This window comes from Manis pentadactyla, chromosome 11 (genome assembly GCF_030020395.1).
Source record: "Manis pentadactyla isolate mManPen7 chromosome 11, mManPen7.hap1, whole genome shotgun sequence".
Lineage (NCBI taxonomy): Eukaryota > Metazoa > Chordata > Mammalia > Pholidota > Manidae > Manis > Manis pentadactyla.
Window position 1 is genome coordinate 101417459 of NC_080029.1, and position 144179 is coordinate 101561637.

A 144179-nucleotide genomic window follows, 5' to 3' on the forward strand; every position below is an offset into this window, starting at 1 on the left:
AACTCAAGAATGGACTAACAGTTACCAAAGGAAAAGGCACTGGGGAAAATGGGTGGGAGGGGAAGGTAAGGGGGGAAAAGGGTTATTACAATTAGCACACATAATGTAGCGGTGGGGGTGGGGATACGGGATAGGCAGCATAACACAGAGAAGACAAGTAGTGACTCTATAGCATCTTATTGTGCTGATGGACAGTGACTGTAATGGTGTATGTGGTGGGGCTTGATAATGGGGGGAGTCTAGTAACCATAATGTTGCTCATGTAATTGTACATTAATAATACCAAAAAAAAAAAAAATGCCTAGAGAGGTGGAAGACCATGGAGTAGAAAGAATTCTGGGAAGATTACAATGTATCCACATAGAAAGGCACCTGCATACAACATAGGTCACTAATTTTTGGATCATTAGAGGTCAAATAAGCAATAACATCTTTTTTAAAAAGTATTTTGATGTCTTATTATACGGTGTCTTAACTACTTGGTGTTTTCCAAGCTTTGTATAAAATTATCAGTGTTGACTCTTGTCAAATGTATAAGAAGTCTAGATACATGCATTGAAATACTTATTCCCAGAATTAGATAACAGAATTTAAGAAGACACATTAACAAAACTCTCACCCTATTTTCTTAATCACACAGACCCAGAAAATTTACAGGACTCTTAGAGTCACTCCCATCAGATACCATTAGTGTGAGGATACAATGCAAACCTTTTGGGTCCTAATTTCATGTTGTTGCTACACAGCCTGAAGATTAAGAACAAATCTTCATAAATTTGTGATACTGAAAAGTTTTGTTGTTGTTTTATGGACTGTTAAGTAGCTTTTTCTCTTTTAACTGGTAATTTAAAATAAATGTATAAGAGGCTTTTTGCAGGCCACTCCACAGCCTGCAGCCACACACCCATCATTGCTCTAGATTCTCTTGAACAGTCTATCCCCAAGTTCCTGAGGACTTTCCTGTCTCCCAAATTCCAGGCAGCTCACCTGGTTCTAGACTCCCAGGTCTCTTGGATCTGGCCTGCACCAGTGGTATGTGTTCTCTAACCGGCTCACTCTTTGTCCCAGCATGCCTGGCATTTGTGCCCTTGCTGTCTGGGCTGCTGTTGCCCGCTGCCCCCACACAAACACCTAAAACCACTCTTCTTTCTGCGAGAGATGGAGGGAAGGCTTTTGATGCATTCAGTCAAGTTCCCTTGCTCAGTTATTTCCCCAGTTGCCAAATGCCTTCCATTTGACCCCAAACAAGAAAGGGATTAATTGGGACAAGACTCTAGACATCTTCTCTCTCCTCTTGTCAACTGTAAACCTAGGATGGAAACTGATGGCTACCAGAAATTCACTCAATCACATGTCTTGTCTAATAATAAAGATCAAATACACGATTCTTTGTTTTTTTGGCATATATTTACAATATAAATACTAATTTCTTTTCAAAGTACATATTCTTTTAACAATTTGCAAAAGTTACCTAGCATGGGACAGCAATTTAAAGCCTCTGTAGTAGTGATTAAGGAAAAATAGAACTGTTTTTGGGATAAGGGATTCTAGAAGGAATATGAATGGGCATGATGATCTGAACTTGCAGAAGGAATGTGAAGCAGCTTAGTCTGCATGGCGCCACTAATACAGCACGTCAAAGGACTACTAGGTGACACAGCAGCCTGGATAGGGTGCTGTGAAAACTAAGCCTGGGAGATATAAAAAGTATACATGCTTGCATAGAGCGTTAATCTTAAAGAAGCTCAACATTTCATTCTTATTTTCAATAACTTAAATGAATACTACTTAAAACACATCACACAAAATTAAAGACTTGTGCATATATTTCAGATTTCAACATTAATGTCAAAAATACATAGTATGATTTTACATAGGATCTGTGCTACATTAGAACACTAGAGACAAACATCACTTGAGTATTAAGGAAAACATTAAATATTAAATAATTGAGAAATAAAATGTGTAAACACTAATCTAACTGGGGTGGGGGGACTGCTATTGCAACGTGTCCATTGAAGTGGTTTCAACAGTACAAAAAGGACTAGGACATGAGAGTTTCCAGTCTACTTGGTATATGTGGATCTCATTCCAGGAATCCTTTAATAAAAACTGGTCCAGGATAACAAGAGAAGATCCACTCTCCTGGTTGTTAATTTGGTACACTCCACTCTACACTAATATTTACTTTCAAACTTGGGTACTGAGCAAATACTTTGAATTGTCACTCCTTATCAACATCTTGGTGAAAACTGAGGGTTTGTTGGCGATTCAGTGTAAGATTTGAGTTCATATGCAGCACCACTATCAACTTCCATTGACTTTCTAGAGAACAGGAGCCGTACGTCTCTATGGAGGTAGATCTTTCCAGATTTAGAACTCTGGAACCTAAACAAACAAAAAGATGCATCATTTCAGGGAATGAATCTTTAAAACAAACACACCTGAGTAATTAAAATGTGAAAGCAGGAAGAATGGCCACAATATTAACAGTAACTCTTAACAAGGTATTTAAAGTCTTATATTGCCAAAGTATGTGCTGCTGTTTCAGTGCCCGTCCCTGACTATTCCCTAAAACAATCCATACTTCCTTTCCCTCTTACAATGCCAGAGATGCTTCTTTCTGTAAATCTGGGTTTCATATACAATCCTGTTTCACCCCTGACATCACAGTATGTGTGCCTATCCTCAACTACAGTCAAGGTTCAGTTCCTATCAGCCAGTTATATTAAATTTGGGACTTACAGCCTTAGCATCTTCCAGCCACATAGACTGACCCATGTCACACAACTTGCCCTCCCACAGTTCTGAGGCCATTAAAATGGATTACACACTTGTACAGTCACCACAAAAAATAATCAAGTTCTGAGGGCATGAGAAAGGACTGCTATCATCAGTAGTGGCTAGCTTAAAAAAAACAACAAACCAAATCATCATCAAAAATCAAGAAAAAAGTTGGCAACCAAATGAAAATGATTAACAAAACTGTGTATGGGACTGTTTTTAATCTGCTAATATCTATAGCATAATTCAAGGGGCCAAAGTCTTTCATCATATAAGCTTATTTAGCAGATAGCCAAACATACCCTTTAGTGCTAATTTCTTTGGTTTTCCCTTTGCAGAGCAGAAATGTTCTGTGAATTTGTGGATTTTATTCCTAAGTTAGTGGAAAAATTTAATGGTTGGTTATGTACATGAAGGCAGAATTCTGACTGGCTCACTCTTCAATTTTTTCTTTAGTTTTTCACCTTCTCAATCTGGAGGATAAAATGGTGAGCTTTGGAATGTATACTTACATATAGTTTAAGCACTACATACTTTGTGAAGTGTATATATGTAGATATACTAGCTAAGCACAGTATGTGTGCATGTATACATACTTCCCAAAAAAGTTTCTTTACAGTATTTCAAGTATATCCAAGCATACCTCAGAGATATTAGAGATATTAAAAGTTTGGTTCCTAACTACCACAATAAAGCAAATGTTGTGAAGCAAGTCAAATAAATTTTTTGGCTTTCCAGTGCATATAAAAGTTATGTTCACATTATACTGTAGTCCATTAAGTGTGCAATAGCATTTATGCCTAAAAAAACCAATGTATATACCTTAATTAAATAATATCTCATTGCTAAAAAATTCTAGCCATCATCTGAGCTTTCAGCAAGCCATATTCATTCTGCTGGTGAAGGGTCTTGCCTTGATGCTGATGACTAATCAGTGGGGTGAGTGTGGCAATTTCTTAAAAAAAGACAACAATGCTAAAATGAGACTCATGTGACTCTTCTTTCCACTTGAACACTTAAAGGCCACTGTAGGGTTATTAACTGGCCTAATTTCAATATTGCTGTGTCTCAAGGAATAGGGTGACCCAAGGAGATGGGGAGAAGGCCAGTCAGTGAAGCAATCAGAACTCACACATTCATGGATTAAGTGCGACATTAGTGTGGGGTTCATCACACCCCAAAACAATTACAATAGTAACATTGAAGATCACTGATCTCAGATCACCATAACAAACATAATAATGAAAAGTGTGAGATATTGAGAAAGATACCAAAATGACACAGAGATATGAAGTGAGCAAATGCTGTTGAAAAAAATGGCACTGATAGACTTGTTTGACACAGGGTTGTCACAAACCTTCAATTTGTAAAAAAAATATAAATTTGTGAAGCACAATAAAATGAGGTATGCCTGTAATCATTACATGGAGATTATAAAAACTGGGGTAGTTGATGTTTACTTTGGTGAATGTTGGTTACATATGACTAAGATTGTTAAATTTTAAGAGGATTGGTATCAAATGGAAGTTGAGAGGGAGCTCAATGTTTTCCCTAGACTGGGCTGGGAGCTCTTCTTACAGTCTTCTATTTCATACCATTTCTCTTTTTAAAGTCTTCTAAGTCTGTTGTCAACAGATTTTTCCTTCCTATAAATTATATAACATTTCCATGAGGCTCATGCCAGGTAGTGTAAAGTTGGGTTTAAATATCTTGTGTTGGTTCAACATGTTCTGAGGATGCAGAACACCAAGCAGAAGACCCTAAGATAAAGTTTTAACTAAGCAGTGCTCAGGGGAACCAATTAACTTAATGGGGTCTTTCAACAAGGTGGATTGCATGTACAGCTCACTCCTTATTCACTCCAGATTACCACAAAGATCTACTGAAAGACAGCTGGTGGTCACCATCAGTAACGGATTAAAGAGGTCCTTTGCCTGGGTCCTGATGAATAGGGCTCCTTGTAGTTAAAGCTAAAAATGAGTTTTACTGTCACTAGTATTATTGAGGACTTACTATGAATGGTATCAGAAAATAAATAGGAACAGAGTTACATACTGGCAAAAAGCTATTGCATTCTATCTTAACCAAGAGACTTGCTTGTTGATTCTGAGATCTACACTAGGATTTTAGGGCTGAAAACCTTACTCTAGGATGCTAGCAACTTGGACCTCAAGGGCTAACAGTTTCTAATAATCTAGAGCTGTGAGATGTGTAGTAAAAGAGCAAAAGATATTTCTGATGGAATCACTAGAATATAAACTCTAAGAGAACAGAGCTTTGTCACTGCTATTTCTCTAGTGCCTAGAGTCAAGCCTGACACATAAGTATTTGTTGAACAATGAATAAATGAATGAGGTTAAGAAGTTCCCCATCCAATATACTAGCCACTGGCCATATGTGGTTATTAAGCCTTGAAATGTGGCTAGTTCAAATTGAGTTGTGCTGTTAGTGTAAAATACATACTTGATTTCAAGTACATAGTAAAACAAAAGAATGTAAAATATCTCATGCATAATTTTATATTGATTGCATATTCAAATTATAACATTTGGATATGCTGGGTTAAATAAAATATATTAATCTTTCCTATTTCTTATTATTCTTTTTAAAATAGCTACCAGAAAATACAGACCTACATATTTGGCTCATATTACAATTTTACTGGAGAGCATTGGTTTAGAAAATGTGTTTCACTGCCCCAGATGTATCAGCATTATTTTGATATAAAATATTTTACATTACACAGCCTTAAATGAAAACTCCCTTAATTCAACAAGTAATAAAGTCTGCAGGAAGATATGCCATGAGTTCTGTGCATCTTGGCATATCCTCAAGAGTTTCCAAGTTATGCAGATTCCAAGGGGCACTGGTCTAGAGCGACAGTTTTTAAAATCAGCTAAAAATTTCAGAGTTGTTCTTCTAAAGTAACATATTTTCATATTCATTTGAAACATTACCTCAGATGTATGAGGTAGCGTAATAACCGTTCTTCTGCATGTTGGATGTTCTCTTTATTAACACTTCTCTTCATTTCTTGTTTAACAGGTACAGAAAAAGTTCTTTGTCGTAGGAATGTCTGATGATTGGCTGGCATATCACGTAAATCATATATCACAACAAACATCTTCACCACAGTCTTGTTAGGATTAAATAAGGTCTGAAGAAACAATACAGAATTATTCTTCAAAAACTGATTTGTTTATTTGAGTAAAAATGTTTGTGCCAATAAAAAAATAGGTTTTTAAATAAATTAATCCCAGTGCATATAATTTAGTTTTGGGGACTAAAGTTAATAAAATTTTGTAAGTTTGTGAAATAATATTCAGTATTTTCAAAAATGGTTCAATTTTTTATTTCACAATAATGTAAAATCCTGCAACAAATAAAAATCTTTAGTCACAAATTATTAGGAGTACACAATACACAACTTTTACTCTTTGTTCAGATTTTAAGAAATGGTTCTACTAGATTAAGCAAAATACATCTTTACTGGATTAAAACATTCCAGTTCACTTATTTCAAACATCAGCTTCATTAAAGTATATAAACTGCAAAGTTCTCAAAGTGGAATTTTACTTTTCCTCACATTAGTAGTAAGTAGGATTTCTTAAAAATAAAAAAGCTTGGTAAAAATAAGCTGTTTGGTGTTTTAGGTATATACAGTCATTATAAAATTAAAAACATATTCTCTTTTCAAAAAAGGGGCACTTTCCTATATGGAATTTTTCCAAGTTTAGAAAATATAGCTCATTATTAGTAACACCAGACTTAAAAAAATCATCATCAATACTGTAATGGACCAAAATATGTATCCTTAGTGAAGACTGAATTAAATTCAATTGGTACTTGGCCATTAATTGAAGAAATATTATTTTTAAAAGTATTAATTTTAAAATAGAATCCCAAGGTGCTGATCTGACTTTAACCAAATTACCAACACATCAATAGGTAACTTGGTGCCCGTGCTTTCAGAAGCTCATCCGTGGCACTGGACATCACTCACTGAATCAAAATGAGAAATATATCAATATTATGCTCCAATTTCTGAAATGTAGTGAGTCTTAAGATTAAGGCTAGTGCATTCAACAACCACAACAACTAGCAAGCCAAAAGTTCAACCATGTTTATAATGAAAATATATAAGGAATGAAAGGCAGGCCTAAATTTCAGACTTAAAACCATTAAAAATCATTAAAATCATTAAGATTGAACCATTAAAGTTGGCTGTCCTCAAACAAGAAGTGAACGTGTTACCTCTGGGTTTGTGCCTTATTATTATGACAACTGATAGCTAGCTCTCCAGGGACACACACTTTTATATGAGCTACTAGCCAGAGGCTGGGGAACACTTTTTTAATCTAAGAAATCCATTCAATATAAAAATCTCACTTTAATATGCAGTGATTCTTCTCACTAAAAAATATATGTATGTATATATTACAATACACACACACACACATATATTGCATAATACTATGTTTCATTCCTGTGTCATATGAAACAAATGTACAGACTTCCTGCTGTATTGGAACAATGGTGATGAGTGAAAGTGGTCTGTTGAAGCATTTGATCACATTGAGACCAAAGGTAATAATAAAAAGGCTTGCTGAATTAAACCAGATCTTGAGTGTAAGGAGCTCAGCTAGACTTTTCTTCTTTTCCTTTCTTTCTGTTTTTTCTTTTAATTTCAGCTTTATTGAGGTATAATTGACAAATATCAGCTAGATTATTTTCAGTCTGCAAGAGCCAACTCTGTACTTCTGGGATTGCAAGATCATCCTGTGTCTGACTTGGAGGTGAACTCAGTTCAGTCACAGACTGGCCCTGGTATCAAATTACTCTTCTGATAACCTAGACCAAGGACGACTAAGGATTGCTCTGGACCAGAAGAGTTCTGCTGAGTTAAAACTAGATTAACACTCAGACTGGAAGGAAAGTTGCCATCTCTGCCCTACATCTGTCACGAGTACATTTCTGTTTTGTGCAACCATCTCATTAGATCAATTTATAAATAATTACACTAGGGGTAATATAATTTTGTTCCCTAAATTTTCCTGCTGAAGCAATACTAGTATTTAGGGTCTCTTAAATAGGTCAATCTCAATCTGGCTTACTATATTAAACAGAAGGTACTGGTAATACTAGGTCCTAATTATATTGAAAATAGGTCTACTTAAGTTATATAAACTGTTATATTCTAAAGCATTCACCTTGATTAGCTTATTAATGCTTTCCTTCTATGGAGATCCCCAAATGGCCATTCCTGGGGCAGAGCAGGGAAACTCCAAACAAAGCTGCAGCCCCACTGTTACTTACCAAAGTTGTTGCAGCAGCAGAGGCAGGAGAAAGGGCTAAGTTCTATATGTATGTGAGAGAATGATTATTGCAATTGTAGACTATAAAACACATACCACTTGTATTGTTCCTGAAGGAGGTACTCGATAACCCCTTTTACCAAGGGACTCTAAAGTAATCACACCCTTGAAATAAAAGAAGACAAAGTGAGTACAAACTGAGGCACATGTATATAAGAGACTTAAGTAAGAATAACAAATCTTTTAATTACTAAAATTTCAGAATTATATTTTTATGGTAAAACTTTCACATTGAATTAACAGAGATTCATTCTATGAGTATGAAATACTGAGGGTCCCAATCATAAGGAAACAATTTACTGTTCTTCCTGGAGATGTTGCCATAAATAATATGTAACATCAATGGCTATACTGTTTGAAATTTCTATTAATATATAAGGTATAGAAATATCACGTGGGAAGAGGGAAACAAAAAAAGCAAAACAATTTATTGGTCTTTGGACATACAAAAACTCAAGAATGCAGAAGGGTCTAAATCTTGGCCAAAAATTAACTCAGTTCTTCAGACAGTGAGTTATATATGGATTTCCAACTAGAGGCAGACCCAGCATCAGCAGTATCTGTAAGCTTGTTAGAAATGCAGAATTGATGGCTTCTTCCCAGACCTACCAAATCAAATCTGTCTTTTAACAAGATTCCCCAGATTATATATGTACATTAAGGTCTGAGAAGCACTGCTGTACTACACATTTACAATATAAAGTACTATACTGTATCATACAAAGTATCCAAGTTTTCTGAGAAGGATGTTCTAATCACTGCATAAGTCTAAACAATAGGAAACGAATATAAACTAAAACAAAGGAAGCTAAGATTGAGTGTGTGGAGGTTTCCAGATAACAGAATGACTAAATGAAAGGTCATTCAATGGTGACTGCGATATTAATTCTTAGATAGCTTTAAGTAATGAAGCTGGTCCATTTGTTTATCTGGGCTAATAGTTTTCCTTTGAGTAGGTAAAAGAAAATTATTTTTTAGGTAAAAGTTTAGGTAGTTAAGTAGAATAATTGCATGCTCTACATTTTATATCCCATTATTTTATGTTGGACATGCCAAAACATGTCAACCTTATGTAAAAGTAGATATAAAACAGGACTGTCCCATTAGGAAACATCTCTGTTGGTTTAAAAGACAGAAAAGGGGATAAAAAGGAGTGGACAAAGGTAAAAGGGAGGGCCAGACTCCACCATGTGAATATTTCAAGTTAAGTGAACAACACTGAACATCAGACTATTAAATTAATTTTAATATTGGGAAATGTTCTTGGAAATGGTCACAGAAAGGACATATATGGTTCCTGACAAACTGGATTTATCACATGGTCATTTAAAATGTGAAAACAACATATCAACAAACTGCATCCCTAACCAAAACAGCAAAGAAGCTTTAACAATTTCTCTTACGATCTGCTCTATATAAAAAATGCTATGGTGTATAATGTCCCTCTTCTTCCTAGTTCCAGAAAGAAAAAGTAAAACATATCCAAATAGTAGTAGCTACCTTTACAGTCACATTGCTAAAGGCAATATGTTACTGTTCTTCCTTGTCAACATCCCTAAATGCATTATAAGAAAACTGGTGTGAGGCAAAAACTACTATTAAGACCAAACTCACTTCCTTTAATAGACACAATTTAATAGACATAATAGTTTTCAGAATAAAATAATAGTAAATAAATCAAGTTACACAGACAGAATATAGGTTTTTAAAAAAAAACCTTAAGGCTTAAGACAACACTTTACAAAAATTTCTAAGCAGTATAAGACTGACAGTGGCATTGGCAAAATAGAAATTTTAGGCAGGGATTGGGAAATTATTTGGAATTTCATTAATATTATTGTTAAACTCATTATTTTAATAATGTCATTTATCTTAACGGGTTAGCATATTAATGTTTCTACCTATAAAAAGTTACTGTATTTAACATAAGAAAAGTATATTTTATTCTGGCCTTTTAGGATGGAATAGAAAGGTTAAGTAATACAAACTAAATTGGGTCAAATCTCACTCAAAAACTCAAATTACTGTGGAATAGAGAATATGCAAAGCTAAGTAAAACTGACAAGAGTCTTATCTAATTTAATTAATTACAAATAGAAAAAAATAATATATGGCCTTGTTGATATGATGATAATGGAAGTCATACAATAAATTTGCCACTGGCATACCTGCTTTAGGCTTTTCTGCCTAGTTCCACCATGCAATAGTTTCTAAACAAAGATGTTGTTATATTAACACCTAGAGAACACTTTTAACACTGACTCTGAATTGGAGAGACATACCATGTGATTTTGAGTTAATCTTTAAGGAGTTACTTAATGAAAACTCCTGTATTACTTCACCAGAAACACAGAATTTTTTGTGCCTAATGTTTTAACTTTGAGTTTTTTATGTAATTTTTGATGAGAGGTCCCAAAGTTATTACTAGTGTAACAAATAGGAGTTTGGTGTCTCAGCTCTGCTGGCTGTGATTTGTTATCATATCTAAAGATGACCAGTTATTTGAAAACAGACTAAGCTACCAAAATATAAATAAGATTCTGTGAAGAAACAAGATTAATTTCATTAATTTATAGTAGGAAAGACTTGTGGTCTAAGATTTGGACTGGGTCATTTGCAAAGGGAACTCGTTTCTAATGAGTAAAGTGACTTGGGAAAAAATTACATAATGGAAAGCTTATTGAAGAATATTATCAGAGAAAAGTAAGTCATGGATTCTTAAAGGATACACTAATTCAACTCAATACCCTGATTTAAACTCTTTTCAATATCTGTTCAAAATCTGTAATCATTAGTGTATACTTTCTGGAGACAGAGTGAAAAAGTCCTTTATCTTTAATCCTTCATTTTTTAGATATCAACCAATGTCAAGGATTAATGCTGTTTTTCTTTTTAAAGGTACAGCTCAAATTACCTCTGACTCATAAATTTTACTCAAAGATATTTATTTGCACTGATTTCCAGCCAATTTACTCTTTTATCTTGTGTCTAAGGCATCCTTGTTTCTAATGGTTATCAGGGACTCTGTACACTAATGACAGATTACAGTGTTTCAGGTCTTTTCTTTCCATTCTCTATTATTATGTTCCAACAGAATATATGAAACTGAAGAGACTTCTTGATGTCCTGGTAAAGCAAAATGGACATCTGTACGGCTCTATTCCAATACAGAAATACGCCTATTCTGATACTGAACTTCTATCAATGGTACTTTCCATCTTATTAATTACTTAAAATGAGCATTTTTTTCAAAATCATATTGGAAAAGTGGATACATCTTTCTATGGTAAATGAGTAACAGGTGGCTTATATGATAAATGGGCAGTTTGTGAAGGAGTGGGCCTGTTTTTGATAATAACCAATGTTGTGCATCTTTATGATTATGATCCACAAGTGTAAATAATAATGGGGAAAAAAACTGAATAAATGAGCAGACACCACTATGTTTTTTCTATCAAAGTATGAAACACAGACCAAGCTCCTAACTAAAATATTCACCCTAGAATGGAGTAAAACTAAACAACCTCCCTTGAGCAAACTGGGCCAGTAATGAGTAGGCTGTATTTATGTTCCTAAAAAAGTATAACTTCCTATCCTCTGTTATTTCTTAATTATGTAAAATTCACTTTGCACAACTTTATTAATAACAAAAGACATTGCTACTAATATCCTAGGAAACCTAGAAAGGGAGAGGGATATTAGGAGAGGAACAATTGGGTCAGGTGATCAGCTAGGAAACTCAAGTAGCCAGACCAGAGCTGTGTATTTCTATACCTACAGCAACTTGTATTACTCAAAGTAAGACCTAACATGAAAACCCAGATATGACTCTATATTTGATACCATCACTATAAACTTTTTATATACTTGCATTGCTAGTCACTATTTTGTCTTTTGGAAAAGGGCTGATACTAATTATACACCAGGACTTGGTATAATTTTTGTAGTTGAAGGCTTATTTTATTAATAAATAATCCATTGGAATAAAAACTGGGAAAGTTGGAATAATAGAATCATAATTCAAAACTGTGCTCTAATTCCTTAGCTATCTTACTTTCCACTAAAACATCCACTTGGGGTCAGAAATAGCTGGTATTCTAAAGAACCCTAGGATTACAAAAGAATGGTCCAAAGATAAACAAAAGAGGAGAAAGGGGATAAAAGGTCTCTTGGAGGCCTTAGGTCACCTATTCTTTACTTAAGCTCTACTGAGATGAGGATCACAAGTGAAGGCACCCTCGTGGGACTAGAGTGCTCAGTAAGCATTTGAGAGTTTGTTTGAAATCAGCAAGATATGAAATTAGTGTCTCAAATCAAATTTTTATCATTTTCTCAAATCATATAGAAACAACTAAATTTTCAGCATCATCTTTAAATGCAGAAATCTGTTGTTAGAGCTAGCTCAGAAAGCTGTGAGGTAACATTTTGGTATATATTAGTTTCTATTCAGCCATCACTCTTCCCTTAGGAAATGCTTTGTATTTTCAAACACTACACTAAAGCATCTCTTTAAAGACATCTGTTACTAAGATGGTTGATTTTTAGCAGAAAAAGACAATTAAAAAAAATACTTGCCATATAAGGAGAGGGAGCGTTATCATCTGAAACACTGTAGAATGACACTTCAACTGGAAGCATCAAATGTGTGGGGCAGAAAACACCACTTGCCCCAACCTCGGCAGTGAAACCATCAACAATGCCGAGGGGATCTAAACGATAGTTCAAGACAGATTCCTGGAAGACAAAGTAATTTTTAAGAACTAAATTTAAAAAGTTAATACATTGCTTTTTCTTTCTTTTCTATTCAAAGAAATACATTACTATGCCTTCTTTCCCTACAAAAGTGCTTGCTACCATTGCAAGGCCCTCATTTCCCATCTTCATTTAACCTGAAATCAACCCATCCTCCATTGTGTTCTGTCTTCCTATAGTTTGGCTTCCTCTTACCATTCCAACCTGTGGTGAACTATCCTTGAACTTCACCATTAGTTAGACCTATTTGTTTAATATGTTATCCTTATCTCTCTAAATAAAAATATGTTCTACCAGAGCAGATGATAATATCAGAAATGTTCTTATTCTCCCCAGAGCCTATTCATGGGTTCAGGCACAGAGAAACACTTGAAAACTCATTAATGGGTCAGAAGTTCCATTAAAAGAGAAAATAAAGCACTTTTAACTTCAACTGAGAAATAATCGCTTCCTAAAAAAAAATACTACTTTATGTGATGCTTTATTGTTTAGTTTAACTTAAAAAAACAGTAAATGTGCAATGGGAAAAAAAAACTTTAAAGTAGACAAGTACAAACAATAGAAATTCCTTATCCATCTCTCCCAAGTTGACTTGCTGAAATAACCCCTCTTACAATTCAGTGTTTATCTTTCCAGGTAGGAGAAACACTTTAAACCTTTCACAAGCTCTCTTTTATACAGGTATATCAACACATATATCCACATATCATGAAATGTCAGTAGCATTTATTTGATTCAGTAATTCTTTGAAAACGAATAGTTGCGAGCCCTCATGAGTATAATAGTCTTTGTGTACTCTAAATTTGAAGCAGTGACATCAGCAATTCCAGAGTTCCCTATTCAAAAGATAAGACCAACAGACACGTAACAACCAGTCTTCTTCTGTACCTCCCTCCTCCTCTGCAATCAATCCAATTCCTATCCTGTTGGTTTGACCTATGAGTCTCATGGTCTCATCTCTCTTCCCAAACACGACTAACCTTGCTCAGACCCTCACAACCTTTCCTCTGAACAAATGCAACATCTTCTAAATAGTCTTTTCGTCTCTAGTGTATCCTCTGTATTATTGCCAGAGTTGTAAGTCTTATATCATCCACAAGGTTAGAAACTCTATGTTTGCTGCTGTCTATAGGATGAAGGCAAATACTGATAACATGGCATGTAAGCCCCACCCTACCATTTCTGCCTCATCTCTCCCTACTTGCACATGGAGTCTCATGCTCCAGTTCTAGCTGATGCTTTCCAGTATCACTATGTGCTTTTGCTATTTTTACACACGTTGTCTTCATACATGTAGTTCACTCTGTCTAGCATCCCTTGCCACTCCCCACACAAATTTACTTGACAAATTCCTACTCATTTTTTGTAATCAAACTCAAATGACAGTTCTTCAGTAAAGCTTCCCCAGTCCCTTTAACAGAGGGTGGACATATATTAGGACTGAGGAAACTTCTGAAATAGTGCTAATTACTTTGGTTTATAAATTATTTACATGTCCTTATTCTCCAGGAGACTATAAACTTCTTTAAGGCAGGAACTTTATCATCTAGCTTTGTATTCCTAGCATATAGCATGACATATAGTAGTTACTCAATAAACATTTCTTAAATAAGAAGGTATTCTAAAGATGGATAACATTTGCATAGGAAGAGCACATACAAAAAAGGCTTATGAATAAGGCCAATTACTTATATTTCTGAAAAATACAATCCATTTATTTTCCTTTCACAAACAAATGACATAAATGACTCCCTGGATCTAGGTTAAGAAACTTCAACTCTTAAAATAGTTTCAAAAACATTACCTCAAAATTTCCTAAGAGACTAAGACTTGTTATAGGTGGAGCACTAGAGCTCAGAAATGGCTTTTCATGAATATCTGGATCATCTTCAATGTTTAAACATGGTCGAGGACTATTAAAAGAAAATCAGCAAATGGACACATTAACCACAGCATTTCCTAACTTATGTTTTGCATAAAATTAAATTAGGAGAATTTAATCAATTTTACTTAAATTACCATAATAAAAAATTAATCTAACCACATTTTAAGATAGGAAATATCTGGTTTTAAATTACTGATTAGATTTTATAATATTTATTATAATATTTGATTAAAAATATATGTAACAATCCAGGTTTCCAGGTGGAATTTCTAAGCCACTACCAGCTCTAGTGGCATCTACTGGAAATATATAATAATGCAGGCTGTTCTATATCAATCTTCAATTTCAGTTAAAAATGAGAATGCAAAAGCAAAGGCAAAATTATGTGGCTAAAGAATATAATGAAGGTATTATTTACCAACGTGGAACAAATTTCCAAGGCTTTTTTGCAACAGAGTGTAAGGTAAAGGAGGAGGTGAATGAGCAGAAATACACCAATCTACTGATATGTTAAAACCAATGTTAGTGTTTATTATGAAGACCAATATGGTAGCTACCCATTATCTTAATTTCTCCCTCAATTATCCTTAATAACTGTGTGTGTATGCATGACAGAGAGAGAGAGAAATCACACTGAAATGATAAACAGTGATTCCTGTTAAAATTTTGATTGTTAGAGTCAACATCATTTATTGTGAAAGACCAGAATTTTGTGTAAGACTGTCTGATATACACAAATGTGTTAAGATAAATACCTTCTAGATGACAAGCTTTTCAGATGCAATAATGAAGAATCCAGATCAAAGCAACCTGACTGTGTCTTTCTTTGAGGAACCTAAAGTCAAAATGATCATTTGTTATATTTAAAAAGACTTTCATTTTTTTTGAATCGATGTAACACATTTCAAATGAAATCTAAGCAATACTGAAAATAATAAAAGTACTCCCATAATAGCTTACTTAAAATCATTCTCTGTATTTCATATTGTTCTTATGTTATCATTTTATTAACTGGTATGAAAAAACAGATTAATAAAAGCATTTTTACTAGGTTTTGATTTTTTAAGAAGTAGACCAGTTTTTTCTAAAACCAAATTTTACATGGAATCCCAATATAAACTATATTAAGACTTTTACTTTTTTACTTTAGATATTTCTGTACTTGGAGGGAGGGGGTGAATAAAAGATTTATAGCTTTAAAATCAAAAGGAAAAAAAGAATTAAATGGAAGTGGGAGTCTAGAGTACTACCAGCTCTACTGCTCCTTTGCCCATCCTCATCCCTCTACACATTTCCAAGAACCCAGGGGCTTCACAGAGTATAGGTTGGAAAAACAATACTCTGGATTTTCAACCACCACTGTATACTAGATTACATTTAAGACAAACCACCATCTAGCTCAAAATAAACTAAAAATGAAAGACCCAAGTATAAATTAAAGGTAAAATCATATACAACATATAAGTTAGAAAGATTTGTTTCTGGAATTTTAAGTATATATAAAGTATCTGAGTGATTAGTCTAACTGGTGACCAAGATAAAACAGATCATACTGAAAGACTAAATAACCTCAATATTTTTGAGAGTTGTACAAGTGTACTATGCTTTTTTTGTAGTCAGAATTAAATTTTAAATCTAAATTCTATTCAATTATAAAGTTCTTTACCTTCATTTATTCTAATATTGTATTTTCCTTATTCCATCTAGCCCTCCTTTGGAATTTCTACTAGGTTTATATTGAACAACTCATTTTATCCTCCATGCTCTTTCATATTTTACCATCTCCCTTGCTTTCTGTGCCTCATTCCAGGTGCTTTCTGAGTATCTATCTATTCACTAAGTCTCTATTCAGCTGATTGTAGCCCACTCTTTAATCCATCTGTATGTGCTTGTATACATGTGGGTATAAACTTCAATTAAAATTTTTTTTTATATTTATACTTTCTATTTAGGTCTATCGCAAATCCACATGTTCTTTCATCTCAAATCCCCATCTTTACCTTCATTTACCTTTTGGAACATTTTAAAAATAATTATTTTTTACTCTTTCAGTTGCTCTGAAAACAGGATTCCTAAATGTACATTCTCCCACTTTTTGCTCCTGCTGATTCTTTTAAAGTACTTTGTAATTTTTTTTTCCCTCCAAGATCATCTTCAGCAAGAGTAATTTTCCATGAAAATAAATCCTTGCTGCCATGGGTTATAGATATGGAATAGTTTCATGTTTCCTCTGCAGGAACTCCATGGATTTCATGAGTTCTAGTTTAGTTTTATGGTTATTTCTTACCTAGATGTTTCTGAACCTTGTAGATAGCACAAGTTCAGAACCCCTACCATGGGTGGCTTAGGCTTAGGTCCAAATTCTTTAGGGAACTTCTTTTTCCACCTACTCTACACTTTCCTGTTGTACCCTTGAGTAAATACGTGATTCTTTCTTCTCCTCTCCCATTTCTAAAAGGCTATTCCTCCCTTGTTTCTAGTTTTGTGAAGTTTCATCCAGCTATGATTGGTACAGATTTACAGCCTTAATTGCTGTCCCAGAAGAGGGATTAAACCCTAGCATTATACAGATGACCCTTGACAACAGGGGTTAGGGGCAGTGACAACTGCCCAAAAATCCAAATATAACTTTTGACTCCCCAAAAACATAACTGCTAATAGCTTATTGCTGACCGAAAGCCTTACTGATAACTTAGTTGATTAACACATATTTTGTATATGTATTATATACTGTTCAATAAAATAAGCTAGACAAAAGATGTTTTTTTCAAATTGTCTCAAATCTCCAAAATTTTTCCAATATAATTTTTGAAAAAAATTGCATGTGTAAGTGGATTTCAAACCTGTATTGTTCAAGGGTCAACTGTATTAGGTTCAGATATCCTAGAGGATGATAATTTGCATCAAGTTAGTATTTGGAGATTTATCTTTCTTGCTTTTACACTATTTAATGTATTTGGAGATCATGCTACATTTTAATCAAGATTTCTGTGTTTGGGAAGGGTCTTCCTCTATTAACTCAGGCCACTGCTGTTGAACAGAAGTTTATAATGCCTTTTTTTTTTAAAAGCACATCATACTAAATTTTCCTCCTAATCACTTGGACATTTTGAAAGCACCCCCTAGGTAAGCCCAATATTTTGGTTTATTTTAAATTGTCTGGAATTCAACTTCTATAAAATGATACCCAAGGTCCAAGTTATAAATTAAAGTTCTAGATATATTATTCAATAATTATTTTTTGAACATATGCCACATATTGTATCCTGTGAGTTTATTTAAAAAACACACATAAAAGAATAAAAATTATCTTACATGAGTGGCGAAATATACATGTTTTTAATTTTGCTAAGGTATCTATTGCTTATGTCAGGTTTAATTGAAATGGCAGCTATAGCAACTAACTGCTGAATGCTCCTATGTGTCAGGAATCATGGCAATCGTCCTCACAACACTAAGGTAGACACTATCATGCCCCTTTTACCGATGAGGAAACTGAGGCTCAGAGAGATTATATTATTTAAATAATGTCACACAGCCAGGGCGAAGTTAGTGCGACTCCAAAGTGACACTCCTGACCATTGCACACAGATCTATGTATCAAATTGTAAATGTAGAGTAGAGAAATTATGTCTCAAAATAAGGCTATGCACGGGTTCTAAATCAAAGACAGCCATGAATTTGATTCCCAGATGACCCGGCTGGTGGTGTCAACCAGCTTCAGTACTAAGTACTTGACACTAAGTATTTTCTTTATATTCAGAAAAATGTGAAACATAATTTCAGGTTAATTTTTATAAATTTTTTTGGCTTTTTTCTATATTAACACACAGCTGGTAAATATATAAAAAAATAAAATGTTTTCAAAGTAGAAATTTATTTTAGGGGTATTTAATTTTTTTAAATTAAAACCTAGATAAAATAATTTGCAACATTTTAGTTGTTTGCAAATTCTAAACATGAAATAAGAGAAAAAAACTTACAGGACTTGAAAGAAGAGGCAATCCAGTTTGAGGATGAAAGGCTCTGGTTAAGGTTCCATCCAAGGAATGAAAATTATGTTTTCGCCAGACACCTGAATGTTTTGGTGGTATGGTCTTCTGCTAGGAAAAAAATCAGATTTTAATGGTAATATTTAAAGATTTTTTGGTTTTAGATTTATTCCTAATATGTACTGAGGTATTACATCCTTGGTGAAGCTAATGACCTGTATTTCTATACACACACACACACACACACATTTTAATCAGAAAATAGTGTTCAAAAGATTTTTCAAAGATGCTGAAAAAAGTCAAATATTCTAATGAAAGTATGTCCAAATACAATTGCCTCATCAACAGATGGTCGTATTTATAAATACTCAGTCTAGTATCTAAATAAGCTAATGTTTAGTTATTTTAATTTGTGGGAGAAAAACCTAACTACTCACAGGAAGAAAAAAATAGCATAATATTCTAAAATATAAAACTATGTCAATATCAAGAGCTATTCTCAGGAGATATAATTTGGTAGGACATGACACAGAAATATAATAAATATGAACTTAAAAATATATCTAAAGTAGTCATAGTACCACGTTTTTGAAATGATATAGAAAACAGGCTAATTCTTAAGAATTTAGGCAAGATTATATTCAAAGATCAGAAATTCATAAAAACACACAAATTAAAAACAGAGAAGACTAATTTGGGTCCTGACTCTACCAAAGACTAGCTTTGAGACCTTGGGCAAGTAACATAACCTCTTCAGGTCTAGGGTCCTCATTTGTAAACTGGAGTTAGTAAAAGCACCTAACCTCATGGTGTAGTGGAAGGATTAAGTAAGCGAACAGGTGTAAAATAGTCAGAAGACTGCCTGAGCATATAGTAAATAAGCACTGTAATGATCATACTTAAAACAAGTACATGAAAAATTGAACCATACTGGCTTGAAAAGTACTATGGTCAAATTAAGCTTCCCTATTAGGTACCAGAAAAGATCATAAAAAGCTAATATTCTTAAGGTCAGGCTACGTTTTTGTGACAATTACAGTTTTAAGGAAACTGGAAACTACCATTTGATTAAACCCACAGGGATCTTCTGTTGAAAAATATAAACTGGAAACATGGTACAACTTTAAAACACTAATGTCCACCAAAACTAATCTGAGTGATAAAGAAGATGAACCAAGGTCATTCAGATTTGGATCAGGGCAGTTAAGATGTAGTTTTCCATATATTTGAGATACAAATTCGTGATATTACTTGGAGAAATAAAGATAATAAAGGAAATAAATTTGAGCCTAATAATAAATTTCTAAAGTTAAAAAGTGGTTTGGTAGATAGTCAAATAAAATCAAAATAACTTGAATATCTTTTATTTAGATAGTGCACTGAAGATTTACAGAATATTTTCAAATATATTATTTGATTGTCACCACAACTCTGAGAGGGGTCAAAGAGATTTATCACTCTTATTTTAAAATTGAGGAGATGAGGTTTTTAGAATTACGTGACTAATTTAGTGTCACTCAAAGACCTAACCGTGAAGCCAGGACTGGTACCCAGGTATTTTTACCAACAGCCTTGTGATTTTGCTGTAGATATTCCTAAAATCCTTAGCTAAGCAGTGGCATGACATACTGAGCACACTGACCTAGGCCAGAGCTACTAACAAACAATACGCTAAGATCGTTAAACTGAGAAGAGTTTCATTTCTGACTCTCATTTACTTGCCAGCAACTATTCATAATATTGAAATCAGCAAAAAAGGGCAACAGGAAAAATTTTCCTAGCATTTGTTCTTAAGTGGATGGGTTATTTGCATGCAAGTATGTTAATACTAGTTCTACAGCAGGTTTATGTCAGTCTATGGGTTCTGTAGTTAATGAGCACCTTGGACATTTATAACTACGTCTCCTGTAAACAAAATTCAAACTACAGCAAAATGTTTGAGAATTACATTTGAAATATTAGCTATTACCTACCAACATCTCTGTATTTTTCAGTCGTTCACATGTAGACAAACAGTCTTTTATATTCTTTCTCTGAGCATAGTTTTGAGATTTTTCATCACTTGGATCTTCTTTTTTATCCTGTTCATTTTTTAATTGGTCCGGCTTTTTACACTGGAAACCTTCATATTCTTTGAGACAATTTTCTATACTATTAAGTTGAGTATTTTGCTCACATGTCTTAGGCCTTTTTGAGTCTTTATTTGAGCACTTGTTTTCATGTTTGTTCAGATATCCAGACATTTCCAGCACAGTAGCTTTTATTTTTGAGTCATTCCTTTTTGAATTACCAAATTGACGATTGTTTAAAGATTCTGGATTATAATTTTCATTTTTTATTACTTTTTCTTTATGCTTATTTGTGCAAATCTGTTGGTCAGTACTGTTGCAATTTGAATACTGTTTATCAATTCCATTGCTAATTTCTTGCTCCTTAAATTGACACTCAGAAAGTGTATTTTCCAATCTGATTGTTAAATGTGAATTTTTTTCTTTCCAATGAGACATATTTGAGGGAGTCAACAAACTAGTGGCTTTGTTCTGTGTCTCTTGTAATGTATTTTGGATGACTTCACTAGGATTGTCCTGATACAGGTTTCTTATTTCAGGCTTCAAAGAAGATTTGACTTTTTCATTGCATTTAAAAGAACTAAAAGATTTATTAAGTATTAAGTTTTCCCCTTCACTGATGTCTTCTAACAAAGAAAATTTTGTATTGGAAATGGGAACAGAGGCATCATCCTTGTTTTTCTTCAATAAAGTTTTGTCTTCATATGAACTCCTAAACACTTTAGAAGGAACCAAGCCAGAGTCATGCATGTTAAACGACTGTCGGGACACATATGATGCTGTTGGATCAATATGCTCCAGGTGCTGAGCAATCCTTGCAATAACATCTTGCCGCTCCTGGAGTAAAGAACCTATCAAAGGATTAGTTTCACTAATAGACTGATGAGAATAAAGACCATGAGAAATGCAAGTTTCACTTCGGGGCATTTCTGGTTTTACTCGTATTTTTCCCTCTTTGGTGTCTTCTGAGGAGGTAAGTTCTGGACTACCAAAAGAAATTGAGAAAGTTTCTTTACATTTTCTCACATTTCCATTTTCTTGTGAAACCCGGGAAAGTTTTGAATTAAGTGAGCTAGACTCTTGCTTATTAAATGGATGTCCAGAAACATGTGAAGTGCTTGAATCACAATCAATCAAATGCTGAGCAATTCTTGCAATAACTTCTTGTCGTTCTTGAATTAAAGAGCCTATTAATGGATTAGTTTCACCAACGGACTGCCAAGAACTCTGGCGGCTCGAGACACTGGAATCAACCATTGAAAATGATTTTAAAGTTCTTACTGATGTTTCATGTGACTTTTTATCTCCTATACCACTGAAGCCCAGAATATTGGCTTGACATGTTCCACAGTCAGATTTACTCTCAGTGCCTGAATATAGTTTGACATTTTTGACAGTGGAAGTATACTCTGGAGCTGTGCCACTTTTTGCATGTAGTATGCTTTCAGGTGCCATCCAAGTTTGTTTGCTACACAGACGCTGTGGATTGTTTGTACTACACTGTTCTGCTTCATTAGATTTGCAGTGCTGATGGGTTTTAAGTTCACATTCTTGAATTCTTTTCTCATAAAGGCCAATATTAGTGTGAATACTACAGGTCAAAACTGGATAGTTAGATTGTCTGGGCAAGGACTGAACGCTGACTTTCAAGGCCACATTGTGAGAAACATTGGGAACAGGAAACACATGTTCAGTTGGAGTCTGTGAAAAATTCCACTGTAGGTCTACATCAGCAGCACTGATTCTAGAATCACACAGAAAAAAACAGAATCAATGGACCATAAAAATTACCATTACTGTATATTAAGAAAAAGTTTTATAAGAGAAAAGAGAACCTCATGCACTATTGGTAGGAATGTAAATTGGTACAGCCACCATGAGAAAAAGTAGGGAATTTTAATTAAAAAAATTAAAAACTATATAATCTAGCAATTTCACTTCTGTATAATTTACTCTGAACAAAAACACTAATTCAGAATGAGGAGGTGGAGCAAAGACGGCGGCGTGAGTAGAGCAGCAGAAATCTCCTCCCAAAACCACATATATTTTTGAAAATACAACAAAGACAACTCTCCCTAAGAGACCAGAAGACACAGGACAAGAGCCAGACCACATCCACACCTGCGAGAACCCAGTGCCTCATGAAGGGGGTAAGATACAAGCCCCAGCTTGGAGGGACCCGAGCACCCCACACCCCAGCTCCAGGTGGGAGGAGAGAAATTGGAGTGGGGAGGGAGAGGGAGCCCAGGACTGCTAAATAGCCAGCCCTAGCAATCCGCACCAGAGCGCAGACACAGTGCAGGTGTGGGGTTTTGGAAACTAGGGAAACAGGACAGTAAGACCTGTGAGTGGGTCCCTGCAGCCGGTGCACCAGGACAAAGAAAAGCGAGTGCTTTTTGGAAGTCTTAATGGGGCAGGGTGGGACACTTAATCCAGAGGTAGGGAATCCGGGGATCTCTGGGCACTCTAACCCCCTGGGCAGCAGGGAGCACGGAGGCCCCTCATGGAGATAAATAGCCTCCCAGCCGCTCCCCCTCCAACACCGCTCCACCATTTTGGAGTAGCTGCCCGAGCCAGGCCACGCCCACAGCAACAGCGGAGATTAACTCCATAGCAGCCGGGCAGGAAGCAGAAACCCTGTCTGCGTGCAGCTGCGCAGCACAAGCCACTAGAGGTCGCTGTTCTCCCAGGAGAGGAGGGCCACAAACCAACAAGAAAGGAAGTCCTTCCAGCCGTTACACGTCCCAGCTCTGCAAACTATCTCTATCATGATGAAAGGGGAAAATTACAGGCAGACAAAGATCACAGAGACAACACCAGAGAAGGAGACAGACCTAACCAGTCTTTCTGAAAAAGAATTCAAAATAAAAATCATAAACATGCTGACGGAGATGCAGAGAAATATACAAGAGCTAAGGGATGAAGTCCGGAGGGAGATCACAGACGCCAGGAAGGAGATTACAGAAGTGAAACAAACTCTGGAAGGATTTATAAGCAGAATAGATAAGATGCAAGAGGCCATTGATGGAATAGAAACCAGAGAACAGGAACGCATAGAAGCTGTGACAGAGAGAGATAAAAGGATCTCCAGGAATGAAACAATATTAAGAGAACTGTGTGACCAATCCTAAAGGAACAATATCTGTATCATAGGGGTACCAGAAGAAGAAGAACAGAGAGAGAAAGGGATAGAAAGTGTCTTTGAAGAAATAATTGCTGAAAACTTCCCCAAACTGGGGGAGGAAATAATAGAACAGACCACGGAAATACACAGAACTCCCAACAGAAAGGACACAAGGAGGACAACACCAAGACACATAATAATTAAAATGGCAAAGATCAAGGACAAGAAAAGAGTTTTAAAGGCAGCTAGAGAGAAAAAGGTCACCTATAAAGGAAAACCCATCAGGCTATCATCAGACTTCTCAACAGAAAACTTACAGGCCAGAAGAGAATGGCATGATATATTTAATGTAATGAAACAGAAGGGTCTTGAACCAAGGATACTGTATCCAGCACGATTATCATTTAAATAGGAAGGAGGGATTAAACAATTCCCAGACAAGTAAAAGTTGAGGGAATTTGCTTCCCACAAACCACCTCTACAGGGTATTTTAGAGGGACTGTTCTAGACGGGAGCACTTCTAATACTAAACAGATGTCATCAGAGAAAATAAAATCGCAGCAAAGAAAGCAGACCAACCAAATACTAACTAAAGGCAAAAAATAAAATCAACTACCCACTAAAAGCAGTTAAAGGAAACACGAAAGAGCACAGAATAAAACAACCAACATATAAAGAATGGAGGAGGAGGAATAAGAAGGGAGAGAAGAAAATCTCCAGACAGTATATATAACAGCTCAATAAGCAAGCTAAGTTAGGCAGTAAGATACTAAAGAAGCTAACCTTGAACCTTTGGTAACCACGAATCTAAAGCCTACAATGTCAATAAGTGCATATCTTTCAATAATCACCCTAAATGTAAATGGACTGAATGCACCAATCAAAAGACACAGAGTAACAGAATGGATAAAAAAGCAAGACCCATCTATATGCTGCTTACAAGAGACTCACCTCAAACCCAAAGACATGCACAGACTTAAAGTCAAGGGATGGAAAAACATATTTCAGGCAAACAATAGCGAGAAGAAAGCAGGGGTTGCAGTACTAATATCAGACAAAATAGACTTCAAAAGAAAGAAAGTAACAAGAGATAAAGAAGGACACTACATAATGATAAAGGGCTCAGTCCAACAAGAGGATATAACCATTCTAAATATATATGCACCCAACACAGGAGCACCAGCATATGTGAAACAAATACTAACAGAACTAAAGGAGGAAATAGAATGCAACGCATTCATTTTAGGAGACTTCATCACGCCACTCACCCCAAAGGATAGATCCACCAGACAGAAAATAAGTAAGGACACGGAGGCTCCTGAAAAACACACTAGAACACGTGGACCTAATAGACCTCTATAGAATTCTACATCCAAAAGCAACACGATACACATTCTTCTCAAGTGCACATGGAACATTCTCCAGAATAGACCACATACTAGGCCACAAAAAGAGCCTCAGTCAATTCCAAAAGATTGAAATTCTACCAACCAACTTTTCAGACCACAAAGGTATAAAACTAGAAATAAATTGTACAAAGAAAGCAAAAAGGCTCACAAACACATGGAGGCTTAACAACACGCTTCTAAATAGTCAATGGATCAACAACCAAATTAAAATGGAGATCCAGCAATATATGGAAATAAATGAAAACAACAACACAAAACCCCAACTTCTGTGGGATGCAGCAAAAGCAGTCTTAAGAGGAAAGTATATAGCAATCCAGGCATATTTAAAGAAGGAAGAACAATCCCAAATGAATAGTCTAACATCACAATTATCGAAACTAGAAAAAGAAGAACAAATGAGGCCTAAAGTCAGCAGAAGGAGGGACATAATAAAGATCAGAGAAGAAATAAACAAAATTGAGAAGAATAAAACAATAGAAAAAATCAATGAAACCAAGAGCTGGTTCTTTGAGAAAATAAACAAAATAGATAAGCCTCTAGCCAAACTTATTAAGAGAAAAAGAAAATCAACACACATCAACAGAATCAGAAACGAGAATGGAAAAATCACGACAGACTCCACAGAAATACAAAGAATTATTAGAGACTACTATGAAAACCTATATGCTAACAAGCTGGAAAACCTAGAAGAAATGGATAACTTCTTAGAAAAATACAACGTTCCAAGACTGACCAAGGAAGAAACACAAAAGTTAAACCAATTACGAGCAAAGAAATTGAAACGGTAATCAAAAAACTACCCAAGAACAAAACCCCCGGGCCAGATGGATTTACCTCAGAATTTTATCAGACATACAGAGAAGACATAATACCTATTCTCCTTAAAGTTTTCCAAAAAATAGAAGAGGAGGGAATACTCCCAAACTCATTCTATGAAGCCAACATCACCCTAATACCAAAACCAGGCAAAGACCCCACCAAAAAAGAAAACTACAGACCAATATCCCTGATGAATGTAGATGCAAAAATACTTAATAAAATATTAGCAAACTGAATTCAAAAATATATCAAAAGGATCATACACCACAACCAAGTGGGATTCATCCCAGGGATGCAAGGATGGTACAACATTCAAAAATCCATCAACATCATCCACCACATCAACAAAAAGAAGGACAAAAACCACATGATCATCTCCATAGATGCTGAAAAAGCATTTGACAAAATTCAACATCCATTCATGATAAAGACTCTCAGCAAAATGGGTATAGAGGGCAAGTACCTCAACATAATAAAGGCCATCTATGATAAACCCACAGCCAACATCATACTGAACAGCGAGAAGCTGAAAGCTTTTCCTCTGAGATCGGGAACAAGACAGGGATGCTCACTCTCCCCACTGTTATTTAACATTGTACTGGAGGTCCTAGCCACGGTAATCAGACAAAACAAAGAAATACAAGGAATCCAGATTGGTAAAGAAGAAGTTAAACTGTCACTATTTGCAGATGACATGATATTGTACATAAAAAACCCTAAAGACTCCACCCCAAAACTACTAGAACTGATATCGGAATACAGCAAAGTTGCAGGATACAAAATCAACACACAGAAATCTGTGGCTTTCCTATACACTAACAATGAACCAATAGAAAGAGAAATGAGGAAAACAACTCCATTCACAATTGCATCAAAAAGAATAAAATACCTAGGAATAAACCTAACCATGGAAGTGAAGGACCTATACCCTGAAAACTGTAAGACACTGTTAAGAGAAATTAAAGAGGACACTAACAAATGGAAACTCATCCCATGCTCTTGGCTAGGAAGAATTAATATAGTCAAAATGGCCATCCTGCGCAAAGCAATATACAGATTTGATGCAATTCCTATCAAATTACCAGCAACTGGAACAAATAGTTCAAAATTTCATATGGAAACACCAAAGACCCCAAATAGCCAAAGCAATCCTGAGAAAGAAGAATAAAGTGGGGGTGGGGAATCATACTCCCCAACTTCAAGCTCTACTACAAAGCCATAGTAATCAAGACAATTTGGTACTGGCACAAGAATAGAGCCACAGACCAGTGGAACAGATTAGAGACTCCAGACATTAACCCAAACATATATGGTTAATTAATATTCAATAAAGGAGCCATGGACATACAATGGGGAAATGACAGTCTCTTCAACAGATGGTGCTGGCAAAACTGGACAGCTGCATGTAGGAGAATGAAACTGGACCATTGTCTAACCCCATATACAAAAGTAAATTCAAAATGGATCAAAGATCTGAATGTAAGTCATGAAACCATAAAACTCTTAGAAAAAAACATAGGCAAAAACCTCTTAGACATAAACATGAGTGACCTCTTCTTGAACCATAAAACTCTTAGAAAAAAACATAGGCAAAAACCTCTTAGACATAAACATGAGTGACCTCTTCTTGATCTCCCCGGGCAAGGAAAACAACAGCAAAAATGAACAAGTGGGACTATATTAAGCTGAAAAGCTTCTGTACAGCAAAAGACACCATCAATAGAACATAAAGGTACCCTACAGTATGGGAGAATATATTTGTAAATAACAGATCCAATAAAGACTTGACGTCCAAAATATATAAAGAGCTCACCCACCTCAACAAACAAAAAACAAATAATCCAATTAAAAAATGGGCAGAGGAACTGAACAGACAGTTCTCTAAAGAAGAAATTCAGATGGCCAACAGACACATGAAAAGATGCTCCATATCGCTAATTATCAGAGAAATGCAAGTTAAAACTGCAGTGAGATATCACCTCACACCCATAAGGATGGCTACCATCCAAAAGACAAACAACAACAAATTTTGGCGAGACTGTGGAGAAAGGGGAACCCTCCTACACTGCTGGTGGGAATGTAAATTAATTCAACCATTGCGGAAAGCAGTATAGACGTTCCTCAAAATGCTCAAAATAGATTTACCATTTGACCCAGGAATTCCACTCCTAGGAATTTACCCTATGAATGCAGCACTCCAGTTTGAAAAAGACAGATGCACCGCTATGTTTATCGCAGCACTATTTATACTAGCCAAGAATTGGAAGCAACCTAAGTGTCCATGAGTAGATGAATGGGTAAAGAAGATGTGGTACACAATGGAATATTATTCAGCCATAAGAAGAAAACAAATCCTACCATTTGCAACAACTTGGATGGAGCTAGAGGGTATTATGCTCAGTGAAATAAGCAAAGCTCAGAAAGAGAAATACCAAATGATTTCACTCATCTGTGGATTACAAGAACAAAGGAAAAACTGAAGGAACAAAACAGCAGAGTCACAGAACCCAAGAATGGACTAACAGGTACCAAAGGGAAAGGGACTGGGGAGGATGGGTGGGTAGGGAGGGATAAGGGGGGGGATGAAGAAAGGGGGTATTATGATTAGCATGCATAATGTGGGGGGTGGGAGAAAGGGGAGGGCTGTGCAACATAGAGAAGACAAGTAGTGATTCTACAACATTTTGCTATGCTGATGGACAGTGACCACAGTGGGGTTTGTGGAGGGGACCTGGTATAGGGGAGAGCCTAGTAAACATAATATTCTTCATGTAATTGTAGATTCATGGTAACAAAAAAAAAAAAAAGAGAGAGAGAAAAAAAGAAATGGGGGATTACTCCCTGATAGGATAAAACTAACTGCAAATCAGCAAGTAATGCATGCTTTACATATACTTAATTTTGATCTTTTAAAGGGTGTCAGATGATCAGCTAAGGAAGTACATTTTTCTGATAATATTCCTTTCTCTTAAAAAAAAAAAAAAGCAGTTCCTGTGTGGTGGTCTCCAATAGGTTCTTCACAATGGTATCAAGGTCATATCAAAGTGTGAGAAAAGGGTTTGTTTGTGTCTATACAGAGGATCAAAGCCTAATTTGGCTACACAGAAAATGAATTAAGATATGATATGAAGAAGAACTTCCAACATCAACATCTTCTGGAAGAGTCATTCCAGAAGATGATCATCAAAAAACTTCAACAAAGATCCTGGCGCTGCTGCAATTGTAGCTGCATTCATCCCACCGGTTACTGGACTTGCCATTGGAATGAAGAAGGAGATATCTAAGCTGGCCTGTGCATACAGTAAAACAACAAATTTGACTGGATCTATACTGTCGGAACTCAACCAAGAATTAGGAGAAGTGCAAGTTGCAGTGCTCCAAAATCTTGCGACTATAGACTATCTACTGTTAAAAGAACATATGGGATGTGAACAGTTCCCAGGAATGTGTTGTCTTAATTTGTCTGATTTTTCTCAAACTATTCAAATTCAGTTAGACAATATCCATCATATCATTGATAAGTTTTCACAAATGCCTAGGGTACCTAACTGGTTTTCTTGGTTTCACTGGATATGGCTGGTAATTGTAGGTCTGCTTTTGTTATGTAGCTGTATTCCTATTATGTTAATGTGTGCACGCAATTTAATTAGTAGTTTAAAACCTATACATGCTTATGTTACTCTACAAGAAGGTATGTCAAAGAAATAATCAATCTTCCCATGTTTTCTTCCATCTGCTACTTCTATAGCTTTTCTTCTTCCTTCCTAATTACAACCCTTTAGTAGAATTCATGCCTCATATCGAAAATTACCGAGTATCATAATTCTTCCAAGTGGTAAAGATACCTCAAGACAAATGCTGGGCATAGAAGCCACAGGGCATAAATCTGCAAAGAAGTAAAAAGCTAACCTTTTCAAAGAATATTGCTTCTCTCTCACTTACCAACTTTACATTTCCCTGTATGGCCCCGGAAGATGACTGGTTAGCCAGAGACGGGTAAGATTCCTCAAGGAAGGAACAACCTAAGACAGGCACAGTCACAGGGGGCCATCTGGTGAGAAATTGGGGATCAACAGAGGGGAGGCTTAGAACCTCACCCCCCCCAGTTTTGAGAGAAATCTTCTGTATCCGTGGATGTTTTGTTGCCCTTGTCTAGCTTGGATTAATACTTAGTCTATAGGCACAGACCTGATCATCTACATTTGCCCTCTTACAGCACTAAATTATGTTTTCCACCTTTATCTTGCATCTACCTACCACTTCAGCATTTTATTAAAAATAATAATAATAACAAAATAAGGGAGAAATGTGGGATTCACATATAAATCAAGTATAAAAATCAAACGAATAATCATATCTGACTTGATTGTTTATCGTTCATGATGCGTGATCAAAACCGACAATTTCTGTGATATGACTGCCCTTGCACTGTTCACCATGTAAGAACTTATTCACTATGTAAGAACTTGTTCACCATGTAAGAACTTGTTCGTTATGCTTCAGAAGACTGGAGACTGTTGAGAAATAGGCTTGGGGTTGATTAATGACTGTGCATTGAGTCCCCTATGCAGAATTTTATTGTTGTTAACAACCATTTGATCAATAAATATGAGAGCTGCCCTCTCAAAAACAAAAAAAAAACACTAATTCAAAGAGATATATGCACACTTATGTTTACTGCAGCATTATTTACAATAGCCAAGATAGGGAAGTAACCTAAGTGTCCATCGATAGACAAATGAATAAAAAGGATGTGGTATATACACAATGGACTATTTCTCAGCAATAAAAAAGAATGAAATCTTGGCATTTGTGGTATCATGGATGGACCTAGAGGGTATTATGCTAAGTGAAACAAGGCAGGCAGAGAAAGAAAAATACCGTATGATTTCACTTATATCTAGAATGTAAAAAACAACACAAATGAACAAACAAAACCCAGAAACAGACTCATAAATACAGAGAACAAACTGGTGATTGCCAGAGGGAAGGGAGGTGGAAGGGTAGGTGAAATAGGTGAAGGGATAAAGAGGTACAAATTTAAACTATAAAATAAATATCTCAGGATGAAAAGTAAGCATAGGAAGTACAGTTAATAATATTGTAATAATTTTGTAAGGTGACAGACTGTAAGTACACTTATCATGGTGAGCATTTTATAATGTATACAATTGCTGAAGCACTATGTTGTACACCTGAAAGTAATATAATATTCTATGTCAACTATACTTCAATTAAAAATAAATACATAAAACTGTCTAAGAATAGAAAATATAAAAAAATTCTTTAAAAAGTCATAAATTTATCTTTGTTTGCTTTAATTACAGTTGAGGTTTTACTTTTAGCTACTTTACCATGCATGTCACTCTGATAAAACCAACATAGGGAGTGCGATTGTTTATGCTCAAAATACAGGTGATTTTAAAAACACTGGACCACTTAAGCATTAAAACTCAAGAATATTATAATTTAAAATTATTTGTCAAAATGGAAAAAAGGGACTTTTATTACTAAATAAATTGATTCAGCTAATTCTATTGTGCAAAGTGATTAAGCGACATGCTCTATTTCATGGTCACCTGCCTAAAGTGACAATTAGACAATTGATTCAGCAACCTGTATGCTTATAGTTTTCAAGATGCCAAAAATTAAGTAAGTCTACCATTATGGAAATTCAGAAGCCCAGAAAGTTTTTCCACTTTATTGATACTGGCAGCTCTAAGCCTATTGCTTATTATCTAAAGAAAACTTAAAGGGTCTCTGAAAACTGTTTTACACTGAATTTAACCCAAGAAACAAAATTCATACTAAGTCACATCTAAACTTCTCTAACTTGTTAGAAGAGAAACTTCAGTAAATTATATCCACTTATATCAAGGAAGTAAACTTCTTAAAAGGTACAACATCATTCAGTGGTTAACCAATACAGTTGACAAGCACTGTCCGTATCTTGCCCTAGACGTACCTGTAAAGAATATTTCGTGGAATAGCACCATGAGAAACACTCAGCCAAGCACTTAACTGAGAAAAAAACACAAATGAGCGAACAGCCAATAGAAGGGTTTTCTCTTCAATAAATCGATCGCCACTCCTAAGGGAAGAAGCATAGTATAAATGTCAGCAAGTACAAATTGACCAAATTTCAGAAAGACCGAAGCTGAAACACATTATTCAAGATATGTATGTGCTTTCAAGAGTATAGGAGTACATTTACCAGTGTCAACTGAAGCCATGTTAAGTTTTAAGTATCTAAAATTTACTACATAGATAGAGGAATTCAAAGATATGATAAATTATCAAGATAATTTACAGAGCACAAAGGAAAACTGATTTACCAAGAACAACTTCAAACTCAGTTCAACAACTTACTGTCGAGGAACTGGTTCCAATATCCATCTTTCTAATAATAATGCATCTTGCTTAATAGCAGGATCATTTAGATCAATTCCTTCTGTGGTGGGTCCATCATCATTGTAGCAGCAGTCTGGTAGTAACATCACTTCTACCATGATTGGAAGGTTATTCTTCCACAACAGTGTGACCTCTGACCTGGTTCGTCTGGCTTGGCGACACTTAGAGAAAATGAGTATAAGCAAAATGTCTCAATAATCCATGAAATTTTGTTTGAATTTGAAAATTATAATTCGAGTAGATATCTGTATGAGAAATGAGTAATCAATTGTAGAGCTTTGCTTAGCTTGTCTATTTAGGTTTTCTTATTAAATTATGGAGCTCTACAATGCAAGGATTAATACAGAGCAACATGTATGATGCACATATTTTTGTGGGGATATCTTTGCTCTATCTTGTAGGAAAGAACTACCATATGCAATGCCTCACAAGTCTTGAGGTGGCCAAGGCTAACCTAGTTTGTTAATTATATCATTACAGAGGAAAGATTCCCTGGTAAGTGGAGACCAAAATATTAAAAGCTCATTTTCATTAAATGCTCAAAAGAGATGAGATTTTAAAAGTTTAAACTTTTGGATTCTATTTAAGAAACTAACTAGGAGAAAAATCCTCACAGCAAACTATTCACTACCTACTAAAATATCTTTAACAGTATTACACAAAAACATTAACAGCAAAAAGTATCCTCCAATTAAAAAGAAAGGAATGTAAGAGGGTGATTGGTTAATGTGGGAAAAAAATTAAGTCCATCAATCTACTAAATAAACAAGAACACAAAGTCAGTGAGGCAGGGCTGAGACTCTAAAAATAAAGAATGCTAAATCATAGTTGCAAAGATATGCTTATTCTGGTGTGTGAGAAGGTAGGTATGAAATTGGCTGCCCACCCGTCTGCCGATTAGCAGAGCTACCTATTGTGCCTTCAAGACCTTGTTTAAGAGCCAAGTTTATTAGCTATGGTGCAGGATTAGGATTTTTTTCATTATGGTTGTGAATGATTTTGTATTTAAATGTGAACATTATAAGTGTAATGTAACAAAGGTGATGACAGAATTTGAACTAGTTTACATGAAAGAGAAATACAAAATATTCAACACACAATTCTCACCTGTGCCAGCTTGTCACTACATTCATGTTTGGTAGTTACTGGGTAACAGGACTGTGCTGGAGGGCAATGGAAACTTTCTGTGCGACCTTTTACAGAACATTCAGGTGTTCGTCCTTCTGTTATTAACAAGGCCAAAGAAACCAAGAACTCCTCTGCATCATATTCAAAATATTCATCGAGAGTATCTAGGATTTTAAAAAAAAGAAGCCTCAGTTTAATATTTTCTTGCGACTATGCCTAAAATAACCAATGTCATATTCCAAATTCAAGTATATTCATAGTTAAATTTTTTATTGTCAACCTCTAAAACACCAGAGAGCAAAGTTTACTGGAGTAAAGAATATAAATAGTAACTGGGAAGTATCATGTCATACTAAAGAAAATTCAATAGATATAATTTGATATTTTGAAGATATGGCTTACTCTAGAAGCAAGTTTGATTTTAGAGCCTTTGAAAACAATTCATCTTTTTAAAAAAAAAGTGTTTCAAATATAGAAAAATATGGACTGCTAGGCTTACCTACTAGTTACACATTTTAGAAAAGAAGTAAAATGTAACACTGAAGAATACAAAAAAGGTGTTATAAATTTTCACAGGCTATGACAGATCATTGGTGATTGGGAATTAACCAAACAAAACATAGTTCTAGAATTCCTGTGCCTCTAAGATTTCAATGAGCACCGTGCTTATACCACAGTCTGCTGGAAGCCATGACTAGACTGGTTGTTTTTTTAGTGGCATGCTCTTCTGGCTCTGGGGTTTAGCCATTTTCTTAAAGTTCCCCATCTGTTCTGGCCAACAAAAGAAGGGGACAATTTGTCAATTGCAAAAACTTTGAAAGATCAGAGTGATCCATAGATGAAATGGACTAACTTGGGAAGTAAATTCTTCATCACCAGCAGTATTCAAGGACAGACTGATAAACACATGCCAGGGGTATGGCTGAAAGGATTTAGACATCAAGTGCTGACTAAATTATTAGACTTCTTTCTCAGAAAAGAGATGAGATTTTAAGTTTCTCAGAAAGAACACCTAAGAGTCTATAAGTCTCCCTTCAGAAGTAGCTCAGAAAAAATCCAGGGAGAAACCAGAACCACTACCTCCTTCTTGGATGACCCTAACCAAGTGCCCCCTGAACAAGTGCTCATTTTATATACTTATTACTGGTATCCTAGACTTAGAACAAAAAGGATAGCTCAGAGGATATCTGTCTAAAAGGATAGGAAGAACATCTTTCCCATCACTCAGTTGCTATATATGTTGGTCAGTTTACTTTTAAGACTGCCAGGGTTGTAGAAAGATTCCACACCCCTCATGACAAGTAATAAAATGGCAAGAGAAGCATGAGAACAACCTGGGGGTTGCAAATAAAGTTTCTCTAAAAATAACGTCTTTCAACCTCATGGAGGACAATCTGGTAATATGAATCAAAATTCTCCAATGAATTAATCCCAAAGAAGAACAAGTAAGCTGAGCTAAACGTTCAAGGATATTTATTAAGATGTTTACACCAATTGAAAAATTGGAATAAACCTAAATGTCCAACAAAATGGGACTGGTTAAATACCCCATGGTATAGTTCTACCTAAAATAATGACATCTATTTTTGACAAGGAAATACATCTAGAGTGTAAGTGAAAACACAATGTTTCAAAGGAAAGAATGCTATGATCATGTGTTTGTGGAATCAATGTGCATACATGCATAGAAAGATAGACATATAACAAAATATTATCAGTCCGATGAAGAGACCTTACATAAACACCAGCTAAATTTTTAAAAAGTTATTATTCTCTGACAGGTATTAGATAAATGATAAGGCCTATTAACTGAAAAATAATATATAAATAAAAGCATTACCTAGTGTATATATTTTAATCAATTACTTACTGTTTTGTTAAACTCTACTTGGTAGGTCATAGTTTGGTTACTTAATACAGGAATTTGTGAAGACACACAAAGGTAACAGCATACTAGTTCTAGTGTTGAAAATTGGAAGTTAGAAGTCTGAACACTTTCTTCTTTTTAAAAAAAAAAAAAATTAGGTAAGAACTAGAATCTCATACTGATAATATGAGAAACATATGATAGATCTGCAAGTGGGTATTAGGAATTAGTGGAAGAGGTTATACTCAAAGAATTGGGCTCTCATTTGACATTACCAGTATATAGGTATTAAGACTTCATTTATTTAACAAATATTTATTATACACCTACTGTGTGTGAGGCGCTTTCCTAGACACTGGGACTTGGAACTTATATTCTATTGGTGGCAGAGAAAAACAAAAGCAAATTAATAACAAAAATATTGGATGGGGCTAAGTGCTATGCCATAATTGTAAAAAGGGTGATGCGAAGATGATTACATAAATGCTTTAAACTTAATATTCAGGGAAGGCTTTTCTGAGCAGATAAGTTTAAGCTGAAATCTGAAGAAGGAAGTAGCCATTCAAAAATTAGGAGAAAGACCATTCTGAGCAAAGGGTCTTAGGTGAGAATGAGCGGGTAATGTCCCAGGAACTAAAAGAAGATGAGTGAGGCTGGAATGGCAGTGGGAGAGAGGGAAAATGGTAGGACAGGAAATTTAGAATCATGGGTCAGGAACTAGATTATATAGGATTTTGAAGCAAGGACAAAAAGTTCAGATTTTATCCTAAATGCAATGGGAAACAATTGGAGGGTTTGAACTAGTAAATGACATGATTTGATTTACATTTGAAAATGATTACCTGGCTGCTATGTTGATAATAAAATAGGAAAAAGAATTAAAGTAGTATACTAGTCAGCAGGTTATTTTCATTGTGCAGGGTAGTGGGTAGAGTTTTGGGAATCACTGGCATTTGGAGAGTATTTAGAGTCACGAGTTACATTATGGAGGGAACTCATGACAGAGCTCTGGGGCACTCCAACAAGTAGGGATCTGGTAGAAGTTAATGGACTAGCAAAAGTGATAATATGGAAACACTCAAGTATGGTACTATGGAAGCCACAAGAAAAAAATAAAGTTTTTTTGTTCAAGGAGGGCATGGTCAATGTCTCAAACACTGGTGAGATTTAATAAAATATAAACAAAGAAGTGACCACTAGATTTGACAATAAGGAAATCACTGGTAACCTTGACAATAGCAATCTCAGTAGATGGTGATGACGCAAGATTGGACAGATGTGACATACATTGTCAATTATTCTGAACAGCATAGATGATAAATACAAAAGCCTACTTTCCTAGTCCTCTTAACACAATGGCCATTCATGCATCACAATAACCTTTCTATAAAAGCAAGAGAAGTATTAAATATGCAATATCATCACTCATACAAAATTGTCTTCAAATCTCAAAACAAGAATAAAAAAAGTTTTCTTCTAAGTCTATGAGACAGGGGCAGGAGATTCTCCTTCATTATGGTCCTGAAATCCAGTCACAAAATCTTACTAATTTGTTTTTTTAAATTTCTCTTGGAACCATACTCTTCCTTTTTAACCTCAAGTTAGTTACCTAGTTAGGATCTTATTACTTTACACTTGAATTACTACAGTTTCCCAGCTATGGTCCAGGATTCTAGACCCCTTTTTATTCACCTTGTAACTTAACACAGATTAACTTTCTTGAAAATTTCCATCACTTCTTCTCAGCTCTAAGTTTTTTCTGTTTGTTTGTTTTACCAGCTTCCTAACTGCCTATGGAATCCAAAGTAAACTCCTAATCCTGACATTAGGGCCAGGGCCAACATACCGAGCCAGCCACTCTGGCTGTGCAAGCCAGGTTCTGGTGTGAATGCTGCCTCTTGGAGTTATACATTGAGGTGACCCTGCTTGAGATTTCACTTTTGGAATCTTAACTGTGTGTACCTTTGCTTCTTCATTTCATCTTTTACTGTTCCCCAAATGGTCTCTCTGTTCCAACCAAACTGCTCTCTATACCATGCTCTACTTACTTCCCTACCTTGTGCCATTGCTTTTTTCTTTTTTACCATTCAACCTGGCTTCCTCCTTTCCTATTCACCAGATCCAATCTTTTTGAAGAGCTTTCCTGACTCCCTAATTTTCCCACGAAAGATCCCTTTCCTAACTTCCCACACTGATCTTTCACTTTCTTTTACTTTTCTCCAGAACTTTCATAAGCCATCTGAGCTATGAAATGGTTACTTCAGGGTGCTAGTGCACAATCCTAAGATCATGAATTTCACTTCCACATGGGTATGTTCACTCTGTTCCACAGACAGACTGTATTGCTAACTTCAGCCAACCTTCTCCTAAACTTGGGTCAATGGCTACAGATATGACCATGTACAAAGAAAGGACAGATCAGTCCAAGTCAACCATCACTTTAGGAAAAACTCAGCACTGTCTTGTATACCAACCCATCCATTTCTTTATATAATATTCTTAATATTTCATGGATGTATATCCTAATGGGTTAAGTTCCACATACATTGAAATATTTTTGGTTTCTCATCTATATATTCCAACCTCAAAGGTATGTGTGTTTCTGTTTTAAGTGAGACTTGTAAAAGATCTTAAGAAATCATGTGGCCTAATCTACCTGATTTTCAGATGAAGAAAAAAATATACAAAGACATCAACTTTCTTGCTTAAAGTTGAATACTGTTGCAAACTAGAATCCAGTTTTCTTCCTTTCTAGTGAAACTTGATGTATATGCCATAAGAGGTCTTAAAGCAGAGAATAAAAAGCAAAGTTGACTTAAATGACAAGAGCAAAAAATAGTGTCTGTGGCTGTAAACAAAAGAGCAATTTTGTAAATACATTATTATTTTACTAATATTAGTTATACATAAACATATTCACTTACAGAAGAGTATCTTCAAAAACAAAAATATTCTTTATTTTGTTGTTAACTAACAATAAAACTTATATTGAATTAAAAAAAATACTCAGCACTCTATTATGAAAAAGGCAAAATGACCTGTAAACTTACCAAGATTGATTTTTAAAATCAAACCTTTTGGACTTACATGTGGTTTGAATTCAACCAGATGTTTCTGCTACATATCCACATTATACAATAACCAGCAAAGTTCAAAATTATGATTAAAGCACTGCAATATTCTGAGGTGCCATCTGAAAAGTTGTCCTATGTATGTTTTTATAATAATCTAGCTCTCTGAACATTGGCTATAAATTTTATTTGTCACATAATTCAAACATCCAATTAAACAAAGATGATCACCATCTTTGTGGAGTGTTTTATCAAGTGCCTCCTAATTTTAATTATCATGGAGTAGCATAGACTAATAGTTAAGAGCATGAACTCTGAGATCAGGCAGCCAGTTTTGCAACTTGCTAGTTGTTCAGCTTTGTACACGTTATACAACCTCTCTCCACTTCCATTTTTTAATCTATTAATTGGGAATAATAATAGTATCAACCTTCATGGGGTAGTTACAAGGACTGTTATTTTTTGTAAAATTTTTAGAATACTGTCTGCCACACAGTGAGTACCATGTGTGTTTGTTAAATTTAAAATAAATATAAAAGCAGTGACATAGGTCTTTCCTTCATCTTACAGATGTGAAAACTGATTTGTAAAATCATGTGCCCAATGTCATATACATTATCAATAAGTGGAGAACCATCTGGAGGAGCCTGCTTTCCACTACCAATAGTTCTTAACAATTCTCAGTTAAAGAAACTCATACTTATTTTTCATTTCACACAAAAATGGCTCGAGTCTCCCATACCAACTCAGCACATAGATTCTAGAAAGTTCCTCAGATACACATATCTTCAAAGATTCCTGGTATTAAAAGAATTTTGACAGTTACTTCTTTCTTTCCTTATGTCTCCCCTGTTTAAGGCTTTCTTGATTTAGGTATTGTGGAAAAGGCTTAGATCATGCAGTTTCAGAAACAGCAAGAGGCTATCCTACTTAGAAATACTATCTGTATAACACTTTAATGTAAAAGAAAAATAAGCCACTCCTGTGGGAAAAAATACAAGGGCTAAGATTTTTTTTAAAAGGCCAAGTGTTGGCTTTTGTATAGAATTCAGGAATGAAAGAACTCAAAGGAATCTTCAGGAACATGTATTTCATTTACAGATGAAGAAATTGGAGTTCAGAGAGGTAACGTGACTGCTCAGACACACACAGCAACATAATAATAGTAAAGTGGGGTCTTAAAGAAGGATCTCCTATTTACATAAGATGTTAAAAATTTTAAGACTTATTTTCAAGTCTCATCCAATGGGCCTAAACTCTACCTCCAATTCCAATTTTGGCTCAGGGAAGAATCATGGATGCAGACTCAGCCTTGGGTTTTTGTTGGCTTACTATCCAGATCATTCCTGTTGCTCATTTTGTATCAGTTATCCAGCATATGAACGCTGATCCTGTTTCTTACTGTAAAAATGTCTTGGTGTCTAATTCCCAATCCCAGTTTTCCTGTGAATTCTAACTGGACTTTCAGTTGATATAGTTACTGTTCTACATTATTGCCAGAATGCTCTGTTTCTCTGCCCATGTAATCACTCTGAGCCTCACTTTTTGCTGATGAGACATAAGGTGCTTACCTACCTCAGGTGTGTTTCTTTAATATTTACTGTATCTGATATGGATTCCTGTAAGCCATGGCCGCCCAAACTAAACATGACATTTTGAAAGTTGCAAAAGAAGAGTTGTGAATAAGTTAGAAAACAGCAAAAACGGAATGGAAGCAGGGGTTAAAAGGTGTAACTAAAGAGTACAATGTTATAAATTGTACATTTTCCAATGAAAACCTGCCAATTTCTTTCTAGTCCATGATTTCAGTTAAATTTCCAAGTCAGGTAGAAAGTAGATGAAGAAAGAAATCCTCTTATAAGCTTCAAGTGTCCCTACTGCAATTATCACACTACTGTAATGGCTGTTTGTCTTCAATAAGATTATAAACCCCAGACATATAAAAGACAAGAATAACACACTTGTTATTCTATTACCAGTGCCTAGCACACTGCCTAGCATATAGGAGGTGTTCAGTGAATACAAAAGCAAAATGAAAGAGTGCTTAACTATAGTCATTTAGCTAATTTAAAAACTTTGGCATTTGCAGATCAACTTGAGATCTATGTTAAAGTATGACCAACTCTGACATATTCAGATATTACAGGACAGATAAGCTCAGATTATTAGCTACAACAAATGGCAGTTGAAGGTGGTCAGGACATCAAGCAATGTACAAGAAGTCCCTATAGCATCTATTTTACTATGCTTAAAAAATTTTTTTTAACTTATTCACACTGATATTTTAATAAAGAGTTGCTAACACACACACACCACTAAAATTATTATATTCTTCTGTGTTTCTGAGGCTTAGATATCAGTACCTAAAGAAAAATTATTTCCTTAATTCCAACTTTATAGCCAATTCTGCCACCTGATAGTTATCTTCTCTAAAATGCTGAAATCAGAGAAGTTTGAGGGGCAAGTCTTGCAGATTCCATCACACTAAATTTCACAGAAACCAAAAGAAAAGCCTTGACTAAGTCTCTAACCACTAATTTTCTATCATTAATTATTAGCATAAGTAGTATAACCACTGGAAATGAACAACAGAAAAGCAGGCTTAATGATTTGACTTGTGGGAATTAGGTATTTCAATTATTTTTAATGCTCTAAAATGTTTCTTAAATTTTTCTAATGCTGCTGCCTTTGTTGGTAGAATATTCTATCAGGTCCAGAAGTATCATTTTGCAAATATTACATAATACTATGAAAAATTTACAATGATTGTGAACAAAATCAACCTAAGATATTCACTCACTCATTCTATGGTATTTAAGATTGACAGTATTTTATAAAGCACTTCTTGAAACAAAGTATCTAAATAATGTTATAAAACATATTTCTAGTTTTAAGACAAAAAACCCTGAGAATTCCGGAAGCATCAAAGGTTTTCCTTTGATATGAGGTGATAGGCCTACTGCACTCAAATCTCAGGCCACACTAAGTTCCTGTGTTCTCTAAGTTTCTTACAGCCAAGTAATAAAATAGGTACTAACTCTTTTCCCACCTTTGAAAATACTTTATAGTATAATACTGCAGTTACCTACCAATTTAAATTATTTTTACTCTAGGCTGTTTACCATAGTAAAAAACTCCCATCTTACAAACGAGGAGGCCTCCCTGTCTTCTCACACAGGTTCTGTTAGCACCCCTATAAAGGAAGCCCCAAACTTCTAAAACAATTGTTCTTTATTTTCCAAGTTGGTCATTAAGGTTCAGAACAGTTGTCTTTATTAAATGGTAGGCTTTAAGATGTTCCTATGGAGAGGGAGCAAAGTGCTATACCAAGGCACTATAGAGAAAGAAAAAAAAAAACCCCAAGCCAAAGTCAGCAAGAAAATATTTGTAACCTAGAAACTTTCAGGTAGAAAAGATGGTGGAGTAGGAAGGCAAGGTGGAACTTTCCTCCCACGTACACCCAAGGAAGCAAGTACAGCAAATACAACTAACCCTGAAAACCACCTGAAGACTGCAGGACAATCTACACCAGGTAAAGAAGAGAACACACAGAGAATGGTAAAGTGGCAGAAGAACAATCAAATGTGACCCAAGCTCATCCCCCATTCTTGCCCACAAGCAGGAGAGAGAGGAATGGGGTGGGGAGGGGATAAGCACACAGGAATCCTGCACACCTGGCCCTGGAGATCTGCTCTGGGAACAGGAATCTATACCAAACTGGGTTTTGGTAATTAACAGGGCTAGACACCAGGGAGAGTTGGAGCACTCTGGGAGGCTGAGACTCCTGTTACCTGTGGAGGACAGGCATCTATCTAATACAAAGGAAGAAACACAGAAATCCTGACAAAATGAGGAGGAGTGGAGGAATATGTTCCAAACAAAAGAACAAGATTAGACACCAAAAAGATGGCTAAATGAAATAGGATCATCAATCTTCTTGATAAATATGTCAAAGTAACAGTCATAAATATGTTCACTGATCTGTGAAAAAGTTTTGAGTATCTCAGGGAGAATTCAATACAATAACTGAAGAATACAATAACTGAAATGAAAAATACAATGGAGGGAAAGAAGAACTGTAGACTACTGGAAGTAAAGAGTCAATGACATGGAAAATAGAGAACAGGAAAACACTGAAGCTAAGGAACAGAGAGAAAAAAAAGTTTCTAAAAATGAGAAGATACTAAGAGATCGCTGTGACAAGTCCAAATAAAGCGATATTTGCATAATAGAGGTCCCAGAAGAAGAAGAGAGAGACAAAGGAAGAGAAAGTCTCTTTGAAGAAATAACTGCTGAAAACTTCCCCAATCTGGGGAAGGAAATAATCACCCAGGTCCTGGAAGCACAGAGAGCCCCTAACAAAAAGAACCCCAGGAAGACAATAACAAGATGTATAGTAATTAAACTGGCAAAGATTAAAGATGAGAGAGAATCTTAAAAGCAGCAAGAAAGATACAAGGGAAACTCCATAAAGCTATCAGATTTCTCAGCAGAAACTTTATAGGCCAGAAGGGAGTGGCATGAAATATTTAATGTATTGAAACAGAAGAACTCATAACCAAGAATCTCTGCCCAGCAAGATTATCACTCAGAATTGAAGGACAGATTAAAACTTTACCAAATAAATGAAAGTTAAAAGAATTCACCACCACTAAACCGGCCTTACAGGATATGGTAAAGGGACTCATGTAGATGGAAATGTTCTTAAGTCCAAATATATTTCATCACTGAAAATAAACCTACAGTAAAGTTAGCAGAACAACTACTTACAAGGCAGGTATGAAATTTAAAAACAAGTAGCAAAATCACCTATACACAAAATCAGTCAAGGGATACACAAAAGATACAGATTATGACATCTTATACATAAAGTGAAGAAAAGAAGAAGAATAAAAAAGTAGTACTTTTAGGTTGTGTTCAAAATAGAGTGACCAACAAATTAATATAGACTGTTATGTATTTATGTAAATAGCTATGAACCTCATAATGACCACAAAACTAAATAAAGCCTTTTAGTATACACTAAATATAATAGATACACAAAAATTAAAAAAAAGAAATCCAAGCATAACACTAAGGAAAAACATCAAGTAACAAGAGTATAAGAGGAAGAAAGGAACAGAGAACCACAAACAACCAGAAAACCATTAATAAAACAGGAGTACATGCCTATCAATAATTACCTTAAATGTACATGGACCTAGTGTACCAATCAAAACAAACAGAGTGGCAGAATGGATAAAGAAACCAGCCCCATCTATATGCTGCCTAAAAGACACTCATTTCAGACCTAAAGACATACATAAAAACTGAAGGGATAGGAGGAGGATTAAAGATGGCGGCATGAGAGGAGAGACAGAGGCTTCCTCCTAAAACTGGATACAATTAGAAAATTTAATTGGCGCAATGAATCCTGAGAGAGCAACAGGAAAGAAGATAGTGTCAGACTGCACACACCTGGAGAAAAGAGCAGACCTCACCGAACGGGGTAACGTACCAGAGCTGTGGCTCCACGGGTCCTAAGCCCATCCCCCACCCCAGCTCACCAGGGGGCGGGGGGAGAGAAACGGAGCAGGGAGGGAGTGGGAGGTTTGGGACTACTGAATACCTAGCTCTGGAGATCTGCGCTGGGAGCACAAACCTGCATTTCATGGTCCTTTCATGAGACTCGCACATGACTACCGGGTTGGAAAGTTAATACAGGCAGAGTTCCTGGGGAGACTGGGATACCGGCTGCTTGTGGAAAGCAGGGATCCATATCCAGCTGCTCTGGGAGAAAAACTTATACCTGTGTGCCCGGCCCACTGGCTCAGGCAGTGGAGACAGGCACAGAAGCCGGGAGGCGGGGAACAGCTCTTTCCTCCCCGCAGGCACCAGTACCGCTCCCCTGCGACCCCCGACATTGCTTCAGGGGCTGAGCAGCTCCAGAGATTACAGCTTCTGGGCACTAGAGGGCGCCATATACAAACATGAAACACTGAAGGAACCTTGTCCGGAGTAAAATTATTAATAAAACTCCTGAGAAAGATTTAAATGATATGGACCTCGTTAATCTTCCTGAAAGGGAGTTCAAAATAAAAATCATCAGCATTCTAATGGAGGTAGGGAAGACATCCAAGAACTCAGGAATGAGTTCAGGTCAGAGATCCAATCATTAAAGAACACGATGGAGGGTATTAAAAGCAGGTTGGATATGGTGGAGGAGACAATAGATGAAATAGAAACTAGAGAAGAGGAATACAAAGAAGCTGAGGCACAGAGAGAAAAAAGGATCTCTAACAATGAAAGAATATTGAGAGAACTGTGTGACCAATCCAAGTGGAACAATATTTGCATTATAGGGATACCAGAAGAAGAAGAAGAGAGAGAAAGGGATAGAAAGTGTCTTTGAGGAGGTAGTTGCTGAAAACTTCCCCAATCTGGGGAAGGACATAGTCTCTCAGGCCATGGAGATCCACAGATCCCCCTACACAAGGGACCCAAGGAAGACAACACCAAGACACATAGTAATTAAAATGGGAAAGATCAAGGATAAGGACAGACTGTTAAAAGCAGCCAGAGAGAGAAATAAGATCACATACAAAGGAAAGCCCATCAGGCTAACATCAGACTTCTCAGCAGAAACCTTCCAGGCCAGAAGGGAGTGGCATGATGTATTTAATGTCATACAGCAGAAGGGCCTGGAACCAAGATTACTTTATCCGGCAAGATTATCATTTAAATTTGAAGGAGGGATTAAACAATTTCCAGATAAGCAAAAGCTGAGAGAGTTTACCTCCCACAAACCATCTCTGCAGTCTATTTTGGTGGGACTACTATAGATGGAAGTGTTCCTAGGATTGGATAGCTGTCACCAGAGGTAGTAAAACCATGGTAGGAAGGGTGGAGCAACTGATTGTGAGGCAAATGCAAAATTAAATTGACTATCCCCAAAGTCAATCAAGGGATAGACAAAAAGTACAGAATTTGATACCTAATATATAAAGAATGAAGGAGGAAGAAAAAGGAGGAGAAATAGAAAAGAACCTTTAGATTGTGTTTGTAACAGCATACTAAGTGAATAAAGTTAGACTCTTAGATAGTAAGGAAAGTAACCTGGAACCTTAGGTAACCACGAATCTAAAGCCTGAAATGGCAATAAGTACATACCTATTGATAATCACCCTAAATGTAAATGGACTGAATGCACCAATCAAAAGACATAGAGTCACTGAATGGATAAAAAAACAAGACCCATCTATATGCTGCTTACAAGAGACTCACCTGAAACCCAAAGACATTCACAGACTAAAAGTCAAGGGATGAAAAAGATATTTCATACAAACAATAGGGAGAAAAAAGCAGGTGTTGCAGTACTAGTATGACACAAAATAGACTTCAAAACAAAGAAAGTAACAGGAGATAAAGAAGGACATTACATAACGATAAAGGGCTCAGTCCAACAAGAGGATATAACCATTATAAATATATATGCACCCAACACAGGAGCACCAGCATACGTGAAACAAATACTAACAGAACTAAAGGAGGAAATAGAATGCAATGCATTCATTTTAGGAGACTTCAACACACCACTCACTCCAAAGGACAGATCCACCAGACAGAAAATAAGTAAGGACACAGAGGCACTGATCAACACACTAGAACAGATGGACCTAATAGACATCTATAGAACTCTACATCCAAAAGCAACAGGATACATATTCTTCTCAAGTGCACATGGAACATTCTCCAGAATAGACCGCATACTGGGCCAAAAAAAGAGCCTCAGTAAATTCCAAAAGACTGAAATCCTACCAACCAACTTTTCAGACCACAAAGGCATAAAATTAGAAATAAATTCTACAAAGAAAGCAAAAAGGTTCACAAACACATGGAGGCTTAACAACATGCTCCTAAATAATCAATGGATCAACAACCAAATTGAAATGGAGATCTAGCAATATATGGAAACAAATGACAACAACAACACAAAGCCCCAACTTCTGTGGGATGCAGTGAAAGCAGTCTTAAGAGGAAAGTATATAGCAATCCAGGCATATTTAAAGAAGGAAGAACAATCCCAAATGAAAAGTCTAATGTCACAATTATCGAAATTGGAAAAAGAAGAACAAATGAGGCCTAAAGACAGCAGAAGGAGGGACATAATAAAGATCAGAGAAGAAATAAACAAAATTGAGAAGAATAAAACAATAGCAAAAATCAATGAAACCAAGAGCTGATTCTTTGAGAAAATAAACAAAATAGATAAGCCTCTAGCCAGACTTATTAAGAGAAAAAGAGAATCGGCACACATCAACAGAATCAGAAATGAGAAAGGAAACATCGCAACGGACCCAACAGAAATACAAAGAATTATTAGAGACTACTATGAAAACCTATATGCTAAGAAGCTGGAAAACCTAGAAGAAATGGACAACTTCCTAGAAAAATACAACCTTCCAAGACTGCCCAAGGAATAAACACAGAATCTAAACAAACCAATTACCAGCAAAGAAATTGAAGCAGTAATCAAAAAACTACCAAAGAACAAAACCCCCAGGCCAGATGGATTTACCTCGGAATTTTATCAGACATACAGAGAAGACATAATACCTATTCTCCTTAAAGTTTTCCAAAAAATAGAAGAGGAGGGAATACTCCCAAGCTCATTCTATGAAGCCAACATCACCCTAATACCAAAACCAGGCAAAGACCCCACCAAAAAAGAAAACTACAGACCAATATCCCTGATGAACGTAGATGCAAAAATACTCAACAAAATATTAGCAAACCGAATTCAAAAACACATCAAAAGGATCATACACCATGACCAAGTGGGATTCATCCCAGGGATGCAAGGATGGTACAACATTCGAAAATCCATCAATATCATCCACCACATCAACAAAAAGGACAAAAACCACATGATCATCTCCATAGATACTGAAAAAGCATTTGACAAAATTCAACATCCGTTCATGATAAAAACTCTCAGCAAAATGGGTATAGAGGGTAAGTACCTCAACATAATAAAGGCCATATGATAAACCCACAGCCAACATCATACTGAACAGTGAGAAGCTGAAAGCTTTTCCTCTGAGATCGGGAACAAGACAGGGATGCCCACTCTCCCCACTGTTATTTAACATAGTACTGGAGGTCCTATCCATGGCAATTAGACAAAACAAAGAAATACAAGGATTCCATATTGGTAAAGAAGAAGTTAAACTGTCACTATTTGCAGATGACATGATATTGTACATAAAAAACCCTAAAGACTCCACTCCAAAACTACTGGAACTGATATTGGAATACAGCAAAGTTGCAGGATACAAAATTAACACACAGAAATCTGTGGCTTTCCTATACACTAACAATGAACCAACAGAAAGAGAAATCAGAAAAACAATTACATTCACAATTGCAACAAAAAGAATAAAATACCTAGGAATAAACCTAACCATGGAAGTGAAAGACCTATACCCTGAAAACTACAAGACACTCTTAAGAGAAATTAAAGAGGACACTAACAAATGGAAACTCATCCCATGCTCTTGGCTAGGAAGAATTAATATAGTCAAAATGGCCATCCTGCCCAAAGCAATATACAGATTTGATGCAATTCCTATCAAATTACCAACAACATTCTTCAATGAACTGGAACAAATAGTTCAAAAATTCATATGGAAACACCAAAGACCCCGAATAGCCAAAGCAATCCTGAGAAAGAAGAATAAAGTGGGGGGGGGGGGATCTCATTCCCCAACTTCAAGCTCTACTACAAAGCCATAGTAATCAAGACAATTTGGTACTGGCACAAGAACAGAGCCACAGACCAGTGGAACAGATTAGAGACTCCAGACATTAACCCAAACATATATGGCAATTAATATTCAATAAAGGAGCCATGGACATACAACGGGGAAATGACAGTCTCTTCAACAGATGGTGCTGGCAAAACTGGACAGCTACATGTAAGAGAGTGAAACTGGATCACTGTCTAACCCCATACACAAAAGTAAACTCCAAATGGATCAAAGACCTGAATGTAAGTCATGAAACCATAAAACTCTTAGAAAAAATCATAGGCAAAAATCTCTTGGACATAAACATTAGCGACTTCTTCATGAAAATATCTCCCCGGGCAAGGAAAACAAAGGCAAAAATGAACAAGTGGGACTATATCAAGCTGAAAAGCTTCTGTACAGCAAAGGACACCATCAATAGAACAAAAAGGTACCCTACAGTATGGGAGAATACATTCGTAAATGACAGATCCGATAAAGGCTTGACATCCAAAATATATAAAGAGCTCACCCACCTCAACAAACAAAAAGAAAATAATTCAATTAAAAAATGGGCAGAGTAGCTGAACAGACAGTTCTCCAAAGAAGAAATTCAGATGGCCAACAGACACATGAAAAGACGCTCCACATCGCTAGTTATCAGAGAAATGCAAATTAAAATCACAATGAGATATTACTTCACACCCATAAGGATGGCTACCATCAAAAAGACAAACAACAACAAATGTTGGCAAGGTTGTGGAGAAAGGGGAACCCTCCTACACTGCTGGTGGGAATATAAATTAGTTCAACCATTGTGGAAAGCAGTATGGAGGTTCCTCAAAATGCTCAAAATAGACTTACCATTTGACACAGGAATTCCACTTCTAGAAATTTACCCTATGAATGCAGCACTCCAGTTTGAAAAAGACAGATGCACTCCTGTATTTATCACAGCACTGTTTACAATAGCCAAGAAATGGAAACAACCAAAGTGTCTATCAGTAGATGAATGGATAAAGAAGATGTGGTACATATACACAATGGAATATTATTTAGCCTAAGAAGAAACAAATCCTACCATTTACAAAAACATGGATGGAGCTAGAGGGTATTATGCTCAGTGAAATAAGCCATGCAGAGAAAGACAAATACCAAATGATTTCACTCATCTGTGGTGTATAAGAACAAAGGAAAAACTGAAGGAACAAAACAGCAGCAGAATCACAGAACCCAAGAATGGACTAACATTTACCAAAGGGAAAGGGACTGGGGAGAATGGGAGGGTATGGAGGGATAAGGGTGGGGAAGAAGAAAGGGCGTATTATAATTAGCATGTATAATGTGGGGGGTGGGGGTAAGGGGAGGGTTGTGCAACACAGAGAAGACAAGTAGTGATTCTACAACATCTTACTATGCTGATGGACAGTGACTGTAATGGTGTTTGTGCAGGGGACTTGGGGTAGGGGAGAGCCTAGTAAACATAATGTTCTTCATGTAATTGTAGATTAATGATAACAAAATTAAAAAAGAAATATATATAGATATATATATAAAGTGACGGGATAGAAAAAGATGTTGCACTCAAATAAAAAGGAAAAAAAGGCTGGAGTAGCAGTACTTATATCAGACAACATAGACTTCAAAACAAAGAAAGTAACAACAGACAAAGAAGGACATTACATAATGATAAAGGGATCAGTCCAACAAGAGGATGTAACAGTTGTGAATATCTATGCACCTAACATAGGAGCATTTATACATATGAAACAAATACTAACAGACCTAAAGGGGGAAATATACAGCAATACAATGATATTAGGGGACTTTAACACCCCACTTACATCACTGGACAGATCATCCAGACAGAAAATAAACAAGGAAACAGAGGCATTGAACAACATACTAGATCAGATGGACTTAACAGATATCTACAGAACATTCCACCCAAAAGCAGCAGTATACACATTTTTCTCAAGTGCACATGGAACACTCTCCAGAATAGATCACATTAGGACATAAAAAGAGCCTCAATAAATCCAAAAAGACTGATATTGTATCAAGCATCTTTTCATATCACAATGGTATGAAACTAGAAATAAATTACACAAAGAAAATAAAACAAAAATCCCACAGACACATGGAAGCTAAACAACATGCTTCTAAATAATCAATGGATCAATGAACAAAGCAAAGAAAAAAGCAAACAATATATGGAGACAAATGAAAACAAAAATACAACAGTTCAAAATATGTGGGATGTTGCAAAAGTGGTTCTAAAAGGGAAGTACATAGCAATACAGGCCTACCTCAAGAAACAAGAACAATCTGAGATAAACAGTCTTTACTCACTTAAAAATAGCAAGAGAGATACAAGGGAAACTCCATAAGGCTATCAGATTTCTCAGCAGAAACTTTATAGTCTAGAAGGGAGAAACCAATGACAAAGAATAACTGAAACCCAAAGTTAATAGAAGGAGGGACATAATAAAGGTCAGAGCAGAAATAAATTAAAAAGAGAAGAACAAAACAATAGGAAAAAAATAAACAAAACCAAGAGCTGGTTCTTCAAGAAAATAAAATAAACCCCTAGCCAGACTTATCATAAAAAAAAGAGAGAGTACACAAATAAAATCAGAAACAAAAAAGGAATAGTCTCAACAGATGCCACAGAAATAGAAGCAATTATTAGAAAATACTATGAAAAATTATATGTCAATAAACTGGACAACCTAGAAGAAATGGACAAATTCCTAGAAAAATACAACCTTCTAAGATTGACCCAGGAAAAAACAAAATCTCAACAGAGCTATTACCAGTAGTGAAATTGAATTGGTAATCAAAAAACTCCCAACAAACAAAAGTCCAGTCCAGATGGCTTTACAACTGAATTCTACCAAATATTTAAAGGGCTAACACCCATTCGTCTTAAAGTATTCCAAAAAGTAGAAGAGGGGGGATTACTTCCAAACTCATTCTATGAGGTTCTATGAGGTCAGCATCACTCTAATACCAAAACCAAAGAAACTACAAAAAAAAAAAATTTAGACCAATATCCCTGGTGAACAGAGATGCAAAAATCCTCAACAAAATATTAGCAAACCAAATTAAAAAATACATCAAAAGCATCATCCATCAAGACCAAGTCTGATTTATTCCAGGGATTCAAGGATGGTACAATATTCCACATTAGCAAAAAGAAGGATAAAAGCTCAAGATCATCTCAATAGTTGTGGACAAAAGCATCTGACAAAATTCAACATCCATTCATGATAAAAACTCTCAACAAAATGGGTAGAGAGAGTACCTACCTCAAAATAATAAAGGACATATACAACAAACCCACTGCTAACATCATATTCAATGGCAAAAAGCTGAAAGCTTTTCGTCTAAGTTCAGGAAGAAGACAAGGATGCCCACTCTTACCACTTTTATTCAACAGAGTACTGGAGGTCCTACCCATGGCAATCCGGTAAGACAAAAAGATAAAAAGGCATCCAAATTGGTAAGGAAGAAGTTAAACGGTCACTATTTGCAGATGACATGATATTAGACATAGAAAACCTTAAAGACTTCACCAAAAAACTATTAGAACTAGTAACTGGATTCAGCAAAGTTGCAGGATACAAAATTAATACATAGAAATCTGTTGCATTCCTACATACTAACAACGAACTAGCAGAAAGAGAAATCAGGAAAACAATTCCATTTACAACTGCATCAAAAAGAATAAAATACCTAGGGCTCTGAAAACTGTGAGACACTGATAAGAAAAATTAACCATGGGCTATTCCCTTCATAATGTATTTGATTCAAAGAATGCCAAGAAGCATACCAATTTTCCTATCTTCAGAAATGGAATGAGATTGTATATAACATAACTAATGGTCAAAGAAAAGTAAAAATTAAAATTTATGAAAGGATTTGAAAACAAAATTGACCTTTAATAACTATTTTGTAACTGTAATAAGTAAAACATTCATTGTAGAATTCAATTTTACTATTTTCACAAAGTCAGCAGTAAGATCCAGTGAGTCCAGTCCTAGGCAAGTTCATGCATATAACTTAATTTCTTCATTTATAAAATGGTAATTCAAAGTGTTAAGGGATAAAGAAACATCTTCCTTTTACTCAGATTGGGGCTATACACAGGGAAAGGAGGACTTTACCACAAGCTTTATCTTTCCACCAGTGGATATACTGGAGGAAAATAGCTGATTTCTAATATTCACCCATTTCATAAATTCTTACACAAGGCAGGTGGGGTGGCTAACCTGAATTTGATTTGAGTAGCCATTTGAGCTATTTCTAGTCATGATGAAATAACAGGGATCTGATTTACCCATATACCTTAAACCACACAAAATACACAAAACAACTGTTTTCAGACTTCAGACAACAGTCAGTGATTCCCCAAGAGGGAAATAAACAGGTGAGTGCTACAACTGCCCAACCTCATTGCCTTGAGAAACTTCCCTGGTTGAAGTGCAGGGAAGAATAAACCAGACAGAGCTCAGCAGTCTTCCTGAAAGGAGGGCAAAAGAATTGGAGGAAGGGGAGTTCAATGTGGCTAGAGTCCCAGGAGAGAGTAGCACACAAAAAGAGAGCTCTGAAGAAATTGAAAGTAATAAAGGAAAAAAACTGTCAACCTAGAATTCATTAAAAATCAGCCAGAATGCTTTTGTAGATAGAAAAGCTAAAAAATATTCATTACCAACAGACCTGTACTACCAAACATGTTAAAGGAAGTCCTTCTTTAAGAAAATGATTCTATCTGGAAATGGGGATCTACACAAAGAGCACTGGAAATCATAAATATGCATTTAGGTAAATATAAAATAATTTATTCTTTTTTAAATTGAAATACAGTTGACATATAATATTATATTTGTTTCAGATGTACAACACAGTGATTCAACAATTATATACATTATTAAATGCTCACCGTGTTTAAGTGTAGTTACCATGTGTCAACATACAAAGATATTACAAGATTGTTGACTTTATTTCCCATGATGTACCTTTCATCCCCATGGCTTATGTATTTTACAATTGGATGTTTCTACCTCCTTATTCCCTTCAACTATATTACCCATCCCCTTATGCCCTTACCTATGGCAATCACCAGTTTGTACTCTATGAGTCCATTTGTTTTATTTGTGTGTTCATTTGTTTTGTTTTTTAGATTCCACATTTGTAATCTGGATTCACATGTAAGTGAAATCATTTGACATTTTTATTTGACTTATTTCACTTATTATAACACCTTCTAGGTCTATGGTATTGCAAATGGCAAAAGTTCATTCTTTTTTATGGCTGAATAATATCCCACTGTATATCTTCTTTATCCATTCATCTATCAATGGATATTATGTTGCTTCCCTATCTTGGCTATTGTAAATAATGCTGCAATAAACATGGGTGTGCATATATCTTTTTAAATTAGTGGTTTTGTTTCCTTTGGGAAATTCCCAGAAATGGAATTGCTGAGACATGTGGTATTTCTATTTTTAGTTTTTTGACAAATCTCCGTACTTCTTTCCACAGTGGCTGCAACAATTTACATTCCCACCAACAGTGTAGGATGGTTCCCTTTCTCCACAGCCTCACCAACACTTGGTTATTTCTTGCTTTTTTGATATTAGCCATTCTGACTGGTACTCATTGTGATTTCTATTTGCATTTCCCTGATAATTAATGATGTGGAGCATCTTTTCATGTGCCTGTTGGCTGTATGTATGTCTTATTCTTGGTTTTTAAATCACTTTAAAATAGAATTGACAATTTAAAAGAAAAATAATAGCAATGTATTGTGTGATTTCCAACAGTGTAGAAATAAAATGCATGAAAACAATAGCATAAAGGCCAGGAGAGGGTGAAATGCAAGTATATTGTAAAGTTCTTACATTACACACAAAGTAGTATAATATGCTTGAAGGTAAACTGTGACAAGTTAAAGATGATTATCACATACATTAAAGTAACTAGTTAAAAAAAAAAAACCAAAAGAAAAACCACCCACAAACCTAATTACAAAGTTAACAAAGCAGAAAAAATGAAATTAAAAAACCCTCAATCTAACAGAAACAGAAAAAGAATGGAAAAAAAAAGAACAAAGGACAAATGAAACAAAAAGAAAGCAAACAGTAAAATGGTAGATTTAATTCCATCCATACCAATGAAAACCTTAAATGTGAATCATCTACTTAAAAAGATGACTTTTAATTGATATTGACAGACTGGATAAAAAGGAAAGACACACAAACATATATGGCCAATTAATATTTGATAAAGGAGCCATGGACATACAATGGCGAAATGACAGTCTCTTCAACAGATGGTGCTGGCAAAACTGGACAGCTACATGTAAGAGAATGAAACAGGATCACTGTCTAACCCCATACACAAAAGTAAACTCCAAATGGATCAAAGACCTGAATGTAAGTCATGAAACCATAAAACTCTTAGAAAAAAACATAGGCAAAAATCTCATGGACATAAACATGAGTGACTTCTTCATGAACATATCTCCCTGGGCAAGGGAAACAAAGGCAAAAATGAACAAGTGGGACTATATCAAGCTAAAAAGCTTCTGTACAGCAAAGGACACCATCAAAAGAACAAAAAGGTACCCTACAGTATGGGAGAACATATTCATAAATGACAGATCTGATAAAGGACAGATCCAAAATATATAAAGAGCTCACATGCCTCAACAAACAAAAAGCAAATAATCCAATTATAAAATGGGCAGAGGAGTTGAATAGACAGTTCTTTAAAGAAGAAATCCAGATGCCCAACAGGCACATGAAAAGATGCTCCACATCGCTAATCATCAGAGAAATGCAAATTAAAACCACAATGAGATATCACCTCATACCAGTAAGGATTGCCATCATCGAAAAGACAAACAACAACAAATGTTGGCAAGGTTGTGGAGAAAGGGGAACCCTCCTACACTGCTGGTGGGAATGTAAACTAGTTCAACCATTGTGGAAAGCAGTATGGAGGTTCCTCAGAATGCTCAAAATAGAAATACCATTTGACCCAGGAATTCCACTTCTAGGAATTTACCCTAAGAATGCAGCACTCCAGTTTGAAAAAGACAGATGCACCCCTATGTTTGTCGCTGCACTGTTTACAATAGCCAAGATATGGAAGCAACCTAAATGTCCATCAGTAGATGAATGGATAAAGAAGATGTGGTACATATACACAATGGAATATTATGCAGCCATAAGAAAAAAACAGATCCTACCATTCGCAACAACTTGTATGGAGCTAGAGGGTATTATGCTCAGTGAAATAAGCCAAGCAGAGAAGGACAAGTACCAAATGATTTCACTCATATGTGGAGTATAAGAACAAAGGAAAACTGAAGGAACAAAACAGCAGCAGACTCACAGAACCTAAGAATGGACTAATAGTTACCAAAGGGAAAGGGACTGGGGACAATGGGTGGGAAGGGAGGGATAAGGGTGGGGAAAAAGAAAGAGGGCATTGCGATTAGCATGTATAGTGTGAGAAAAAAAAAAAAAAAAGGAAAGACACAACTGTACACTACCCTATAATAGACCCACTTTGAATATAAAGACACAAATAGGTTGAAAGTTAAAGATTAGAAAAAGATACACTATGGTAACATTAATTAAAAGAAAGCTGGAGTGGCTATATTAATACCAGATGAAATAAATTCCAGAACAAATGATACCACAAGTGATAATGATGGCTATTTCATAATGATAATAAGGCTAATTCATCAAGAGAGCATAACAACCCTGAACATTTATGCACCTAATAAAATAACTTCAAAATATAAAAAGTAAAAACTGATAGACTTATAAAGAGAAACAGACACATCCACAGTTGTATTTGGATATTCAACACCCCCTTTCTCAATAATCAATAGAACAAGTAACAGAAAATCAGTAAGAATATAAAACACTTGAGTAGTACCATCAACTTGACCTAATAAGCATTTACAGAACACTCCACTCAACAGAAGCAGAATACCATCTTTTCTAAGTACACATGAAACATTTACCGAGATAGACCATATTCTGGGCCATAAAACAAATCTCAATAAATTTAAAAAGGATTTAAATAATCTAAAGTGTATTCTCTAACCATAATGAAATTAAGTTAAAATAAGAGCATGATATCTGGAAAATTTCTAAATATTTGGAAACTAAATGACTGGTGTGATTTATAGCCATTGGACCACCCATTTACTTTTAAAGTGAGGTTAACAAGTGCTAACGGTTTGTGTCCCCTAAAACTCATATATTGAAGCCCTGACTCCCGGTGTGATTGTATGGGGATATAGGCCTTTTAGGAGGTAATTGAAGTTAAATGAGGTCATTAGAATGGGATCCTAATCTGATAGGATGGGTGGCTTTATAGGAACAGGGGGAGAGAGAGACACACACACACATCAGGCACAGGCATTGAGGAAAGACCAAGTGACACACAGCGAGAACGCAGCCATGAAGAGAAACCTTTCCAGAAACCAAACTAGCTGGCACTGTGATCTTGGATTTCTCAGCCTCTTTAACTGTGAAATGAATTTCTGTTGATTAAGCCACCCAGTCTATGGTATTTTGTTACAGCAGCCAAAGCTAACTAATACGCCAAAGCTAAAAACCAGGAATTTGGCTCCATAATTCCTGTCCTTTCCTGAAACTCAGAGGAGGGACTCTTGTACTTAGCTCCAGATTTCATCTGGAGCCTATGACTAGAGCCTAGAGATTCTCAATTACTAGAAGAGGGAGTGAAAATACTAGATATAAATGGGTTTCCAGAAGCCTCACTCTTAGGAGATTATAGGGTGTATGCTTAGTAAAGTGACATTTTGTTTCTTATTCCACTGTGAATCATGTGTGTACATACTCCCAGTTGAAACTCAGGGAAACAAATGGTGATAGTACAATGAATCCCTAGTGATTATAACTATCCACCACCTTACATAATTATTGTGATAATCAGAAGTAAGGTATGTCAAACATTGAGCCACTAAATTAGTCTTACTCAAAAGAAAAAAACCCCTTCTGTCCTATGCCGTGGTTACTTAATGAAGTTAAGGTGGGGACATGGGGAGAAAATTAAGAGAAAAGACTGAAAAATAAAGGACAAAGATAAACAAAAGTAATGATGAAAACATGTAGAATCCACTAAGTCCAACATCCTATTCCCCCATATGATCCATGCTTCTCCAACCCAAAATTTGTTCTTCCTCAAGTTCCCTATATAGACTAATATTATCCATGTTCAAATGCCCAAGCGAGAAACTTGGCAATTGAGTCCTATAAATTGTACCACCTAAATAGCTCTAGCCATGTTGTTCTTCATTCTATGACCCCTATCAATACTACTAAAACCGTCATCTCTTGCACGAATAATAGATGTATCTAAAATAGTTCTGTGATTGGTCTCCCTGAACCTAGTCTTTTATCTTTCCCATCTAGCCCCATCTTCCTTATTAGAATTTTATCTAAAATATAAATGTGATTATGTTCACTTAAATATCCATAATGTTTCCCATTATGTAGGATTTCCCAAACTCCTACACTTTAAGAACCAGTTTAAAAGTCAGTTGTAGAGGCAGAGGTGAAACCTCCCTTACTCCTTCTTCAGGCAGATATTTCCTATGATTCTATTGGTATTAAAGCTATAACTCTTCACGTGAGTTCCCTGAGAGTCTAACTCCTTCCTTCCTGTCTCCTATATATTAGGATTTTCTACATTAACAATCATGTCACTGGAAATAGTTTTGCTTCTTTCTTTCCAGTTTTTATGCTTTTATTTCCTTTTCTTACCTTATTGTAATGGATTGGTATACAATGTGGTATAGAAGTAGCTAGAGGGCCTTCCGTCTGATCTTAGAAAGTGTTCAGTATTTCACCACTAAGTAAAGTATTAGGTGTAGGTTTTTCACAGATGTCATGTATAAGGTTTATATGGTCATTTTGATTTGATACATAAGTCTATAACATAAAACCCTCAAGGAAATGCCATCTTTTACTTAATGGCCCCATGAATGCCAAAGATATTAAAAGAAAAAACAACCACCACCTCTGACAAGAACTGCTGAAGATCATAGCATTTTTCATTATGTATTACTCATTTTTAGTTAAAAAATAGCCATTATGTTAAAAAATATTTACCTCCTATAAAATACCAGATATACATCCTTATTCACCAAAAAGTGAACCCTAATGTAAACTATGGCCTTTTGGTTAATGATGTGTTAATATAGATTCATGAGCTATAATATGTACCCCTGTGGCATGGGGATATGTATAGTGGAGTGGTTGTGCATCTGTGGGGACAGGGCATATCTGGGAACTCTGTACGTCACACTCACTTTTGCTGTGAACTTAAAACTGCTCTAAAAAATATAAAATTTATTAATAAAAAAAACTATGACTTATAAAATGTCAGAAAACTATTCTTGTTTTTACTTTTTGCACATTTAAAAAATAAAAATAAGTAATGAAAATAATCTGTTCATTTATCCTTAGGTTAAAATAAGAAGTTTCCCTCAGGAAGCATGAATTATATGAAGAAAAAAACATAAATTATGGGAGAAAGCAACTTCACAGGCAAAAAAGAAAAGAATCAAAACTCAGATGATTCTGTATTGTTCCAGGACCAAAAAAATGGCCTTCTGTGCAAACTTAAAGGAATACAGTTTATGTTTTATATTAAGCATTTTAATGCCTGATAAGCATGAATATACTTAGAAGTTTTCAGGGCCTGAAAAAACAAACAGATTAGTTATTGGAAGAGGAGAGAAATGCTTCTTCTGTAACAAATTTTTATTTGACTTGTTTTACAAATAATAAATTGTTAAGTGACTGAGGGAAGCACAGTTATCATAACTGACATTGTCAGAGTCTACTGACAGTAATAACCTTATTTCTCATATAAACTCTGGTGCTGCCTTTTTTAGACAGAATTCCCCTGGATTTGACTATTGAATATCTATATTAAATTCTGTATTTTGAGAATATGCCAGAATAAAAGTCCCTAATGAGCAGTACAGTATATTGTATATTTGATGGTTTGCAGCATTCTGCAAAGAGAGCAGTCTGGGCAATATTGATATAATGCCAGTTGGATTTGTGTTTCTAAAAGGACTGTGTCTATAGAAAATAGCTGAAAAATGGTAGATTTCTTTTATTTACACTTAAGGTTCTCTGATCTGTGGTTGTGGATCCATCATGCAGTTTTAACACAATAGTTATGTTATAATCACAGCTGACACTTCTTCAGTTCTTATTATGTGCCAGACACTGTGATGAATATTTCATCTTATTTAATCTTCAAAACAATACGAACAATACATCACATTGTTTTACCTCCAAAAACAGGCCAATTAGATATGGAACTGTTATCTCATGTATAATTACTACTGTTAATTCATCAAATCTAAGATGTCATCAATTTTAAGACATAGACTTTATCTTTCACTAAGAAAAAAAATCTCCCAATAAACTACAATGTGTCAGCAAGCATAAGAAACAATCTGATTTCAAGGACTTAAAATGTAGAAAATATGTTAAAATCAACCAAATATGGTAACCCTAAAATTATCAGTTTTACTTAGATTCTGACTTAAATGTACTATATCTTAATAGACCTGAAAACAAAGTGAACTAATTAACTGAATGTTTTTTCAAGCCTCTTTTGAAAAGAAATCCAGTCTTGAAGAATGAAATCATTTATCTAACAAATTTCTTAATTGAAGGGAAGAAAACGGCTATAGCTGCCAGTGCTCATATGAATTGCATTCATACTTGATGCTTATACATTTCTAATCAAGTAAAAATGTTTTCATCAAAGTGTATGTTTAATAGTGATTGGTTAAATTTATCTTGTAATGAAGGGGGAAATAAGGCTGGATTTCATGGTTAACAGGCAATCCGGGTTTGGCTAATAACTATGTAGACCAAGAAAACCTATTTAATCTCTCTAAACTTCAATTTCCTGGAAAATGGAGGTAAAATCCATCTCACAGCATCACTGATTTCATGAGGTAACTGTGTTGTGTTAACAGTGCTGGCAGACAGTAAGCATTATTATATAATACCACTCATCTTTAATAAGCCAAGGTGTCTTGGCAGAATGTTTATCAGTTCTAGAATCTTGTGGTTGTGAATCCTGGCTTTGCTTTGAACAAACTGCAGAGCTTTGCAAACAAACAGTAACAACAAAACAGAAATAAAACCCAGGAACCAACCCAAGGCTGGGCGTTACATTCTTTTAATAGCTCCCTAGGTGATTCTCATGGCAACCAGGATTAACCACTATTCTAGCTGGGAGCTTAAGACCAACAATGGCAGAACACAGGACTTTAAGCAAGGGGGACCATATAGAGAAAGTAGTGGTAGTGGTGATATTAGCAAAGCAAGGGACCTACTTTAACATATGCACACTGGAATTGTGTTTTCAGTTATAGCTTTGAATTTGCATATATCTGTTCCTAATACAAAACTGAGGTATAAGTAGTTCTTAAACTGGAGTCTGTGGACATTGTGGGGATCTGACAGTTTTCTCCCTGTCCAAATTTAACATGTGATTTGTTTTCAATGAAAATCTTAAAAAATAAGCACAAACCTACTCTGGATCACCTGGGTCAACAATAATCAAGGACTGCCTTACAATTTCAGTGTCATATTCATATTTACAGTGATGACTTACATTTACAGTTTTGCTAGTATTTAAATAGCATAGTTTTAATAGCTCTGGTTAACTTACAGTAGTAAAAATACCGATGCTTTTGTGATGTGTGCAAAATATCACAGTGGTGTACCATTGTACCAACAAAAGTTGACAGTGGGTTAACCAACAAGCAAATATCAAGCGATAGCCATCACAGGTATGCTCAACTCTAAAGGATTTGGTCCATAATACCAAGTACTATATTCACATTTTGACCAACAATTTTGTAACATATCATTAATGATTTAAAGTTTATTCACTCTACAATTCAATTTGCATTTAGTTTTTTAATTGTTTTGGTTTTGCAGTTGCATGAGAACTATATGAATAAGTAGATGGTGCTGAGTTCATTTTTTTTGCACTGTAATAAGAAATAACTTACGTCAGCTAGTTCAAAGATTTTTTTCTTTAAACAGATGTGGGGAGTCTTCAAAAAGAGACCAAATGGATTCAAATGTCAGCTCCATTATATAAACTGGAAGCCTTATTTTAGTTATATTAAATCTTTAAGATCTCTCTTTCTCCCTCCACCTCCTCTTCCTTCTCCCCTCGCTTAGAAATTATGAACATAAGCAAAAAGTCATACTAGGCCTTCCTAAAAACATGAGGTCCTAAATAAATACAGAGTTCCTAAAACCAAGCCAAACTCCATGACTCCATTATTAAAGTGATTTTTCTTCACCTTCGTCTCAAAGTCCATTTCCATGTCAAATTTATGCAGATTTTTATATTTTAGGTTTAGTACTTTTAGAATCAATCATTTAAAGTAAACACAGCATACTTTGTTTACATTGTAATTTTTGAGTCATATATACTTTCACATAGTTTACCTCAATTATTTTCACTAATTCTCTTCAGTTAGAGATTAAAGTGTCAGAGTCTATAAAAGTTATCTAGCCTTCCCCAAAATACACAGAAAATCTCTAGCACTGACATATCTTGATCCCATTTCAGGACTTACTTCCCTAGTGAACACTGCCTCTGCACAGTCAAGTGCACATTTCACTACCAATTTTCTTGTTTTTTTCTAACAATTTAAACAGAGTAGGCCCAGATGAGATCTCTGAAATGTCCTAAGGATTTAGAAATAGGTTAGCCCTAAATGTCATTATATTGCTGGTATGAACATGAGAAACTGCTATAACATCAAGTGACAAACACTTCTATAATTATAGAAGACATTATTTACAGAAAAAAAAAAGAAACATATACCAAATTGCTTTTTATAGTTAACTCTAGGGCTGCAGGATAGGATTATAGGGAGTCATTTACTTTCTATGGTTATGTTTGCCCAATTTAGTAAATAAAAATACAGGATGCCCAGTTAAATTTGAATTTCAGCACAGGACATAGTTACATCAAAAATTATTCATGTATCTGAAATTCAAATTTAACTGGGCACCCTGTATTTTATTAGAAAAAATGACTGAGCAAATCTATGTTATATTTGATTAATGTTTGGATTTAAATGTATATAATATTGCACATAGGCTTGCTGTTATATATATATCCAAATACAAAAATTTAAAACTGTGACATAAATAAGTGATTCCTCTATTCATAATAGATTGAATGATAAAGATGCTAAAAGGTTAAGTTATGGGTATATAGAGTAGGATTCTATTTTTGTTTTAAAAAGTTTAAGGTATCTAATATAAAGCATACTTCTATGAGGATAGGGAAAGAATGGAGATACATGCACAAACTGTGGATTTGTGGATATTCCACAAACTGTGGAAATTGTGCTTATTTTCCCCTTTCCCTGGGAAAGTAAGCAGAGGAGTAGGTAAGGACCAATCAGCAGTTTCCCTATTTGTTTATACACATTTTTTTTGTTTCAATTTTGTTTCAAACACTATGTACTGTTTCTGTAAATTTAATCAAGTTTTTCAAAGCTGGGAGGGTAGGAATCAAACAAAGACACATGCAGGTTACATGTGCCTTTAAAAGCTTTTAACATCAAAGATAAGAAAACCAAAAAAACTCTTAAAAACAGAAAAAACTAGAGGAGGACTATCTACTTTTTACCTTGCTGGATATTTTTTAAAAGACTACTGAAATAGAATGGAGAGCTTCCAAAATGACTAAGTATACATAAAACTTTAAAGCCTCTAGCTTACATAATCTTTCCAAGACAGAACAGAAATTACTTAATAACAATTTGTGTATATATAGTGATAGAGGTAAAAAAAAATTGAGTATCTGTGGTTTTTAATTTAATGTAACAGTGGTTTTCAAACTAATCTATGTATTGTGGTAGACAGAATAATAGTCCTCCCAAAGATGTCCATTTCCCCATCTCTGGAATTTGTCAATATGTAACATTACATTCAAAAGGAATTTTGCAGGTGTGACTAAGTCAAGGATCTTTGGATGGGAGTTTCCTAGGTTATCTGGTGGGCCCCACACAGTCACACAATCACAAGTCCTTACAAAAGAGAGACAGATCAGAGCAGAGAGAAAATGCTATGTTACTAGTTCTGAAGATGGAGGAAGGGACCCTGAGCCAAAGAAAACAGGAGGCCTCTAGAAGCTAGAAAAGTCAAGGAGATAGTTTCCTCTAGAGCCTCCAGAAGGAACATAGCCCTTTGGACCCAATTTGATCTTATGACTTCCAGAACAGTGAGACCAAAAATTTGTATTGTCTTAAGCCATAAAGTTGTGGTAGTTTCTTATAGCAGCAATAGGATCTTAATATACATATCATCTTAGAAGCCTGCAGAAAATGTATATTCCTAGATCCTACACCAGAGATTCTGACTTGGGCAGTCTGCATGTTTCACAAGAAAGCTCTATGCCTCTGATACAGGTGTTCTATGAATCCACATTTTTACATCATTCATCAAAACAAATAGCTTGCAGGTAAAACAGCCACATCTAGCATATAACTTTAATGGAGAAATCTAGCAGAATATTCAATATGCATGTATTTGACCTATATGGAATGAGAACTTTCTCAGCTTGGAAATAATATAAAAATATACACAGGGAAAATATTATCAGATTAAAATGTATAAATCTAAATATTTCTGAAAGATAAAAAATAAAAGGGCAAATGTTTGTATAATATGTGGTCGAAAAAATGTCCCTATTTCTATTATATTCAATGTCTATTTTAATTAAACATTTGCTATTTCAAAATTTAAATGAAAAGAGAAATAAGAAATTCACAAAAGGTGAACTACAAAGAGTAAACACATAGAGAGGAATGTTTAATCTCTCTCTAGAGAGGAAATTTAATCAAAGGAGGAAAAATTAAAACCATACTGAAAATCCAAGTTATAGCCACTATAACAGGAAAGCTTAAAACAATTTTTTAATTACCTATGGAAAATGGTTTGACTGATGTTATGTAAACATGATGGAATATCCTATAGTCATTAAAATAACTGTGTTACTTAGAAAAATGCATGATAAAGTCCAATAAGTAAAATAGCAATACATATAATTTCCTATTTGTTACTATTTTTTCAGTAATGTATAAATTTATATAAAGAGGATCTGTATCAGTGACAAAAAATTTAAATAGCTTGCTAAAGTTTACTTGCTAATATTTGCTAAAATAAGCTTGCTAAAGCTCCTTCTTAGGGAGCTTTACAACTAAAACATTTCAGTATTTCCTTCTTAAATAAAAGCAAAATTAGTAAAAAAAAATTCTGACCTTTAATTTTTACTTGCATTAACACTTTATAAAAGAAAATACATTTAATAACAAAAAATTGGAAGGCCTGATCACAGAAAAAGGTCAGTCCTTCTTGAGAGAGGCTGCCATCTTTCCCATGAACCAATGAAAATCTGATTTTAGACTAGCGCAGGTCTGAAGACCAGCCTTTGTGAACCAACATCATAAGGTATTAAGATAAAAGCTATTTGACTTCAGTCTCTCTGTAAACCAAGAGCCCAAACTACATTTCTATGGGGTCCTTCCTCTCCCTCCCCACTGTTCCCATTACAATAAGCCTGAGAAGCTTGTCTATCATTTGAAGGGGCAATGATGGGGAGGGTAGAGATCATGTTCCACAAAAGTGGAAAACTGCCAATTCTTAAAAAGGGAGCAATGGACCAGAAGTCTACGAGAATGATAGCTTGCCAAAAAGAAAATGGGATGATGTAATAGCACCAAGAAAGAATATCCACTGGATCCTTCAGTGATTCAACCCGTTGAAGTAGGCAGACAATGCTACTCTTAATACCATTTGTTTGTTCAAATGGATTCATTCATTAACCTTTGTGCACATGTGGGGAAATCAATTTTTCAGGATGGAAAATTATAGTTTAATTGTAAATGACTATTGTAAAGGTATCACCTTGCTATAAGGTTGGTAAGAACAGAAACAATATTTTTTTCTCTCTAAATTTTTTCCTCAAACACAGTTTTTTATTGCTCTATGTCCCCTTTAAAATGTTAACTGCCAAAGGCAGTATCCTTTCGTAAAGATAATGATCAAGCAGTGGGATTCAATGCTAATGTAATGCTTTTAATTAATGTTTTATTGGATGACTCTGTAGTGATTATCATCAACTTCAGTAAGCCAAGTATAGAATATTCCCTAGAACCAGATTAAACTAGTTTTGGTTCAGCCAATTCACACACAATTAGAATCATAGTTAATTGAGAATAGCTATTATGATCAAGCAATTATTTAATGTTGTATGTTCCAAAATCATCTGCCTAGAAAATAAATTTGCCAATCTGCTTTCATTCCACATTTGACTTAGATCTTTTTCCTAAATTTGAAAACTAAGAGATCTTCGTATTAACATTTATACTTCTAATAGATCTTGAAATTTACAGATCTCTATAAAATAAAAATCAAATGAGGATAATGTTAAAGAAACATGGAAAAAGTATGAAAAATGCTGTACTAGAAGGCAGAAACGTGGATTTTAATTTCAGTTTTGTAATAAACTAGACCCAACACCTTGGGAAAGGTAAATTTAAGTTTGTGACTCTCAGAAAACTCACTTGTAAATCGAAGGTGTATAAAACTAGACAGTCCTTTCCAATTTAAACAATATCTGATTCTACTCATGTCTATTTTTAGAGTTATAAAATACTATCATCTCATTTACTGTTTGGTACCACTGTGGCCACAAACACAGATTGATCCTGGTACACCTAGCCTACCACAAAGTAAAAATAATCATAGGGGTGCTGGTCAGGTTATAAAACTTGTCCCAGCTGCAGCTGTTTTTGTTTTTTGTGACTTGAAATCTTAAGAGTCTTTTATTCCTCCTCCCTTTCTCTTGCCTCCAATAAGCCATCAGTGGTAAAATATGACTACTTCCTATTTACAGCTTCCCATATGTGATCTCTCACTATTCCCAGTTTGACCAGAGTTTGACACATAAAGGAAGTAGTGAGAGATGAGGTGAAAAAAGACCTTATCTACCTTTTTTCACCTCTTCTCTCATTGCTGCCCTTCACACATCAAACGCTTCAACCACACTTGATCCACTCAGTCTCTCCTACAGCTGCCTCAGGATATCCCGCCTTCTGTATTATACTGAATCACAGTATTTCCTGTTTCCAGCACTCCCCTCCTGGCATGCCTCATAGCTCCAACTCAGTTATTTTAATCCTTCTCTGCAACTATGCCAATATTCTTAAAGCCGCGCCCTTCATGGTGAAGAGGTGATTCACTCTTCTGTGCATCAGGAGAGCCTCTAACTCTCAATGCTCTTACTGCTTTTCCAGTTTTTGGATACCTCACTAATTTATCAATGATTCCCAAAAATTATAGCTAGTGACTCAAAAATCACTTTAACTAGCTTTACAAAAACTGCAACTAATGGTTCACACTTTATACAAGCCTTTTCAAACATTCTTTAGTTTTTAAAATTTTCTTCATAAAGGCCCTAAATATTCCTATTAAGTTCATTCAAAATTACATTTGCTGGTTGCTTCTGAGCATGGGATTTTTCTCATTACATTTTCTAACAATGTCTACTCTTATAGAATTAGAAATTTAAATTCATCACTTGATTGAAGTTCTACAGATTAAAAAAATAGGATATGAAATTATGAGATGATCTATTTCAGCTTAACATGTACTTCTTCATTAGATCTTACCACATCTCATTACATGGCTTTTTGTTGTTTTTATGAGAAGGCTCATTTCAACTTATATTTTTCCTTTCTAAAACTTAGCACAAATAAAATTAAATCATTATTTGCATCTCTCACCTGACCCATTAAGCTCCATGAGAACAAGCTGGTCCTGCTGCCCTGCACAGTGTTTGGTATGAACACTTGTTGAAATAATGAATGGTCAATATTCCATCATATTTTGTTCCCTTCTTATTTCAGCTTATTTCTGGTTAAAGCGATAAAAAATTGCTGAAACCCTTTTTAGATGATTGTCACTTATTCTTCTCTTAGATTAGATATTTTAATCGCCAACCACTTTTCTGTTTTTTCAAATTTCAAAAGTCAAAGTTGAAAACAAATTCTACAAATGGTACATCTGAAACACTGAACTAAACCTGATTAAAATTTCCTGACCTTTCTTTGCTTCTTAAAGCAGGTCTTAGTTTGGTCAATGGGTCTAGTTCCTGCCCTCTCTTTTGCATTGACAATAAGCTTCATGAGTTGTTTTTAATGCCCTTTATCAATAAAATTCTCTAAATGAGATAAGGAAAATTTGTTTTTAAGATAAAATTGCATTAAGTAATCACCGAATCTTCAGCCCAAGATAAAAACATTAAACTGTCAAATATAGAAAGAGAGACAGCACTTTCTGAGTTCTACTTTCCTTACTGATTACTGGAGTTTCTAGGACTTAGCAGTCTTTTAAGAGATATAGAGAGAATTCATCATAGCAACCTACTGGCTGTTGATGTGATGAGTTGGGGGCAACTCAAGCTGCAGAAAGAAAATAAAATCTCCAGTAGTCTTAAAATTGGCTAGAAGTTAAGAGCGTAAAAAGAGAAGTATTTATTTATTTACTTATTTCCTAGCACTGCTATAACAAATTACTAAAACTTGGTGGCTTACAAAACAGAAATGTATTCTATGATAGTTCTGGGGCCCAGAAGTGTGACATCAAGTGTTGCCAGGGATGTATTCCACCTGAAGTCTCTCAGAGGGAATTTTTCCTTGCCTCTCCCAGCTTCTGGTGGCTGCATAACTCCAATCTCTGCCTCAAAAGAGAAGTATTTAAATGTCAAAACTGTCAGTGAAATTCTGCTCTTCTCCAGAAGGCAATGGAAGAACAGCCTGCTGTGCTGCCTTCAGTAGAGGAGTGTTAAGGAGAGGACACAGGTAAGTCTAATTCATGGTGATGTGATAAACAAGGGTAAATTAGGGTGCTATGCGAATTCTTAGAGAACTGGATGTAAGAGAAAGCTCCCAGAGGACTTGATACTGAAAATGTGAGAATTATAAGTAGACGGTGTTACTGAGGAAATTTAGTGGTGTCCATCTGTTTTGCCTCCTAAAAGTATAGGCTGCCAGAATTGTGCTTTTAGCCACACCATCACAGATGCATGGGCACAAACTTAGAGCTACACAGATTTTATTCATTTCCTTCTTAACTGAACTAACCCTATTTACTTTCACTTCTCTGTGCTCTATGTAAACCATTAGACCTAATTCATCACTGTTTTACATGAAAATCCTCAAGTAGGAAATACTGTCCTTTTCACTATCCTTTATGGGAATATTCCTGATGATATGGTATTACCACTCCCTAGCCCATGCAGAAGGAACCGTGGGACAAAAGGCTGAGAAAACTTTGTCACAGAAGGAAACAAATTCCTGTTTCTCAAAACCCCAAGTTATAGATTTAGCTATATACTCAGAAGAAAACCCTGTGCTAAAAAAGCAACAATCCACTATTCAAGTGCTATTTTGTTTCATTCCAGCTTTACTAATCCCAGATAACTGGTACATAACTTTCCAAAATTATCCTCAAGCTTAACAATTCAGTCTTACATTTTTACCTCGTGGGAATATGGTTACAACATAGGCTGGTCCCAAAAAATACACTGTCCTTCCCTCTGGCACATGCATGACCCATACTTCTAAGTACTCTCAACATTCATATTTTCCACTGAGTATATGTTTGAATATGTGAAACCTAAACTCCTGCAGAAATACAAAGTGAATGGAATACAGAGTTGTTTTAATTAAGAGTTGAGAAATTTGGCATGTAACGAAGCTCAGTTCTACTCAGTTCTTTTGAACAAAGATGGAACTAGGTGACAATCATTACAGTGGCCTTGTCATCTCTAGTGCAGAATGATTTCTGGAAGAGATTCCAGGTGGCAGCCTAAGGCCGAAAGAGGCATCTTCAGGTCTCCTTTAATCTCAGTCTCTAACTCAGAGATGGCATGTAGATCCTGAGGACCTGGACACTGAATTCCAGGGCTGGTCCTTTTTGTGCTAGGTTCTCTATCTGAAGCTCATCCAGGATATAGGAGACAGCACAGGACTATGCAGTACTCTTCAAGGCAAACCTATCTGCGAGAGTACTAATGCATAGAGTAGAGTACATGATGCAACATTTGATCATCTTTACAAAGAAGAGGTTTGCACAAAGACCCCAATGCCACTATTTAACACTTTGCTTGCATAATAATCTGAGGTCCTTACCCAGAAGTTTTAAGCCTCAACTTTTTAAAATTAATGCTTTTATTCTCTGACTAAAACCAAGTATGGTTAACAAAATTTCTTAACCTACAAAAATTTATGAGAGTCTGGGCATTTTCCAAAAAATTATGTGTGTATATACATAGACCCATTTTTTCTTCCTGGCAAGGGGGTTGGTAGTTTTCAGCAGATTCTCAAAAGGGCCAATACCCCAATTTGAGAAACACTAATGTACAGCAATCTGTCTTCTGTTCTTTTACTGTGTGGAACTTTTTTTGAGAAGAGTGATGTAAGTATATATTACCCACTCCTCCCCACCCACCAAAATACATCAATGCAATGCAATCAGGTAGAACCAAGATACTTATTTCTAAAACACATTCTCTCTCCTTTCTGTCAGTTGCAAAATAGTCTCCCGACCCAATGCAAAAAGCCACTTGGGCGGTACTGCTGAACACTGACAGTAACAAAATAGGAGTATAATTGGAAGGAACTGTCTTTTATTTACATTTGCTTGTTCTCTAATTCTCAATAAGCTAAACTGAGTTTTCAAAATTTAGACCTACACCACCAGATTTTTATTGTGGAAGCTCTTACATTTCAAGACAGTTACATTCATCATGTATGTAATGATATTGAATTTCTGGTTCCCAGGCAGATGGTTTGTCCCTTGTCATTAATATGGGTGGCATATACAAAGTCACTCATAGTCCAATCCTAGCTGAGGAATTCAGAAGAAAAGTCAGAAATAAGTTGTTTCCCAGGACACAAATCCTCACTGGATTTAGCAACTACAGTGAGTCAGTCAGCTCAGCATTCGTGGACACACGTATACTAAAGATAACACTACATCAAACAGAACAAATTTTTTTCTGCTTTCTCTTCATTACTTATCTTCCCATTTTACTCATTATTTACTTACCATTATTGATTATTGTCTTCAGAAATTTGCCATGTACCTCCCTATGAACCCTGTCCTTCTGCACAAATCCCCATTATTTCCATGACTTTCCAGATCATGAAGTATTAGAAAATCGAGAATTCTAAAAATATATCTGCATATGTGAAGCTCAGGGAGGAAAAGTCTAAAAAGCTGTACTTAAGATTCTCAGAATTAAAAAATGTAGAATAATTTAATGGAAAAGAGAAGTTTACTATAATAATCTCTTACATTTTAATAAGTGTTAACTCTGGGTCACTAATCTAAGTGTTCATACATTCTTTCATTTCAATTACCCTAAAGTCTCATTACACTGATGAGGAAACTAAGGCTCAGAGATGTGAAACCATGCTCTAACCACCTAGCTAAATAATAAATCACACAGACAGATGAGACATGCTACCCCAAATCTGAACCTAAAAATATCTCAAAAGATTAAAAAAAACAGAAACGGATGTTCCACTATGAAAAACATCTTTAGGTGCTGAGTCCAGGAATAAAATCTGATTCTGCCAAGACTATTTCTCCAGCAACACAAAGGCAAAGCTTTTATATGACACAGCAGTAAACCCAACTTTGTTGCCAACATCATGTTCCTTTATCTTTGGTAGCATATGAATGAAACCAGCCTGCTCTTGGAAAGTCTATTAATTCCTAAGAAACAAACCCAAGGGGGAAAAGTGTGGCAAACCAGTTTCAGCAAAACTTTGGTTTTTGTGGTTCTATAATGACAAAATAACATTAGTAACTGATGAAAGTGATTGCCTAAAAAATGAATATGACCAGATTGACCTCCATGTGGTTAGAATTACATTTAATGAAATTGGGTCCTCTCAACATACCTCTGCTTCCCATCTCTGGGCCTGTCACAGCAACTCTTCTAGAAATGAATGCTTTATATTGTGGAGGTCACCAATTCCAAAGAATATATATTAGTTTTATTTATTTGCTATAATTGTTACGGTAATTCCTATCAAGTTCAAGTTTTGGGCTAAACCTAACAAACTGGAAAAACCAATACCAGAGTCTTTTAAAGTTCAACCAATGCAGGTTCATGTGAATCACTTTCTTATTAAGGACAATTTATTTTAGAAATTTGTGTCTGCTAATTGAAGTCTTTAGCAATATAAATATTATATTGTATCATTAGAAATGATCAGTAATGGTCACAACAGCATGAGATATATTTTGAGTTCCTTTCAGAAGAAAGAAACACTCTCACTTATCAAACAATGCTAACATTAACTGCTCAGGCTTCCTAATGACAGATACTTCTTGAAAACATTAAAACCAATCCTATTCCAAAAACACGTCACTTGTAGAGATAAGAAATAAAGCTTGAACATTAACTTTGAACTTATACTAATTTTATCCATCAGACAAAAATCACTGAATGAATTAAAAAGGAGTCACACACCAGGTGAAACTGAGAATTGTTCATAAATGGGAAATATGCTAATTAGTTTTTTGTTCTGCTCTAATTTAAAAGAATAATTACCTAAACCAATATGTACACTATAATTTCATAGTATTTGAGAGTATGCAAAAAAACTTAAATTTATCTAAGGTGTTTTATTTTTAATTCAAGTAGGGCTGACATATTAGTTTCAGGTGTGCATGCAACACCTGAAATAGTGATTTGACATTTATATACATTATGAAATGCTCACAATAAATTTAGTTACCATCTGTCACCATACAAAAGTATTACAACATTATTGACTACATTCCCTATGCTGTACTTTTCATCCTCATGACTTATTTTATAACTAGAAGTTTGTAACTCTTAATCCCTTCCCCCATTTCTTCTATTCCCCCCAGCCCCTTCCCTTCTGGCAACCACCAATTTGTTCTCTGTATTTATGAGTCTGTTTCTGTTATGTTGTTGTTGTTGTTTGTTTTGTTTTCTGGATTCCACATATAAGTGATATCATACAGTATTTGTTTTTCTCTCTGACTTATTTCACTTTGCATTTTTTAAAACTTTCCTATAATCAGTGGGATAGTTTTTCCAGATTCCATAAAAACACATCGTAACCCATATAATGTTCAATTATTACAAATATTGAATTAGTGAGGTTTAATTTAATACAATTTTACTATATGTTCAGTATTAAGTCAGGTATGGAATTATTACATTTAAGAGGACTACTTTAACAACACAGAGAATATAACCCATAACATTGTAATATCTGGATATGGTAACAGGGGTATCTTACACTTACTGTGGCAAGCATTTAGTAATGTATATAATTATCAAGTCACTATGTTGTACATCTGAAACCAATATATATTGTGTATCAACTATATTCCAATAAAAAAATGGAAGGACTACTTAAATTTTAAAATATATACCACGGGTGGTATGTTGTTTTCCAAATCCTTTTTATTTTTCAGTTTTCTGTATGGACATTAACAGAATACGACACTGACTGCAGTTGGATTATACTACTATCCTTTATCTGAACTGCACAGAATTAGCCAACAGATCAAATAATTAAAAGATTGTATATTTTGACATAGCATCTTCAGAAAACCTTTATAAAAAGACCTCAAAGTATATCAAAATTCTAAGCTAAATTCTGACAATCTCTGTCAAATTCAGACACAATGAATTTCAGTTAAAAATAAGTAACTTATTTTAAATATATTCTCCTTAACAGTTCTTATTTTAACACCTCCTGCCCCCGAATACAGTTAACACTTCCAGCTTCCCATTATTATCATATTTTCCCCGCATTAAAGTGAGCACATTGTATTTTGGTTTCTTCCTACTCATTGTTCAGATTAGCATTTTAATAATCTTTAAGCAATGCTGCTCAAAAAAACGGCTATATGAAGCTAAACAAAATTCCCTAAGTTAAATGGTTTTCAAAGTGAGATCATTTTTCTACACCTTTTTATTAAAAATCCATGCAAAGCAAACACCACAACTGGTAAACAGCTACAGAAAACTGGAAGCTTAAAAATAAAGCCGTTAAAAACACTTCATTACACACCTTCTCTTTGAAGCCCTTTGTTTCCACTGAAAACCATACTGGAATCCTTGTATAAAAGAAGTTGCCTTCTGGCTGTCAATAGCTGTATAGTCAGTAACTGAGGGATCCAGATGTCTGCAGTGGTTAAAACAAATGTTCAGCGGTGGGTGCTGATTCCGCTTCCCTCTGTGTAAGGTTTTTCACAAAGGCAGCAGAGTAAGAGCGCACATAGCAACAGCACTCAGAGCTGATTGGACGGAGGGTGTGCTCAGCCGCCCCTGCTTGCTAGGTCCACTACAGCTTCCTGTCTACTTGGCAGCACTATCATGTTGTCTTTGCTTCTCTTACCAACTCAGCTGTGTTTAGGCAACTTGAAAGAACAGAACAAAACGACAAAGTATTACAGCTTGAGCCCTGAAAATGTGTGTCTCTGGGTGCTTTTAAAAAAGAGAAATTCATAAGGCAAACATTTATTTTAGTCAGTGTTTCACATAAAACTGAGGACAGAAAGAGGTGGTGGAGAGAATCAATTTGTTACTTCACATTTCAAGTAAATCAGGTTCTACCAACTGAAACCCTCTGAACACACAGAAATAGGAAAATTTACAATCAGAATAAAGCATCAACCTCCATCTACCTAGGACTATGAATTACTTCACAACAAACTTCACAAATTCCTAGAAAAACACAACCTGTTAGATAGTTAAAATGGGATAGGGCCTAAAATAGTGTCCTCCCACCCCCACCCAAATTAATGCAGTGTCTTTTAAGGGGACAAGAAAAATTGAGGTTAACAGATTGATTGGAAAAAGATTTATTTAAAAAGGGAAATAATCAGTTACTTATTAGTAAATTCTGAGAATAAAAGATTTAAGTAGGTATTTGCATTAAAACGTCTCTTCATATGTAAAAAAAAGTTTAGTCTCAATTCACTTATTTAATTTATCATGAAATTATGGGGATATGAAGACATGGATTTTTTTTTAGGTTTCAGACACTGGACTTCAATGTAGCATCTACACTATCTCCATAAACTTTAAGAACAACAAAAATCCCACCCCAGCTTACAAAGATGTTTGAGAAGTCAATGCAGGTAGTGGGAGATAAACAGACAGGAAGAATTAGAAAAATTTCTCACTTAGGAAATATTTCCCCTGGACATCATATAAAGTAGGATAGTGTTTTTCAAACTTTTAAAGCAATGGAACTCTTTCTGTTTGCATTTTTCCAATAAAATGCACATTAGTGGTAGATTTGGGTTTCTAAACAGGACACGTTTCTGGGAGTAGGAAAAGTCTGCAGCAGAAGCACACTGTTTATTACTCAGATCTTGTTTATCCAGAGTGTCTTGGGGGTAGGAAGCAGAGGCTGATGGAAACGTGGGCGTTATTAAAGTACCCCATGAGCATCAGGAGGCTATTTTTAATTGAGAGAGGCCACAAACACTGCAGTTTCCTATCAGCACCAGAATCCACAAGACTCCTACCCCTGAAAAAAGCTTCTAGGATCCCTGGAGTTCTACAGTATACAAGTAAAAGTACACAGTATACAACCTAGAAGAGTTCAATCCCATTAATACTTATTATAAAGAAAAACCCTGATCATTGGTTCCACAAGTAGCCGGAGGGAGAGCTGCTAAGCCCTCTAGAATAACAGGAGGGCAGATGTGTTTGGGAGCACAGCCAGCCTGTGAGATAAGTAACTCAACGAACGAATGGCATAGTGGGGCAAACAGGGATTTTGGAGTCAGAACAACCTGGGTTCAAAACATGAAGATGCCATTTGCAAATAGTAAGATTCTATACAAATTACTGAAACACTCTAGGCTTCAATTTTCTTATCTGTAAAATGGAGTTAGCTCATAGGGCTATTGTGAAGGCTAAAGGATACTCTCTACTAGCCAGACTGGACTTTTGGTTACTAGGACCCTTAAGCCTCTTCAAAACTTGGAGTCTTTGCAAGTACTACTCCTCTTCTACTAGGAATGGTCTCCCAAAACCCCTTTAACTGATAAGTCTCAGCTTAATTTTCTCTTTCCCAGGGCAGCTTTCCCTGATCTAAGACCAGTCTCAGGCATCCTGTATATTTTTCTTAGTGTTTAGCTCACAGATTGTTAAATAATTATTTGCAAAATGACTGGTTTAATGACATTCTCCTCCACCACACTGTAAGGGCTTTAAAGGTAAGTACTGTGTTTGTCTACATTATTGCTTACGTAGCACCATGCCCAATTTATATTCCATAAACTATATGATTTAATTTCATAACTATGGGAGGTAAATAAAACAAGTATTATTATCTGCATTGTTCAAATAATAAAATCAGCTCTAAAAGTATACTTAATCAAGTCATATAACTAGAAGTCAATGGAAATACAAAGTTTTTATATTTTGGGGCAGATAACTTTATAATTCAAAATTAACCTTTTCCTGTATCTTTCAAAAAAGGAGTGATAATATATAATCCCTTAGTTGTTTTGGAATCTTTTCAGTTATAATCCTTAAACTTTTAAATTAAAGGTTAATGATATCCTGTATCTATAATGTAAAACTATTATGTACAAAGAAAACTTGTAGAAAAAACATTAAATTTAGTTAGAAACAATTGTTAATTATAAAAGAATAAAATGTACCACAAGAGACATGCCACCTTTGAGAAAGTAAAATCCAACTAAGAGATTTATTTAGTGAAATGCTTCCTCTGTGATGCTAATTTTCCAATAAATTTCAAAATAGTGTATTATATAATTCTGAAGAATGCTTGCTTTTCCCTGGTTTATTCATCTTGGTACACAAAACTATAAATGGGCATACTACACAGCAGACTAGCAGACTCCAAGAATGAACTAATGGTTACCAAAGGGAAGGGGTGTGAGAGGGCGGGTGGGGAGGGAGGAAAAAGGGGACTGAGGGTATTATGTTTAGTACACATGGTGTGGGGGATCATGGGGAGAACAGTGTAGCACAGAGAAGGCAAATACTGGATCTGTGGCATCTTACTACACTGATGGACAGTGACTGCATTTGGGTATGTGTGGGGACTTGATAATATGGGTAAATGTAGTAACCACATTATTTTTTCATGTGAAACCTTCATAAGAGTGTATATCAATCATACCTTAATAAAAAAAAAAAGAACAACAAAAAAAATGGGCATGCTATAACAGAATGGCACATCACCTACTTTGTAGATCTCAACAGTCTACAAGTTAAGGATCTGAACAGTATGAAAGTCTAAAGTGCTAGTCCCAGGTTCTCAATTCTCAAACCCCAACTATGAAAAACCCTTTCCCCTGCACCCAGTCTAGCAAGGTCATAATTGTGGTCTCCAAATGGATCAGTTTAGGAAATATAAATTATTTATATTATCCTAATATTTAAGGATATTAATAAATAGGAAAGTGGGTCTTCCGTAGCAGTTTTTCTTAAACTACACATTCCAAATATAAAACAAAAATTTCATATCAACTGTTTCAGATCATCTATGCTTCTAGCACAAATATTTGGGAACTGTCTCTTTTTATGATACTTTAGAAATAATCATGCTAGTTTGGAGACTTTCTAAACAAAAAAAAATATTGCTAGTAGAAAAAAAGAACCCTTAAGAGGTACAATTAAATAGGCACATGGGATAGGTACAGTGCTAACCTTTTCACATACCCTTCTTAGCCCCACAAATGAGGAAAGTGGCTTGTTACTTGCCCAAGTAACCAGAACTAAGTAAGCAAAGTGAGGATTCAAATTTAGGTTTTCCTAAATCTAACACGCATGCTCTTAACCACTATTATCCTTCCCTTAACAATTCCTTTCTTACATATTTCCATAAGGCAAATATTGCATCCCACAAGAATAAAGCTGAAATACAGAAATCTCAAGTTAACATTTTCCATTTATTATTCATTCAGTAACCACAATTATAGCCCCATTGCACCTCAAACCTGTCATTTACATTCTACAGGAAAACAGGATTTGACTGCTAAACAAGGAGCCAGGCTAAAGCTGTAGTGTGATGACTACATGAGGACCCAGTAAAAGATTCAGTGTCTAAAACTTCAATACTTCATGATCACAGATCACCTACCTAATCTGGAGAAATAGGAAAAGTAGAAAAGAATATTGAACCAGGAATCACAGATCCGGGTTCTAGTCTAAACTCTACTTCTAATCAACTATGTGAAATTAAGCACTTCTCTGAAATTATTGATTTTTAAGTCAGGAATCCTTCTCTCTCTCTCTCTCTCTCTCTCTCTCTCTCTCTCTCTCTCTTGCCTGCAATGTTGGTATGTTGTAAGGATCAAAAAGGATATGATAAAATTATTTTGAAAATAACAATGTGCTGCACAAAAAATATACTGTATCATTGGTGGTCTTCTAGGGGATAGCAGTGTAAACATGTTTGCACAAAAGCCAACCTCATTACTGGAAAGATCCCTTAAAGCAGTAAGATATACTTGAGAAAGCCAGATTGTCTAGGGGTTCAGGTTCTTTCCATTTAACGAGCTATTCTGCTGTTAAGTTATTTAAACTGAGTTAATTTCTCTGTAAAGTGAGAATAATAATTTCTGTAAGAGATATAAGCTACCTAGTCCAGTACTTGGTTTTTAAGCAATTTTAGTTTCCTCTTTCCCTTTGTAAACATCAAGTCTATAGGATGTTAACAAATGGTTAATGTGCATGCATACATTCATTCATACATACACACACCCCTGAACAAATAAAATGCAATATATTAGTGGCATCCCATATTAATAAATAGGGATAAAACTTAAATATTGACTACCAAAGAAAGATTTTTATGACACTGATATTTCTTAAGTTTCTTAAATAATGTCATCCTTAACAGCACCTCACACCTCAATAACTAATTTGCAAGAAAGACTGAACAGCCAAAAGTAATGCTGTTAACAGTTTTGGAAATTAGGAAAGTATAAACTAATGGTTTTTCTCATTAAATCAGAGTTTTTGTTCAAAAACAAAATGTTATTCTGCTAGGTCAGTACTGGGATAAATTAAGCCATAATAACTTACATTAATTTCTACCCACAGAGAAATACCTCACAATCATTATTCCTGAAATGATTACCCAGTGATTTGTATTCATTATGATATGGTACAAATAAGCCAAATAGCAATCCAAAAACACTATGTATTTGAGAGCTAAAATACTTCTTAAAATTAAGAAGTACTTAGAGGCTTAATTGGGGTCCTCATCTTTCAAAAGATTTTGGGTTATGATGACCTAGATTAGCTCCAGGAGCAGAGCCTTGTTTACAAAATCCCAGATCTTACAGAGAAGAAAATGTTCTAGCCTGTTTTTTGGCATCATTTCATACTACATTGTTTAAAATGAGCTAGAACAGGGGTTATTTATAATCTAAGCTACCGGACAAACACTTGGTCTAATAATATCTTGTACACATACTAGTCAGATTTAATAAGCATCAAGATCAGGTATAAGAATTCATTTTTAATATCCTATAGTACTTAGTCTTTATAAATTGATACCTCATTTTACATAAAATGTGTGCCAAGATGCACATTAGTTCACCTTTACCTATACTCCTATTTCTTTAAAGACATGTTGTGGGAAGTTAGTCTCCTGTTGTTATATTACGAAGAGTGGTATATTTAATACATTCTTAAAAATATGGAGCCAATCATGAATTTTTTCTTCTTATAAACTGATACTTTACTAACAGTATTTCCATGGAGATACAGTATTTTACATTTACTTATCCCTTTGACAATCATAACTTTGTGAGATAAGAATATTTTGCAGATGAAGAAACTAAATCATAAAGATTAGGGCAACTTGTGGGCTACCTCATTCAATCACCTAATCCAAGTTTAATTCCAAGTCCTGTGTTTTTCTTTTTCTACCTATCACTGGTAGATGTCATTATTTCAACTAAATATGCCAATACTCATACAACTGGCAGATTTTGCATGTTAGCAAAAGTCTGGTAAAGTGAAATAGTTACACAGAATTAATTAAACTTCATGTAACTTTAAGAAAGACTCAATCAAGCTCTCAAAGCTTGAATGCTCTTTGCATTTTTAAAAATTTGCTAATTTCAAACTATTTCTTATAGTCTTGTTTATGAATGGTGTGACTAAACTCATCTGGCTACAAACACCACCTCAAATTCTAATGTATCTAAAACTGAATTAATTTCCTTATGAATAACATTCACTATTATTACCACTCTCAATTCCCTAAGCTATTGAACTTTGGAGAGAATATGAATAGCCATTGATTATGCAATTATTAAGTTCCTGGAACAACCACTTTACTTCTGTCACTACAACAAACCCACAGAATAAATACCATTATTATCTCAATTTTAATCAACAAGAAAACTGAAGCTCAGAGAAGTTAGGTAATTTGATCAAGTTTACATAGGGCAGGTGACAAAACCAGAACTTGAACCTAGGTCTTAACAGTTCTTCTAAATGTTAAAACAACCTGTAGGATTAAATGTATGAAATAAATTTAAGGGGGTTGGGACTATCATTTTCCTTTCAAATAAAATAGGAGAAAGTAAAGTTCATCTACCATTGCATGAGCAAGACTGAGTAATGACTTCTGTTTGTGGGGAGGGAGTGTCATAATGGGGCAGAAACATCAATTGTTTTTGTAATTGTGGGCAGTCAAAAAATATTTTAAAGCCACTCATCCATGTGATACTGTCTCTCATTGCTACCATCTCCTACAATGTCCCCAGTTAGGTATCACATTCAACCAACATGGACTTTGGAGCACATGTTAAATAAAGGCTGATACTGAGTTTTATTTCACTAAATAGAGTTTGAGAAAGAAGTAGTTGCTAGAGATTTTACAAACAAAACATGCACCTCACAGGCTGCCACCACTCAGTTCTACAAACCCTTCTTTCTAGAGGTGACACCATGCTACTAGAGACACAGATGTTCAGAGATCCCTAAGGTTTCAATACGTACAAATTCTGTAACTACTGAATATACCTTTTTCTGCAGTGGGAGAGTTTTCTTTTTCCTCTCAGAAATGCTACAGTCAATCTATCAAGGCTCTCTATTTTTCAACACAATTTCAGTTTATACAGTTATTTCACCCAGTAAGCCAGTGAAAAGTGCTTACCATCTGAGTACCTCAATAGTTTCTAACCTTTTAGACTAGGAAGGTTTTAGCTGTGTTACCTAGAGGGGAAAATCAATAAGGCCTCATGAACTGAGCACCTCAACTGAAACCTGGACTTAATGAGAATAAATTTCTATTCCTCATTCTCCCAAACAAAACACAACATCCAACACACACACACACATACACACATGCATGCATGCATGCACGCACACACGCTCCCTATACCCAAATAAAATATTTCAGACCACCACAACTGGAAAAGGATAGTGGAATGTAGGAGTTTTATAAGTCTGTGTAGGCCATCTGACACTTTTTACCTTTGGGCTAATTCCACTACTCACCACCTGTGCTCTTCCGAAACAGCACAGAGTAACCTCCAGTCCTGATTTGTCTGTTGACTCAGGAAAGACCGCTTCTGACTACAAGTTCCAGAAGCTGTGTTAGTTCTTGCTCATCATTATACTTCCAGCATATATATGCCACACACAGAGCAGGTGCTCAATGATTATTTCAGAAAGGAAAAGGAAAGGGATCCAAATGTCTAGAGTTTTAGTATACTTAACAGTAAATTCTAAAAATGATGTCACTTAACCAATATATTATATAATCACTAATTTAGTATTTATAGCAGAAGGCACTATTCATAAGAATTCAGATGACTATGAATAAAAAGAACATTTTGTCAAAATATGTGCATTTTGGTAGAAACATTTTAGAAATCAAGCATTTCTGAATCAAAGTCCAAGTGTTTTACACTGCATCAAAGTAAGCATCCCATGTCATCAATCATTTGATCTAGTACAAAAGTCCACATAAATTACAAAATATTAGATGCAATACCCTACAGAACACAACTGGGGCAAACTGTCTGTCTCAAGGTATATTTATCTAAATGCAGAATGGAATACAAATTAGTAAGAGAAGATATCAGTACAGACAGCAAAATGACTAATAATTAGAGTGACCATAAAATTCATTGTCCAAACAGTGACACACTTAGAGTAAAAGGAGACAACTGTGAAACAGGACTGGACACAGGGGTAACAGGCATAAACCAGGGCCATTCCAGTAGCATTAATCTGGCCCATCCCCCTCAAAATTCTGAATTTCATGGTACAAATAGAGATACAAAATGGTTAACTTAAATTACTATATGTGGAACCTTAAAAACAAATGAACAAGTAAACAAAACAAACAGACTCATAAACATAGAGAACAGACTAGTGGTTGCCATAGGGGAGGGCAGCAGGGGGATGGATGAAATAGGTGAAGGGGAAAAAAATTAGTGAGACTGTTTGATATGTTGATCTGCTGGTGGTTAAAGGAGTGTACAGAGGTCAAAATACATTGAACTATATACACTAATATCTGTGCACTTTATGTGCCTCAAAAAAAAAACTTTTTCAAGTCAACATGGATGAATTCACATCCAAAAACACAAAACAACCAAATTAATTTTTTAAGTGAACACTTTCTATCCCATGAAACTTACTAAGTCAATACATAAAATTCATGTCTTATATTTGAAATACTTTACAAATGTGTCAGTTTTTTCAAATGTTCTTTTATTTAAAAAGTTACTATATGCATTCACTGCCTCCTAGCTTACTCTTGTCTGAAGGGAAGAGAAAGATAAGTCCTCACCCAAAAGACACTGACAGTGATTAAGCATGCAATAGGCACAAAAACGTTTTTTCCAGCATCTAATAAATGCCAACTCCATGCCAAGCACCATAACAGGTGTGAGGGATGCAGCAGGAAAGAAGTCAGATGTTGTCCCTGCCCTTTGGAGAACAAATATTCTAGTGAAGAACACAGTCTAAAATGAACAAATGAAGGAAGCATAAATTGTAGTACGCATCCGGATCTTCTTTTAGCTCCTAGAGCATGCCAGGTTCTTTCTAAATTCACGAACTGTGCACATAGTACTCCCTTGGCCTGGAATGTTCTTCCCCTCATTCCTTACACAGCTGCCTCTTACTTGTCCCCACATAAGTTTCTCAGAGAGGCCTTACCTAGTCATCCTAACCAAATGGAACTTCTCCTTGCTTCAGTCAGTCACCCTCTTAGCCTTTGTATGTTTCCTCCAGAGCACTCAGAATGTGTACTTGTTGAAGACATATTAACAATAATTGGTAACATTTATTGACTATTTCTTCAGAATCCAATATATTCTAAGTACTTTACACGGATTACTTTATTTAAGCATTATGACAGCCCTTTTAGTAGGTACTATTACTACACATGTTTTTCACACAACAAAACTAAAGGCAGATTTCCTCTACATTTCTAAATAATAAGCTTACCCTGTGATTTTTTGATTTTAAAATTTTAGACATTATCTTCACATTTCTACTTTATATTCCTTTCTCTTTTTAACATCCTACTTTCAAGGATGAAATATGTCTTTCACTTTGACTCCATTTATTACCATTTGATTTTTTTTCCTATAAAGTATATACATATTATTTGGAGAACAATGTTAAACTATAATCACCTAGCATTTGTTTCTTTCAAGTTCCCTGAGGAAGGCTGACTGATAATTATGTAATTTCTGGTGCCAGAACCTAGAGACAGTTGTGCCCTTGCGAGAGGTAGTGTGGCACAGAAAATACTTGACTGGCTAGCAGGAAATGGGAGTTGTACTTTCCTAGTTAGACAGATTACTTCTCTGGGTATTATATTTTCTCAACTGTAAAAATACATTCTTTAAGGACCTTTCCAACTCTGATTCTAGCAATAGCATGACTTTGTAATCTCAGAGTCACAGAAACATTTCATGACCTGAGCTCTTCATAATGGAATTTAATCTATACTATTATATAACCTGAGGATTTTTGTTGTTGTTGTTAGCCATTCAGAGTTTTATGGCAGATACTTGAACTCTTCAATATAAGAAAAAGCACAGACCAGGGTTGTCATATGCTGGACTACAGAAATATGCCTCTGGGACCAGCATCCCAGCAACACAATAATTACTAAGATTTGAATACACTTCCAGTATATTTGCAGGTATGTTCTTTATTCCAACTTCTGAAGTGATTATACCGACTTAAGAACACTCATGCCCATAGAAACAATTTTTAAGAAAGGAGTTATGTCTAATGGAATCTAAGATTTCCTGTGTTGTGCTCATTCTACCACAGTACCTTAAACAAACCCCTTCTATAACTAAATTTTTTCTTTAAGCATTGGTGTGAAAGTGTTTGCTTGGTCAGGTGGGGAAGAGGACATATGTTCATACTCTCATTAATACACTTAGGAAAGCTTATCAGTAACATGGGAGTCTCCATACTCTCATAGCTTACATGAGGTTGGAAGGTACGTGGGTCTCTAACCCTACAGAGTTTATTAAGTTTCTGCCAGTAATTATGTGGAATGAGAGAAGGAATCTCCAACTGAATTCCATTTTCCTCCCCTCTATTTGTTGTTAACACACAGCTACTTTAAATAGTGCAGTTTACTACTCCGACAAAATGTATCATTAAACAATAGCTAATGGTATTATCATGTGTGCCATGTCAATATTCCCAATAATTTTCATAAAAGGAAACATTAATCCTTCATGTATACAAAGAATGGTAGCAAAGGGAAAATAGAGGAAAAAAAAGATTAGGCAACAGTAGAGATGAGTGTCAGGTAATTTTTATAATACCAGATCATAATGTAATTTTGATTGATTTTAAGACTCAGACATTCAATATCTCTGTGGTTTATAATGAAATTTAATAATAGAAATATATTGCCAAATTATTCTTCCAAACTCTTCTCTTTAATCATATCAAAGTTCTTAATAGTGCTTCATTACCAAGTGAATAAAGCACGAACTTCGTAGCTTGACATTCAAAATCCTTATCTTGTCCATTCCTAAATAACCCCTATAATTCACAGTCTACCTGCTGTGCCTTGACCATCTCAATTGCTCATAAGGTCCTCTCTTCCAGTCCTTCCCCCTCTCAATCTCTACAAATTTCAATCTATTCAAATTATACCTGTCTTTTAAGGCTCAACACAGCTGCTGGCTCTACCAAAAGACAGTTTTTGTCCTGAAATTTACCCCCCCAGCTATGAACTCTGATATCAGACATTACTTTTACCACTTATTCAGTAACCACATGTCTTGTATTATGTATATTTGTGTAGTTAATTCATTGGATCCCCTAGTAACTTTGAGAAGCGGGCATAAATATCCTTAGAAACAAAAACTGACACTAGAGAGTTAATACTTAGGGTCACAAAACTAACAAATCACAGACAAAGAATGTATAAAATTTTCCAGTAATGGGTTTTATGCTACACCACAGAGATACTAAAAGTCATGCAAGCATTAATTCAACAATAGATATTTATTGAGCAGCTACTAATGCCAGGCACCAGTCGACGCATGGGGAAACACAGCAGTGCACAAACTCCATTAAGGCCCTGCTCTCTTGAAGCTTACATTCCTATTGGGGAGAAACACAATAAGGCAAATAAATAAATACGTAACACCAGGTCATGCAGTGCTAAGGACTATGAAGAGTAAATAAGTGTAAAGAGAGAATAAAAAAGCTGTATTCTTTTTGATAGAGTTGTCTGGGAAGGCTTCTCCGAGAAGGTGACAACTGAGCAGAAAGTCAAATGAAGAACAGTCCCGAGACCCACATTCTAAGAGGGGACAGTGTATGCAAAGGCACCACAGTGACGGTGCCGGCGCTGGTAGTGAGGTTGATAGGCCTAGAGTGAAGGGAACCTTAGAAGAGTACTAAGAAATGAGGTCAAGAGAGGTAGATGAGGCTTTAGAATCAAAAATGCAATTCTTCCCAATTCAAATATAATCCAAAATATAATTCTTTTCCAATTGAAAAAAAATCTTGGAATTTTACCAATGCTCATTTTTCTCTTGAATTTACTTTGTCCAAGTAAAGTTTTTTTTTAGAAAGCTAAATAAGGAAGTATCTGCTAAAATCTTAACTGCCCTATTTACATGACCTAATTTTTTTCCCCAAAAGCCAATAATTTTACTTCCACTTTACATATTTTTATGGCATACTCTAAACCTTCCTAAATATTGTCCAACATCAGGATCTAACTCCCTTTTTGTAACTGGAAGCAACTTACTTCCTTAAAAAACAATATTGGGACCTCTAGGGAAAGTGAATATAAACTGTAATAGATACTAACATTATGTCAGAGTTAGGTTTCTTGAGTGTGATAACTGCATTGCAGGTAAATGTTTAACAACTAGCTCTCCAGAGGGAAAAAAACCAAGGTTTGTAGCCCATTTCCAAGGTGTAAATACTGCTACCAGTGCTGATTTCAAGCAAGTAACTTGATACAAAGTTGGGAATAAATGTATGCAATCAACCTTCACATGTTGATACCAGCCAGTTCCATATCAAAGTACACAGGATTGAACTGTCATGATGCCTGTCACTTTCAAATTATAAAAACAAAAAATAAAAACAAACCCCTATGTCTGTCTAGCTATCTAACTAATCTACCTACCTGTTGAGAAAGGTGAAACAGAAGTGGTTAAATGTTCACAATTAATCTATGAAAAAGCACTGGATGTTAACTGTATGATTCCAATTTTTCTGTGGGTATTTAATTTTTAAAAAATTATATCTAAATTATAGAGCAAGCAATGTAGGGAAGTTTAAAGAAATCCTATGGCCAATTCTTCTGTAAAATAAATCAGAATTTTTTGTGTATCAGTATCTCTTCATCAAGTATACCAAATATGATATAGAGCTTTGAACTAAAGTTAATTTTAATACTGAAACCTCAAAAAAAAGAGGAAATTTGCCAAATCAAATGCTGAAATTAATAGAAATGACCCATTAGATAATGTGACATGATATCTTCTCACAAAAGAAAATTGCTGATTTGGTTAAAAAATGTAATAGGATTTTCTAGATGTCAGAATTAAGTTTTTTAATGGTCTGATTTCAGATATTAATACCAAATTTTAATTCCGTTCAAGAATATGTTTGGTAAGTTGGAAAATAAGAAATGAAAACTACATTTATAGTTAATCCCCAACTATAAATTAGTTGTGCTCCCAAAAGGGACAAGTTTTAAATTCCAAGTGATTGCCATACTTGGAATAAATATTATTATTTATAAATAACTTGAATTATGACTAGATTCCCAGGCTACCCTACTGAAGGTTTCTTAATCTATAAAGGCCATTGACACATCATGGAACAAGTCTGGGTCACAAAAGCAGAAGGGCCAAGCTCCAAGCACTAAATCAATCCTAGGTAATATTCTCAAAAAAAAAAGCAATTTTGAGCACCACCTCACCACTGTAATATTTTCTAATCTCCTATTGTTCACTCCCACACCAATCTGTCGTAACACTGCTCTAAATTCTCACTATGGTGTTTTATCACCCAGGAATGGTTAGTGTGTTCAGATCACCTATTTTCCCTCTTCCGCTGCATCAACATTACAGATGCGTAGTTCAGTGCTGGTTTTGAGTTCCTCTAGTTGTATATTGCAGAAAACAAAGTTCAAAGTGACAGACAGTAAGGGTCTGTAGATTTCTTGTGCCTATTACGACTTGCCTTCAAAAGAACACTAGAACACGTTCCTCAGTGCTGCTGATAAAGTTGTGTATCCTCAAAGCAGAACACTCACCAATCCCTGTTCTGTCCTAGGCATATGTTAGGTGTGGAACTATAGGTTCTCAGTTCATCCCTTCGGCAGTCCTTAAGGTTGATGGTGTTAGAACAAAAAGAACTGAAGTTCAGACAGGCTATGTAATTTGCTCAAGGTCATTTGGCTGATATTAGAATTTGTATCTAAGTCTGACTCTAAAGCCTTAGGATATTAGCTCTTTCCTGCATTTTGCCCACTGCTAAAAAGGATCCACTGAAGCTAATTTTATGCCAAAATATGGCTATCATTTCAATATTCCTCAAAAATATATATTTACATATATATTTATTAATCTACATGTATCTCTAGTTGGCATAATTTCAGTCAGGGTAACAGGGAAAACTTTAAAAATAGAAAAAAACAGGCACTATGTGAATGGATATGTTTAAACAGCAACCTCAACTAAGATGCAGCTGGCTGTGCTTGGCAGCACCTGGCCTTTGCTCTTCTATACACATGATCGATCCTGCCCATGGGGTAAACTAGTCAACATATACAGCACTTCACAGCTTACCGGGTTCTTTGATGCATTATCTCATCTAAAGCTCAAAAGCAACACTTTGAACCACTACATTTCACAGAAAAGAAAACAGGTTTGAGACTTGACCCATGTCATAGAACCTGTGACAGAAAGTGTCCCAAATCTAAGGTCTAAATCCTTTGGGTCTTTTTCCTATTAACCTACCCTACTTGTACTCACAAACCTTAAGTTCTTCATTAAACCAATTTAATCTCTCTCACACACACTGAAATAGCAAATTCAGCATGGTGGATGAAGGACAGGGAGCTTCCAGCAAATGAATGTGTGTGGATCATTTGTTAATCAGATGAGGACCACCTATGTCAAACAACTTTTGCCCACTCCTATTGTACAGCATTTTAGTTCAATCCAGTGATATTTAATCAATTAAAAAATATAACTTTCCTTTAAGTAAGTTTTGGGCATGTGCATTTTGAATCTATTTTTTAACTGGGTATAAAGTTGTGTTAGTAGCCTAATATCATAATTCAAACAAAACCCTCAACTCTCAGAATTTCAGTGGGTGCCAGTAAAACAATCAATGATTACTAACTATCTGCTTCCATTCCTATTTGCTCCACAAACATTGAGACATACTAGTTATTCATTCTTGCAACCAATACATATGCACCCACAACGCACCAACCGTATATGCCCTGGCCTGTCTACTAGGGGATGGGGATACAGCTGTAAACGAGAGGCAAGCACCTGGACTCATGGAACTTAAAATCTAGTTGTGGAGACAAACAATAAACAAACAAACAAAAAATTACAGAATGTGGTAAACATTATGAAGGAAACAAACTGCTGAGACACAGAGATACTAAGGACATCTAGTTCAATAAATAATAGACGCTAACATTAACTCAGCATTTTAGATACGGTAGTCAGAGAATGTCCCTCTGAAAAGTAACATTTAAGCCAAGATCAGAAGGATGACAGGAGCTACCCACGTAATGACAGGGGAGAAAGGCTTTTTAGGCAGTAGTTATAATGCATACAAAGCCCTCAGTGGTAATCAAAAACCTAAAAGGGGCCAGTGGGGATGGGGATGGTAAACAAGGAGAAGAAATACAAAAGATCTTATTAAAATTTTACTGGATGAGTGTTTTGTATATGAAAATGAAAATAGGAGAAAACTCTATTCACGTTGTTGCTAGGTGTCTTTGGTGTTCCACATTGATTATTGTCTAATATTTTGACTAGCTACTGTTATTTTTACCCAATCTGTTTCAGTTTAATAAGAAGTCAAACATAATGATGAAGAAACAATTCTGATTTTTCACCCATCTGACCAAAGAGAATTAACTATTAACAAGTTGATTTTGGTTTACCTACTGAGAAAGAAGTACTATTTCCACGTACTATAATTTTGCTTTTGCATTATAAAAAAAAAAAATTAGTATTAAGTTAGAATTTCAAGTTTAATATTCCCTATTTAGTATAGTTAGCCTCAGATGGGGAAAAAACATTGCCATAATCAGGTACAAAGTTGAGAAGAGTGAAAGAATAAATATAAATGTTCTCCATTTAACAACTAATTTTTTACTTGCCCATGGTATAGAATGCTCAGGCCCCATGGGTTTCTTCACTTTTTGAAAAGGAAATCACCTTTTAAGTCAGTCTCTCTATACACACATTAGCCTTTCAATTCTGCTTTCCAATTATCTTTTTTCTCATCCTACAAAGAAATGACAGTTTTCCATCCACTAATCATTTCCTTCTTACCATATAACAGGCAAAAACATAGACAAGGCAACTCTCTGTCAATCCCTTTAGTATCTAATACCAGAATTTGTATCAAGCCAGCAATTATTTGACAGCTACTGATGTCAGTACCCATCAGTATAAATGGATAACAGACCAACAGTCGCCAGTTTTTGACTTGCGATCACAGTGAATACACAAAACATTTACAGCTGAATTAGCCCCTTTCTTTTGTCCTCCCTAGCTTTTTCTAAATGGACTAACTTCTTAATTTACAATATTCCAATAACAAAGCAGCTCATAAATGAATGTTCACTATGTGCTAGACCCTGTTCTAGCACATTATGTACTTTATTTTATCTTCAAAATAACCCAAAGGCAAGGAAGGCACTATGACTTCCCCCACTGTAAAGACAGAGAAGGTGAGGCACCGAGAAGGTAAGTAGCTTTCTAAGATCACAATCCCTCCCAAATGTGTTTTGCACTTTCCTCAAGCCTATTTTTAAATCAATTTGGTTCCAATATCTTATAATATTTTAACATAACTTACTGCTGCCAGTCACTGGGTTAAGAGCATGTACTTGAGTTTACTTCAAATCTAGGCTTGCCCTCTTATTATCTATGTAACTTTGGTAAGTTACCAAACCTCTCTTCCTCATTCAGTTTCATTTATCTATAAAATGGAGATGACAATACTATCTACTTCCTTGAGAAACCATGAGAATTAATTGAGTTATACATGTAAACTACTTGAAACAGTGCCTGGCACAGAGTATATACAAGTGTTAGCTGTTATTAATACTACTCACCACCACCTCCACCTGAGAATTTAGTAAAAGCTTGCTCTATTTAATCTAGGCAACATTTTTCTTCCCTCCAATATTTATCATTTCAATTGTTGGATTTACATTAGCTAATAATAAGTATTCTTGGCAAATAAGCAACACAACTAATTCCCTTGCTATTTTTTCTAGTCCTTACCATTCTTTCTTCCTATTTCAGTTGCCCAGAATTGTTTGAGGTTAATAGGGTTGCATTATACTCTAGGTAAGTTCATAAGCCACTCCAACACTAAGGCTAAAGCCTAAATTTGTAATATAATAAAAAAGGGGCTTAGTCCATTCAGCCTGCTTTAATAAAATACCATTAACTAGGTGGATTATAAACAATAGAAATTTATTTCTCACAGTTCTTTTGGTTGGGAATTCCAAGATCAAGGCACCAGCAGGTGTAGTGTCTGGTAAGAGTCAGCTTCCTCAGAGACTGCTCTTTCCACTATAACCTCAGATGGTGGAAGGAATGAGAGGGCTTTCTTCAGCCTCTTTTATAAGGAAACTAAGTCATTCATGAGGACTCCACCCTCATGACCTAATCACCTCCCAAAGGCCCCACCTCCAAATATTAACACATTGAGGGGTACGGTTTCAACGTATGAATTTTGGGGAGGAACACATATAATAAGTACTCCTTTCAATTTTGACTCAAGAAAAAAAAAAATCAAACTGCTATTTTGTTTGTGAAAAGGTTTTACACTAAGTTTTTACTTAGGAATCATAAATGGCCTACAATTTGTGTTCAAATATGAATTTAATCTCACCCTTAGATTGCTCTGCAAAGTCTTAATCCACTTTTAAGAAATCAAAACTAGAAATCTTAGGCGTATCAAAACTAGAAATCTTAGGCGTACATTATTGGTGTAGTTTAAACACAGTATGTTTAAATTACTAATTTATTGATGATTTACTATATTTGACAGGCCTTAATCTTTCATAACAGTTGGTAAGCACAGCTAACATACTCAGAAATGTCTGATGAAAAAACTGTTTGTAACCAAAACATAAAGCATAGCAAATTACATTTATCTTTTAAAATTAAACAGATTTTGATTTTACTTAGATTACTATACAATATCATAAACTTAGAGGACTTCAAGGACCTCTGGGATATTTGAAATCAAAACATAAGCTTATATTCTATTAATTTGAAATATATTTTTATAGGAAAAATATTTATCACTCATTCAAAAGTAAAATTAGAAATACCATACATTTTAAAACAAATAATACAAATAAATATTAAATGTGAAAAAATAAAATGTTTTAATTACTTCTACGCAAAGACCTCACTTTTGACTGCTCTTGAAACACTGGGCATTCAATATCTACCTAGCACCAGGTCCATGCTTTATATCCTGAGTACAAGGCAAAATAACATTGCTTAACCTCTCCAGCTGCCTGACTTTAGTCAGCAGTTAACACCATTAAAAATCTAGTCCCAGGAAGCTTACTCCACTCATGTCAACCCCTAAATAGAAAAATTAAGCTACAATTGTAATAACAAACAATAAAGAAATAAATTACACATGTATGTCAAGTATCATTTTGTAGCTTTTATATTTTCTCAGATAACTATATATCAAAAGCCTATTAAATCTGCTTGAGCCTTAGGTTGAACACTATGAATGCAAAACAAAACAAAACAAAACAGTATTGGGTCATTGCACATTTGATTATTTCCTTACCTCTGTTGAACATATTTTGTAATTGACCAACATAAAAACATCTACAATGTCTTAACATAATAAAAGTTACCATTTAAAACTTACTATGTGCCGACCACCGTCATATTTCATTCTAACTATGAGAAGTTGGAATTATCCCCATCTTATAATAACAAATAACCTGAGGCTCTCAGGGATTAAGTAAACTGATGAAAATTGTATAGCTAGCAAGTAATGGGACATGGATACAACCACCAGTCTGATTCCAAGGCCTGTGCTAATGACAATATCAAAGACTCCTCTTTGGCAGCATTGCCAAAGTAATGTTATGTAATGTTTAAAAATAAAAAAAAAAAATTACCCCATACTACAGTAAAATACCACTGACTACTGGAAATGTAGTTATCACACTGTACAGTAACATCTTCATTATCTGAAAGTAAGATAGAATCTCTCCTGACTTTCAATTGAACAATAGGCAAAACTGACCAATGCTTTCCATACCCTCCATAAAAGCAAACTGACAGACACTAATGTTCTCAGGTTGCACTTCTAGCTGCCTGCACATTTCTACTTCTATTATTTGAGTTATATGCATAGCTAGAATCTGGTATTTGCTCCCAAACCTGTTTAGGCCACTCTATTTATAACAACTAATTTAAATGCTACATGAACCAATAAAATGAGTGTAAAAAATTATTCCTGTGAAAACTATATTGAATGCTTTGGAAAAAAACATATTTTGATGAACATAAATTCCCTCTCCCTCCAAAACAAATTCCTATTGACTTACATCACCCAAGAGACTGATAAAATTGTGTGAAACATTTAAAAGATTTTTAAAAACTTTAGTGTAAAAGATCTCACCCTCAGATTGCTCTGCAAAGTCTTAATCCACTTTTAAGAAATCAAAACTAGAAATCTTAGGAGTACATTATTGGTGTAGTTTATACAAGAAAGAGCATATCTAACTCTGAAAAACAGGCCCCACTTCACCCCCCCCCTCCAAAAAAGCTTGGGCCCTACATCAAGACAGGTGAAATAATTAAAGCTGTTACTTTATGATTCTTCACTTAAACGGACTTTTTCAACTAGCCAGCCAACTACCACACCCAACTGTGTAGGGTAAGAGGCTCCTACTGAATTTATTTAGAAACTCTCTGAAGCACTACTATATTCCACCATAAGCAAATATCTCAGAGATATCAACACTAGATAATCTACACTAGAATTCACACACTTAGTCAGGTCAGAATGAATTATTTGATAAATTCTCCTATTTATTTACTCTCATTTTATAGAGAACTCAGTATTAAGCATAGTTATTTAGTTCTCTAGCCCAGGGACTAAAAACAGTAATATTAAAAGGAGGCAAGAATAAGTATATATTAGCACTAAAGACTGCTGACAGCATGGGAATTTAAAATCAGATCTTTAAAAAAAAAACTGAAGGGTTTAAGCTAGAGGCAAAAAAAGTCTCACATGTTTAAATACTTCTTCAGGGCATTTCTAGATTATGACAGAGTACAAAGTTGAAATTCGTAACAATGTCCCTTTATCTTCAACTAAAGGTTAAACTACATAGACTCTGTATATTCTTTTATTTTTTTAAAGGGCAAGGAGACATTATTATTTTAGAGGCCTGTCCACATATTATGATCACAACTGAAAATATTTTTTTTTGGCATTTAAAGAGTTAAGTTTCAATTACCCAGAAAATTCACTCTATAGAATCATTCTTAGACACCAATGTAGAAAAATATGAAGTATTGTAACCTAGCTAAGTTTTGCCCATAATTGTGCCTTTAATTCAATGGGTTGTGAGAGCAATTTTTAAAAATGGAAATAGAACAGAAAATGCAAGACCACATCGCGCATAGTAAAGGTAAGCATGTTTTGTGAAAAGTTTATTTCAGTATTTCTATACTACTTTTCAGGGTAAAAGATATTACTTACTCTGGGTTCTGGTCAAAAGAAAGCCATGGGACTAAAGACTCATATTATTATTATGAAAAACAATCACAATACTAAACTTGCAATCCCATCATTTTTACATTGTAATACTAAAAAAAAGTACAATTAAAAAGTCATTTCTTTAAAAGCCTTGATGAATAAAATTTTTCCTAGTAACCTATATATCAGTATTATCTAACATTTTATTGTGTTTAGTACTAGTTTTGGCTAAATAAAGATGTGTACAAATACTATTTTTTAAAGTGTTTACAAACTTAAATCAACTTTTAACAAGAAAAAAATGCAAAACAAATAACGACTTTGATTTTATTTGCTTGTTTATTCTGAGATGCAATTACTGATCTTGGTGCCATTTTTCAAAAGTTACTGATGTAATCCAGAAGTCTAAACTTGTGATTCTACACAAGCAACCTGCTTATTTAGTAGCAATATACTTAACACACTTATTAGTACTTCATGCATACATAGCTGATTTCAGGAAACAGCCAACACTTAAAACTAATTTAAACCACTAAATTAAGTCTGGCTTTCTCTACTTCATTCTGGCATATTTTATAAGACACTATCACCAAAGACATATTTTAACTAGAAAAGAAAATTTGTCTTTCTTACCCACTTTGAAAGATATGGAAAAAAATAACCATACCCATCTTGTAAAACATAGCTTTTTAAAAAATAAACATCTAACTCATATGAGGATTGAACATCATGTCTTCCTAACTAACTCATAGAAGAACATTTCCAATTGTAAAGTCTTAGATTTGGAAAGAACCCTGCCATCTTAGTTCAACTTCCTACTAAACACAATAATCCTCTTCCTACATTCAAATCCTCATCTGACTGAAGTCTTCACTCCTAATTACTACTGCATTAAAATCTTCTAAACTTGGTCCTGGTCATTAACCAAAAGAAGATTGATATGTGATAAGTAAAATCCTGAAAATACAGGTTTTGAAAGGAAATGCCACCTTTCCTGGTTTTATTCCTAGGCATTTCAGTAGCCCTAACTGTCCATATGTTGATATACTGAATAAGGCCCTAGAGTACTTTGCACATTTTTAGAGTTTGCCTAAACATAAAAATCAGCTAATAAAAGCAGTAATAATAATAACGAAACAATAATTGTCAACTCAATCTTAAACTTTCTCAATTTAGCTCGTTCAAATTCTCAAGTTGAAATTGACTAAGAATGAATAATGCAACTCGAAAATGGTATTGTGGCAACAGACACAAATGCTGTTCTTAACCATTTCATTTTGAGTTACACTACAGTCTCTCTTCTAACTACTACTTTACAAACAGTGTTCCAGAATGTATCCTCCCATCCAGATCTCTTCCATGTGCCCTCCTCTACCCCACCAGCTGGAATCTGTAATAGAAACAAGTAATAATGTGTAATACACAGGAGTTGATCCTGCTGCGGAATTAGGTTAACACTTCTAAAATGGGGCCCAGAAAAAAAAAAATCCCACTTAAATAAATCATTTACCTCGGTCTGGCTTCATTTTCACATCCGATTTCCACCCAGAGTGGTGTGAAATACACGTATGGGTTCTTTCAACAGGCTCGCCGCTGATTCTATGGCTACTGCTCCGTTTTCAGACCGCTAAAGGAGATCAAAATAAAGTTAACCTGGTCCTGCTCTAATACCCGGACCTTGCAAGAAAACTACTGTTAACAGGCCTCTTCTTGGCATTAACTGCGGTGACAGCACCATTGGCAGGTCTGAAAGAAGCAAAACTCCCTCTGCACCGCCTCCCCCGTCTCCTCCAGAGCGAGCACCCATCTTCCCCGCCCCTGTGCTCTCCAGGCCAAAGTGTCCTTCTTTGACACAGCGTCTCTGAACCAAAAGGAAGATCTATTTATAACCTGGAGGTACAAGCAAGGGAAAAAAAAAAAAAGGACTCAAGCAACACAAGCTAACTAACCCCTTTGTAAAAAACAGCCGCTGGAAACAGTGGCACCTCGGCAGTCACTGGTATAGAAATTCTCCGACCTGGTTGGCGCCTGGGCTCAGGGAATTCTTCAAGACCCCTAGCGCCACGCCAGGAGCTCCGCGCGCCCCGCGGGGCCTCACCTGTGCAATCACCCTCTGGCTAGCCTTCCTACCGCAACCGCGGCCAAGTTTACACAATCGGAGGGTCAGAAAGAAACACGAGCCATCTCCTCGCGCCCAGCCCCCAGCCCTAAACGAACTCCACTGGGCTGTCCGGGTGACGCCTGCCAACCCCCAGCCCTGCGCGGCCAGGCCTGAGGTCGGCCCCGGGAGGGTGTTCTCAGCCGGGCGTTCGCCGGGCTCGGCGCAGCCGGCGCGCTGCGGGCGCCTGCCTTCCCTTCAGCCCCGCCGCACCGAGCGCCGTGCCCGCCCCTCTCCCCAGCGGAGAGTTGTTTTCATGGCTCCCTCGGCCCACCTCTGCTGACTAACTCACTCTCTTCTCCCGTCCCAAACCCTCCTCTTGGCACTTCTCTCCGCCGTTTGCCCAGCGGCTCACATCACACTCCCAGCCTCAGACTCCGAGAGGCGCAAGGCCGGCGAAAGCGGTGTGCAGCGCGCAGCGGCCCCGGGGCTTCGTTAGGGGACCATGGGGGCCCGAGACTACAAGCCCGACGCGGCTCCCCGGCGCCCCTGTGGCCATCCACCCCCGCCTCAGCCGCCGCCCCGCTCCGCCGCCTGCGCTCAGCCCCTCGTCCTGCCCGGCGGGCACCCGAGCCCCGCAGCCCCCGGGCTTCGGCCGCCCTTCGCCCCGGCCGGCCCGCTTGCCCCGCGCCGCTGCCAGCTCCTCGCCCGCCCGCTGTCTCCAGCTCTGACGCCCTAGCTCCCGGTCCCCCTCGCTCGCCCAGTTCTTTCTCTGCTGTTTGCCCTGTCAAAATACTGCCCAGATCACGTGGCCCGACAACAGCCAACCCACCGCTCGTCACTTCCTCCTCGGCGGCCTCCGCGGCGAGCGCCCGGTTGTTATGGCAACGGCCCGCGAGACCCGGGGCGCTAGGTTGGGGTCCCGGGTTTCGGTGCAGGTGCCCCACGGCAGAGCGCGCTGGATGGCCGCTGCGAGGGGCGGCGCAGCTCCGGGCGCCCGAGAGGCGCGGGGCGCGTACGCCGCGCGGGCCTCTGCCTGCACAGAGAGCCGGCCGCGGCGCGTCTGGGACCAGGAGTCGAAGCTGCGCGATTAGAGCAGAGGGTAGCTGGAGAGAAGTCATCCGAGGGCCTGCCCCAGACGTGGAGGATAATTATAGTCTCCTCCTCCTCCACCCGCGATGCTGGCGCAGAGTTGTGATCGAGCCTCAAGTAGACTGCAGCGCACGGTGGACCCTGGGTCTAATGTGGCCGGGACGCGAGAGTGAGCAGCCATGCACGTCAGGGAGGGGGGAGTTTAAGAACAAGACGTCCCTCTCACCCTAGATTTTCCCAAATCGCTAGAGATTTACTAGGATTCAAAACCCAAGCTCCGGAGGCACTCGCTGTGCTAAAAATAACTTTTATAACATCTGAAACACTGACTCATAGCAGGATACCTTTTGACACCGTGTTATTGTTGGGGAGCTGTAATTTTGTTGTTGTGCTAGAACAAGGTGACATGATGACATTTCGTGTTGTGATGTTGTGTCATCACTTAAAACACAAACAGATGACAAGGATCTGCTGCAATTTAAAAAAGCAGTCCCAACAAGGGCCGAAGCTATTAGCTTCTCAGTTTATAGACTAAGTACACATAGGGTTGTGAGCTCAAAAGAGAGAAGTACAAAATTTGCAATGCTCTTTGGTTTCATAATATTTTTTTTAAGAAATAATTTTGCATACAAGAATAACAGGAAAGTATTAGGACAGGTCTAAAGGTGATTTGCTGTGTAGTCTTTGTTTCTGAAGTTTTACAGTATGTATTGCTTTTACATCAGAAAGGTTTTTGTGAAGTACAAGATTGGAAACTGCATTTTTTTGCCTCAGATCTAGCAAATAAATGAAATTTATTTCAGTTATTGCTGTAGAAATAGTAATATTTTCTAGATATTTTGATCTGTACAGTAAAGTTACATGGGCAACTGCCATTATTAACCTTAACCCTAAGACTGTATCTAGTCAAATAGGACAGAACATTCAGAAGGGCAACATTTCATTTCATGGAAATGGCCTGGCATCACAAAGCTGAAACTGACAAATGGCAACAGTTCCTTAATCTGTGTTAATGGCTACAAATGCTAACTCCGGTGTATTTGACTTTAATATTATTGATTTTACATTATATAGTTTCTTTTATGAACTGAGGTTTTAGTTGTTCTACAACTGCTTCTCAATCAACCTTGGTAATGGGAGACAGAAAGAACAGTTACGTATAGTCCAAAATCCTAAATTTAGCACAACAGCTGGGACCAGATAACAGCTATTGTAAAAGGCTTGCTGAGTGAACAGGCAGCAAGATCAGTGATTTAGATCCTCTTCCTCTGCCTAATTTGCAAGACGTTTAAAGACCAGAAAAATGTTGAGAGCAGAAGCTGAGTATTGCATAATCTGGAACACAAGCTAAAGAATTCTCTTTTAGGTAATTAAGTTTTAACAGCACATGAGTAACTGCTGATATCTGAACCTTTGTTAGACTATCTTGAAGCTCTTGAGAATCTTAAATCTGTTTAAAAATTGGAGATCATTATGACAGTAGAAAAAGTATTTTAAAGAGGTATTTTTACTCATTCATTCATTATTCAAATTATTGTTTCATTCACTCAGCACACATTTACTGAGTACTCACTATGTGTTAGGCACACGCTAGTCTCTGAGAATATAAAGGTCACCAAAAACAGAGTGACTACTCTCAAGCAGCTTACAGTACTGACTATGATAATTGCATAGCTGTGGTCAAGTCACATTCTTCAGCCTTCTTTCACCTATAAAAAATGGGGTGTTTGGACTCTGACAGTAAATAATCTCTTACCTTTCTAATTCTAAAACAATCCTGTAATTGTATAAAGCATGTCCAGAGTGGTTGGGAATAAGGACTTACCTACAGTGGTAACTCTTAAGTATAGGTGATAAGTGTGTTTGCACCTTGGGGCAAAACAAACATCTCTGGTTCCTACTTGGTGAGGGGTTATGGGTGGGTGAAGCAAGGAAGTCAAAATGGCTGGTGAGAACCCTACCCTTCTTCCATCTGATTTGCTTTCCATGTTGCCTTCCCCTAGTATTCCAAAAACTTATGAGTAAAAAACTATGTATTTAATGGAGGTCTTTTGTAAGTTTTTTTTACTGACTAAGTTGATGAGGATAGCTGGTTTGCTCACTTTATTAATACAAGGCTGTTACTGTGACTGAGGTCTTTGAACCAGTTCAGACTACCAGAAGGAGCCCCATTGAAGTAGAGACTGGTGCTTTTTTCTTGTATCTTTAGCACCAAGCAAAGACCTGCCACAAAGAAGGAGCTCAATGCATGTCAACCTTTATATTAACCAATAAACTTTCTTGTGCATGCCCACAAACTGCACTCCTAATACCAACCGGCATTTTCTTCCTAATGGAATAAAGCCAGAGAGTTGGGCAATCAGTAGGTGGTACAAATTTCATATGTGAAGGATACATTTTCATTACACTTATGGTGGTGTCTCAAGATAGTAGGAACATAGTGTTGGTTGAAATGTGCCCCCACAAAAGGTATTTTGAAGTCCTAACTCCTGTACCTGTGAATGTGACCTTATTTGGAAACAGGGTCTTCACACATACAATCAAGGTAAAATGAAGTCATATTGGATTAGGGTGGGTCAAAATCCAATTATTAGTGTCTTTATAAAGTGAGAGAGATTTGAAGACAGAGGAGACATAGGAGATAGTGTCATGTGGTACGATAGTCACGTGGTAAAGCAACAGAGATTGGAATGATGCCACTACAAGCCAAAGAATGCAAAAGATTGCCAGGAGACACCAGAATCTAGTAAGAGGCAAATGAGGATTTTCCCCTGAGACTTCAGAGGGAGCATGGCCCTACCAATACCTTAATTTCTTCTTTTTTGCCTTCAGAACTGTGAGAGAATACATTTCTGATGTCTTAAGCAATTCAAGTTTGTTGTATTTTGTTACTGTAGCCCTAGGAAATGCATATAGAACTCTAGCAAAAAATATTGCCATTAATTTTTTTCTCAGCCTGTAAACTGTGTTGCTCATATTGCAGGTTTTCTAAAAATTTCAGGTTCTGAATGGTCACCGAACCATGGAGATCTTTAATTCTGTAAAAATCAGAGTAAATAAGTTACAAATATGAAGAAAATATCTCAAGTATCACAAAAGAACAACTTTATGACCTACAGCTAAAAGATAATTATGAACAAGTGGTTAGAATCATCGAATGAAAATACACTATTTAAAATATGGTGATCGGTAGATGTTTCATCATGAAGTATTGTAAAAATAAAGAATATAATGAATTATAGATAAATCTAGTCTTGGATAGTAAAATATCAAACTGTATATTTATATTTCCTGAAGCAACAAGATGAAAGGCAAACTATCTTTTCCATAGCAAACTGTTTCACATGGTTCACATGTTTATTGCAGTTCACTTTTTTCTAAGGGAGAAAGATTACTCAGGCATTGATAAGGGATTGGCTCATGTTAACAACCCTCCACCTTTCCTTAAATTGGTTGACTGGTTTGTCCTTTTTTGAGGCTCCTGTTTGTCTGCCTTCTATAACCACAGGTATAAGGAAGTGAAAAATGACTCTGGTTCCTGCCTGCAGAAGTGACTGTTGTACACAGAAATACAAAAGCTTCTAAACTTCGAGCCATGGAAATCTTTCATCTGAAAGTTTGCTGAGCTTCTGGAGGTCTCTGAGTCATCAAAACTTAAGATCTTTTCAAAAAATTAACAATAGCTCAATTTTGTGGAAGAAACTGTGTTCAGCACTTCACATATGAATACAGTAGACCCTAATATCACCTTCTTACCTTGTAGATTAGGAAATTGAGGCTCAGAGAGATGAGTTGACTTCCCCAAGGCTACAGTTAATAAGTGGAAGGAGCCCTAAATGAGCTCATTAAATTTAAATTATAAAATTAGGAAGTAGGTTAAATTATTTCAAAAATTTCAAATAGGGAAACTGAGGCTCAGAAACACTGAGAATGGTTGCACATTTAGAATGTAAATTGGTTTATGTAAGCTTAGGCTCAAGGCTTTGAGATATAAGTTCTAAAAAGAATGGCTCTGGTTTGTTTATTATATGTAAACTCCAAAGAGCAAATAGGCAAATAGTTACATTTAGTTAATAACAGCAGCTAATATTTCTTGAACTCTTAAGTAGTTACTACTATTCTGAGTGCTTCATAGGTACTAGTTCACTTAATCCTCACAGCATCCCTATAAAGTATTATTATCCCTATTTTATAACTGAAAAAACAGAAAAAGGGAAGTTAAAATAACATGTCCAAGGTCAAGCAATTAGGGGGTGGTAGAGCCAGGATTCATGTGCAAGGAGCATGACTTTGCAGCATAAGTTCTTAACTACTACCTGGTATGGGGCCCATTTAGCTTGATTTTCCACCTAAACGCTGCACCTTTCTGCCATGGGGCTTTTGTCATTGCCTTCACATGGAATCTCTCCCCGATTCCTATCTAAACCCTTCTAGACCTTTGGGGCCCAAAGTCTTACCTCACAATGTCTTCTAGAGCCCACACTCAATGCCCATCTGTCTTTTCTCTGAATGTGTATTTTATTTATGACCTTAAAACCATATATTCATCTTATCTTTTTAAGGACAGAGATGAACTGTGACCTCAGTTTCCTTTGTATTTCTTGTGTTGAGTGGCACCAGCCTGGACACACAGACAAGACCTGAGGCTATCCCTGTTCTCTAGAACTGTTCCACCAATTCAGCAGCCAGTAGTCACGTGGCTACCAAGCACTTGAAATGTAGCTAGTGAAACTCAGAAATTGAATTTTTAATTTTAATTAACTTAAATATAAATTTAATGACTGGTTCTTGATTCCATTAAAAAACTAAGCATATTTGGGACAACTTGGGTATATGAATCTACTTTTTCTAAATACAAATTTTCAGAAATCTAAATGTGTATCAATTATTTCTAATAAAAATTTAGTGTCCACATTGAAATGTGCTTTAAGTGTACATCAGATTTTAAAGACTTATTAAAAATAAGAATATAAATAGCTGAAAGATGGCATGAGAGGAGAGACAGAGGCTTCCTCCTAAAACTGGATACAATTAGAAAATATAGTTGGCGCAAGTAATCCTGAGAGAGCAACAGGAAAGAGGATGGCGTCAGACTGCACACACCTCGAGAAAAGAGCAGACCTCAGCAAACGGGGTAACGTACCAGAGCTGTGGCTCCTTGGGACCTGAGCCCTTCCCCCACCCCAGCTCAGGGGCGGGAGGAAGACAAATGGAGCAGGGAGGGAGTGGAAGGCTTGGGGCTGCTGAATACCTAGCTCTGGAAATCTGCTCTGGGAGCACAAACCTACATTTCATGGTGCTTTCGTGAGACTCGCATGACTACTGGGTTGGAAAGTTAATACAGGCAGAGTTCCTGGGGAGACTGGGATCCTGGCCTCTTGTGGAAAGCAGGGATCCATACCCAGCTGCTCTGGGACAAAAACTTATACCTGTGTGCACAGCCCACTGGCTCAGGCAGTAGAGACAGGCACAGCAGCCAGGAGGCGGGGAACAGCTCTTTCCTCCCCACAGGCACCAGTACCGCTCCCCTGCGACTCCCGACATTGCTTCAGGGGCTGAGAAGCTCCAGAATAGAGCTTCTGGACACTAGAGGGCGCCATATACAAGCATGAAACGCCAAAGGAACCTTGTCCAGAGTAAAATTGTTAAAACAACTCCTGAGAAAGATTTAAATGATATGGACCTCGTGACTCTTCCTGAAAGGGAGTTCAAAATAAAAATCAACATTCTAATGGAGGTACATCCAAGAACTCAGGAATGAATTCAGGTCAGAGATCCAATCGTTGAAGAGCATGATGGAGGGTATTAAAAGCAGGTTGGATACAGTGGAGGAGACAATAAATGAAATAGAAACCAGAGAAGAGGAATACAAAGAAGCTGAGGCACAGAGAGAAAAAAGGATCTCTAAAAATTAAAGAATATTGAGAGAACTGTGTGACTAATCCAAGTGGAACAATATCCGCATTATAGGGATACCGGAAGAAGAGAGAGAGAAAGGGATAGAAAGTGTCTTTGAGGAGGTAATTGCTGAAAACTTCCCCAATCTGGGGAAGGAGATAGTCTCTCAGGCCATGGAGATCCACAGATCCTCCTACACAAGGGATCCAAGGAAGACAACACCAAGACACACAGTAATTAAAATGGGAAAGATCAAGGATAAGGACAGACTGTTAAAAGCAGCCAGAGAGAGAAATAAGATCACATACAAAGGAAAGCCCATCAGGCTAACATCAGACTTCTCAGCAGAAACCTTGCAGGCCAGAAGGGAGTGGCATGATGTATTTAATGTAATGAAGCAGAAGGGCCTCGAACCAAGATTACTTTATCCGGCAAGATTATCATTTAAATTTGAAGGAGGGATTAAACAATTTCCAGATAAGCAAAAGCTGAGAGAGTTTGCCTCCCACAAACCATCTCTACAGTCTGTTTTGGAGGGACTGCTATAGATGGAAGTGTTCCTAAGGTTGAATAGCTGTCACCAGAGGTAATAAAGCCACAGTAAAGAAAGTAGAACAGCTAATTTCTAAGCAAATGCAAAATTAAATTAACTATCTCAAAGTCAAAGAATATAAATAGCTGTTAATTAATTTTTAAATATTGATTAAAATATTGAATTTTTAAATGATATTTTAGATATATTCAGTTTCTTTTAAAAATTTCTAATTCAAAAACACATATGCACCCCTATGTTTATTGCCGCACTATTTACAATAGCCAAGATATGGAAACAACCTAAACGTCCATCAACAGATGAATGGATAAAGAAGATGTGGTATAGGTACACAATAGAATATTATTCGGTCTTAAAAAGAATAGAAATCCTGCCATTTGCCACAACATGGATGGATCTAGAGGGTATTATGCTCAGTGAAATAAGTCATATGGAGAAAGACAAATACCAAATGATTTCGCACATTTGTGGAGTATAAAAACAAAGTGAAACAGAACAAAAAAAGCAGTAGACTCATAGACACTGAGAAGGGACTACTGGTTCCCAAAGGGGAAGGGTTGGGGAGGGTAGGCAGGGAGGGAAAAGGGGATTAAAGGACACTATAATTCACTATCACAACATAGGTAGGTCACTGGGATGGTAGTACAGCATAGAGAATACAATTAATGACTCTCTAACATTTTACTACATTGATAGACAGTGACCACCATGGAGGGGGTGATAATACGGGTGAATGTTGAACCACTGTTTTGTGTATGTGAAACCATCATAAAATTGTATATCAATGGTGCTTTAATAAAAAGAAAAGATTATGGACTAAGCCAAAAAAATATATTCTTAATGTGGCTACTGGAAAATGTAAAGTTACATATGTAGCTCACATAATATTTCTATTAGGACTGCTCTGAGACTTAATGGCTTAGTTGCAACAACACAAAAGGTATTTGGAAATCAACCATGCTCCTCAACCAAGTGATGACTTTCAAATTTTGGGCTAAGGAAACTTGTTGCTTGCTCTAATCCTATCAAGAGTTCAATGCGTCCTCATGAAACAAATGGTGAGAGCACACCTTAGACATAGTAGGCACAGCAGTGAATGACACTTCAAAACATACGTGTTTAATTCAGTAGAGTTTCCATAGAAGTTATTTTTCTCTTCATGCCTATTAAAGGATCACATATAGAACTAACTACATTACCCCAGAGTTTGAGCTATTTTCAGAAGTAGTGATGGGTGGACTTCACTTAACTGTTAAATGCTCCATGAGCTGGGAGACACAATTAGACCATCAAGTTACTGTTCTTTCAAATCTTTCATCAGAATATATCAGTTCATTGCATCCTAGTGAGAATTCTACAATAGTGCTTTCCATGATTAAAAAAAAGGAATCCATACTATTTAACTTGAAAAGTAGACATAAACAATAGCAGGGATCTGTTTCAAAATGTACAAGATAAACTAAATGATCAGATATTTCAGAAAAAAAGTTTTGAGTAGAGCTTTATCCTTCAAAAAAGTTTCTAAGAATATTCTTTTCTTAGGTTATTATGTTATTATCTTATGTTTTTAAGAAAGAAAAAAAGGTCTGGTAAGACTACACAAAAATAATGCAGAAAAATCTCCAACTCCTTTTCACAAATGGGAAAACTTATAATTGAAACTAAATTCTTCACATGTACTAGATAAAGCATGACAGAGTAATCTGTAATATATTTTTAACATGTCAAATTTCTGCTGCTTCTGTAGAACCCAAAAGCTCAATGAAGCATAAAGAGAATTCTAGAAGTGATTTCTTTATCTGTCTGCTGTATGTACCTGAATAATTTTATATTGCCACACTTCAGAAAGATTAGTTGCCTTCTTTTCCAAATTGTGTGGGCAAAATTCTGTACTTGCAACTTGATATAATTGGTCTTTATTTCTAAAATGTCATTTCTGTCTTATGTAAAGTTAATTCATTTCAGCATTCATTGAACTTAAATGCCTAATACTTTGCTGGGCCCTAGACAGAGGCCATAAAAGCAAGTATTTACCCTTAAAAGGCTTTATTAATCTAAAAAAGAGGTAGCCATAAAAATAAATAACTGTAAGTTTAATATCAGCAAAATAATTCATGTGTAAGGAAAACAGGAAGGAAAGTTATTTCTCTCTAGAAGAAGGGGTTGCTAAAGAAGGAAAAGTGAACATACAAGCTATGTTTTGGAGAATGAGAGGAGGTCATCAGACAGGCAAAATGGGTGGGGTGGAGATGGGGGACATTGTTCCTAACAGATGAAACAGCACGTCAGTATGGCATATTAGAGCGTATTTTGTTCAAGATGCTATATTACAAAGTCTGATTAAATGCGAGTGAAAGGTACATTACACAGAGCCTTCTTTTTTTTTGCCATTGACCCCAATTCTTCATTCCTCCCCACATCCATGCTTTCCCAGGTAACTTGCAGTCTCTTCCAGTAAATAAGTCAGAATGTATTTCCCAGCTCCTGATTGGCCACATAACTTGCTTTGATGACTAGAATGAGGTGAAGAGACAGTTTTGAACTAGACCTTAAGAGGCTTTGGTTGTTTGCTCTCTTGTGCCTCTACCATTACCATGGAAAGCAGATGCCAGGGCTTACCTGCTGTCCCTGGAAGGTGAGAGACAAGTGGAATGAACTTTAGCCACCTCATCTGATCCACAGATCAACCCAGATTTGATTAGCAGGACCACCACAGCCAACCCATACATCTGTGAGTATAAATTGTTGTTTTAAGCCACTAGTTTCACAGCAGATTCATGATACAGCATTATTGTGGCTACCACAAACCAATACAGCCATAGTCGTGAATTTGATCTTGTGGATGACAGAAAACTACAAGTGATTTTAATAAATATATACTTAGACTGTTTCAGAAACACGGTTTCAGCAACAAAGTGGAAGATGGCGATAGAAAGAGGATGGTGGGCGAGGTGGTGGCAAGAAGTCATTGCAGTGGTCCAACAAGAGTAAGCAGACCTGCACTCCGGCAGAGGCAGCGCGAATGGAGTAGAGAAGACAGAATGCAGGGAGACTTACAAGGTAGAAGTGATAGAATTTGGGTGGTAACTAGCTATACATAAAGAGAGAGGGGAACATTTCTGCCTGGACCACTTACTCCACCCTACCCCACCCTGGCTTGATGTGGCATAATTCTGAGAAGAGTCATGAGATTTACCCTGAGCACACAGTTTGGGAATTCAACATCATTTGTACTATATCCCAGAAAGGCCATTATCCACGATCTCATGAAGTGTACCAGTAAAATGCAACATGCAAAGATTCCACAGAAGTTGTTTTTCTGTACTTCAGAAATCTTTTCTGATTTGTAGGAATGTCACCTAAGAAACCCCTCTCAGCTCTTATTCATAGGTGTACATGTATTGAATTTCTCTTCAGTGTGCTATATACATGACATTTTCCTCTCAATAAATCATGGCTTATTTCTATCTCTTCATTAGTATGCACCATGATCATTCTAGAAAACATGACTAGATATTGACAGCTTGTCTAGCAAATGAAATGAAACAGCAAAGATGTGGCCACATGAATATAAAATAAATCCAGTATAGTTGCTTGGATTGTTAGATTTGATACAGGACAGACTCTTGTTATTGTTCCTCATAGTAAGGTACTACTAGGCCATGCAATGTGCCTCGGGGTATCTGTCTCATTTGTGGCCTCCTTTTTGCCATGTGACCCCACTCCCCTGGCTACAAGTCATTAAACCTAGGATCAATACCTGACCTGAAGGCAACCGTCTATAGGCTGGCAAGTGGCCTGTGAAGTGGTTCAGTGCTAGAGAACTGAGCCAGCAGGAATCCATTATATTGGTTAGTGACAGGCTAATCATATTCTTTGTGATGGTGGTGGTGGGAGGGTAGCAACGTGCTTCAGACACACAGAGTTAGTAGCAGCTGGAGAAGACATGGAGACCTCCCTAATGGTGAGCAAGGGTAGAAGGAGCAATGAACACCCAGCTGTGGAAGAGCATTAAGTGCTTGTAAGCCAAGAGCTGCAATTAGGCTGCGGGAGGTGCTGCCAGTTCCAAATAATGGGAACTATTAACTAGAACATTTTTTTCTGTGAAGCTGGGATGTATACCTGTTAAGATTTTCTTGTCTTCCTTTTATGGAGCCATGAATCTTCCCAATAAGCCCCTATAACAAAGGCAAGCTGAACATCTCTGACACTTGAAACTTGAAAGCATCTAACACAATTTTGCATTGTCTTCAGATCATGAGTGAAAATGTTAAAATACATTACTGAACTGGATTGAATTGTTCAATCAACAATATGTACTGATTACCTACTCTTGCCAGACATGTAGTTGCACTGGGAATTTAGTAGTGAACAAGACTGTCATTGACTCCTGCTTGTACCGTGCTGTGGTCTAGCCTGGGATACTTAGACTACTTGGGTCTTAATTTGTACTATATGGCAAACCTAAATTTAATATGACTCCAAAGACTGTGGCCTACATTTGTTTTCTTTTGTTCTGACTATTCATAGTTTTCCAAATATGTTACATTGGTAAGAGTACATTAATACCCAGGTGTTAACACTTTAATCTAAGGATACCTACATATATTTCAGAATAAAGTTTAGTTCAGAGCTTTCTAAGATTTACCACATCTGAAACAAAGCAAACAACAGAAAAGAGTGAACAACACTATAAACTATTAACTAGAACATGACCCCTGATTTGAGCCAGAAGCATAGAAACAAGATGAGGCTTGCAAAAATCAACTGTAGAAGAGAACAAAGCGATAACATTTTTATGCTTTCACCTTGCAACAGTGCTAATGCGTCACCTACAAGTGAAAGTGAGTCCTGAGTAAAAAGGCTGAACACTTTTCCTCGGCCTAAGTAAAAGATAAACTGGAAATTGATTGCCCAAGATAACAAGGCTGAAAATAAAAATATAGGTGATTCATTAAACTAGATTGAAGAAAAATGGAGAAGATAGAATCTGGTGTTTGGTGAAACCGAAATGTCAAGGAATTGACACTGATACATCTTGCTGGTAATTCAATAGTCAAGCAAAAAATTTTAATATTATATTTCTTAGACTGACTAACATTAAGAGGGAAAGCCTTCCATGAAGATAAGATGGTCCAGTGACAGGAGAGAGTTGGGAGAACATTCTAAGCTCTTCAGAGTTTCTCAGACTCTAGCTATTATTTTACTTACAGCATCCATCAAGGCACTGAAACACTTTTAGTTATATTCTATCATTCAGATTTTTTTCAGGCTTTTCTTGCAAGATAACCAAATCTCTAAATACCTGAACTTCTAATTGTTGTGAGACAGTCTGGATGCTATAGTACTGCTATGGAAATTATCTCCTGTTGTTTCAATGCAATAGATTGCAGTGTAAATGTCTGCAGTTCTCTAAGCAAAGAACACAGGCAACACTGGAAATTAGACAATATAACTACAGCTACAGCAAGTAATCTTAATTACCACAAAATTTAATTTATATAATTGCATGCAAATTTCAAAATTAATACAAAGTGGATAATCTTATAGAAAATATAAACCAGAAAATGGAATCAAGGAAAGGTAGAGAACCTAACTAGACCAATTAGCATCTAAGAAACAGAAAAGTAAGTCAAAGATCAACTCTGGAAAGAAATATACCAAGCCCAGAAGAGTATACCAAAGAATTCTAGCAAACCAGCAAACAACAGATAATTCCTTTGCTACAAAAACTGTCCAGAGCAAAGAAGAGGATAAAAAGCTTTCCATTTCATTCCGAGAACAACATAATCCTGATAACAAACCAAAATGGAAAGTACTGTCTCCCAACTCTGGAAAAAAAAACCCACAAGAAACAAATCTCATTTAAGAATACAGAAGCAAAAGGAGGATTAAAGATGGTGGCGTGAGAGGAGAGACAGAGGCTTCCTCCTAAAACTGTATACAATTAGAAAATATAGTTGGTGCAACTAATCCTGAGAGAGCAACAGGAAAGAGGACTGCAACAGGCTGCACACACCTGGAGACTCATGGAACAGGGTAACATACCAAGGCTATGGCCCAGTGGGATCCAAGCCCTTCCCTCACCCCAGCTCACTGGCGGGAGGAAGAGAAATGGAGCAGGGAGGGAGTGGAAGTCCTGGGACTGCTGAGTACTTAGCTCCAGAGATCTGCTGTGGGAGCACAAACCTGCATTTCATGGTGCTTTCATGATACTCATGTGATTACGGGGTTGGAAAGCTAATACAGGCAGAATTCCTGGAGAGACTGAGATTCCAGCTGCTTGCAGAAAGCAGGGATTGACAGCTGGCTGCTCTTGGACAAATGCTTATACCTGTGTGCTGGGCCTACTGGTTCAGGCAGTGGAGACCAGCATAGCAGCTGGGAAGCAGCTCTTCCCTACCCCCAGGCACCAATACCACTCCCCTGCAACCCCCAACATTGCTTCAGGGGCTGAGCAGCTCCAGAGAGTAGAGCTTCTGGACACTAGAGGGTGCCATATACAAATATGAAATGCCAAGGGAACCTGGTCCAGAGTAAAATTAATATAACTCTGGAGAAAGATTTAAATGACATGGATCTTATGACTCTTCCTGAAAGGGAGTTCAAAATAAAAATCATCAACATGCTAATGGAGATACAAAAAGATATCCAAGAACTCAGGAATGAATTCAGGTCAGAGATCCAATCATTAAAGAGTACAATGGAGGGTATTAAAAGCAGGTTGGATATAGTGGAGGAGATGATAAATGAAATAGAAACTAGAGAAGAGGAATAGAAGCTGTGGGACAGAGAGAAAAAAGGATCTCTATAAATGAAAGAATATTGAGAGAACAGTATGACCAATCCAAACGGAAAATATTCACATTATAGGGATACCAGAAGAAGAAGAGAGAGAGAAAGGGATAGAAAGTGTCTTTGAGGAGGTAATTGCTGAAAACTTCCCCAATCTGGGGAAGGAGATAGTCTCGCAGGCCATGGAGATCCACAGATCTCCCAACACAAGGCACCCAAGGAAGACAACACCAAGACATATAGTAATAAAATTGGCAAAGATCAAGGATAAGGACAGACTAGTAAAAGCAGCCAGAGACAGAAATAAGATCACATACAAGGGAAAGCCCATCAGGCTAACATCAGACTTCTCAGCAGAAACCTTGCAGGCCAGAAGGGAGTGGCATGATGTATTTAATGCAATGAAGCAGAAGGGCCTCGAACCAAGATTACTTTATCCAGCAAGATTATCATTTAAGTTTGAAGAAGGGATTAAAAATTTTCCAGATAAGCAAAAGCTGAGAGAATTTACCTACCACAAACCATCTCTACAGTCTATTTTGGAGGGACTGCTATAGTTGGAAGTGTTCCTAAGGTTGAATAGCTGTCACCAGAGGTAATAAAACCACAGTAAAGAAAGTAGAACAGCTAAATCCTAAGCAAATGCAAAATTAAATTAACTATCCCCAAGTCAATCAAGGGACAGACAAAGAATACAGAATATGATACCTAATATATAAAGAATGGAGGAGATATGCGCAGTAGGGAGGGACGCGAGCCAGCGGCTTCCGGTCGAAGAGCACGATGCAAGGGGAGCCAAGCCCTAGTGCTTCCCTTATTGACAGAACCATCAAGATGAGAAAGGAAACAGAAGCTAGGAAAGTGGTTTTAGCTTGGGGACTCCTAAATGTATCCATAGTTGGAATGATATATACTGAAATGACTGGAAAATTGATTAGTTCATATTATAATGTGACATACTGGCCCCTCTGGTATATAGAGCTTGCCCTTGCTTCTCTCTTCAGCCTAAATGCCTTATTTGATTTTTGGAGATATTTCAAATATACTGTGGCACCAACAAGTCTAGTTGTTAGCCCTGGACAGCAAACACTTTTAGGGTTGAAAACAGCTGTTGTACAGACTCCTGCACATGATCTGGCAGCAACCCAAATCCCTCCTTCTCCACCTTCTCCTTCAATTCAGGGTCAGAGTGTATTGAGTTACAGCCCATCTCGTTCACCCAGTACCAGCCCCAAGTTCACCACCAGCTGTATAACGGGATACAGCCCTCAGCTGCAAGGTCTGTCGTCAGGTGGCAGTGGTTCATATAGCCCTGGAGTGACCTACTCACCCGTCAGTGGTTATAATAAGTTGGCAAGCTATAGTCCCTCTCCTTCTCCTCCATACCCTACCACTGTTGGACCAGTGGAGAGCAGTGGATTGAGATCTCGCTACCGTTCTTCACCCACTGTCTATAACTCCCCTACTGACAAAGAAGACTACATGACAGACCTACGAACTCTGGATACTTTTCTTAGAAGTGAAGAAGAGAAACAGCATAGAGTTAAGCTGGGTACATATACTTTTTATTTAGATCTAATGTACTTATTTTTGGTGTCACTTTACATTATCCTTAACCTAATTATTTGCATTACCTTGGTACCTGTACATAAAGGTTTTAAGTCTCTTGTACTGTATACCATGTGTAGCTCAGGAGAGAAATACATTTTATTTTTACGTTTTATGCAGTTAGAATTAAGCTCAACAAATTTAAGAAGTAAAATACAGCTGAACTGAGAAATCTTGAACTTTTCATCTACATTAAAATTGAAAGCTTTTTCATATAATGTAAGTTATAATTTCTCTTAAAAGTTGAGGCTGTAAAATGTTTTTGAAGTGTTTAGTAAAGCTTGTTGAAGTGGTAGCTGTCTGCCTTCAGGTAGTCCTTGGGAAGGTTGGTGTGGCAGGCAAGTAAGCAGGAGAGAGAGTGGATTCACTCTAGAAGTGCTGTGTTTTTCAGAAAGTTGTTGAAACTTTAGTTTACCTTAGGAAACAATGTTAGCAAATCTTAATCTATTCGGGGTGGATCTGAGTATTACAAAGTCAATTATTTGAAACCAAATTAGGTTATTGAGCCGAGTAATGATTTTTTCCTCCTCAGGAACTTTCACAGAAAGCACATTAGGTGCTAAAGCATGGCCACAGTGAGGAAGCCAGTTACTGGACCATGGCTCTTTGTGTCACTTGAAATCTCTCCGTTGATTTTTAATTTAATTTTACTTGCAAGTGCCACAGATGTCAGAGAAACAAATAAATATTATCTCGTTATTTGTTAAAAAAAAAAAAAAAAAAGAATGGAGGAGGAAGAAAAAGGATGAGAAAAAGAAAAGAACCTTTAGATTGTGTTTGTAACAGCATATTAAGTGAGTTGTTAGACTCTTAGATGGTAAGGAAATTAACCTTGAACCTTTGGTAACCATGAATCTAAAGCCTGCAATGGCAATAAGTACATACCTATTGATAATCACCCTAAATGTAAATGGACTGAATGCACCAATCAAAAGACATAGAGTCACTGAATGGATAAAAAAAACAAGACCCATCTATATGCTGCCTATAAGAGACTCACTTTAAACCCAAAGACATACACAGACTAAAAGTGAAGGGATGGAAAAAGATATTTCATTCAACTAACAGAGAGAAAAAACAGGAATCACAGTACTTGTATCAGACAAAATAGACTTCAAAACACAGAAAGTAACAAGAGACAAAGAAGGACATTACATAATGATAAAGGGGTCAAACCAACAAGAAGATATAACCATTCTAAATATATATCCACCCAACACAGGAGCAACAGCATATGTGAAACAAATACTAACAGAATTAAAAGGGGAAATAGAATGCAATGCATTCATCTAGGAGACTTCAACACTCCACTCACTCTGAAGGACAGATCAACCAGACAGAAAATAAGTAAGGACATAGAGGCACTGAACAACACAATAGAACAGATGGACCTAACAGACATCTACAGAACTCTACACCCAAAAGCAACAGAATATACATTCTTCTTAAGTGCACATGGAACATTTTCAAGAATAGATCATACACTAGGCCACAAAAAGAGCTTCAGTAAATTAAAAAAGACTGAAATTATACCAATCAGTTTTTCAGACCACAAAGGTATGAAACTAGAAATAAATTATGCAAAGAAATGACACATGGAGGTGTAATAACATGCTCCTAAATAACCAAAGGATTAATGACCAAGTAAAAACAGAGATCATGCAATATATGGAGACAAATGACAAAATAATTCAACACCGCAAAATCTGTAGGACGCAGCCAAGGCTATGCTAAAAGGAAAGTATATTGCAATACAGGCCTACCTGAAGAAAGAAGAACAATCCCATATAAGCATTCTAAACTCATAATTAATGAAACTAGAAAAAGAACAACAAATAAGGCCCAAAGTCAGTAGAAGGAGGGACATAATAAAGATTAGAGCAGAAATAAATAAAACTGAGAAGAACAAAACAACAGAATCAATGAAAGCAAGACCTGGTTCTTCAAGAAAATAAACAAAATAAATAAACCCCTAGACAGACTTACCAAGAAAAAAAGAGTCTACACACATAAACAGAATCAGAAATGAGAAAGGAAAAACCACTACGGACACCACAGAAATACAAAGAATTATTAGAGAATACTATGAAAAATTATATGCTAACAAACAGGATAACCTAGAAGAAATGGACAACTTTCTAGAAAAATACAACCTTCCAAGGCTGACCAAGGAGGAAACAGAAAATCTGAACAGACCAATTAACAGCAATGAAACTGAACTGGTAATCAAAAACCTACCTAAGACCAAAACCACTGGACCAGATGGCTTCACGGCTGAATTTTATCAAACATTTAGTGAAGACCTAATACCCATTCTCCTTAAAGTCTTCCAAAAAATAGGAGAGGAGGGAATACTTCCAAACTCATTCTATGAGGCTACCATCACTCTACTACCAAAACCAGACAAAGACACCACAAAAAAAGAAAATTACAGACCAATATCCCTGATGAACATAGATGCAAAAATACTCAACGAAATATTAGCAATTGAATTCAAAAATACATCAAAAAGATCATCCATCATGATCAAGTAGGATTTATACCAGGGATGCAAGGATGGTACAATATTTGAAAATCCACCACATCAACAAAAAGAAGGACAAAAACCACATGATCATCTCCATAGATGCTGAAAAAACATTCGATAAAATTCAACATCCATTCATGATAAAAACTCTGAACAAAATGGGTATAGAGGGCAAGTACCTCAACATAATAAAGGCCATATATGACAAACCCATAGCCAACATTATACTTAACAGCGAGAAGCAGAAAGCTTTTCCTTTAAGATTGGGAACAAGACAAGGATGCCCACTCTCCCCACTTCTATTCAACATAGTACTGGAGGTCCTAGCCATGGCAATCAGACAACACAAAGAAATAAAAGGTATCCAGATTGGCAAGGAAGAAGTTAAACTGTCCCTGTTTGCAGATGACATGATATTGTACATAAAAAACCCTAAAGAATCCACTCCAAAACTACTAGATCTAATATCTGAATTCAGCAAAGTTGCAGGATGCAAAATTAACATGCAGAAATCTGTGGCATTCCTATACACTAACAATGAACTAGCAGGGAGAGAAATCAGGAAAAGAATTCCATTCACAATTGCATCAAAAAGAATAAAATACCTAGGAATAAACCTAACCAAGGAAATGAAAGACCTATACCCTGAAAACTACAAGACACTCATGAGAGAAATTAAAGAAGATACCAATAAATGGAAACACATCCTGTGCTCATGGATGGGAAGAATATAGTCAAAATGGCCATCCTGCCTAAAGCAATCTATAGATTCAATGATTCAATGTGATTCCTATCAAAATACCAACAGCATTCTTCAACGAACTAGAGAAGATAGATAGTTCTAAAATTCATATGGAACCACAAAAGACCTCAAATAGCCAAAGCAATCCTGAGAAGGAAGAATAAAGCAGGGAGAACTACACTCCCCAACTTCAAGCTCTACTACAAAGCGACAATAATCAAGACAATCTGGTACTGGCACAAGAACAGACCCATAGACAAATGGAACAGACTCAAGAGCCCTGATATAAACCCAACCATATATGGTCAATTAATATATGGTAAAGGAGCCACAGACATACAATGGGGAAATGACAGCCTCTTCAACAGCTGGTGTTGGCAAAACTGGACAGCTACATGCAAGAGAATGAAACTGGATTATTGTCTAACCCCGTACACAAAAGTAAACTTGAAATTGATTAAAGACTTGAATGTAAGTCATGAAACCATAAAACTTAGAAGACAAGATAGGCAAACATCTCCTGAATATAAGCATGAGGAACTTCTTCCTGAACCCATCTCCTCAAGGAAGGGAAACAAAAGCAAAAATGAACTCATGGGACTACATCAAACTAAAAAGGGTTTGTACAGCAAAGGACATCATCAACAAAACAAAATGGCATCCTACAGTATGGGAGAATATATTTGTAAATGAAATATCTGACAAAGGGTTAACATCCAAAATATACAAAGAACTTACACACCTCCACACCCAAAAAGCAAATAAACCGATTAACAAATGGTCAGAGGATATGAAGAGACAGTTTTCCAAAGAAGAAATTCAGATGGCCAACAGACACATGAAAAGATGCTCCACATCACTAATCATCAGGGAAATGCAAATTAAAACTGCAATGAGATATCACCTCACACCAGTAAGGATGGCCAGCATTGAAAAGCCTAAGAACAACAAATGCTGGTGAGGATGCAGAGAAAGGGGAACCCTCCTACACTGCTGGTGGGAATGTAAGCTAGTTCAACCATTGTGGAAAGAAATATGGAGGTTCCTCAAAAAACTAAAAATAGAAATACCATTTGACCCTGGAATCCCACTCCTTGGAATATACCCAAAGAATACAACTTCTCATATTCAAAAAGACATATGCACCCCTACATTTATCGCAGCACTTTTTACAATAGCCAAGATATGGAAGCAACCTAAGTGTCCATCTGTAGATGAATGGATAAAGAAGATGTGGTACATATATACAATGGAATACTATTCAGGCATAAGAAAGAAACAAATCCTACCATTTGCAACAACATGGATGGAGCTAGAGGACATTATGCTCAGTGAAATAGCCAGGCGGAGAAAGACAAATGCCAAATGATTTCCCTCATTTGTGGAGTATAACAATGAAGCAAAACTGAAGGAACAAAATGGCAGCAAACTCAGAAACTCCAAGAATGAACTAGTGGTTACCAAAGGGGAGGGATGTGGGAGGGTGCGTGGGGAGGGAGGGAGAAGGGGACTGAGGGTATTATGTTTAGTACACATGGTGTGGGGGATCACAGAGAGAACAGTGTAGCACAGAGAAGGGCACAGTGGATCTCTTGCATCTTGCTGCACTGATGGACAGTGACTGCACTGGGGTATGGGTGGGGACTTGATAATATGGGTAAATGTAGTAACCACATTGTTTTTTCATGTGAAACCTTCATAAGAGTGTATATCAATCACACCTTAATAAAAAATTAAGTTAAAAAAAAAAAAGAATACAGAAGCAAAAATCCCAAATACAGGATTGGCATAGAATCTGGCAGTGTATTAAAGGAATATTATACCATAACCAAGAGAGTTTATTGTAGGAATACAGGACTGCTTAGACATTTTGAAGTCTGTTAATATAACACCATACTATCTGGTTAAAGGAAATAGAAGCCAAATGATCATCTTCTGCTGAAAAATGGACATACCAAAATGTAATACCATTCCTATTAAAGTGCCTTAAAGACCATAGAAGAGAGAAAAACTTCCTTATAGAGAATTTACCACAATGATATAGCAAGCATCATACCTAACAGTGAAACATTCAAAGGAAGTATCCCTTTAAAGTCAAAAACAAGATAAAAACCCTTCTTCCACCGCTACTATCCACTATTATACTTGAGGTTTTAATCAACACACTAAAACAGGGAAAGAAACATAAGGTACCAGTAAATGGAAAGTTTGAAAGAAAACCTTTTCAGAGGTGAGAGTTGGACTAGTAAAACTAATAAGGGAATTCAGGACCATGACCGAATACATGGTCAACATTTGGAAAATTAATAGCTTCTAATACTCTAATAATAACCAGTTAGAAAAAGTTAGGGGAAAGGGATCTATTCATGATAGCAACAAAATCACCACTTAGAAGTATATCTAATGAAAAATGTTAGACTTACATGAAAACAAAAAAAAACAGTGACATGAAAGAAGATTTAAATTTTCTTCAAATATAGACCCTAGGATTTTTCAAATTTTCACATCAGTCTCTTTGCATTTCACACTTAAGCCTCCAGCTGAGTACATTTTAATATGTAATTGCTTAGAATTAAAGGAGATGACTACCAGTTCTCCTTTAAGACTCAAGAACTCACAGAAATTTGACCTGCTGCCTTTTTGTTAGATCAGCTAGAAAATACAAAATACAAACAATGCTCAAACAAAGCACTTGTAGCACACTCAAAACCGCACTGTTTTACAACACTTTTGCCAAAATTAGAAAAACTCCTGACACGTTTTTAAAACCTAAAATTTTAAAATATATTTTGTCTCACCAATTTTCCTGATCACCATACTTTTCCACTTTTAAATAATTATATTTGTTGATAGCTCTGTTTCTTTTGCTATCACTTCTTTTCTGACTACTTTTTAAACATTAGTTTCCCTCACAAATTTCTCAGCTTTCTTCTTTCCTCCGTCTACAGGTACTCTCTGAACAAGCCCAGGCTTCATCTATCTCCCACATGCTAATCAGCTCTGATTGCTACAATTCTGTACCAGTCATCCATTCCCCTCAACTTCAAACCACCCAGCTATCTGCATCCATCAGGATGACCCACAGAGCCTTCCTCAATATATTAAATCAATAACATTGTACTTATTCCCTGAAAGCTTCTACTCCTCTCCTGCCTTTGCTGTCTTAGAGATGCATCACCATCCCCTGTTTATTCAAACAATATCGATTGAGCACCTGGTGTGTGCCAGTTACTATTCTTGATGTTTGGAACCACAGTGATCAAAACAAAGATCCCTGTCCTCATGGGGCTTATATTCTTGTGAGAGAAAACAGACAACAAATTTAATTAAGTGATACGGTATAGAAATGCAGGGAAAAAAAATAGAGCAGAGTAAGAGAGACTTGAGGAGGGGCTATTTATTTTAAATAGGGTCGTCAGGGTAGGCCTCACCAGTTAAGGGAGTTTGCATGTGTCTATCTAAAGAGAGACTGTTCCAGACTGAGGGAGAGTCAGTGCAAAGGCCTAGGGCAGAACTTTCCCTTTTATGTTTGAGAAGAGCAACCATGGCTGGGACACAGTGAATGGGGGAGGAATGGGAGCAAGGAGACAAAGACAGCAGGAGATGAGGTCAGAGAGAGGATGGAGATCCAGATCAAATGGGGCCTTAAGGACTGTTATAGAGACTCTGGCTATTACAGGGCTTGAGAGGAGACATTAAGTAACCTTACTTATGTTTAAAAATTTCACTCTGACAGCTCTTTTGAAATTAGACCATAGTAGGGCAAGGACCCACACTACTAGCTGGTCAGTGGTCTGTTAACTACAATCCAGCTAAGAGCGAGTGTGGCTTGGACTGCCATCATATCTCTTACCTAAGCTCAGAACCTCAGTGAGTTAGAGTCATCCCTCTCTCCCACTTCTAAACCATTTCTCCACCTATTCCCAACACACAGCGGGATTCTATTTCTAAATGCCACCACAGCCTACAGTGAGTCTCATCTGTACCATTGAAATGGCCTCCTAACTGGCCTCCCTGCCTCCAGCTTATCCCTTCCTCTTGCCTATCCTAGCAACCAGGGTATACTTCTAATCACAGGACACTGAAATCTGGAATGCATATACAGAATTCACTGGGTCTGTGTATTTGGTGGAAAAATACTTTTAATTATACTAACATCTAGCTGAAGTTTAGTATTGCCTTCAATTATGAATGTCAGCAACAGGCCAATGGTAGGAGCAGAACTGTCACTGTCATCAACAGAAATTACAGATATTTTCATTTCACATTACAGTTGGAACATATGTCTCCAAGATATCATTTCTACTCATTATTGCTTTGAAATTTTGATAATTATTAGATCTACCACTAGATCTTTTTTTTAGGTGCACTAGCAATGGAACACTTATCATAATTAAGAAATATTTTGTATTTCAAAATTATTGGATTCCTTTTAATTCTTATATATTTTAATTTATACATTTAAAATGACTAGACTATCTTACACACTTTGGAATTGCTAGAGGGTGGGAACCAATGCCCCATAAATGGTTGGTTGAACTGAACTAAATGAATACCTGTTTAGAAAATAGATCTGAGAATGGGACCCACTTCTATAATTCATAAGAACATGATGAAATATGCCTCAGAATTTTTTCCTCAGTCTTCTTAACAATTTCTTTAGGTTAAGAACATGAGATTCCATTTGCTTATAAATAAATTTGCTTGTAAATCATGGACTAGAAGAAGATATTTTCAAAACACACATCTGACCAAAGATTCTGAACCACCATTTAAATAAAGACTCTTACAAATCAGTAAGAAAGGACAACCAACCCGAGAAAAATTAGGCAGAAGACTTGAGCAGGAACTTGGGAAAGGAAGCTATCCAAATTGGCAGTAAGCATATGAATTAAGCTCAAGAGGGTTTTGTAGGACTAATCAATGAAATGCAAAGTAAAACAGTAATAACAGACCACTATTTCCAACCCAGAGAGACTACAATTTTGAAGACTGATAATATCAACTGTTTTCAAGGATGTAAATCACATACATTGCTGGCGAGGAGTGCAAAACACCACAATCTCTTTGGAAAACCATTTGTTAGTTTCTACTGAAGTTAAATATGCACTTGCTTTATGGTAGAGCAACTTCATTCTTAATCCCTAAAATAAATGAATGAATATATCCCTCTCATTTGTACATTATATTCAGAGCTGCTTCATTCATAATACCGAAAAAATGAAACCACCCAAATATTCATCAACAAACAGATAACTGTGACACATTCATCAGTTAGAAAAAGAAGCGACTGGTCCAGCAACAAGATAGAGAAATCTCACAGATACCATGTTGTGTGAAAAAAGTCAGACACACAAGGGTTCTAGTATATGATCCCATTTATATTACGTTTAAGAACAAGCAAAACTAAAAGATGTTTCTAGAGGTCAGGATAGTGATTAGTCTTCAGGGAATAGAATAAAAAGTTCACAAGAGACTCCCATGGGGTGCAGGAAATAGTCTATAGTTTTATCTTGATGGTGGTTATCCAGAGATATACAAATGTAGAAATTCAAATGTGTTTAAGATTCATGCACTGTCTACACTTTACTACATGTAAGTTATTATTACTGAGTAAAATACACAAACGTGGTCAACTCTGCAGAAGTGGTAGTGTTTTGGGAAGCTCAAATCATGGCAAAACCATTTGAAAAATGGTTTTAATAGAGTCCAAAATAAACTGTCAGTTGACCCAGTGGAAAGAAGAAGAAAGTTATTCTTGGATGAATAAAAAGGAGAATGAAAATAGAAATATTTTGAAAGTACAAGCACACTACACAAACATACTGTGTTAGCAGAAGCCTGCCCCAGCCTTGGACCACTGAGAACCTGGCTTAAACCAATGGCTCAGAAATCACTGAACATGGTGACAATATTGGCCTCCTAACCATCAGTATGCATTTTGTTTTGGTTTTAATCCCTAAAATAAATGAATGAATATATCCCTCTCATTTGTACATTATATTCAGAGCTGCTTCATTCATAATACTGAATTTTATTTTTACTTTTAAGTTCATTTTTACTGAGATATAATTTACATATAACACTGTATACATTTAAGGGGTACAGTGTATTGCTTTAATACATTTATATATTGCAATATGATTGCCACCTTAGTGTTAGCTAACACCTCTCTCACGTCTACTTCCTATTTCCTCTCCTCTTGTCTGTGTCTTCAGTGGCATCCCTTGGACTGAAGCAGAACATTTTCTTTCTTTTGCAGTCAGCCATGAGATGGAACAACATCTCTGAGGAGATCATTTGGCTAGGGACGGAGGGAGTCACAGGGTGTGCTCTCCAAGGCCTGACGCTCTCACATATTTGTGAGTGTCTCTAGTCATCCTGGACGGGTCCTCCTAATGCTACCCTCAAATCCATTCAGTCATACCTCTGCCTGCCACTGCCTTTTAAGGCTCTCAGTGTTGCTCTGACACAGCCTCCTCTTTTTGCCTCAGATGTCTTCTACGCCAGCTCCACTTTCCAACAATCAGAGTGATTTAACCAAAAAGCAGATCCAATCATGTCATTCCACTTGAGTGGTCCCCTCTATTTCAGAATGTAATCCAGACTGTACAGTGGTAAACAAGGTCTTTTATGATCTGTCTATGCATATCTGCCTCACCTTCCCAGCAGGCACCCTGTGCAAGTACTTAGAATGTGACATCAAGTGGAAATATCCCCAGGTTAGTCTTCAAAGGATCACCATGACCCAGAATTCTAGAGGTGCTTTACTCTTGCCCCCTACTGTGGCATTTGGATTTAGTATTTGCAAGAATCTGAATGTGACATCAGCTGGTCTGTCACTGCCTTCTTGCCTTTGTCATCTACAACTGTCAGCTGCAGAGTGAGATTTCCAAACCTGAAGGACAGTAAACACTAGACATTGGGCTTCCCCAAACACAGCTTCCTCTTCCTTAAGGCTCAGAATATGTATGGGGGGAGCCATCATGTACTTTATTCTCAATGAATAAATCTTTTAGAATATAAATTAAAATTTTTAGTATGGGATTTGACTGACCACCAGTGGAGGAAGAAGGTAGATACTTATTCTCTTTTCTATTGCTTTCCCAGGGATGACACTGATCTTCTTGATCTGGCTTTGCAGGCCAAATTGAAGCTTGCTGAGAGCCAAATTATGTTAAACCCCAAATCTCCCAAAGGTAATAGAGAAGCATGAATGAGGATGTATTAATGTCAGTGTGTAAAGTGCCCAGATCTAGGGTGCTGCCTACACAGCTCTGGGTCTGTAAGCCTGCTGTACATAATCCACAGTGTAGGAGTTCAAAACTAGCATCCAAGAATTGGCTTCAGGGACTCCTCTTCCTCTTTTCCCATATGAAAAATGTGACCGTACTTTGGCAGAAAGAGAGCCCACAGCTTTCAGACTCTTAAGGGTCTGAAAAAAAACAGTCTTAGATTTATTAGGCTTATTATTGACACCTAGAGGCAACTACCCTTCATATTAACCTAGAGCACACTCAAAGAAGTGATGTCTAGCAAACTTTAATGCTGCAAACCAAGAGGCTTAAGATTCCTGAACACAATTAAACATAATCAAGCAGCATCTTACTATTATTTTTAAATTGCTGTGCTCCTTCATTGGAAAGAAAGCAAAACAGACTTGTTTTTAACCTGTCTCATGGAATTAATCTTTGGTTCAGTTTTTAAATATACTTACCTCAAACATATTTATTTAACAAAAGAATACCTTAAGGAAAACAAGTTGAATTGCTCATAGAATATCTAATCATCATCAAAATATCAGTTCTCCCTAAATTAAAACTTTAACATGATCCTAATGAAATCACTAAAGGCTTCCCTCCCCACCCACCTTGGAGCTAGACAGGTTGATACTAAAGTTCATGTAGAAAAATAAACATGCAAAAATAGTTAGAAAGCATTGAAATGAAGATCTGTTGTGGGGAAGGAGGAAAGGATTAGTCCTACCAGATAATTAAAATATACAAAAATCCTCTTATCTTTAAACAATGCAGTGCTGGCACATGAATCAGAGTAACCAGTGTAATAGAATGGAAAATCCAGAATAGTCCCAAGTACATATGGAAATACAATATGTGATAAAGGTGATGTTTTAAAATCACTGGGTTAAAAAAAAGGAATTCTATCATTGCCATATCACTAGATAGACATTTAGAAAAAGATGAATTAGGTCCTTTCTTCATACCACATATAAGAATAAACTTTAAATGTATCAGGAACCTAAACTCAAATGTAAAAACTGAAACCATAGTAACATTAGAAGAAAGCACAGGTGAATTTTTCTATAACATGGGTCAGGGAAAGGATTTTTAACTATGATTCAAAGTCTAGATACAACTGAAGAAGAGGCAAATACATCTGAGTACACAAAAATTTTGAATTTTTCATAAGAGAAATTAATACACAAGTAACAAGTTGGGAGGAAAATTGATACACAAGTGACAAGTTGGGAAGAAATATTTGTCTCACATATAAAAGTAAGGTCTAATATTCCTAATACATAAAGAATTTTTTTAAAGTAGAGAAAGATGACCAAAAATCTAATAGAAAACTTGGCAAAAGTCATGAATTGGCAATCACAAGACATCAAAATGGCATTTAAAACATACTTCATTTCACTCATAGTAAGCCATTTTTCTTTCAATTGTTTACTTGTCACTTGTGTATCAATTTTCCTCCCAACTTGTTACTTGTGTATTAATTTCTCTTATGAAAAATTCAAAATTTTTGTGTACTCAGATGTATTTGCCTCTTCTTTAGTTGCATCTGGATTTTGAATCATAGTTAAAAATCCTTTCCCTGACCCATATACACAGACCTGTACACAAATGTTCACAATGAGTTAAGGGCAGTAGTTTCACACTAGGAAAAACCCAGAAGTCCATTAACACATGAATAAACACTTGTTTTTTTATTATTTATTTCTAACTTTATAGCCATTGTAGTCAGAGAAGACACTTTGTATGATAGCCATATTTTTCAACCTATTGTGACTTAAGTTGTGGTATAACACCTGGTCTATCCTGCAAAATGTCTCATGTGTTCTTGAGAAGAATGTGTATCCTGCTGTTACTGGGTAGAGTGTTCTGTGTATGTCTGTGAGATCCAGTTGGCTCATTGTATTAAGTCATCTATTTCCTGAAGGAGAGTGAAGAGTAATAGACAAAGAGCTGGAAATGGAGGAGAGATGGAAGGAATAGTACCGGAGGAGGAGGACCCACAGAGGGAGCATGACTGGTGGAGTGGAGGACTTAGAGAAAAGCAAATAATCTCATGGCTTGTTATGATTCATTTTTTAAATTTAGTGTTGTTACAACTAATCACAACTCTTAATAGTAACAATGCAGTTAGCACAGGCCTGGTTCACAGTAGAAACCTGATATACAATATTTAGTATTTTCTTTTAAACTGATGTGATGACTTCTCTACACGGTGCATATGCTCACTCACTGGTTTGTCCATTTCCCATACTGTGCTGGGTAATGCTGAGGACATGGTGGCAACCGAGATAGCCTAGGCCCCTCTCTCATGGGGTTCACCACCCAGTGGGGAGACAGACCTGTCCCCAGATAGTGATGATTCAGAGTGGGCAGGGCTTCAATGGGGGACCCCAGGAGCGTGGGGTAGCAAAAACCAAAGCAAACAAAAACACAAAAATAGAGAATGGCACAACGGACACCCATTTACCTGTCAGCCAGATTCAGAACTTACAAGATTTTGCTTCCCTTGCTTCCTGCAGTGGGGAAGTACCTATCTTCCTTATCGAGCACTACATACAAACACTAACACAAAATGGATCAAGGACCTAAATGTAAGACGTAACACGATAACAACTCTTAGAAAAAAACATAGGACCAAAGCTTTATGACACTGGATTTGATGGTGATTTCTTGGATACAACATTAAAGGCACAGATAAAATACAGACAAACTGGACTTTGAGAAAACTTTAAAATGTTGTATACCAAAAGACTATTCACAGAGCAAAAAAGGTGACCCAGCAAATGGGAGGCAATATCTGCAAATCATATACCTGATAAGGGATTAATATCCAAAATATATAGAGAACTTCTAAAACTTAACAAGAAAAACAAACAACCCAACTCAAAAATGGGCAAAGGACCTGAATAGATTTTTCTCCAAAGAAGATATACAAATGGCCAATAAGCACATGAAAAGATGCTCAACATCACTAATTAGGGAAATGCAAATAAAAACCATCATGAGATACCATCTCATACCCATTAGGATGCCTACTATCAAAAAAGGAGAAAACTACAAGTGTTGATGAGGATGTGAGAAACTGGAACCCTTGTGCACTGTTGGTAGGAAAGTAAAATGGCGTAAGTCACTATGCAAAACAGTATGGCAGTTCCTCAAAAAAATTAAAAATAGAATTATTATATGATCCAGCAATTCCACTCTGGGGTATACACTCAGAAGAACTGAAAGCAGGATCTGGAAGAGAAATCTGTACACTCATGTTCATAGCAGCATTATTCACAATAGCTAAAACTTGGAAGGAACCCAAGTATCCATTGATGGTTGGATAAGCAAAATGTGACAATATACATACAGGATAGAAGAGTTAGGGAAAAGGATGACGGTGACGTCTGTACAACATCAGTGTATGTAATACTACTGAACTGTACTCTCAAAGATGGCGAAGATGGTAAATATTATACCATGTGTATTCTACCATAATTTTTTAAAAGCTTGCCAAATTGCATACTTTGAAAGGGTGAATTACATGGTATATGAACTGCATCATGAAAACTGTACACAAATTTAAAAAATGGCATAGAAGTGAAGACTCTTCTTTACAAAAGATGTCATTGGGTAAGTGTGGAGGCAGTGGTGGTATAATTGCAAAACTACCTTTTTAGAACAAATGTGGAAAAGGTTGGCTTGAACAGAATGGCTGCTAATCTAGGGGAAAAAGTCTGATGAGGAGCAGGCTATTTTGCGTGGTCTGTCTTCCCAAAGATTGCTCATTGGTTGCAAGAGTACAAGTAATAAATTTACAGTGAATAAATGGAGCAAGGACTGGATGGTTAAAATGAACATCACCCAACAGATGGAGACAGGTATACTGTACCTGGGGAGAACACAAAATCATCTGTGTAATAACTCATCCAGGGATGCATAATCTGAATCCAATTATGAGGAAACACCAAACCAACTGAAGAACATAGAAAATAACTGGTCCACATTCTTCAAAAATACCAATGTCATGAAAGACAAAGAAGAGTAAAGAACTATTCCAGATTAAAGGAGACTAAAGAGACATGATGTAACTTTATGTGGTAAGGGAAAAATGTTATTATCTGGATAATTAACAGAAGTGGAACACGGACTGTAGATTATATTATTGTATCAACATTAGATATCTGGACCATAATTATATTGCAGTTATGTAAGAGAATGCCCTTCTTAGGAAATACACACTGCAGGGGCATGGCATTCACCACCTACTCCCAGCTGGACCAGAAAGTAGTAGGGAAACAGTGGGGAGGAATGTGGGGCCAGGAGAGAAGGGGAACAGGGAGAGTGACCGCGAATGATGCAGCTAACGTGGCAAATGTTGAAAAACTGGTGAATCTGGGTATAGGGGAAACAGAAGTTCTCAGTACTACTCTTACAATGTTTCAGTAAATACGAGTTTAATGAAAGTGTGTTTGTAAGAAATGCACATTAAAGACCCAAAATGCCATTGTTAAGTTCATTTGCCTTTCTGTATGTGAGCCCCTGAAAACAGCTTTGCTTTGGATAGCCAGGAAAATCCCAGTCCCAAATTCACACAATCTCCCTCCTCACAGAAATCTTGTCACCAGAGGGCAAGACCACTGGAAGCTTAGGGGTGTTTCCTGGGACTTCAAGAAAGGCGTTGAGTTACCCTGGGAAAAGCCCAGTAAAGATTAAATTAGAAAGTAATAATGAGAACAAAATAAAAAAAGAACAAAATGAAGGGAAGGTCAGTCCTGAATGAAGCTGAGGTCAGTCCTGCTCTCAGCAGTGAGGGGAACTGTGACTTTATAACCAGAGCAACCTACCCCTTCCAGAAGCTTCTCCCACTCACCAGCTCCAAACCCTCTTCCTCAACGGAAAGAGAGGAAAAAGGGAGGATGACTTTCAGGTTCGAAAAGATGAAATCAAGTACACTTTCAGATCCAGCTATAATGGTAAAGGCTACCGGATTCCCACTCCCCACCCAAAATAAACTGATCACCTGGGTCTTGTCTTAAAGTCCTTTAAACAGCAAGCAATGCCTTTCATTTGTAATAGTCTTCAAATGCAAATACCTGGCCAGATTAGTATAAACATGGAAATGAACTTATGCTAAAATGTAATCAGCTAGCTAATCAGTGCAATCAACAACTGTAAGAGAAAACAAAGAATAGATTTTCTTGTTTTGGAAAAGAGAGAAAAGAAAAAGAAATTAATTCCTGGGATGAAAAGAGATTAAGAGGAAAGGAGAAGTTCTTACCACCTTGGCTAGCAAGTTAATTTTAGGATTCCTGGTGAACCAAAACACTTGACAGGATCACTGTTATTACACAAGGACACAAACTTTCTTGTTTGCGTGATTTATGAATTTTGCTTGTCAGACTGACTTTACAACAGAGCTCAGGTTTTGGAAGTTTTTTAAATATGGTATGGTTACTAAACTAAGGCACTTTGGTCTACCTCTGTTTCTCAATCTGTAAAGGCAAGAAAAGTTAAATTTCTAAAATCTCACAAAATTGTTGGGACAGAAGGGATAGTTAGTTTCTGTTAAACTGCTTTGGAAAGAAAGAACATAGCACCAGTTTAAAATTGTATAATTTTTTTCCATTCCGGGTGCTCTGAACAAATTCCCAAGCCTCTTACTTTAGCCCTAGGTCACTTCCAAATGTTCAGACAGCTAATTGTTTCATCAACATACTGTAGGAGCCTTCTCCCTTCCTCCCTGCCAAAGTGAGGTTTCTTAGTTTACTCGGGGTTGCCACCTCAGATCCCCTAGCGCCCAGCAAAGTGACAATTCTGTAAAGCTGGCTAATATGAGATAAGCTTGAGGCACTGGTGAGGGCAAGGTCGATGGAGACAGTGTGCCCTCCCTGAATGCCTCCACATGCAAATCGCGTCCAGACAAGTTGGACAGTTTGGCCCCCTCTAGATCAGAGGACATCTAAGGATGCCTAAGTTCCCTTTTAGCTCCCAAACCCTGTGATTTTTTTTTTGAAATTTCACATTTGGCAAGGTAACTGGCCTGGATTCCCTTTCCCAGTATTTATTAACCTGCATGGCTCTTGATGACCATCTGCCATTGCAAAATCATTGGCCTTTATATAGTAGGGTGGTTAGTACTGAATGAGAAGTTCACATAAAATGTTTCACGTATTTACAGAACTTTGCCCCAAAGCTCAAATTTTGCTGTCTCTCTTAAAGGACCAAGCAGCTGGTTACAAAACCCAAGCTAAAGATTATTTTTCACACTAAATTTTTAACATAAAATGTATAGAGGTCCCTTTCACCCCTCCCAGGATCGAACCCAATTTCCAGTTTATCTCCTGTATACTCCAGATAACTCTCTCAACTCATCAGATTACCAAACTATCTGGCCCTTAATCTTGCCTAATCTCTGACCTCTTTGCCCCACCACTGTTCCCCACACCCACCTTTCCAGCTTTTATATCCTTACCCTTTCCCCCCTCTGTACTGCCTCCCTTCCCCAGAAACATACCTGCTAGGTCTTGACCACAGGGGCCAGAAGTGCCCCCAGCCACAGATGAGATGAGGACCTGGGAATCAGGAGACAGCAGGAGCTGTAATAGAGGCGGGCAGAGGGTGGAGTCATGGGCGGGGAGCCCAGAGGGAAGTTCATGAGGCAGAGTGGCCGGCCCTGCTTGCTGGTGGAGGGGGCCCTGGGACTCTCACATCCTGGCTAACCCCAAGGAGTTTGTTGTTAAGGCCTAGTTCCTGATCCTGCAGCCTGGGTCATCCAACCTACAATAAAGCAGCTCGGAATGTTTTTTATTGTTATAATGATAATTATGTTGAACCAGGTTGATATCTGCCCCTCGGGAATTCAAAACTCCCAAATTTCTGGAGCTACTGAGTTGCCGGCCCCTCCCTGGCGAGCTGTCCTGCGCAGCTGGTGCCACAGAAAGGCAGCAGTGAGGGCACCTGTCCTGAAGTTCAGCTGCCTGGTGTGAGAGTTAGCACCTGGGAGACTGCAGCTGCAACTAGTGAAGTTTCTGTTTCTGCTGTGTTTGTATTCATATATGTCTTTAGGTCCAAGAGGGACAGGCCTGGGCCTGCCAGCTCCTTTGACTCTTGTTAGAGCTTGCTGCTCTGCACCCCTGGGATTCACTATGTCATGGCCTACGAGGCCCTCCCTGCTCTGCCATTGCCAAACATTTCAACTTTATCTCCCAGTATGTGACCCCCCTCCACTGCACTGTAGCTATATGCATACTCAACATACCATATGCCTTAAATAAGTTCAATGAGTTCTGCCTCAGGACCTTTGCACTGGTTATTTCTGCTTCTGAAACATTTATCCCGTAGCTGCTGTTCTTCCTTTTCCGTAAACATCTTGTTCTTTGTCATTCATTAGCTCATCTAGTAATAGTCTTTCAAAAGATTTCCCCTGACTTTCCTCACAATCACAGGACACCATTTAGCTTTCTTCATAGCTATTAGCACTGCCTGAAATTATTGAGTTTATTTATTTACTTGGCTATCTCTCCAGTCCCCTCCCATCACTAGATTATAAGTGCCATGAGGGCAGAATGGGCTTATATAGTTCATAACATCAATACCTGATACACTGCAGGTATTTAAGGTATATGCATTGACTAAGTGAATGGGATACTGTTCATTCACTGACTAAGTATTGCGTACTCGGTGTGTGCCAGGCACCTTGCTGAATGCAAGAGATATAACAGCAAACAACACAGGCAAAGCTTCTCCAGGGAAGCTTCCTCTCTAGAATGGAAGAGAACCGTTAAAATAATGATAAATGAATTGAAAATGTATCTTAAAAAACAATAAACAACTAAGAAATTTCTTGTTTGTTCACAGATTGCTATGAATGTACATACCAGAAGTATAGGTGGGGGAGAGGAGCTGTCAGTCACAGAACCCAGAATTCTTAGGAATCCAAGCCACAGTTGTGAACTGATAAAAGGATGTAATCCTGGAAACTTAATGGGATTGATCCCATGTCCCATGGAGCAAATGGTCCATTTCTAGATCTCAGATTAATTTTCTGCTGAGGAGTCTAATCAAGACTGCCCTGGGCACCAGCATATTTATCAGGCTCAGTGAGTTTAATTTGAGAATAACCTTTGAATTCACATCCTTTGGAGCTTGTAAAAGAGATCTGGCATGAGGCAGGGATTGCAATAGGCCTATAGGGCTTCCTTTAAAGTTTCAGAAGGGAAACAGGAACCAGGTCACTTTTCTCTAGGAGAAGTCACACACCAATAACTTTGTTGGAACATTCTACTTTCCCCCAGGCCTCCAAGTCTCTACTTGACTCATTTCTTTTACCTGTCAGGCCCCTGAAGGCATTTGATCTTGCGGGCCCTGCTTCTAGGCATGAGGTTGGACAAGCTGAGAGTTGTAGGATTTTAAAATCCCAGGAAGTTTTCTATTAAACAAATACATATGATTTGGGCAATTCAAATGTTAAAATGCTGGTAATTTGGGTACCAAATCCAAAAACTTTAACACAAAGAGGTCCAAGGTGCTAGGATCACAAATTTAAATTCTAAGGATTGATAAAATACAACTTTATTGGCACATTCCTTTGAATTTCCTCAGCAGGAACAAATTTTATCCTTTGATGGGTATTTATTTACTGTTACACCTAACAAACCACCCTGAAACTTAGGGACGTATGATTATTTCATGATCATGGATTCGGTGGGTTAGGGACTCTGAAGGGCAGAGAGGGGACAGCTTGTCCTGCTGTGTGATTCTGAGTCCTCAGCTGGGAAGAAGACTGGGGTGAGCCAATGGCTGAAGGTTAGAACCTTACGGGGGCCTCATTCCTCATATGTCTGGCAGTGGAAGGGGGCTGTTAGCTAGGCACATGGTCTCTCAACGTGGTCTGTCTGCACAGGCTTGTTTGGACTTCTGGACAGCAGCGTGGTGCCCCGATTCAGAGAATTAGTGTCCCAAGAGAGCAAGGCAGAAGGGCCTGGTGTTTTTAGGAACTGGCTCAAGGTCTCCTTATAAAAAGAACATGTGGGATAGAATTATAGGCTTCTTTGGAAAATACAATCTGCCACAGTGATAGATTTGACTTTCAAAAATAGTTAAAAGTCCTTAGGAGTTAAGTTGGATGAAAAACGTCGATGAATGAAGCTATTTTTGTATTTAAAAAATGAGGCACAGAACCATTAAATAAAAGGAACATTTCTTTCTGTGGGTCACATCCAGTCCAGAATTCAATTTCTGAAGACCACTTCTGGAACTTTTAAAACAAACAGTATCATTCCACCATGACGGTGGCAGATTTGATTGGGCATTGCTTTAAGTATATCATCTCTTAGGGGAATATTGAAGAACTGACATGTAGACAGGTAAATTCTTGCCCATGGGTTTATTACAAAACAAATAAGTAGCCTCATCATCTTATATCACATTTAGTACATGTAGCTGTCATCAAAAGCTTCACTTCGCTTTGGGAATAAATTCTCAGATGCTGGCAACAGTCAGTAGATCCCAAAGGCTTTCTAATGACATTTCGCAAAACTGTATCTGAGCACTAGTTCCTGGAAATGAGAACTCTTCCTCCTGGTGATTAATAATTAATAATCCATATAAGTATTAAAGAATCGCCACAAAGCCTGTTTGATATTGTTTAACCAAATGACCAAAAAACTTCCTTTTCAAGGAGATCCTATTAATATCCCTTGGAACTGGCATACTGTGGAAAATTATGCCCTGTGGTCTTGTCCCTAAAAATGTTTGGAAATAGCAACAAAAAAAGTACTGTTGATTTGCCATTTTGTACCAGTGTTCATTTTTAACTTCTGATTAAACTGGTGCCACTTGATGTGATTAACCTGTGGGGGTTGGGGGCGGGGCTGAAGGACACCTGAGGCCATTTGATACCGACTCATTAATATAACACAACCATGTTGTCTGGGTATCAGGGCCGCTTTTCCAAATGTGAAAAGCAATCTGAGGTATAGACTGTAAAAGAACCACAGAGCTGGAAGAAGCCTTAGCGTTTATCTGCTTTAAGTCCTTTATCTTAAAGATGGAAACTGAGGCCTTCCTCTGTTGGACAACTTCCCCAGGAAACATTTGTCCTTGCCAAACCAGAACTGGAAACCAAATGTACTTTCTTAGGGTAGTTTGGCCAAATATAAACAGTGCCTCTGTATGTCTTAGAGTAAGTCTGGATCCGGTACCCCTTAGAAGCAAGCATTTGGAAGCAGGCCTTAGGAGACTCTGCTATTTATTAGCTGTGTAATTTTAGGCAACTTACTAACTTACCTTCTTCAAGCCTATTTTCTCATCTATAAATGAAGATAATATTGTCCCCTAGGAGCAGTTACAGGGTCAAAAGAGGTAATGCACCATATGGAGGTTTATGCACAGGCAGGTGGTGGGTGGGTCTGCTTGTTCTCTGCTAGTAGGGGGCTCTCCCATTCATAGAAATGTGACTCTCGACTTTTTAGTAATTTGGTTGGCTTGAGATGTTGATGGACTCATCAATGCAGTAGGTTGCTTAAACTACCTGCTTTTTTACCGCTTTGGAAATGATACAAAATGAATAATTAAGGGTGAAACCTCAAAGCATATTTCTAAAGATTTTTAGACATAAAACCTAAGGACACCACTGATTCCTCCCCATTTTGCTAATGAGTCAGATGATCTAATGTTCGTCTTGAAAAATTCTGGGTGTAGGGAAACCAGTTAGGCAGGCCTCTTACTAACCCTAGCTGTGTGCTCCGGGCAAAATACAGAGGGCTATACACCAAATGCCTGAAAATTAAAGTTGTAAATAAAGTGACCAATTCTTAAATAAGATATGTTTTATCCTCCTACCTTGGAAAATATAACTTCATAACAACCTGGAGAGCCAGGTTTGAATTTTAAATTCTGAGAAATTGCATTCCAAATGTGGCATTCAGAGAAAGCTGAATCTGGCTCCCAGCCCCTGTTCCAGAGCCCATCGCCTCTGCTTTCTCTGGTACCAGCTAGCTCTTGAAGCCCTCTCCCATGTCCAAAGCGCACATGCACACCCCCTTCAAATAGCTCCTCAGGCCACTCTTTAGGCCAAGGGTGCACATGCTGGTTGCAACATTCACTGCAGGGAGGATGGGTGACAAAGGATTGCAGGATCTGAACAGGAGTGTTCCAACAGTGGTCTGGAGGTGGGAGCTGGGACTCCAGGTGGGATGTTCTCCAGCTTTGCGGTGTCCTGACACAGCCAGAGGAGGGCCAGGCAGGGGCCTCTCTTGCCTGGGTCTGAGAACAGTGCTGCACTGCATGAGAAACTCCTACCGAAGTCCCAGTGAAGGACTGTGACCCAGGAATGAAAAGGAGACCGCAGTTGGGAAGGTCATGCAGTGAAGATTTCTACCAAGATGTGGGAGAACAAAAAAAGAAAGGAGGCAACAGAAGATGCCAATTTTTAACCCTGGGTTATTAGTGGGATTAGGGGAGATGGACCCTCAGACATGGGAAATCTCAGACTTCTGATAGTGTGTATTATTTTTCATGATTGAGCAACACCCTTTCTCAGCTATTTTCAAAGAGAATTGTCACCCATTCATATGTGTTCAGCATAGTGCAGATATTAAGCACTTACTCCAAGTATTAGATATAAGAACACTTTTGTTTGGAAATGTTTTTTAACAGCAACATCTTATAGCAACATACTTTAGGAAAATGTGTGATTTCTATTTAAATATCATGTTACCTCAGTCATGCTAATGAATTTCATTCCTCAGTCTTTATGGCTAAGAAATTGGTCAGCAGCAAAATGAGGCTACTAAACCTGTTTTATCACTAATTTTTAAAGTCCACTTCCAGAGTGGAATGAGGTGAGATTTTACTAAGCTTGAGTCCTCAAAAGTCCAAGACATGACTTTTCCTATTACAGATCAATCCAGCTGAATCATAGGTGAAAAATAGGCAGATGGAATATAATTATTCTAATTGGAATGTGGCCATGACAGCCAGCCAGCCAATATTCCAGTCATAAAAACAATGATTATTTTTTCATTTCATTACTTTTTATGAAACATTGCAGTAATGGTTTGCACCCAGTAACTGACAATGTAATGGAATTCTAGAGTTATTGTTCTAAATGCACTTGTAATATGAGAAACAAAAACATTTTTCTTTAAAAGTAACCCATCAAATGTTTGCTTGAAAGATAAAAATATTTAGTCTTATGAAAAGCTCCTTTAATACATAATAAATTACAGTATTCCCACAGAGCTTTTTCCTAAAGAATAGTATGGATTTTAAAAAGTGGCCCACTCTTTCTCTTAATATTGATAACTAGTAGAGAGACTACAAAGACTGAAGTGTATCTTGGATTGAGGGCCCCTAGAGCATTCCAAATTCCCTGATAGTCCACAGTGTGCCCCAAATCACAACCCAAGGAACACTGAAGGGCAGGGGACAGGATATAACTTGTGGGCGACTAGGTCCTCATCTCCAACTTTAGGTGTTTTCCAGCTCAAAGAACATATTTGACAATTCCCAGGTGTCAAACAGGGGTAAGGGAAAGTGAAGACAAGATCTCTAAGAAAACATATCAGAATATATTCTTGTTCTTCAGAGGGCATGGAGAGGCAAGGGAGTAGAAGTCTTTGCTAAGCCATTCTCCTCAACTTATGTCTGAGATCTTAGGGACCCGGCTAATCACATGCTTCCTCCTTTCTAGTTATGAATCAGTTGAGAAATAGGCACACAAGTCCAGTGGGAATGAAACTACCTCTGTTAACGGCAATGCTGGACTAGAGAGCAGAGCTGCCCCTCTGGCCTTAGTCCCACCCACGAAGGTGGAGAGCTGCTCCACAGAGCACATTGGAACTGCCTCTACAGGAAAGGGAGTTTCTGCCTTGACTCCCTATCAGACTCAGAAAGGAGGTCCAAGGAGACATCAGCCTCTGAAAGTCGACCCTGAGCCCTGTCCAGATCTGCTTGTGTCATGGGAACAAAATCAGAGAGGAGAATGCACAGGCAGGTCACAGCCTGAGGGTAAGCAAGCTCCGAGAACTTTACCCTATGTGGTGTCTGGTTGTATCAGTCACTCCTCCCCAAAGGGCAGAGCTGGAAGCAGCTTTCTTGCTTCCCAAGAGGACAAAGTGTGGGCAGAAGTTGCTATTTTAGGGTCAACAATGGACCTTGAGAAGAAGGAGGAAAGTGTTCTCTTGGCTGTCATGTGACTGAGTCTTATTCTCTCAGAAGAACATTCCAGGACAGGTGGGTCCTGGAAGTTATATGTTCAAATGAGCCCAAGTTTTAATCAGGACAGAGCTGAGTAACATTCACTCCCTGTTGCTCAGGGCTGGGTGAGTGGGGGAGGCAGATGTAACTCAGTTTACAGTTTGAACATTTGTGACTGCAACTCTGAGATCAATCCTGAAAAGAGGCCAAGGATGCCCTCCTGAGAACCCTACAGGACTTGTTTGGAGGGAAGAAAGTAATGCATATTTATTTTGATTTGAAGCTGCCCTAAGGAATTACGGATTGAAACATGTCTCCTTTCTGAGGCTGTCAATCAGGGGGAGAAAAGTCTGGGTGGGAGTGGGGGTGCTGGAGGGGAACTTAGGTATGTATGCATGGGTGAGATTGAGATTTGGCAAAAGTGTGAAAATTAGGTTCATCTCAGGTGTCCTCGGTCTGCTCTTCATCTGACCAAGCCCTCCTGCATGTTTCTCTCATCTTCTAGATGACCTTTCTTTCCATCTAAACTTGTCAAAACAAGCATCCCTTCATGACTACACATGCAGTTCAGAGGCAGATGGTAAGAGGAAAATTAATTAAAACCATTAACAACGAAGTGCGAATCTTAGCCCTCTTTAGCCACCTTAGATGTATTTCTATTATAGAAGTAAACACCAGTTTACAAGTATGAATGGGTCAGTGGTTTAACTTTCAGGCAGAATTCTGAAGCCATTTGCCTGGGAATCGGGGATGGAATTGTTCCCAGCACCGAGCAGACAGTACAGTCTTCTGGGAAAACGCGGACTGAGTGAGGACCAGGCACAGAGTCAGCAGAAGTCAAGAAGGATGGAGAGAAAGAAATGACCACTGACTGGCACAGAGTGAGGTCGTTGGCAATTGGGGAGCAACAGTAGCCACGGTGCTGGAAGACAACATAGGTAATACGGATCCAGTTCAGCCAGTGGTGCCACGGTACTTATTCTCTCTAAGCCCCAGGCTGGAGGCAACCAGAGCCACGGGAAAAGAGAATGCACTCACTTGGAAGAAAGGGACAGTGCCGGGGAAAGGCAGTGGGATGAAACATTTTAATTCTGTGGACATCTGAACTCATAAGTACACTTCCATTTTTCTAAGAAAACCCCTAGTCTTGAACAAAGGAAAGGCCAACTTTTCCCGTTCTAGATGCAGGACTCATGCTCCTCCTCGATGGTAAGATCTGCCCTGGGTCAGTCTCCTTATCCATCCAAATACGTGTTCTGTTCTTCCTCTTGGCAGTCCTTCTGCTCAACGAAGTGGGCACCTGATTGATGCCTCACATCCTTCTCACTCTCCTGCTCGCCTCTGTTCACACTGTTTTCCCGGCCACCCCCAACACCTGGGCCATTCATGCCCCTTCTGAATTCTGCACATCCTTCAAAGCCGGCTCGGGTTTTCAGATAATTCCTTCTCTGGGCAGGCTTCCCTGAGTACCAGGATGCTCCCCTTCTCTGAACTCCAGGTAGTTTATTAATAATTGCAACGCCAGGGATCACAGCAACAGTAATGACACCTTATGTTTGAAGAGTACTGAGAATTTTTCAAAGTGCTGACACATCCTTTGTTACATTTGGGCAACACAGAATCATTCAAAAGATAGCAACAGATTAATATTATTTCTACCTAAAAACAAAACAAAACAAAAATTAATAAGGAAACTGAGTTCCAGAGGAGTAACTGCTTCTCGCAAGACCATATGCCCCAGGATGCATTGTATCTGCCATTTTGGTCTCTCTGATTTAAATTTGGTCTCTTTTTAAATGTTATCTTGCACCGTTTTCAAATTGTTTCCTCTTGCCCCTCGTGGCTTTCTAATAAGACTGCACTTTTCTTCAGGGCAGGAAGAATTTCTTATGCATCCTGGTATTTCCTCAGCACCTAGAATTATATTGAGAGTACAGTTTCGGTTTTGAAAAGCACCACTGATGAGGTGGAGGGTCACATGCTTATTTTCCTGCACATTGTGTGAACATGGACATGTGAGTTTGCTGGAAGACATGACAGCCCTGTGATTCCCTCTGACCCTCTTTTGGGTGTTGGTGATCATGGGGCCCAAGTCGACTGAGCTCTCTGAGATGGTGACTACTACTTACCAATTTAAAAGGACTTCAGTGTTGGTATAAAGATGGAAAGGAATGAAATGTCTCTACTTAATGGGTCACCTCCATAGCCCCTACAATATTCAGTTTAATTTGGAAATGTGTGCCCTGTCCCCATCTGATTTGAAATTCCTTGCTTCTGTCTCCCATCAGTAGTGGCCTCTGACCTGTACAGATGCAGTGGGGACGGGATTGAGCAGAAGATGTGACAGCGATGATGCTGGAAAAGAGAATGAGCTGGGAGGGCTAGCCATTGTGCTGGTAGTGTCAGCCATGACAGAGGGGGCCTAGAGAGGCAGGTGCCATCCTGCTCTCTCCGAGGCTGTGGGGAGGAAGGGTGGTCTATGGGTTGCTGCTCTAGCTCAGTGGTGGCATGGGCCAACCCTGTGTCCCAGGACTGATGGGGCCGGGCTAATGTGTGTATTGCCTTGTCGCCACTTAGATTTATGTCCTGCAGTCAGGGTGTGCAGTCTCAAACATAATGGTATCATGAAGATTTGCTTACATTTACATCTGTAAATACAGTGGAACATGGCAATTTTGATACTTAGAGCAAATCCTACTGACTATTGATCGTTGTGTAAAAGATTAATTTGAACCAGCATTCAAATTTGGGTACATGAGCATGCCAGAGGTTACTGAGGCAAAGAACATCAATGCATGCTCCCTGGTTTCTGTGGTCACTTTTGTGGGTCATTCTTAATAAACATGTAAAATTTCATCTCTAAATAATGACATCTAATGTTTCAGGGAACATGACCTTCTCCAGAGGGAAATCAATTAAACTATGACAATTTAATAAATACCCTGAAACAAACAAGAGCAAATGGATTAAAAAGAATATTTATTATGATAAGAATTATTGCCTTTCCCAGAATTTGATTCTGTGATTTATCAAAGAAGTCCTAAAATTGTCTGTGAAATAAAAACAAAGCAGCATTTAAAAATTCTGAATAAGAAAATATTTGTTTTATATATATTAAAGTATAACACCCTATTAGAGAGCCATGAGGAGCAACAGGAAATAGTTTGAAAACAGTGCAAGACAACATTTAATCAGAAACCAAACTTAAATCGGACCAAAATGGCCGATATAATTCATGTACAGGGGTACATCACAGCTGGAGTTCAACTCATGATTGAAATACTAATGTTATTTTAATGCTATACAAATGTTAATGGTATGCCTGCCCTGCTCTAAGTGATTTAAATACATTAACTGACTCCATTTTCCTAACAACCCAATGAGATGGGTCTTACTGTCGTCATTTTACAGATAAGGAAACTGAGGCACAGGACCAGTTGAGAAATTTGCTCAAGGTCACACACCAGTAGGTGACAGTGTTGGGGATAATACTCCAGGCAGGCCAGTTCCAAAGTCTGTGATCATAACCACATGGCATCTCACACTTCTGCTACTAGTAGTAATAATAATGACTTTTAAATTGTCATTTCCTATGTTAGTACCTGAAGCAAAGCTTCAGGAGGTAAGTGAAATATACACAGGCATGTCACTGGCCTCTGCTGCGTGAAGAGCCCCATCTGGAATGCCCCCTCTTCCGGCCTCCCAGACAGACTGTGTGTTGCTGACTCACTCCCCTCCTCGCGTATGCTAAGCCTCAGGTTGTTTATAGACCCATTGCCCATTCTGAGGAGTCCCCTTGGCTGCTCCTCAGGCACCTAGGTGGCACAGGCTGCTCTGATTTGTGCCATTAAGACATGAGCCACCACCCAGACACAAACACCTGCTCCAAAGGCAGCCTCTGAAGCTGGCCAGTGACCTGTGGATCCGCCTCACCTCAGTCCTTTGGCCAACACTGTGGTGGCTGGACCAGTCGGGCTTTCTCCCTCTGAGACTGTTACAGTGAGGCAGAGAGGAGATGCTGAATGAGTGACTTGGTGCTGAATGAGGAGACAGGGAAATCGCAGCAAACGAGTCACGAGCCAGAGAAGCCCTGAGTGAGCAGAGCTGCAAGGCGGACAGGGAAAGCAGGGGAGTCACTCTACACTGGGGTAGGAGGTGAAAAACACAAGAAAAGAACAGGTTCTGAGGAACTGAGGCTCTCGGCCATTAACGAAGATTGTTCTCGAACCCTGACTTGATACTGGCTTCTGAGAGCCACATGGTATCTTGAAAGGCTGTGAGTGACGTTATCATGAGGTCAGCAGTGCAGTTGTGGAGACAGTTCCTCGTCCCTGGAGGTTTCTTAGGTTTCCATGTATCCTTGTAATTCACTCCCACTCGTGGAGGCATTTTGATTATTTTTTTGGCATCTTGCAATCTGAAATAACCAGACTAACCCAGGGACTTGAAGTTCTAGCCTTCTTTGTTCCCTCTCCTCCACATGCCATTACCAAATCCTGCCAAATTTGTCCCCAAGCCCCTCCTTTCTATACCACCTCTTGACTGAAGGTCCTTGATCCTCCCACCCACATGGGTGCAGTGGCCTCCTGGCAGGGCCTGCTTACAGCTCAGAAACATAATTTTCTAATTTGTTTAGTAATTGTCCTGATGAAGAATTTCAATAGAGTTTGGGCTCATTCATTTAAGAAAACCCCTGTAAATCAGCCCTTTCTGATTAGTATGCTATTACCACTGATTGAAGTCAGGGAACATGGAAATTTCCTGGCTGAAATTTCAGCAAAAATGCTTGCATAATGGGCATGTGGGACTGAAAAAATAAGAATTATCATGATTTATAACATTTCTTCCTTTGGGTCGGCTTTACTTTGGTGAGGTGTCTTTTTTCAGCCATGACATCCACTAAAACCCACTGTCAAAATATACCCGTCTTCTGTAAGTCAGGATTTCCAAAACAATGACTCATAGCCCAGTTTAAAGCTCACACCTAAATCATTATTAATATTGTTTTTAGGAAGAGCAAATATTAAAAATTATTTTTAAATGCTTATTTAATTAATCTATCTCATTAAATCCTTTTTGAGTATATGTTTTATAATGTACATATTAGTAAGATAGCATGAATATATATAGGGGTATAAGATCGAAACATATTAAAGGATGGGTATGCAATGAAAAAATCTGGGGACCCCTGGCCTCCAGGATGAAATGTTAGGTCTTCAAGGTTTCTGTCCAGCCTTCCTTCCATCTCCTCACCTCTTCAGCCACAGTTCCTCCACTGTGACCAAGTTTGCCATTTCTGGAAGCTCTTGCTCTGCCGAGCTCCCTGCCAACCTTCTCTTCCCTTAGGTGACTTCAGCTGCCATACCTTTGTCCTCCTTCCACCAATCCGGATGGTCAAATATTATTCTTTTAAAAAAACTATGGTTCCTATCTTTTAATTTCTTGCCCATAAAAGTGAATCTGACTCTCATTCAAGATATGCAAATAGCCAATATTTTAGCTCTATTCTGTTTTGTTTTGTGCTGGACTGCAAATTAGGTGCTAACATTATCACTTTATACTAACAGTGTTTGTTTAGATGTACCTACATGCTTCCTAGTTTATTGGCTCATTATTCCTTGAAGTACACCAGACTTGCCCCTTCCACAATCATTTTGCAGTTTTCCTGCAGAACATGGGTAGTGGGCTTCGCTAGTGGCCCTTCCACATCCCCTGAACACTTAGCATTTCCAAGCTCAGTCAGCCCTACTTCCAACTCTCGGTATCTCCATCTCTGCATGAGGGCTCATTCTGGCTGCTGCCAGGTACAGGCAAGAAGTATAGTGAGCAATGCCTCCTGGGAGCAGCCCTCGGCCAAGGTCTGAGAGGAGTTAGTAGGTCTCCTATCTCTTGCCCTTTGGGCAGAAAAATCTCTGAGACATGTTCTACACTGGCTTCAGGGTTCTTCAGTAGAATAAAGCTCCAGTCACCCATGATTCTGGCTTGCTTGATAATGTACCTTTTCTGGCTTCTTTTACTTTCCTCCCTCACCACTTGCCTACATGTTTCCTGGGATCACCTTTCAAATAAACTACTTTTCTTCAATCAGAGTATAACTTTAGGGGAACCCCAAAGAAAATAAGATCATTTTGAAGTTCCTTTATTGCAGGCTTATTGGTGGCTAATTCAGTTTTGGTTTTTCTGAAAGCATCTTCATTTCATTCTTGTTCTTGGGAGATGGTTTTGATGGAGGCACAGTACTAGCTTGTCACCTGTTTTTCTCTTAAACTTTGAAAGTATTATTCCACTGTCTACTGTCCTTCTAATTACTCCTCCTTTGTAGGTGATCTGCCTGAGAAAAGATCTTTTCTTTGTCTCTGATGTTCTGCAGATTGCATTATGATGTATCTAGGTTTAGATTTTTAAGGAATTTATCTTCCCTTGCATAAATTGTTCTTACTATATCTTTGGGTCCTTTTCTCTCCTGATTCTGGAAAATTTACAGCAATAATCTCCTTAAATATTGCTTTTCTTCATTCTGTCTGATCTCTCCTTCTGAGACTCTAATTAGACATATACTAAACATTTTCCTTTTTTTTTCCTTTTTTGTTTCATCTTTTCTCTCTGTGATTTTTTTCTGGTTAACTTCTTAAGACTGCTCTTTCAGTTAGCCAATCTTTGCTTCAACTGTTTCTAATCTGCCACTGAATCTCTCCACTGAGTTTTTAAATTTTTCTATATTTATATTTTTTATTTTAAAAGTTCTATACGGACCTTTTTCCAATCAACTCCACATTTTTTATTGTCTCCTTTTTCCATTTTTGTGATTACAGCTTTTGTTTATTTAGATATTTCATATTTTATTATTTTATATTCTTACCCGGAAATTCTAGTATTTAAAGTTTGTGTGTGTGTGGTGTTGGGGGTGGAGGAGTGTTCTGTGTTGCTTGTTGTTTTTGCTTATCCTCACTCATGGTGCCTTTTTTCTTTATCGACCTTTGGCAGTGAGTGTATGTTTGTTTGAGCTTGATCTGTAGCCACTCTGAGGGCCTAAACTGAGGTTGCTTTTCTACAGAGGAAATTTTTATTTGCATCTGCATACCAGGGGCACTACTTTCTGGGACCTTTGGGCCCCTTCCAGGGTCCTTTGTTTAATCTGGAGTCTCAGATTCGACTCTGTGACCCAAGACTTAGGCTCTGTTATGGGTGAATTGTCCCCCCAAATTAAGAGTTGTGAGAAAATAAATTTCTGTCACTGAAGCCACTCTGTGTGTGGCATTTTGTTAGGGCAGCCTGAGCAGACGGCTGCAGGCTCCTGAGAGCAGGGCGTTGGACCCACCCTCAGGGTAACTGCTGCTTCCCTCAAGTGTGCTTGTTGTTTACCATTCTGGTTTCAACTAGCATTTTAATCTCTGCCCCTGGGAAATTTCCCTTACTTCCTACCTGCTCACTGATACAAAGAAATGTTAGTTGCAGCTCTAGCTGCTTTGTTGGGGTGTCCATTCTGAGTATTTAGTCTGCCATGCTGCCAAACGTGCTTCAAATTCTATTGCTTTCTTAAGTACCAATTTAACTCTTCTTTCTTCTATTGTATCTTCCTGAGTAATCTTCTCCTATGGTATCTTTACCCTCCTTAAACTCTTAGCACTTATACATATGTTACTTATGGCCATTTAGGCTACCTCAGAATAAGTCACCCACTATTTGGTCTCTGAAAACAGAGGCCAAATCTTATACAATCTCCTCTCCCACAGCTTACAAGGCAATCCTAGGCACCTGAGGCACAGATTTCATGTCTATGAAATGAGTGAATATAAGAGGAAAAACAAAGGCCCCAAACTCTATTAGCTGCCAATATTACCCTGAACAGACTGCATGAACCACAGAATTGATTGTGGCTCTAAGTGGCCCAAATCCATTTTAACAATACAAGATCACATCTGAGGCCTGATTCACAGAGAGCCTCTGAGGAGTTAATGAAAAGACTTTCCTCCAGAAACACCCCTGAAGGAAATTAAAGCTGAAATGAAATCAGAGCAGTGATTCTAATTTATTTTGCAAGTCCTGTTCTTCCTGAGAGACAACAAAAATAATAGATACTAAATTTATCTTGCACTGCCCCACACCAGAAAGGAAAATGCAGTCACCTGTTGTGACACACGCAGCCTATTTGTCAATGATTTCCAGATGCCTCTTCCAATTAAGAAGCAAGACAGAAGAACCAAGATTGTTTAGTTAAACCTGTGGGGTGGCAAGAGATATTAGACCATAACTACATGCAATCATTTACGTTATATGGACTTAATGTG

General features: G+C 36.9%; 1 protein-coding gene across 7 annotated transcripts; it reads right to left on the reverse strand.

Annotated features, from left to right (window-relative positions):
• Positions 1–1803: 1803 nt before the first annotated feature.
• ATOSA (atos homolog A) lies at positions 1804–97480 on the reverse strand. 7 transcript variants are annotated; one of them, XM_036917746.2, is made up of 13 exons: positions 97062–97480; positions 95642–95758; positions 33728–33912; positions 32579–32781; positions 32175–32300; positions 20762–22601; positions 18780–18899; positions 15552–15631; positions 14716–14824; positions 12735–12893; positions 8196–8264; positions 5742–5941; positions 1804–2388 (listed from the first exon to the last, which is right to left on the reverse strand). In XM_036917746.2, the coding sequence occupies exons 2-13, from the start codon at positions 95655–95657 to the stop codon at positions 2235–2237; spliced, it is 3261 nt and encodes a 1086-aa protein (XP_036773641.2). In that variant the 5' UTR covers positions 95658–95758; positions 97062–97480; the 3' UTR covers positions 1804–2234. The 7 variants fall into 7 exon arrangements, 6 of the variants coding, with proteins under 6 accessions (XP_036773641.2, XP_036773640.2, XP_036773639.2 ...); XM_036917745.2 differs by lacking the exon at positions 97062–97480 and adding an exon at positions 96582–96959; XM_036917744.2 differs by lacking the exon at positions 97062–97480 and adding an exon at positions 96230–96959.
• Between the last annotated feature and the right edge of the window lie 46699 nt (positions 97481–144179).

Excerpts from the sequence above, each read along its gene's own strand:
- ATOSA (XM_036917740.2), bottom strand. The coding sequence starts at position 73,745 with ATGGTTTTCAGTGGAAACAAAGGGCTTCAAAGAGAAG. Across the intron at positions 12,894-14,715 it reads GTCTCTTAGGAAATTTTGAG|GAATCTGTCTTGAACTATCG; the intron begins GTAATGTTTTTG and ends TTTGTCTTCCAG. Across the intron at positions 2,389-5,741 it reads CGCTACCTCATACATCTGAG|GTTCCAGAGTTCTAAATCTG; the intron begins GTAATGTTTCAA and ends TTGTTTGTTTAG.